Consider the following 144179-nt stretch of genomic DNA (forward strand, 5'->3'; position numbering starts at 1 on the left):
GATTTCCCCATAGAGAGGCATTTTAATTGGTGTTACCTCCCCCCAAAATAATTCAGGATGGATTCTCCTTGGGTTTTCGCCTGCTATATCAGTTCTGTTATACTCACAGACATTATCTTAACAGTTGTGGAAACTTACAAGTGTTTTCTATTCAATACTACCAATTATATGCATATCCTAGCTTCTGGGCCTGAGTAACAGGCAGTTTACTTTGGGCAACTCATTCATCCAAACTTCGGAATACTGCCCCCCAGCCAAAAAGAGGATTTATCCAGAAAGACTGTAATCAATTCCAAAGGTGTTTCTAACATGTATTTTGTCTCAGGGGGGTGAATACTTATCTAATCAAGATATTAGTGTTTTATTTTCCATTATCTTTAATAAATCTTATAATTTTTCTTCCACTTTGACATTACAGCATATTTTGTGCACTTTGTAACACTACAAAATGGGGTAAAGGTCAAAGGATGTGAATACTTTATGAATGCACTCTATATCTTAAAAGGACTTTCCCAACATATTACTCTTAGATAATTTAAGCAGACCTGTGATCTATAAGAAAATGTTACAAACAACTTTGTTAGAAAGCTATATTAAGATGCTAAAAACAACTAGCTAGCTAAGTTAAGTTAGTCTGCTACCAAATCATGTAAAAATGTGTCAAATGACTCACCTCAGCAAGCCAAAAATACTTGAGTCAGCTTTCTAATTCTTGGTTTGTTAGTTGACAGTTCATCCATTGTGCAATCATCTCTTTTTGCGCCAAAATCTAAATTACCTTTGAAGAGTTGGAGCCCCCATTGTCTTGCGTCAAAATGAGCATTAGGTAGAAGTGAAGCCATCTGACATAAGACAATGTCGAGCCCCATCAGACGGTGAGTGATGATGTCACAGCTCCATATTATTGGTCGATAGACCAATCAATCAAGCATAAAGAGCAGATGATGGTGGCCTACCTTATATGCATGTAGTCTAAAAAGTATCATGGGAGATGTGTCTGAGATCATACCTCTGCAGGTACATTATGTGTACCTTCAACCCGGGGAACAAAACTGTGACCTAATTTTTGAATGTGTAAGAGCCAACTATTTCAACCTTTTGGGCAGGCTACTACTTTTAAGTATTACTTCATGCCCAAATAAGAATCAATCATAAGTGAGTTTTTTCACCACACTAAATGTTATGCATTTAGTTAAGCGAAATGCATAACAATAAGTTTAGCTAAAACAGAAACATTCTAAATAAATTGCTTGTGCAATAAGCAAAAGCTAAAGTGAAAGCTGTGAACGTGTATTTCTGGAGTAAGGACAGGCCCACTTTACTGACACTTTATTTACAAATAGCTTCAGTGGTTGGCATTCAAACGTTGCGTTGGCCACTGTCTGACGAGCTTGGCATTTCTATTTAATTAGGAAAATGCTCAGTGCTGCTCAACCCCTAATTACACACTATTCAGAGCATTAGGCTGGTGTGAGTGGCAAGGCGATAGCAACCGACTGTAGACGAAAGTCTCTGAGTGAAGTCGGGGGAGGTGCATCTGCGACAGCCGAAAGTCAGACAATGATGTGGTTTTCCAACAGAAAGGCTCAGTGCAACATGGTAGTGTTGCCATCGTTTGTAAAAGTTGTTCTTTATAATGTAGAAATAAACTCCAACCCTATATCACACACTCCCAAACTGAAGATACATGTGTGTATATTGTACAATCAATAAATTGCATCGAAGTTGGTTCCTGTTTCAGTTACTTCTTTGGTCACGTTCGCGTGGGTTAATCAAAAACATCCTAATGATTGGTTGCTAATAGTACCTTCCACAAAGCAGGTGATGGCTAGAGGATGAAGTTGGTGAAGAGCAACTGCAGAAACGTGCAGTCCATGGCAATCAAAACTTCATGACCTTTGATCACATGATTATTTTGTAAAGTTCATGCAGTTGACATGTAGGCTCAAGTCGGACAATTTTTATCCTCATAATGAAACACACTTTGAAAGGCGGTGAGCAACGATGGTCAACAACTATACAAAAGTGATCTGCTCAAAATTATCTGTAATCTCCCAAAACCCTCCAAATGTCACAGGGTAAAACGATGCACCAACCTTAAATTAATGTTCAGAATCCACCTGTTTTTCTTATGTTGTTTAAAGTGAAACCAACAAGAAAATGTGCAATTACGTGAAGAGATTCAAATGTAATGACATACGCTATATATACTGTAGCTTCTGTACATACTGTACATGTAACTGCCAAAATAATGAAAACAGTTGAGTAAATGAGGGATAAAATGTATATTGATGTGAGGTGCTTCCACACAGGTGTGGTACCTGAGTTAATTAAGCAATTAACATTGCATCATGCTTAGTTATGTATAAAAATGCTGGGCAGGCCATTATTTTGGCTACCATAGCTATGCCCACATAGGATGATAATGCGCCCATCCACCTGGTACAAGTGATCAAGGGAGATTCTGTAGAGCCGCCTGAGACCGTGTTTTCCACCATAATCAACAATTGGGTTGAGAAATTTCTCATGGAAGAATGGTATCACATCCCTCCAATAGAGTTCCAGACACTTGAAAAATCTATGCCATGGTTCATTATAGTTGTTCTGGATTGTGGTGGTCCAATGCTCTATTAAGATACTTCCCACTGGGCACAGACTTCAATTCAATGTTAATTCCGCGTTGGTTCAATGTCATTTCATTAAAATGATGTGGAAACAGCGTTAATTCAACCAGCGTCATGTTGTGGGCTTACGTTGGTGTTAGAGTGTTTTTATTTTGACAATTACATATTCTATGTCTGCATAGATTTTATTCCACTCGTCCGTATCGGACTGTCACGCCCTGACCATTGAGAGCCATTGTTTCTCTATGGTGAAGTGGGTCAGGGCGTGACTGGGGGTGATCTAGTTTGTGTATTTCTATGTGGTGTTCTAGTTTGTTTTCTATGTTGGTGATTTGTATGATTCCCAATTAGAGGCAGCTGGTATCGTTGTCTCTAATTGGGAATCATATTTAAGTCGCTGTTTTTCCCACTTGTGATTATGGGATATTGTTTTGAGTTAGTGCACGTAGCATCTCTGTAGTCATGGTTCGTTGTTAGTTTCTTTATTTGTTTTTGTCTTTGCTAAGTTTCACATTATTATTAAAATTATGTGGAAACCATATCGCGCTGCAGCTTGGTCCGACATTGGTCCGATCGTGACAGTCACGTTATGTTCATTAGGTTAGGAATGTCTAAAAATAAGGCTTGAGCATGCATACAGTAGGCTGCATGAATTGTATGTACTGGTTTATAGTTATAATTCAAACTAATTAAGATTAAGAAATATATTGGTCCGACATTGGTCCGATCGTGACAGCCACGTTATGTTCATTAGGTTAGGAATGTCTAAAAATAAGGCTTGAGCATGCATACAGTAGGCTGCATGAATTGCATGCACTGGTTTATAGTTATAATTCAAACTAATTAAGATTAAGGAATATATTGGGCCTGTGTGTGTGTGGTCTTCTAGTTAATATGAGCAGCACTGAAAGCTCTTGAACACTACTCTCTCTCTGATGTTGAAAAGTGATTACACGCAGCAGCAGTGCTTTGTTCTACAAACTGATATGGCAAAAAGTAATCCTTTCTGGATCCCACTGACTAAAAAGCCTTGCTTATCATTGACGTGTGAATCCCAGGAGCACAGCTTTCCCAAGACGTATTGAACTTTGCAATCCCTGCATGAGATTACATGAGGGAAATGTCTTCGACCCAATTAGGCAGTACTATGTGTTACCCATGCATGTAAAAAAATCAACTGCATAATACAGCACTTACATATCTGTATTTCTGTCACCCCTCTCTGAAATTTTTCCTAGTTGTCCAAATGATTTACAATAGCTGTGTTGACAACAGTCTCAGAGTGGGGATGCTGGAAACCATCAAACTCAAATGGGTGTCAAGAATAAATCCCAGCCTGTAGGCTGCTTTTATATACTAGATGTGCCTTATTATCAATATTAAAAGGTCAAATGGTGCTGGGAAACCTTTATCTGTCTGATGTGGCAGTTGAAAAGACCATACTGTAGGTCACATACTGTATGTGTGAAGAGAGAAAAAAAAGTGGCTCTTTAAAGCAAACAACTTGCTGCAGTTAACGTTTTATTAAGTTAGTTTTAGAAAATTCAACACAAAAGCACAAAACAATGATTCACATGCACAATTTTAGTATACAAGACAAAACAGTTACTTTTCAATATGAAACACAGTTCTATAGGTCAGTTATCTCATGGAGATCATGGATTAATACATCAGTATTAAAATCAAGGGCCACAAGTTGTATAAAATATCAGTAAATTGTCTTTGTAGGCCATCTTTAAAAATATATATGCAAGCTATTTACATTTGACCAAGCACATTTGTCAGAACTAAAGCGCACTCTAAGTAACCAACATCAGTGTTTATCATGTCATGTTGTAAAAATGTAAACTCAAACGCAACTGACCTGATGGCTACAATAATTCTCTTGGATTGCATTTTGTACTAATTCACAAAGTACAATCCCAAAAAAGGTACATTATTTCTCCTATATTTTACAGTCAGCAGGGTGTAACATACATGTATATAGCTATGTAAATTATAGGATAGTCTGGCCAAATTTGACAAAGGACTCTAGCGCTGCGTGATGTGAAGGTGAAGGTGAACTGGTAAGTATATACTATTCTACTAACCAGCATACAGAAATAATGAGCAGGGAATTGGGCATAGGAATTAGGAAAAAGGTCTAAGAGTTATACTATTTCAATTAGACACTGTTTACTGTGTTGTATCCTTACACTTTTTGGACACCTCGCTGTACTTTTGTTTTACAGTAGTATTATTACACAGGCTAAGTCCCCAGACAGTTTGACATCTAAAAAGCCATTGTTCATCATTTGTAGAAAAAGAAAAGATTAGAGTTTTTCAAAAAAGAGCTCAACAGTCAAAAATACATTACAAAAAAGGAACATGACAATTTTCCTCTCTTAACCAACTCATAACCTTTAATGATGAACAAAATGCTGTTAATTTTCATATGAATTTCAGTAAGGGAATTTATAAATGTGCAGCACTTAAAATCCATTAAAGGTAGTCGGAACTAGTAGGGGGATGTTACCTAAAACATCAGTTTGTCACCGTAGCTCTTGTAAAAAAAACACGTAATGTATATTACATTGTATTATTATGATTTTGACTTGTCTCCTCTGGATGGGGTGGACACAGACAGAGAAAGACTAGGGGAGGACATCTCAAATAGTAACCAACAAAAAAATGTGCAATAGGAAGCCCCAGCATCAGTCAATCAAGCAGCCCAATTGTGACAGCTGCAATAATGGGACAGGGGAAATCAATATCCCATTGACTGGGCTGCAGCAGTCTAATCAATGAGCACAGGCTGTTATGAAACCACTGTAGGAGCAGATAGGACAGGCTGATTGCGTCCACTGTTTGAGCTTTACGGGCCTCTGGGGCCTGCACACCTCTTCTGGTGGCTAAGCAGAGACAGAGTCACAGTTACCTTGGATCACTTCCTTCTGCTTTCATTGGACTTTGCAGATGACGGGAACAGTCCCACAACCACCTGATCCTAGGTCAGCCAGCCCAAATCAGTAACAAAGTTCAGTGAAGGCACAATACCTTATAGCAGTAGTCAGTGGACCCATGATGATGGACCCATCGTACAATAACATGAACAGGAAACAGTTTCTCCCTCACCATAAGGCTTGTCACAGTTCTTTAAAAGAATACTGTAGCAGTTCTCTAGTCTTGTACTTTATACACTCTTAAAAAATTATGTGCCATCTAGAACCTAAAATGCTTATTTAGCTGTCCCCATGGGATAACCCTTTGAAGAACCCTTTTGGGTTCTGTATAAAACCCTTTCCACAGAGGGTTCTACATGGAACCCAAAATATTTCTACCTTGAACCAAAAAGGGTTCTCCTATGGGGGCTGCCGAATAACCCTTTTTTCTCAGAGTGAAGTTTGAGAAAGGGACATGACAGCAGCCAACTTTTCCCTTAATTTCCAGTCATGGCTCCATTGACATGACATCATTTATTTAGATGCTTTAATAACTGCTAAATTATGCTGCAGATTCAATCATACATTTATTATGCCCGGGATCTCTCAGGAATTAGGAAAAGTATAGACCACCTCCCCCCCTGATTAATTTTCCAAAAACTGATCCAGAAAGAGTGGATATGTCCGTCAACTTGTAAGACGTTCCAGTGAAGGCACTCATATATGTCCTTTACTTAAACATGTATGATTTATATATATTTTGCCAACTGATGGTCGGAATTCTGAATAATCAGGAGGTCAAATGATAGACGTATTTAGCATTTAGAGATCATTTAAATGCAGAAAATTACAAGTGGGATTTGTTTGACACAATAACTCTACATGATTCTATTCTCGGGAACCTTAACATTTCACTGTGTGCTGAATGCAGAGTGTGATATGCATCAATTATTAAGAGGAGCATGAGATACAGAACAAAATGTCAAGTCCCATCAGATTGTTTTAAATAGGGGTCTAAAGCTCAGGAGCCAACAGCTCTGTAAGGCGCCTAATACTATTTCACTATGCAGAGATGTGTGGCTTAGAGGGACAGGTGACCAAACTGGTATTCAGTTAACACAGCTCAAACACAAATCATTCAAGGTAATGGTTTAGCTACAGCTATAAAATCACTTGATCAAATTATTATGATTCAAACAGTTATCATGTAAAACTGGTTTTATCTGTTATATATTGGCCAATTTGACATTAGTTTGGGCATGTTGTCAGTTAGATAATTAGTTGTACTTCTTCAACCTCATAATAATAACTCAAGATGCCATGTACAGTTAGTTATATCAAAGGACGTCCAACCAGTATAAACCACAACACATCTCTCCATTGAGCAGCTGACACCACAATTATGTAACATACCTTCATTAAAAACTCACATTACTTTGAAAACACAAGATAACTAAATATTTTTTTTGTCAACTACTTTGGTATGTAAATGGGTTTAAGGCATTAGTAATCTTCAAGGATCAGTGTCAAACATATATACAGTTGATGTCGGACATTTACGTACACAGCTTGGAGTCGTTAAAACTCGTTTTTCAACCACTCCACAAATTTTTTGCTAACAAAACTCTAGTTTTGGCAAGTCGGTTAGGACATCTACTTTGTGCATGACGAGTAATTGTTTACAGACAGATTATTTCACTTAATCACAATTCCAGTGGGTCAGAAGTTTACATACACTAAGTTGACTGTGCCTTTAGACAGCGTGGTTTTAGAGACTTCGGATAGGCAAATTGACATCATTTGAGTCAATTGGAGGTGTACCTGTGGATGGATTTCAAGGCCTACCTTCAAACCCAGTGCCTCTTTGCATGAAATCATGGGGGGAAAAAAAAAAATAAATCACCCAATATTTTTTTTTGTAGTCCTCCACAAGTCTGGTTCATCCTTAGAAGCAATTTCCAAATGCTTGAAGGTACCACCTTCATCGGTACAAACAATAGTACGCAAGTATAAACTCCATGGGACCACACAGCCATCATACCGCTCAGGAAGGTGACGCGTTCTGTCTCCTAGAGATGAACGTACATTGGTGCGAAAAGTGCGAATCAATCCCAGAACAACAGCAAAGGACCTTGTGAAGATGCTGGAGGAAACAGGTTCAAAAGTATTTATATCCACAGTAAAATAAGTCCTATATCGACATAACCTGAAAGGCCGCTCAGCAAGGAAGAAGCCACTGCTCCAAAACCGCCATAAAAAAGCCAGAATACGGTTTGCAACTGCACATGGGGACAAAGATCATACTTTTTGGAGAAATGTCCTCTGGTCTGATAAAACAAAAATAGAACTGTTTGGCCATAATGACCATTGTTATGTTTGGAGAGAAAAGGGGGAGGCATGCAAGCCGAATAACACCATCCCAACCGTGAAGCACGGCACCGTCATGTTGTGGAGGTGCTTTGCTGCAGGGGGGACTGGTGCACTTCACAAAACCGATGATGTCATGAGGAGGAAAATTATGTGGATATATTGAAGCAACATCTCAAGACATCAGTCAGGAAGTTGAAGCTTGGTCGCAAATGGGTCTTCCAAATGGACAGTGACCCCAAGCATACTTCCAAAGTTGTGGCAAAATTGCTTAAGGACAACAAAGTCAAGGTACTGTAGTGGCCATCACATTAGCCCTGACCTCAATCCTATAGAAAATGTGTGGGCAGAACTGAAAATGTGTGTTCGAGCAAGGAGGCCTACAAACCTGACTCAGTTACACCAGCTCTGTCAGGAGGAATGGGCCAAAACTCACCCAATTTAATGTGAGAAGCTTGTGGAAGGCTACCCAAAACGTTTGACCCAAGTTAAACATTTTAAAGGCAATGCTAACAAATACTAATTGAGTGTATGTAAACTTCTGACCTACTGGGAATGTGATGAAAGAAATAAAAGCTGAAATAAAGAATTCTCTCTACTATTATTCTGACATTTCACATTCTTAAAATAAAGTGGTGATCCTAACTGACTTAAGACAGTGAATTTTTACTCTGATTAAATGTCAGGAATTGTGAAAAACTATATTTGGCTAAACTTCCGACTTCAACTGTACATATATAATGTAGACATCAGTACTCCCAAATAGAAGTATATTCCATTGGAAAAAAAAGATTTCCAAAATAGTTTTACAGCATGACAGCACTTATGATATGAGAGGAAACTGTTAAATATCATGCACACAAATTCATGTTTTCTACAGAACATAATTTATATCCTCAATGCATGGCCCCTTCAAAATTCCTGTTCTGTCCAGCACTGCCACAGAGGGTTGCATCCATGCCTATCTGAATGCAGGAGCAGGCTGCTAGAGGAGAGGGAGTGAGGAGGGCCACTAGGAGGGCTGTGACTGTGTCCAGACATCACCAGGAGGACTTGAGGAGGAGGAGAGCGCTGATGAGGAATGCGGAGAGATGAGACATTGATAGCGGATTGAGACTAGATGCTCCCGAACCTCGTGCGCCCATGCCTGAAACCACAAACCAGCAGTCAAAGAAGCTCTTCAAGAACTGAAAATTCCACTTTTCAAAAAAAGCAAAAAAAACGAAGTCGGGGCAGTTTCTGTCTCTATCTGCTAAATTTGATGACAAGTCATTGTAAATCAAAGGGCAACTGTGAATTACATAGTGCTTTCCATATCTCTGTTTTAATGGCTTTCAACAGGTTAGACCAAGTACACAGAGATGATGAGGCTTATATCACATCAGAGAGCAGATCTCTTTGGGGGAGGGGGGGGGCATTGTTCTATTTTATATGCCGCAGAACCGGAAAGTCAACAAGGAATAATAACCCAATGGCAGAGATGGATTGCACCACACATGCATTTCTAAAAAGGTCGCATTTCTTGCACCCGAAAGAAGTCTATTACACATGGTTGAAGAGGGATGCAAGAGCCCAAAATAAATGTTCTGTTTGGCTGATTTAATCATCATTAAAGCTTCATCAATGAACACAGGGAGAGGAGAGGCGAGAGAGAGGAAATGGCAAACGTACTTAATTTATGGATGTGGATGGGTTCGCTGCCCACACCTTCACCACCCTCACTCAGGGCCTTGATCTGGATCAGGTAGTTGTCGTTGGGAGACAGCGTCAGCTCCATCCTGGTTTTGTTTGTTATGATGCTGTTTACGTCATTGTACCGGTGTCTTCTCAACAGCACCTAGAAACGGCAATGCAAAACACACAATCAAAAATTAAAGATCGCCTGAAATGAGCAGTGAGGAGTGAGGGAATTTAAACTTGATTTGCTGATTGGATGATAAAATGGCTACTAATGCTTGGTGACAGTACAGTGAGGTTTGCTGGTTGGAGCTATGGATGTTTTGTCCCTGTGGAAAACCTTACCAAAATGATGGAAAGAGTGGGTTTGAGATGGTCGTGTTGTGCTTGACAAAAGAATAGAGCCACAGTGACATGAGACATACAAGATATCCGATGACCTCTGCCTCTGTCTCCATGGCTATCACAGGACCCCAGTGTAGAGTGAGCAGAGAGCCAATCATGGTCCACTCTACATTCAAAGGAGGCTGGCCTGGTGCTAAGAGAGAGAAGTGATGATGAAAGAGAGATGTTCAGTTCATATAATACTTGTATAGTTTAACAAAATAAAGAGTTTCTGTTCCCCCTAATTGTTTAAGTAAAAATGCATATACAGTACAATCCTCCAAACAGCTGAAGGAAAATGTACTTACTACGACTGTGATAATTGTAGATTCTCACCTGGCTATCTTAAGATAAACGTCGTTCTGGATAAGAGCAACTGCTAAATGACTAAAACGTACATGGAAATGAGATTCACTCACCTGGCTTCTTGGTGGTGGCGTTGATGTGTGTAGACTGTGGCCCTGTCCCTGCAGTGTTAAAGGCGCACACAGCTAGATAATACTGTGTGTTAGCGCTCAGTCCAGTCACATTAACCGCCGAGTAGTTTCCAGAGGTTCTGACTTTGCCTACTGTGTCAGGCTTGGTGTCATCTTCCCAGTACACCACCTGTTAACCAATGGAAAGAAAACAACAAGAGGTTGAGATATCAGACACAATTTAATTCTAGCCAAAGGGACTTTTATTTAAACTCACATTATTAGAACATCCTCATCATTCATTCTGTAATGCCATTTGGTGTGCAGTGGAGGACTGGCTTCCCAATCAATGATATATGGGTCTTCAATTTTTTGATACAAATAATCTCTAGCCCATGGTCATTCTACAAAGGCACCCAAGAGTAACCTCAATAAGTCAAATGACAAAGGGCTTGTTTAACACAGTATAGGGATATTCTTGTCACAATAATGTCTTTAAGATCCACTGTTTTTGGTTCAATAAAATGTATTCCCCTTACAAATCTGTATTTTCAATGATAAAAGTACAGTTTCTGTACTTAGAAATGAACACATCCAGCTACAGCATGGAGGAATATCGTATTCTCTTTAACACTTGACAGAGCAATTCATTACTTTCCTTGGGGGTATTAGCTTTCAATTAACGGTGCAGGTGAAGAGATATTTGATGAAGCAAATTAAATAATATTAAATAATCCAATGCTAGCTTAGGGTCATTTTCAATATTTATGTTTCGGGTATTAAGTGACATAAGAGTAAAGTAAATAATTAGAGAGAAAATGTGAAGTCTGCTCTTGGGATAGGCACATCTATATTCCTGTTATTGGCCACGCAACTAAATTAACCTATCAGATACAAATTTTTCATGCAAAAAACTTAACAATATACCATACTGGAGTAAAAAACTAGATCCATACTGTAGATCTAGATCCATACTCTCTGCTGCCAGTGACTGGAACGAATTGCAAAAATTGCTAAAGCTGAAGACTTACATTTCCCTAACTTTAAACATCAGCTATCTGAGCAGCTAACAGATTGCTGCAGCTGTACATAGTCCATCTGTAAATATCCCACCCAATCTACCTACCTCATCCCCATATTGTTTTTATTTACTTTGCTGCTCTTTTGCACACCAGTATCACTACTTACAAACCATCATCTGCTCATCTATCACTCCGGTGTTAATCTGCTAAATTGTAATTACTTTGCTACTATGTCCTATTTATTGCCATACCTCCTCATGCCATTTGCACACACTGTATATAGACTTTATTGTTTTTCTATTGTGTTATTGACTGTACGCTTGTTTATTCCATGTGTAACTCTGTGTTGTTGTTTCTGTTGCACTGCTCTGCTTTATCTTGGTCAGGTCACAGTTGTAAATGAGAACTTGTTCTCAACTAGCTTACCTGGTTAACTAAAGGTTAAATAAAATATATATATATATACATATATTTTTTAAGTGAGATGATGGGCATATTATCAGTTTAGACCTATCCTGCCAGTTTGGCTACTAACACAAACAATACTAATGCATCTGTCTGTGAAAGGTGTCATCTCTTTCAGAATCCTATGACCTCCACTGTACCCAACCTCTAAGGCTCAAGATGCATACTAACAGCTTACCCCCTTAAAAGCCCCTCTCTCTCCAATCCTGTTTGCTGACCTGATAGGACTATTGTATCAACACAATAAAGCCAGTGCCATGGCAACCAAAGGGTTTTGTTCCAGGGGGCAGAGGTGAGCAGGATTGAAAGAGCACTGGGAGAAAAGGAAAATCTCTTCTTGCGTACTTAAATGGATGGATGAGAGCTTTTCTCAACCGGCTTTAAAAGCTGCTGCAGCTAAATGGTGGTGGTCGTTAGACACAGCTACTCTAAGTAGTGCTGGGACAAATACAGAACGTATAGGAATCAACATATTAACAAAATGTTGTCAAGGTTACAGAACTCCTCATGATATCTTATAACGTGAGATGTTACAGTACACAGCACCCCAGGTGATATTTCAAGAACTGTGTGTTCAAATAGAATAAATTAAGCTACTGATTTACATATAAACACTAGAAATGGCAATGTGCATGTGTTGTTTTATTAAGGAAATTGAGTGAATCCTACCTCATAACCCAGCACTCTTTCAGGGTTAACGGGGAGGGCTTCCCAAATCACTTCAACTGTAGCTGCAGATACACTCCTGCCCCAAACCCTCTTAGGAGCCTCACTGGGGACTGCAGAAATAGAGAGCTGGTGAGCACCCCACAGACTCATTCAACACCAACAAACTAATAGGAAAGAGAGGAAAGCAGAGAATAGACCTGTAGATTCACTGGATAGAGCTTTTGCCTCCGCTTGGTTGTTAATGGGATCTGACTTGCATGGCAAATTCAAATAACACAGTACCTCACTGACAGCCCAGTGTAGTAAGTGTCTGCTAGGATTTCCTGTAATCTACCCCTGCAATAACTAATATCAAGTTGACACTCCCAGCTACAGGGGGAATGTGTCTGAACCAACGAATTTCATCTTTACTATGGAAGGTCGTGCCTCCAGAATGAAAAGATTATGCGGTTTCAGCGTGACTTCCACCGGCATCCATTTCCTTTACCTTCCTCTGCTGAGAACACTGTGGCTATGGAACTGAAGGGGCCTTCCCCACGGTTGTTGTACGCCCCAACCTTCACATCGAACGGCGAGAAAGGCGGGATGGTGTCGTTGCGGAAGATGTATCGGGCCACCCCGGGCGTGGAGATGACCACTCGTGTCCAGGTGATGGCACCCAGCGGCCGGAAGGCGATGATGTAACCGAAGCCCTCTCCATTCTGCAGTTCCTCAGGCACGGGCTGGGAGCGAAACACAAAACTATAGTGATATTAAAACGCATACAGACAAATACACTGACACCCCTGCGTTTGTCATCAAGCACCTGCCAAAGAGGTCTTCAACCTTGGTTGCAATGATTAGATGTAGTGTTTAAACAATGGTTCCCCAAATGGCTGTGATTTTATTTGGCCCCCTAGTTTTCTGAGCAAAAAATTATGAAATGTATTTTTATTTATAAAAAAGACTAAAAACACTAGCAAATCAGCTCCAAGTGATTTTAAATTAGGAAATCTGTTCCAAAGTACTCCCACGCATAATAGAGAGATACATGTGATCTTATACAAATCTAAGCAAGGTTTGAAATGATTATGTTTTAGTCAAATATGATATCTGTTTGGGCTTCTTGCTGTCAATTTGCAGTCCACAAATGATTTGTAATGATGTTCAGGCCCCCTGACCATTGGCCGGGGCCTGAATGTAGTTGATGATCCGAAATCACTGATTGTTTCATTTTTTCTCTCCCTGCATTAGCACATAATTGTGGATAAAGTGGGCTTCAAAGAAACAATCGCTGTCCCTCAGTTGAATCACATTGGAAGGGAGAAATGGCACTCCATGGCCAGCACAGAAGAGAGGGCTGGCTCTAGTGCCGATCATAATATTGCTCCATTCAATTCTGCACAATTAAGCAAAACAATTACCTGGCTGTGGAGAGAACAGTAAAACCATTACCTGGCTATGGAGAGAACAGTAAAACCATTACCTGGCTATGGAAAGAACAGTAAATCCATGACCTGGCTATGGAGAGAACAGTAAAACCATTACCTGGTTATGGAGAGAACAATAAAACCATTACCTGGCTATGGAGAGAACAGTAAAACCATTACCTGGCTATGGGAGAACAGTACAACCATTATCCAGCTATGGAGAGAACAGTAAAACCATTACCTGGCTATGGAGAGAACAGTAAAACCATTACCTGGCTATGGAGAGAACAGTAAAACCATTACCTGGTTATGGAGAGAACAATAAAACCATTACCTGGCTATGGAGAGAACAGTAAAACCATTACCTGCCTATGGAGAGAACAGTAAAACTATTACCTGGTTATGGAGAGAACAGTAAAACCATTACCTGGTTATGGAAAGAACAGTAAAACCATTATCCAGCTATGGAGAGAACAGTAAAACCATTAGTAAAACCATTAGCTATGGAGAGAACAGTAAAAAACCTGGCTATGGAGAGAACAGTAAAACCATTACCTGGCTTATATGGAAAGAACAGTAAAACCATGACCTGGCTATGGAGAGAACAGTAAAACCATTACCTGGTTATGGAAAGAACAGTAAAAACCTGGCTATTAGTAAAACCATTACCTGGCTATGGAGAGAACAGTAAAACCATTACCTGGCTATGGAGAGAACAGTAAAACCATTACCTGGCTATGGAGAGAACAGTAAAACCATTACCTGGCTATGGAGAGAACAGTAAAACCATTACCTGGCTATGGGAGAACAGTAAAACCATTATCCAGCTATGAGAGAACAGTAAAACCATTACCTGGCTATGGAGAGAACAGTAAAACCATTACCTGGCTATGGAGAGAACAGTAAAACCATTACCTGGCTATGGAGAGAACACCTGGTAAAACCATTACCTGGCTATGGAGAGAACAGTAAAACCATTACCTGCCTATGGAGAGAACAGTAAAACTATTACCTGGTTATGGAGAGAACAGTAAAACCATTACCTGGTTATGGAAAGAACAGTAAAACCATTATCCAGCTATGGAGAGAACAGTAAAACCATTACCTGGCTATGGAGAGAACAGTAAAACCATTACCTGGCTATGGAGAGAACAGTAAAACCATTACCTGGCTATGGAGAGAACAGTAAAACCATTACCTGGTTATGGAAAGAACAGTAAAACCATGACCTGGCTATGGAGAGAACAGTAAAACCATTACCTGGTTATGGAGAGAACAGTAAAACCATTACCTGGCTATGGAGAGAACAGTAAAACCATTACCTGGCTATGGGAGAACAGTACAACCATTATCCAGCTATGGAGAGAACAGTAAAACCATTACCTGGCTATGGAGAGAACAGTAAAACCATGACCTGGCTATGGAAAGAACAGTAAAATCATTACCTGGCTATGGGAGAACAGTACAACCATTATCCAGCTATGGAGAGAACAGTAAAACCATTACCTGGCTATGGAGAGAACGGTAAAACCATTACCTGGTTATGGAGAGAACAGTAAAACCATGACCTGGCTATGGAGAGAACAGTAAAACCATTACCTGGCTATGGAAAGAACAGTAAAACCATTACCTGGCTATGGGAGAACAGTAAAACCATTACCTGGCTATGGGAGAACAGTACAACCATTATCCAGCTATGGAGAGAACAGTAAAACCTGACAGATATCTTACCTCCCAAGTTATCACTAATTCAGATTTTGTGCCTCCTCCGCCTCCAACATCAGTGGGAGCTGTATCAGGCACTGTAAGGCAAATCCCAGAAGAGAGCAATTTTAAGGCTTTTAACATAGCTGAAATACAGGACTATATGCCATACGTCTAGTCTCATGACACAGCTTTACAGATTTTCCCAATTGTTTACACACTAAAACTGGCCCATGAGGCACAATGACCCAAACCTGTAACTAATTTAGTTGAACCAGACACCAGATCTGCAATACTATTGGCACATGTTTTGCTTTACACTCAGATTGCATTTCCATAACATTTGACAAAACACAACACACAATTCTCTACCTTTGACACAATATTCACAACTAAAATGTCTTGTGTGCAGATGAAATGCAACAATGTTCAACAAGCTAAGCTCAATTACCAATTGATGTCTTTCTCTTTTCAAACACTAATTGCGAAATGTGACCTCTGGCATGGATAAAAAGGCCACAGGTGAGTACTCATGTGTTTGGAGAACAATGGAAGCAAACTTGGCAGAGAAAAGTAGAGGTAGATGTGGAGGTAGAGGTGGAGGAAGACCAAGAAAAAGTAGAGTAATCTCTGATGAAATTCAGGCAACTATGGTGGACCATGTGGAGTGGCTGACCTTGAGAGAGGCTGGGCAGAGAGGGCAGCCCAATCTGAGCCACTTCACCGTAGCATCAATCATCCGGACATTCCAAAATGAGAATAGTTATGTACTGCAGACATTGGACCTATCTACGACTTTTACTATTTGACAGTAGTACCACATAAAGCCCAGTAAAGACTGTACATTCCAATACATACTGTAAGGGGAAACAAAGTACATGTTTGGCTTATTAATGTATGTATGAAATTGAGAGCTATACTACTTTGTAACATGTTTATCTTGTGTACTGTACTACTGTAGTGTTTACTGTACTGCATGCTATTTTGTTTTTGTAGAACTGAAAGACGACTATTTACAGACGAATAGGAGGCTGCCATTGTGCAAATGGTAGTTAAAAATGATGCCATAAGACTGCAGGAAATCTAGCAACAGATTATTGAAAACCCTACCATCTTCCACAACAACAGTGAGCTTATCAACCATAGCCCGCATCCTTCAGAAACACCATCTCCGTATAAAGCAAATCAACAGAAACCCATTCGAAAGGAATTCCCAAAGAGTAAAGGATAAATGGTACGAATATGTGCAAGTAAGTGATGTAGTAGTATTACACTCTTGAAACATTAGAGACTCACTGATGTTGACAGTGAACTTTACTATACAGCAATTACAGTATTTACTGTCATATCAGAGAACAATGGAGTTGGATGCAAGTCCCATGCCCCCTGAACTCATATTCATAGATGAGGCTGGATTACACCTGCATTGCTTGCTGTTTGGGGTTTTAGGCTGCGTTTCTGTACAGCACTTTGAGATATCAGCTGACGTACGAAGGGCTAAATAAATACATTTGATTTGATTTGATTAAATTTAGCAAAGAAGAGGAGGAGAGGAAGGAACATCCATGGTCTACGCGCCATCATTGAGGTATTGTACCTGGCCAGCGCGGGGAAAATGTCGCCATATGTTCAGCTATGAGCCACAATGGGGTCCTCCACAGAACACTGCCTATCTCCTTCATTTCCTGAACACCTTACTTGACAATCTTTTTCAGCTAGAGCAAAGAGGACCAGGTGATCCTGAGCGGCAAATGTATGTTCTAGTTTGGGACAACGTGCGTTTCCATCTGGCAGCTCTGGTCCGCAACTGCTTCCATGAGTACCTGAGATGTAGTATCAGCAAACGTGTGTTAACAATTGGGAAAAATTGTAAAATGCATTCACAATATTATTTTATTTTACACCCAAGAAACTTCTCCCTTGATATTATCGACCCGGCATGTTTTGGACTACATTGTCCAACTCAAATGCCAAATGTCACAAAGAATAAAACACTTTTTTTTAGATTTAGCTGTTCAGTTTAATATTCATAAAATGCCATTTTACTTGACAACTGTTTCGTGCATAACACTGCAGACCGCGTATGTGCATCCTGATTCCAGCCCAAACTAAATGGTCCATCACAAGACATCTGGTTCAAGCAGTCTTTCATGTAAGATGTCAGGGGTCTGTGTATAATGTATCTACAGTATTTATGTGCATGTGTGTGTTAGTGTATGTTAGTGTGTGTGTGTGTATGTTTGTTAGTGTGTGTATGTGTTTGTTAGTGTGTGTGTCTGCGTATGTATTTTAGAAAGACTAGAGGAGAAACACTCACTGGTATCCTCTGTCCTGGTCTTGGCTGAGGCTGGACTGGGCTCTCCCATGCCCACACTGTTGCGGGCCACCACCCTGAACTCATACTCCACCCAGGCGTTCAGGCCCACCACAGTGGCTGTCAGTGTGTTGCCATTGATCACCTCAGGAACTGGAAGTGGAAAGTAGACCAGTATTATCATGATGGATAAACGTCGTTATGGTGTGCTTTGTTATGTACTGTATGGTAGATGTATGAACTACCTGTGTCCACAGCCTGCCAGCCCACAGTGAAGGGGGTCCGGGCCTGGATGATGTAGCCGGTGATAGGACTGCCGTTGTCCCTGCCGGGGCTCCAAGAGAGCTGGGCCGTGCTATCTGTGATCTCCTCCACTGCTACTGTGTCCGGGGGCCCGGGGGGACCTGACTCAATCAGACAATTAGCAAAGTGAGCCTCCACACCGCACCACCACTCCCACCATAAACACCACGCCCCCATTACCAACTCATCACCCTCTTGCCTTTACAGCTGGCCCAATGCCATCACACTCCCTCTTATTAAGCTCTGTGTCCTTTATCCGGCTTCACAGGGACATTTAATGCAGACATGGGATATGTGAGGCTGAGAAGTGATTAAGAGCATGGGATCACTAACGTCAGACAGGAACATGGGAGGGGACAATTTGTGAAACATATGCGTGTGTTAGAAAGATGGACAGTGAGAGGAAGTGATAGAGAAAGAGCGATAGAGAGCGAGAGACGGATTGAGTGAAAGAGACCGCAACACTAAGAGGCAAAGAATAACAGACAGTGTTCATGGATATCTACTCCAAAGATGGTTGCATGTCATGATGTTGTTGTTTGCTCCACTGTTCCATTATTCAGATGTTTCCATGGTATTTTGTCAGTATGTAAATGAGCCAATTAAAGTTCTATGTAATAAACAATGGCTTTCCAAAACACCTGGGACTGCTATTATAGGGTGTTATGGGTGTGCATACCAATGTAAATCACTACAGATAAGCTACAATAATGAGAGATGATACACTACTCCAAACACATATCAACTACCACTGTGGAAGCTGCGTTCACAAAATGTGTGCCTTTTTCAAATTCAGAAATGTCAAAAATTGTCTTTCCATTATTTCAAAAATATGTCATAAAAATGTTGTTTTCATTACACAAATACAACATGCCATGTCATGAAATGTAAAAAGAAATATGTAAGATATTTATTAGATATTATATACATGTACATTTGTCTGCACAGTTCTCACCAAAATATGAATACAGCATCATATTTGTAATAAAGGTAGCTTGACAGCAAGTTTAATTATAGGCCTATAAAATTAAGTATGCCTTCCAGATTCCAATTTCAGCTCCAATTTATTGCATGAATCCATTTTAATTCTGTCCAAGTTCTTACAAGATTTTTCATTGCAAGCTCTAAGGTCAAGTATTCACAGCCGACACTATATTGTATTTCAACATTCAGACTTTTCTAAAGAACTTAAAATGTCATCACTTCTGAGAAATTAGTCACTGTACAAATGTGAATCTCATAGCCAGAGTGAATTGAACATGAATTCCATAAAGGAACCCTTCCAACCTTTACAGTCGGTTCTCTTACCTTTCACAACCAAGATGGCCGAAGCGGACAAGCTCTCTACGTCGGTGTCGATAACACAGACATATTTCCCCCCGTGATTCAGCTGGATGTTACGAATCATCAGATCTCCTGAAATGCTCTACAAGGGATAACAAAAACACAATAATAAGAATATCTGGTGTAAGATCAAGAAATCTAAAGGAAATACACTCTGAACTGTTTCATCATTCTCTCTGAGCAATTGCATGTGTGATCCTACTGTAGGTTGACTAATAAATAGATGTATTACATCAGAACAATAGGGGGTGGCGCCCCTACCTTATTTTTCTTTCTAAGTGTGACTGTAGCTTTAACATTGAGGAAGCTCTGTACACAGAGCTGCATGTGGTCCTCAGGCCACTGAGTCTTGTGACACACAGGAACCAACAAGAATGTCAGCTGTGTTCTAATCAAACAATCCTGTCGGCTACCCTTCAGGCACTGCATGTTCCCCTACTCAGCCTCGCACAGGACCCACAAAACAAACAAACACATTTCGGCTAATTGGCAAGATGATCCTAATTATTCCATAATTACATAAACCAGATTAGATAAGAAATTATTATGTCTCACAGACTAGGAGCTAATATTGTTCTATATAAAACTGTGTGCTCTTTGAGATCCTAAAACTGATAAACTGTTGAAAAACCCAAAGATGAGCAAGATGTGATGAAACAGCTTCTGTACATTTTCCCGTCTGCCATGGAGGTTTAGTATAGTTACATAAATGAATGTGGAAGAGCGATACAAGTAATAGTATTCATATTTTAAAGTGAGTGATATGGATCATATTTACAGTGTCTTCAGAATGTATTCATAACTCTTGACTTATTACACATTTTGCTGTTACAGACGGAATAAAAAATGTATTAAATATATATATTTTTATCCATCTACACATAATACCCCATAATGACAAAGTGAAAACATGTTTTTAGAAATGATAGCTAATTTATTGAAAAAGTATTTCATTTACATAAGCATTCACACCCCTTTACTATGACACTTCAAATTCAGCTCAGGTACATCCAATATCCTTGAGATGTCATTACAACAACAAAAAAATCCAAGATGGTGTAGCAGTCAGACGTCTTTGTCTTTGTCCTGTCGTGTCCCTTGTATATATATTTTTATTCGCATATCTTTAAAAAAACAAACTTCTAAATGCTATCCTGCAACCTGCCTCACCCAATGCGGCGTGGATCGATTTCTTTTTCTAAAGTATTTCTACTTACTTCAGATCAGGGAATCCCTCAACTGAAGCTAGCCAGCTAACTACCTACCAGCTATCAGTCAGGAAACCATTGCTAGTGGTCATCAGCTAACCTTTAGCTCGGAAAGCTCTCGCCAGTTTCGTACAACGTGACTCAAACCAGAGCATAACGGACCTATTTTTTTTCTCGCCATATCCCCGGATTCCTACCGCAAACTCTGAACATTTTCATCTGGATTTTCACAACTACCTAACCGCAATCCCGGGTGACTACTCCTGGCCAGCATCTCCAACCCGGAGCAAGCAAAGGTTAGCTTGAAGCTAGACGGGCTAGGGCTCCTAGGCTACCACTGAAGACCACTCCTGGGCTACAATATCCGGACCCCTTCTACTGCTGGTTCGGGGCACGGAACCCTGTCGATCCTCTACGACTGGAATATCGACAATCTGCCCGAGGATTCCAACAGGCCCCTCGGGAACGACGTCCGCTGAAGGCCCATTCTGCTGGCCGCGGGCTGCTAGCTACCTAGAGCTACTTGGAACCCTACTAATCCACAACTGGTCTATCGATGTCACCGCACAAAGAGGCAAAAACAGACTTACCTCCATCGCTACGTCCCCCAAAGGCCCTTCTGTTAACTTGCTTGCCCCGGTCTGCTAACTGCAAGCTTGCTTGCCCCGGTCTGCTAACTGCTTGCTTGTTAGCCCCGGCCTACTAACTGCTAGCTTTTTAGCCCCGGCCTGCTAACTGTCAGAATCGCCATGTCCCCAGCTAGCCCAACCACTCACTGGACCCATATGTTCACTTGGCTATGCATGCCTCTCTCTAATATCAATATGCTTCGTCCATTACTGTCCTGGTTAGTGATTACTGTCTTATTTCCCTGTCGAGCCTCTAGCCCTGCTCAATATGCCTTAACCAACCATGTTGTTCCACCTCCTACATTTTCGATGACATCACCTGGTTTAAATGTCTCTAGGGACAATATCGCTCTCATCAATGCCTAGGTCTACCTCCAATGTACTCACACCCTACCTTACCTTTGTCTGTACACTATGCCTTGAATCTATGCTATCGTTCCCAGAAACCTGCTTCTTTAACTCTCTGTTCTGAACCGGCTAGGCGGCCAGTTCGTATAGCCTTTTGCCGTACCCTTATCCTACTTCTCCTCTGTTCTTCTGGTGATGTAGAAGTTAATACAGGACCTGCAGTGCCTTACTCCACTCCCCAGGTGCTCATTTGTTGACTTCTGTAACCGTAAAAGCCTTCGTTTCATGCATGTTAACATTAGAAGCTTGTTTTAATCACTGCTTTAGCACACTCTGCCAACCCGGATGTCTTAGCCATGTCTGAATCCTGGCTTAGGAAAACCACCAAAAACCCTGAAATCTCCATTCCTAACTAACATTTTCCACCAAGATAGAACTCCCAAAGGGGGCGGTGTTGCAATCTACTGCAAAGATAGTAAGACAGAACTATGCAGGCTATCTAGGTCTGTACACAAACTATTTGAGTTTCTACTTCTAAAAATTAACCTTTCCAGAAACAAGACTCTCACTGTTGCCGCTTGCTATAGACCACCCTCTGTCCCCAGCTGTACCCTTTAACCATATGTGAACTGATTGCCCGCCATCTATCTTCTGAGCTTGTGCTACTAGGTGACCTAAACTGGGACATGTTTAACACCCCGGCCATCCTACAATCTAAGCTTGATGCCCTCAATCTCACACAAATTATCAATGAACCTACCAGGTACAACCCCAAATCCGTAAACACGGGCACCCTCATAGATATCAACTAACTCCCACTCCAAATACACCTCTGCTGTTTTCAATCAAGATCTCAGCGATCACTGCCTCATTGCCTGCATCAGTAATGGGTCTGCGACCAAACGACCACATCTCTTCACTGTCAAATGCTCCCTAAAACACTTCTACGAGCAGGCCTTTCTAATCGACCTGGCTGGGGTATCCTGGAATGACATTGACCTCATCCCATCAGTAGAGGATGCCTGGTTATTTTTTTAAAGTGCCTTCCACACTATCTTAAATAAGCATGCCCCGTTAAAAAATGTAGAACTAGGAATAGATATAGTCCTTGGTTCACTCCAGACCTGTCTGCCCTTGACCAGCACAAAAACTTCCTATGGAATTCTACATTAGCACCTCCTCCCAGCTGCCCAGTGCTCTGGGAACACTTACCACCGATAAACCCACTATAATTGAGAATTTCAATAATGATTTCTCTACGGCTGGCCATGCTTTCTACCCCTACCTCGGTCAACTGCCCAGGACACTCCACAGCCACCCGCCAAAGCCCCCACCATTTCTCCTTCACCCACATCCAGATAGCAGATGTTCTAAAAGAGCTGAAAAATCTGGACCCCTACAAATCAGCCGGGCTAGACAATCTGGACCTTCTCTTTCTAAAATCATCTGCCGAAATTGTTGCAACCCCTATTACTAGCCTGTTCAACCTCTCTTTTGTATCGTCTGAGATTCCCAAAGATTGGAAAGATGCTGCGGTCATCCTACGCTTCAAAGGGGGTGACACTAGACCCAAACTGCTACAGACCTATAGCTATCCTACCATGTCTTTCTAAGGTCTTTGAAAGCCAAGTTAACAAACAGATTACCGACCATTTCGAATCCCACCGTACCTTCTCCGCTATGCAATCTGGTTTCGGAGCTGGTCATGGGTGCACCTCAGCCACACTCATGGTCCTAAGCGACATCATAACCGCCATCGATAAGAGACATTACTGTGCAGCCCTATTCAACGACCTGGCCAAGGCCACAATCTAATTGGCAGACTCAACAGCCTTGGTTTCTCAAATGATTGCCTCGCCTGGTTTACCAACTACTTCTCTGATAAGAGTTCAGTGTGTCAAATCGGAGGGCCTGTTGTCCGGATCTCTGGCAGTCTCTATGGGGGTGCCACAGGGTTCAATTCTCAGGCCGACTCTCTTCTCTGTATACATCAATGATGTCGCTCTTGCTGCTGGTGATTCTCTGAACCACCTCTACGCAGACGACACCATTCTGTATACTTCTGGCCGCTCTTTGGACACTGTGTTAACAAACCTCCAGATGAGCTTCAATGCCATACAACTCTCCTTCCGTGGCCTCCAACTGCTCTTAAATGCAAGTTAAACGAAATGCATGCTATTCAATCGATCACTGCCCGCAGCTGCCCGCCTGTCCAGCATCACTACTCTGGACGGCTCTGACTTAGAATACGTGGACAAATACAAATACCTAGGTGTCTGGCTAGACTGTAAACTCTTCTTCCAGACTCACATTAAGCAAACCAAAATTAAAACCAAAATTAAATCTAGAATCGGCTTGCTACATCGCAACAAAGCATCCTTCACTCATGCTGCCAAACATACCCTCGTAAAACTGACCATCCTACCGTTCCGCGACTTTGGCGATGTCATCTATAGAATTGCCTCCAACACTCTACTCAACAAATTGGATGCAGTCTATCATAGTGCCATCCGTTTTTTTACCAAAGCCCCATACACTAACCACCACTGCGACCTGTCTGCTCTCGTTGGTTGGCCCTCGCTTCATACTCGTCGCCAAACCCACTGGCTACAGGTAAAGCCCTGCCTCTCAGCTCACTGGTCACCAAAGCAACACCCACTCGTAGCACACGTTCCAGCAGGTATATCTCACTGGTCACCCCCAAAGCATATTCCTCCTTTGGTCGCCTTTCCTTCCAGTTCTCTGCAGTTCTCTGACTGGAATGAACTGCAAAAATCACTGAAGCTGGAGACTCACATCTCCCTCACTAGCTTTAAGCACCAGCTGTCAGTGCAGCTTACAGATCACTGCACCTGTACATAGCCCATCTATCTACCTCATCCCCAAACTGTGTTTACTTATTTATCTTGCTCTTTTGCACCCCAGTATCTCTACTTCATCTTCCGCACATCTACCATTCCAGTGTTTAATTGCTCTATTGTAATTACTTCGCCACCATGGCCTATTTATTGCCTTTAACTCCCTTATCTTACCTCATTTGCACTCACTGTATATATACTTTTGTTTTCTTTTTTCGACTGTATTATTGACTGTATGTTTTGTTTATTCCATGTGTAACACTGTGTTGTTGTATGTGTGAAATAGCTATGCTTTATCTTGGCCAGGTCGCAGTTACAATGAGAACTTGTTCTCAACTAACCTACCTGGCTAAATAAAGGGGAAATAAAAATGAAAAACTTGTTTGTAGTCCACCTGTCGCCAATTCAATTGTTTGGGCATGATTTAGAAAGAAACACAACTATCTACACAAGGTCCCGTAGTTAACAGTTGAAGTCAGAGCCGAAACTGTACCATGAAGTCCAAGGAACTGTCCGTATCTCTGAAATATAATTCCGATGAGGCACATGTCTCTGGAAGGTTATAAAACCATTTCTAGAGTGTTGAAAGTTTCCAAGAGCATAGTAGTTTCCAACATCGGGAAATGGAAAAAATATGGGACTACCCAGACTCTGCCTAGAGCTGGCCGTCCGACCAAACTGAGCAACCGGCAAGAAGGACCACTGACAGAAAATCTGAGTTCCTTGGCTGAAATAGGAGAACCTGCCAGAAGGACAAAAGTCTCTACAACACTTCACCATTCTGGGCTTTATTGGAGAGTGGCCATACAGAGACCACTCCTGAGAAAAATGCACATGAAAGACTATGAGAGCATAAGGCAAATGATTCAGTGGTCTGATGAGCTAAATATGTTACTCTTTGGCCTGTATGCAGCTCATCACCTGTCTAACACCATCCCAACCGTGAAGCATGGCAGTGGCAGCATCATGCTATGGGGATGCTTTTCAGCGACAGGGACTGGGAGACTGGTAGGGATAGAGGGAACAATGAAAGGAGTCAAATACAGGCAAATGCTTGAAGAGAACCTGCTTCAGAGTACAAAAAAGTTCCCAACAGGACAATGACCCCAAGCATACAGTCAAAGAAAGACTTACATGGCTTCAGAACAAGAATGTGAAAGTCCTTGAGTGGCCCATACAAAGCCCACACTTGCATCTCACTGAAAATCTGTGGAAAGACTTGAAGACATCTAACTTAACAGAACTTGAGAAAATCTGCAAGGAAGAATGGGAGAAAATCCCCAAATCCAGATGTGTAAAGCTGATACAGACATACACAATACGACTCAAAGCTGTATTCACAGTCAAAGGTGCTTCTATAAAGTATTGACTCAGGGGTGTGAATACTTATGGAAATTAGATATTTCTGTATTTCATTTTCAATACATTTGCAAAAATGTCTAAAAACATGTTTTCACTTTGTCATTATGGAGTTTTGTGTGTAGACGAGTGAGAGAAAAACAGAGATTCTATCCGGACCACTGTATCTGCAGTTAATTATTAGGCACATATCACGGCTACCATCACTCTGGGGAGTTGGAACTCACATTCCAAAAATCCAGGGCCAATGTTCACTTGGTGAAGTGGTCTGTTACACATACACAGCATGTCATCCTTTAGGACATGGAGTGTGCTTGTGCAGAGATGATTCACCTGAGGGCTAGCCAGGTTAGACACACTCAAGTCACGCCAGATTTCATCAACTCACTGGGCAGTGACCACAACTTGGCTTGGCTGCAATTGGGTATGAACACTAGAGGTCTTCATAGGTCCAAAAAGTTAGACCTGTTCCGAAATGGACCTGGGGCTTTCCCACCCGGACCTGATATGCATAAATATTTGTTTATATATATATAGAACCATTCTAAAAGGACCTAAAGACACATACCTGAGACCCGTATCAGATCCGACCTAGACCCGGTTCTCGGGTATTCTTGTACAGGTGGATCTGTGAAGACCCGCTAATGAATGGCCTGAGGATCCTCACGTTTCAGAGTCAAAGACCAAGCGGAGCAGAGTGGCACTTATGTGAAGCTAAGGGATGGCATGGCACTACTCTCCTCTGAGAGGTTAACATGCTTATGCCATGTCTACGTCTGACATACCAGCCAGCAGATGTCTGACCGGAGTACGAGGGGTTAAATCCCATGCTTTGGCAGGCAGGAAGCTATGAGGCAGATCTGGTTTAATTATGTTAATTCATTCATTAGAAGCTGTTGAGAGGAGCTGGTAATCTCCTTGGGCATTGGGATATGGAATCTGTGAAAACTCTTTCTCATTATGTGTGTGTCCACATGTCAATGCCATTTGTAATTTCCACGCAGGAGTGAACTTAGCATGACCACAACATTGGAGGGGTTCCACTCCAATACCAACCTCAACTTTTATCTATTCATTAAGTTTTTTTCCAATTATATCCATACAATGAACCTGGGGTGAGGAATGATTCCATAAAACAGTGAAAACATTTCCCTAAAACTATTTGGCAGAGACAAGTGCAGAACAAATGAATATCAAAACTGAACACATATTTTCAACAAAGAGTAGTCTCCTATCGTTAATTCAAGGAATGAGGAATTTTACAGGTGCCAAGGCTTGCCCTTGGTTAATGCCAGCCAACTCATTATAAAACTCTTTCAGGGCACAAGATTCATAAATAGGTATGCAAATTAAATTACAGCAAAGAGAGATGATAACAAAATGTTCTCCCTTGAGGTGGATGGATGAAAAGTAAAAATACTTTTAATTAATCAGGCTTATTCCACCATAGAACCATTTTAAAGGATTAGCATGATCTCCAACGAAATACTATGGCTTTTCACCTTTATATTGTCTGATGGATAACATTGCAATTGATATGAGCTGTCCAATAGACAGGGAGATGAAATATGCATGGCAGATTCATTGAAAAAGAGAAACTATAGCTTGAAACAATGGAAATTAAATACAGCCTATTGAAGCAACACTTCAATGAGACTGCTGCGAAGATTTGATCCCAACACATCCTTCATTTTGTACTCTTCTTGAATACACATTTAATAAAGTAGCCTACTGTGTGACAATAGGGCTTTTAGATGTTTTTAAGTTGTAGCCAATCTATTATACAGAGATTATACAGTTTCCAAATAAGCCATATTGTTTTGCATAGTCTGCCACACTGTGTGAAAAAAATATCCCACACTCTTATAAACAAGGGTACTATCTAGAACCTAAAAGGGTTCTTCAGCTTTCCCAGTAGGAGAACCTTTGAAAAAGCCTTTTGGGTTCCATGTAGAACCATTTCTACAGAGGGTTCTACATGGATCCCAAAATGGTTCTACCTGGAACCAAAAAGGGTTCTCCTATGGGGACAGCCGAATAACCCTTTTTTCTAAGAGTGTAGAATAGCCTCACAGCGGTTGTCCAATGCTGCTGATGACTTACCCCTCCTACTCTGTCGAAATGGTCGGCATCCCCGTGGAAGTCTATGAGCTGCCCGTTGAATTCCCAGGAGAAAGACACATCCAAGGCTGGATCGCTGGCTATCTGGCAGGGCAGCACGATACTCTCGCCAACAATGATCTCCATGTTAGCAGGCCTCTGGGTGATTCTGGTGGGCTCTGTCCAGGCAACGACCATTTAGTATGCATCTTAATACTCTCTGGGTGGGAACCACTAAATTCAAACAACTCTAGTGTTTAAGATTATAACTATATCAAACTATTATTATGACAAGGATCACCATAGCTACATGTATCTAGCTTCTAGAACTTAACTTTCAAACTATTGTTGCCTAACTAACATTTAACCTTTTTGGGATAGGGGGCAGCATTTTCACTTTTGGATGAATAGCATGCCCAGAGTGAACTGCCTCCTATAATACGCATATTATTATTAATATAATATACGCATATTATTATTAGTCATTCAAACAGTTTCTAAAACTGTTTGAATGATGTCTGTGAGTGTAACAGAACTCATATGGCAGGCAAAAACCTGAGAAAAAATCCAACCAGGAAGTGGGAAATGTGAGGTTTGTAGTTTTTCAAATCAGCCCCCATTGAAGATACAGGGTGATATTAGTTATGTTTGACTTCCCAAGGCTTCCACTAGATGTCAACAGTATTTAGAACCTGTTTTGAGGATTCTACTCTAAAGGAGGGGCTCATAAGGGCTCTTTGAGTGAGCGGTCTGGCAGAGTGCCACAGCCTCGGTCTGGCGCACTCACGTGAAAAATAGCTACGTTCCACTTCATTTGTACAGACAAAGGAATTGTCCGTTTGGAACATTAATGAAGTTTTGTGTTAAAAACATTCTAAAGATTGATTCCATACTTAGGTTGGCATGTTTCTACGGGCTGTAACGGAACTTTTTGAACTTTTCGTCTGTCGTTCGTCGCGACCTGAACACGCTTTTGGATTTGTTTACCAAACGCCCTAACAAAAGAAGATATTTGGACATAACTGATGGACATTATCGAACAAATCAAAACATTTATGGTGGAACTGGGATTCCCGGGAGTGCATTCTGATGAAGATCATCAAAGGTAAGTGAATGTTTAAAATGCTATTTCTGAGTAATGTTGACTACCCAATATGGCAGGTATCTTTTTGGCTGCTTTGTTGTCTAAAGGCTGTACTCAGATTATTGCATGGTTTGCTTTCTCCGTAAATTAAGGAAAAATATTCTGACACAGCGGTTGCATTAAGGAGAAGTTTATCTAAAGTTTCATGTATAATAGTCGTATCTTTATCAATGTTTATTATGAGTATTTCTGTAAATTGATGTGGCTCTCTGCAATATCAACGCATGTTTTAGAACTACTGAACGTAACGCGCCAATGTAAATCCGATTTTTTTATATAAATATTAACTTTATCAAACAAAACATACACGTATTGTGTAACATCAAGTCCTATGAGTGTCATCTGATGAAGATCATCAAAGGTTAGTGATTAATTTTATCTTTATTTCTGCTTTTTGTGACTCCTCTCTTTGGCTGGAAAACATGGTTGTGTTTTTCTGTGGCTTGTTGGTGACCTAACAATTGTTTGTGGTGCTTTCACTGTAAATCCTTTTTGAAATCAGACACTGTGGCTGGATTAACGAGAATTATATCTTTAAAATGGTGTAATTTTAATTATGAGATTTTTGTTGTTTTGAATTTGGTGCCCTGCACTTTCACTGGCTGTTGCTAGCGGAACCCCAGTCCTAGACAGGTTAACAACATTTCTGGTTAACACTTCATATGTGCATGGTCAAATTGGGGGAAAATGTTTGAAGTAGGATTATGCAAGCAGAATACATTCCCAATGGTGGCTGCAGTGGAGTTTGGGCATTGTAAGAGAAAGGTCAGGATAATTACATTCCATTAGATTAAAGGGTTCAGCTGTTGGCGTATGACCTAAAAAAGCTAATGAGAAAAACAATGGAGGTAGTGACGGACGCTTACAATACATGTACCCGATAACTGCACCAACACACTACGTCACCACACCCATAAATAAAGACCTTCACTTATTTGCTGTATAATAACTTGTCTATTTCACCACTCTCTCTAGTGAAATCAATTCCAATTGCTTTAATTGCAAAATTACAACCTTGTCTATGTACAGACAAAATAGTAATGACCAATCGAAGTAGTACGGACAAAATTATAACGATCACTTTCATTAAATGTTAGGCTGGAATTACAGTATTGGTACAATAATCAGTAGAAGACAGTAGATAAAAATGTCCGACAGTAATGACAGCGGTTGATGTTAAAAATGGTAATTACGTTAAAATCATGAACCAAAATGAATAGTTTTTGGGAGATGCATCAGGCTTATTATGAGAACACGTTATGATATCATACCTGTGATAAGGAGTCTTCCGGTGGCGCTTGCAGTCCCAAACTGATTTTTAGCAATGCATGTGTAGCTCCCCGCATCCCTTCTGGTTGCGTTGACAATCTTCAGTGTCCCGTTGGCAAGCAGAGTAATCCTAGGAGATAAATAACACAGGTTCTGAGCTGTTGCTTGGGTAGAGAATAGAAGAGCCATTTTTGCATACAGTCCAAGTGCTAGGATGCATAATAGCCTTCCGTTTCAACATCATTTCCATTTTTCCTTGTATTCCAACAGAGAAAACTGAAAATTGACTTTGCATTTAGCAATTTCCTGTGAAATTGGTGTCCTAATGCCAATCCTTCTACCCAGGCTTGCCATCCAAGAGATGGTTATCTGCATGTGAATTTTTGAATTTAAACAAAATAAGCATGACAGAAACCTGAATGACTGAAATGTAAGTATTTGCATATGCTAAGCATTCAATAATGCATAGACTCATAGACAGTAAAAGGCCACTCTAAAATGCACTGTTTTGCCACAGATGTCTCGTTTTGAGGGAGCCTTCAATTGGCATGCTGACTGCAGGAATGTCCACCTATAGCTGTTGCCAGATAATTTAATGTTAATTTCTCTTGTTCATTACTCGCATGCAACATTTACTATCTACATCTACATTTTTCCAGGGGTTTGTTTTCTTCTCATAGGCCCCTATTCATCCATACATCTGCAAATATTCTAATCACACATAGCTGCCCTTTGTTCATGCTGGGTTTCACTCTACCTCTCGTTTTTCTGCACGATCTCATTGCTTTTCTTCCACAGGCTAATTGCCCGGGGCGAGGCTTGGGGCTTGCACTCCAGAACCACTTCACTGCCTGAGCGAGCTTTCAGCAGGGGCTTCAGTGGATTCTTGGAGAAACTGGGAGGTGATGCTTTAGGAGACACAGGGGGGGGAAGTGAAGAAGACAACTTGAACCAACTCACAGATCAACTGGGCTGAGCTGAGATTGACTGTCATTCCCTCCCTCCTTCCCTTATCCAATGGCATCAAAACCAGGATCTCCATAGGAACTGCTCCAGAGCTTCAGTGATGAAGCCATGTCAGCGATGAAGCCATTTCCCCCCTCCCCCATAGAGACCAGTCCTCACTACACACTATGGGCTTCTCTAAACGTTGGGCTTTGTCTGTCATCATCACATTTTGTCAGTCATCATCTGAGACCCCCAGTGTCATTAAATATCAAGACAGAATTGGATTTCTCATCCAGTCAGTCAGATAGAACTCAGCAAAGCTCTCTGAATAAATCGATATGTAATCTACATGAGAAAGCCCTCTGATACCACTGTGCAATGCGTTTGTAGTATCAAAATCAATATGGTGAAATGATTGAAAGTAAAATGAGACACTCCATCAGATTCATATTTTCTTCTCTGGAGCCGAAGTGGCATTAAATGAGGCTGCGAGTGAATGTTGAAAAGGGCAACGGCAGGGTGCTAGTTTTATCTTTAAGAATATGATCAAACACACAGCAATCTAGACACACATAAAAGCAGAGAGGAAAGCTATCTTACCTAACACCATTAGCTCAGCGCTGGAATAAATAATGCCATGTTTGTTTTCAGCCACACACTGATACATTCCGGCGTCTGACAGGTTTAATGCTGCTATGGAGAGAGCCCCGTTTTCGATTTGCACCCGGCCCTGTGGACGAGAAAGCAAGCAGATCTGCATATGTATTGCTGGAGCAGTCTATTATGTCCACAGGCGCAAATGCAATTACTTGTACACTATGAAGAGACAAGAGAGGGGAAGAAATAACACTTTATAGCACCCTGTTCTGGTATGTATGCTCAGGTTGGGACTGTGATAGGGTGAGGGGGTAGAAAATGCTGACCTGCTGCTTCAACAAAAACAAAGAAAGTGATATTGTCAATAGCAGTAGACCACTAATAAGCTATGTATTTAACATGGCCATCAACTTGGAAAAGCCACTAAAACATTTTGCTGCTGATGTATTACTCAGACTGAATTTGGACCCCATCAGCTGTTCAGAGATCCTGACGCACAGCACACTATGTGGAGATGCTGATGTGGTTTAACATGCAAAACTCCATACATACCTCTGCCATTAGGTTGTCTCCATTCCTCAGCCAACTGTAGGAGGGCTTGGGTTTTCCGTTTGCCTTACACTCCCAGAACAGGTTCTCCTCAATGGACAGGGCCCCGTCGATCATTGTTTGCAGCCAATGGGGTTTTGCTATGAAAAGAGGGAATATGCAGATGTCAGGGACATGATGTGTCAAAGAAATAATGATGATAACAAGGACAACAGACTGAGCCAAGACTAAAAATAAATTGTTATCGTGGACCGCTGACATAATATCAGAATTGATATCCATTCTCCATTCACCGAGCTGCCAGGACAGTAGACTCAGGGAAATTGAGGGGGGAAGGGGTATGCCTCTTCATCAACAGCAAATTGTGAGCTGACTTGAGTACAGTGAAAGTCTCGACACATTGTTCACCCATCTTGGAATGCCTGATGGTCAAATGCCGACCCTTCTACCTCCCAAGGGAGCTTTCAGCTGCTATCGTGACTGCTGTATACATCCCACCTCAAGACAAGAAATATAACAAGTTGGCAATTAATGAATTGTTATATACAAGCAGGAAACGCACATCCGGGGTCATTAAGACACAACTTGCCCAACATCCATCAACACGTCAGCTTCACCACTAGGGGCAATTAAGTCCTGTGCAACTGGGTCCTGGACCTCCTGATGGGCCGCCCCCCAGGTGGTGAAGGTAGGAAACAACACCTCCACTTCACTGATCCTCAACACAGGGGCCCCACAAGGGTGCATACTCAGCCCCCTCCTGTAATCCCTGTTCACTCATGATTGCATTGCCACAAATGCCTCCAACTCAATCATCAAGTTTGCAGACAACACGACCATAGTAGGCCCGATTAGCAACAACGACAAGACAGAGTACAGGAAGTAAGTGAGGGACCTGGCAGAGTGGTGCAAGGAAAATAACCTCTCCCTTAACATTAACAAAACGAAGTAGCTAATCGAGGACTTCAGGAAAAAGAAAGAGCACACTCCTATCCACATTGATGGGACTGCAGTGGAGAAGGTGGAAAGCTTAATGTTCCTCTGCGTACACATCACTGACTATCTGAAATGGTCCACCCACACAGACAGTGTTGTGAGGAGGCAGAAGAAATTTGGCTTGGCCCCCAAGACTCACAAACATTTATAGATGCACAATTAAGAACATCCTGTCGGGCTGTATCACTGCCTTGTACGGCAACTGCACCGCCCGCAACCGCAGAACTCTCCAAAGGGTGGTGCAGTCTGCCCAATGCATCACCGGGGGCACACTGCATGCCCTCCAGAACACCTACTGCACCCGATTACACAAGAAGGCCAAAAAGATCATCAAGGACATCAACCACTGAGCCTTGGCCTGTTCACCCCACTATCATCCAGAAGGCAAAGTCAGCACAGTTGCATCAAAGTTGGGACCAAGAGACTGAAAAACAGCTTCTATCTATAGGCCATCAGACTGTTAAATAGCCATCACCAGCCGGCTACCACCCAGTTACTGAACCCTGCACCTTAGAGAATCACTGGTCACTTTAATAATGGAACACTAGTCATTTGAATAATGTTTAGATACTGCTTTACTCATTTCAAATGTATATAGTGTATTCTATTGTACTGTATTTTAGTCAATGCCACTCCGACATTGCTCATCCTAATATTTATATATTTCTTAATTCCATTGTTTTACTTTTAGATTAGTTGTTGTGAATTTTTAGATATTACTGCACTGTTGAGCTTGGAACACAAGCATTTAGCTACACCCGCAATAACAACTGCTAAATATGCGTATGTGACCGATACAATTTGATTTGAACAGATCCATATAAGATGGAATCTCAATTGCACTCCACACTGCCCTCACCCACCTAGATAAGAGTGTCATGACTGTCCTGACCAGGTCAGGTTACAGGAGACCACAACCCTACAGATTATCTCTCAACCCCAATAGAGGAGGAGAGATCTAGGGGTCTGAAGATGTGGGGTGTTTTATGACCCCTCACGCCCCCAGTAAATCTTAGGCCACAGACAAATTCCTTTGTCCTGTTACTATGGAGAACCAGCCTCAGAACATTAAACATTAAATAAAGGGACTTTGGAACAATGGTTACCCATCAGCCACAATGGTGGTCATGACGATAGATGGAATATGAAAATGTATGTCATTTTTGTTTTGTTATTAAAGGTTAATAGATGACGTTATTACGAAAACATTGTAACGTAAAGAGTTTTCCTAGTATATGTTTGATGTTTATACATTGTACATTGTGTGGAAAATGTCCAAATCAAAGGGAATGTTTTGGTAAAAAATGAAATGTTAAGTTAGTTGTCTAAAATTGGATTTGAGTGAAATCTAGAACTTGCCCTCATTAACTTCGTATGCCCAGAGAATTGCCCTAAAGGTGGTTACGCCCACTTTTGACCCAAGGGTATAAAACCTGTGAGTATAGAATTTACATAGAGGACGACGTGACCCAAGCTGCAGCAAAAGTCTAAAAAGTCAACGAACCCAGAACGCAACGCAAGTTTGAAGACAAAGAAATCCTTTTCTACCCAAGCTACGGATGAGTAGCTGTGTCTAAGCGGGTGAATTCAAGTCGAACCACCTAGCCTCCATCTCCCATCGAATCGTGGTATCAAGGGTTTCATTCCTATGCTGTGAGCTCTGAGCTACAGAGCTGTCTGTCCACAGAAGACCCCTTCCAGAGCAAAGGGTGAGGGAACAGACTCCTAAGCCAAAAGGACACTGACATCGGGAGGACGATCAGAGAGGTGCGCCGGAGTAGTGCGTCATCGAGCAGCCTGGACGGTCCATGAAGAGAATCCTCTGAGATCATCCCCACGTAATACATCATTATATTCTGACCCATAAGAGCGGCAGTTTGGGGCAAGGCTAGGGTTAGAATAGCATAGCTGACAAATTCACCCAAATGTATATTTCTCTCGTGTACTTTCTTTTTTCTCTCTCTCTTTGAAATCCCCCTTTTTGGGAACACGCACCATAGTGTGTTGGCCCGTTATACTAATTTCTAATAAATGTGTTTTGTCTATGTGTATCTTCTATCATCATTTTACCTTTTTAGTAAATAAATATTCAACTAAGATTGGTGTGGTTTGGCTTGGGAATATGGCATTGGAGCTAACCCAGCTTCTTACTTTCTTGTGTTCTTCTTCTTTTTTTCTTGTGTGTTTTTGTTCTATCATATGTTATTTTTAGTGGTATATTGATAGTGATTACTGCATTGTTGGGTTTGGAGCTTGCAAGAAAGGCATTTCACTGTACTTTTGCACGTGACATTAAAACTTGAAATTTCACACAGCCAAGTTTTCTAACAGATAACCAAGGCCAAAGCCAGTATTCTGACTCGGGTGAGACCCGGGTCCGTGCAGATTCACGGGCTATATGACGTTCAGAACGAGATTGGTAGAGGTAACTGGTTAATTAGCGGCTGTTGTAAAATCGATATTCTGAGTTAATTTGGGAAATAGAAACTCAATAAAAACTAGTTTTCCCATGGTGCCCCAGGTTAATGAGTTAATAATTGCTTGATTCAGTTAATCACGCAATTAGAAACTTGTAATCATTCGATGGGCAACAGTCATCACATTAACTAATACAACGTCACGACAAGAGGAATACTTATAACAGAATGCTGTTCATTTTGTACAGCTCAGAGTTCAACACCATTGTCCCCTCCAAGCTTGTCACCAAGTTTATGACCCTGGGACTGAACATATTCCCTCTGCTACTAGATCCTGGACTTCCTGATGGGCCGATCCCAGGTGGTAAGAGTATCACCTCTGCCACGTTGACCTTCAACACCGGAGCCCCACAGGGGTGTGTGCTTAGTCCCCTCCTGTACTCCTTGTTCACCCACGACTGCGTGGTAACATACAACTCCAACACCATCATCAAGCTTGCTGACGCCACGACGGTGGTAGGCCTGATCACCGGAGACAATGAGACAGGGAGGAGGTCAGCCTACAGGGAGGAGGTCAGTGATCTGGCAGTGTGGTGCTGGAACAACAACCTCTCCCTCAACGTTAGTAAGACCAAGGAGCTGATAGTGGATTACAGGAAACTGGGGGGCGGGCATGCCCCCATCCACAGCGACGGGGCTGCAGTGGAGCGGGTCGAGAGCTTCAAGTACCTCTGTGTCCAAATCACTAAGGACTTAAAATAGTCCACTCACATGTACACACTCATGAAGACGGTGCGACAGCACCTCTTCCTCCTCACGAAGTTGAAAAGGTTTGGCTTGGGAATATGGCATTGGAGCTAACCCAGCTTCTTACTTTCTTGTGTTCTTCTTCTTTTTTTTCTTGTGTGTTTTTGTTCTATCATATGTTATTTTTAGTGGTATATTGATATTGATTACTGCATTGTTGGGTTTGGAGCTTGCAAGGGAGGCATTTCACTGTACTTTTGCACGTGACATTAAAACTTCAAATTTCACACAGCCAAGTTTTCTAACAGATAACCAAGGCCAAAGCCAGTATTCTGACTCCAAGCCTTCATTTACACATGTGGGTATATATTACAACAGCACATTGACTCATAAGTGTCTCTGGATTCCTTCAATGTAAAATGGATCACTTACCCTGGAAGGCGATACGACCTCGTGCAGCGTTTTTTCCCCGGCTATTTTCTGCCACGCACTCATACATCCCTGTGTCTTCCTGCTGGAAATGTGGAATTTCAAGAACAGCGTTGGAGTTCTTCATCTTCACCTTACTGGGAAATGGGACACCGCTGGTTCTCCTCCAACTTATTTCTGGGACTGGGCTGCAACACAATGATGAGAAAAAATCCCTTATGACGACTCTCTGTCAATCTGAGGTGAAAAAATGTTGATTAACTGTACAGAAGCTTCTTCTGTGTAATGGAATTCCATTTTTCTCTAAAGAGGAGGCTGCCAAAGCCTTTAGAATTAATGTAACCATACAAATCTGGAAATCTGGCTTTCATCCATTTTCACTGTATCAAATTTCAACAGCTTTGCCTTCCTGGACATATGAAAGGATGTTTGATTTTCACATCCTCACAATGTGCTACTGCTTTCTTTACTCCTCTGTAAGTCTGTGATACTTGACTTCAAGACGATGAGTGATATCACTAATATTCCAGCATCCTATGAACAGCAAACCTCCTAATTACAAAGACCTGCATAACAAATAAACCTGCGCTCTCACAAACACATGCACATTCACTTACTTTCCCAGTGCGAAGCATTCTAGTTTTACCGTGGATCCCTTCGCAGCTGGAACAGTGTCAGGGAAATTAACTTCTATTTTCGGTTCGTATTCACCCATTGCTCCTATGAAAGGGAGACAATACACAAACAGCATTTTGGCATCAATGATTAATGGCATACACACTTTACGCCTTGGAAGACAAGGCTCAACAATAACATGGGCCCAGAAACACAGAGGTCTTTGTGTGTGGAACTGAGAGGTTGGTTAGAGGGAGAGAAAGGGAAAAGGTTTATTAAAGATTCAAAGAAGAATACACCTGGGGGAGGGGATGGTATGTATTCATCTCCTGTGGAGATGTGACTTCTTTTCAGACTCAATCTAATATTCAAGCTGCTAGGAGGGCAGCAACTCCACCTAATGACTTTTCCCTTTGAGGAGGTAAGGTTACTCTGTCTTTTACCAAGTACAATTAGCATTATAGACTATCAGGAAATAATGGTCTATTGTAGACTGTGTATAGTCTGCCGATGCTATACACGTTGAGCGAGGTAGACTATTGATGTTGTAGCCTGTGTAGCGCCTATCTCTTTACAAGGGGCTTAATCTGGGCAGCTTGTGCAGTCTGATCAGCGTGTATGTTTACATAAAGGATGGGATCTTACCGTCATTCCTCAGGACCAGTGGTGTAGGAAAGCTGAGGACTTTGCCCTTAGTGATGCTATTGTTGACCACACAGGTGTAGTTGCCCACATCAGAAGGCTCCACTTTAGCGATGTACAGACTTCCTGTCTCCTGGGAGATGAATCGACGACTATCTTGCTGGACAAAGTAGGGGTACTCATTGAAGATCCATGCAAACGTCAGCTCTAGGAGGGAGAGGAATGTGACAGCGTTAAATACAGTTGTAGTACTGAACAGTAACATACATGTATGTAGACGTAGTAGTCAACATTGAAAAATGGCCTTTTGAAAATATAATTTAGCATGTATGTGAAATGTTTGTGTAGATATATCCTATTGTTGAAATACTGTACTAGAAATCAAAATACATTTTCTTCTCTATATTTAAAGATACCAGGCGAATGCAGTAGAAGAAAGAGCGTCCAAAGGAAAGAGAGCAAACCAAAATGGATTACAGCACCGCACTGGCACTCTCATGACACATGCTCTGTTCTCTACTCTGAGTGACTCAGGACAGGGCTTTCTTCCAGGCTTGTCTCATGCATGCCATGCTTCTCCTCAGCCAACAGGCCTACCATAATTAAGAACACAGAACACAGCATTACTGACTCATCTTGAAGAGAGCACAGATTCACAGATGTGAGGTACTGTAGCAGTAGCCTATCCAATGTGGTGTGGAGGCGAGAGTGTGTAGGGAGCTACAAGGTGTGTAAGTACTGTCACTCATTTCCTGTCCCCCTGGGAGCAGAACGCCTTGCAACCTTGGCTGCTGGGATCACGCTTTGGCAGTCGGTTCAATGAAGCCAAAACTAATTCATTCTGATGAAGCAAAGCAAGAACGGGTATCCCTGACTCTAAGCTATGTGGCCAGTGATGAACAGTGATAGCATTTGTCAAGCAAATACAAGTATAGAGGAAAATTAAAATATAGTGCAACAACCTCTTTTCTTATTGAACACAATAGCCATTTATGTAACCTGCACAACGTTACAAACATGCCATAGCTGCAACACAAAAGGAAACCATCCCATAATTGAGCCCTCGAGAATAAACAAATATTTATGATGGAGCCCTAATGCAGTCACTTTAGCTAGCAACAATATTTAATTTGTGGCCATGTCTATGTAACATGAGATATAATGTGTCATTTGAGAAAACATCTATTCCAACACTTGAAGCCGCTGAGGCAGAATAAAAACCTGCAGGGATGTCTTATAGTCAGTGGGTAACAATGGGCCCAACAAGTTCAAGGTTGTGCGTCACATTCATGCTTCACAATGCAATGAGAGCAGTGCTACGTTTACTGGGTCGTATTCTCTTGTTCAAATAGGAAAACCAAACCAAACACAATACTGCTATGGTGACAACAACATGCCTGGCATAAGATATTTCTGAGCAAGAGGCTGTCGCAGTGTGTTTCAAACTGGCAACACAAGGCCATTATCACCTCCTCCAGCTGTACAGGCCTGTACACACACACACACACACACACACACACACACACACACACACACACACACACACACACACACACACACACACACACACACACACACACACACACACACACACACACACACACACACACACACACACACACACACACACACACACACACACACACACACACACACACACACACACAATGTGTACTATACAAAATAGAGGAACCTCTAATGGGTCACGTTTAAAAGGATACTTCAGGTTTTTGGCAATGAGGCCCTTTATCTACTTCCCCAGAGTCATAGGAGCCATGTATACCATTTTTTTGTCTCTCTAGTATGAAGGAAGTTAGAGTTGGTTCGCGAGCCGTTAGCGCCATGATACCCATTGACTTCCAGTCATGGAGCTAACGCTAGTAAGAAATTACGCTAGAGTTAGTTAGCAACTTCCTTAAACTGCACACAGACATAAAAATGATATCCACAAGTTCAAATCAAATTATATTGGTCACATACACATATTTAGCAGATGTTATTGCAGGTGTAGCGAAATGCTTGTGTTCCTATCTCCAACCGTGCAGTAGTATCTAACAGTTCACAACAGTAAACAAACATCTAAAAGTAAAAGAATGAAATTAAGAAATATATACATCTTAGGATGAGCAATGTCTGCGTGGCATGGACTAAAATACAGTAGAATAGAATAGAGTATACACATATGAAATGAGTAAAGCAGTATGTAAACATTATTCAAGTGAATAGTGTGAATAGTGTTCCATTATGAAAGTCCATTTCTATGTGCAGTGGCAAGACAAAGTATGTGAACCCTTTGGAATTACCAGGATTTCTGCATAAATTGGTCATAAAATATGATCACAAGTCACAACAATAGACAAACACAGTATGCCTAAACTAATAACACACAAATTATTGTATTTGTCATGCCTATATTGAATATATCATTTAAACATTAATAGTGTAGGTTGGAAAAAGTATGGAGTCAGAAGTCAGCAAACGTGGAGTCCAATCAATGAGACGAGATTGGAGATGTTGGTTAGAGCTACCCTGACCTATAAAAACTCACAAAATTAGAGTTTGCTATTCACAAGAAGCATTGCCTGATGTGAACCATGCCTCGAACAAAAGAGATCTCAGAAGACCTAAGATTAAGAATTGTTGACTTGCATTAAGCTGGAAAGGGTTACAAAAGAATCTCTAAAAGCCTTGATGTTCATCAGTCCACGGTGAACAAATTGTCTACAAATGGAGAAAGCTAAGCACTGTTGCTACTCTCCCTAGGAGTGTCCATTCTGCAAAGATGACTGCAAGAGCACAGCACATAATTCTCATTGAGGTTAAGAAGAATCCTAGAGTGCCAGCTAAAGAGATACAGAAATCTATGGAACATCCTAACATCTCTGTTGACGAGTCTACGATACGTGAAACACTAAACAAGAATGGTGTTAATGGGACGACACCACAGAAGAAGCCACTACTGTCCCCAAAAAACATTGCTGCAACTCTGAAGTTCATATAAGAGCACCTGGATGTTCCACAGCGCTACTGGCAAAATATTCTGTGGATAGATGAAACTAAAGTTGAGTTGTTTGGAAGGAACACAACACTACGTGGGGAGAAAAAAAGACATAGCACACCAACATCAAAATCTCATCCCAACTGTAAAGTATGGTTTGGGGCTGCTTTGCTGTCACATGGCCTGGAAAGCTTGCCATCATCGACAGAAAAATGAATTCCCAAGTTTATCAACACATTTTGCAGGAGAACGTAAGGCTATCTGTCCGCCAACTGAGCTCGTCAGAAGTTGGGTGATGCAACAGGACAATGACCTAAAACACAGAAGTAAATCAACAACAGAATGGCTTCAACAGAAGAAAATATGCCTTCTGGAGAGCCCCAGTCAGTCCTGACCTCGACCCGATTGAGATGCTGTGGCATGACCTCAAAAGAGAAGCCGCCTCCCTAAGTTATTTTTACTCACTTCTTTAGCACAGTCCACCAACCCTGATGTCCTTGCCGTGTCTGAATCCGGGCTTAGGAACCAACAATTCTGAGATTTCCATACCCAGCTACAACCTTTTCCATCAAGACAGAACTGCCAAAGGGGGAGGAGTTGCAATCTACTGCAGAGAAAGCCTCCAAAGTTCTGTCATACTTTCCAGGTCTATACCCAAACATTTTGAACTTCTAATTTAAAAAATGAACCTCTCCAGAAATAAATATCTCACTGTTGCCGCCTGCTATCGACCCCCCTCCTCTCCCAGCTGTGCCCTGGACACCATTTGTGAATTTATCGCCCCGCATCTAGCTTCAGAGTTTGTTCTGTTAGGTGACCTAAACTGGGATATGCTTAACACCCCGGCAGTCCTACAATCTAAGCTAGATGCCCTCATTCTCACACAAATCATCAAGGAACCAACCAGGTACAACCCTAAATCTGTAAACATGGGCACCCTCATAGACATTATCCTGACCAACTTGCCCTCCAAATACACCTCCGCTGTTTTCAATCAGGATCTCAGCGATCACTGCCTCATTGCCTGTATCCACGGTCAAATGACCACCCCTCATCACTGTCAAACGCTCCCTAAAACACTTCTGCGAGCAGGCCTTTCTAATCGACCAGGCCGGGTATCCTGGAAGGATATTGACCTCATCCCATCAGTCGAGGATGCCTGGTCATTATTTAAAAGTAATTTTCTCACCATCTTAGATAAGCATGCCCGTTCAAAAAATGGAGAACTAAGATATAGCCCTTGGTTCACTCCAGACCTGACTGCACTTGACCAGCACAAAAACATCCTGTGGCGGACTGCAATAGCATCGAATAGTCCACCACGATATGCAACTGTTCAGGGAAGTCAGGAACCAATACACGCAGTCAGTTAGGAAAGCGAAGGCTAGCTTTTTCAAGCAGAAATTCGCATCCTGTAACTCCAAAATGTTTTGGGACACTAAAGTCCATGGAGAACAAGAGCACTTCCTCCCAGCTGTCCACTGCACTGAGGCTAGGTAACACGGTCACCACTGATAAGTCCATGATAATCAAACATTTCAGTAAGCATTTCTCAACGGGTGGCCATGCCTTCTTCCTGCCTACTCCAACCCTCGCCAACAGCTCCACATCTGCCGCAGCTACTCGCCCAAGCCTCCCCAGCTTCTCCTTCACCCAAATCCAGACAGCAGATGTTCTGAAAGAGCTGCAAAACCTGGACCCGTACAAATCAGCTGGGCGAGACAATCTGGACCCTCTCTTTCTAAAACTATCCGCAGCCATTGTTGCAACCTCTATTACCAGCCTGTTCAACCTCTCTTTCGTATTGTCCGAGATCCCTAAAGATTGGAAAGCTGCCGTGGTCATCCCCCTCTTCAAATGGGGTGACACCCTAGACCCAAACTGTTACAGACCTATATCCATCCTGCCCTGCCTATCTAAAGTCTTCGAAAACCAAGTTATTAAACAGATCACTGACCATTTCGAATCCCACCGTACCTTCTCCGCTGTGCAATCCGGGTTCCGAGCTGGTCGCGGGTGCACCTCAGCCACGCTCAAGGTACTAAATGATATCATAACTGCCATCGATAAAATATATGCAGTCTTCATCGACGTGGCCAAGGCTTTCGACTCTGTCAATCACCGTATTCTTATCGGCAGACTCAATAGCCTTGTTTTTTTCTCAGGACTGCCTCGCCTGGTTCACCAATTACTTTGCAGACAGAGTTCAGAGTGTGAAATCGGAGGGCATGTTGTCCGGACCTCTGGCAGTCTCTAAGGGGGTGCCACAGGGTTCAATTCTCGGGCCGAATCTTTGCTCTGTTTATATCAACGATGTCGCTCTTGCTCTGGGCGATTCCCTGATCCATCTCTACGCAGATGACACCATTCTGTATACTTGTGGCCCTTCCTTGGACACTGTGCTAACTAACCTCCAAACGAGCTTCAATGCCATACAACACTCCCTCCGTGGCCTCCAACTGCTCTTACACGCTAGTAAAACCAAATGCATGCTTTTCAACCATTTGCTGCTCGCACCTGCCCGCCCGACTAGCATCACCACCCTGGACGGTTCCGACCAAGAATATGTGGGCAACTATAAATACCTAGGTGTCTGGCGAGACTGTAAACTCTCCTTCCAGACTCATATTAAACATCTCCAATCCAAAATAAAATCTAGAACTTACCCAAGTAAAACTGACTATCCTACTGATCCTCGACTTCGGCGATGTCATCTACAAAATAGCTTCCAACACTCTACTCAGCAAACTGGATGCAGTCTATCTGTCACGCCCTGGTCGTAATATATTGTGTTTGTCTTCATTTATTTGGTCAGGACAGGGTGTGACATGAGTTTATTGTGGTGTGTTTTGTCTTGGGGTTTTGTGGGGTGTTGAGTGTGTGGCTTAGTGGGGTTATCTAGCAAAGTCTATGGCTGTCTGGAGTGGTTCTCAATCAGAGGCAGGTGTGTATCGTTGTCTCTGATTGGGAACCATATTTAGGCAGCCATATTCTTTGAGTGTTTTGTGGTTGATTGTTCATACCTTTGTGTTTGCACCAGATAGGGCTGTTTCGGTTTTCACATTTCATTATTTTGCAGTTTCTGCATGTATAGTTTTTTCCTTCATTAAAATATCATGAATCAGCATCACGCTGCATTTTGGTCCGATCCTTGTTCCACCTCTTCGTCAGAGGAGGAGATAGAAGAGAACCGTTACACTATCACAGTGCAATCCGTTTTGTTACCAAATCACCTTATACCACCCGCCACTGCGACCTGTATGCTCTAGTCGGCTGGCCCTCGCTGCATATTAGTCGCCAGACCCACTGGCTCCAGGTCATCTACAAGTCCATACTAGGTAAAGCTCCGCCTTATCGCAGTTCACTGGTCACGATAACAACACCCACCCGTAGCACACGTTCCAGCAGGTTTATCTCACTGATCATCCCCAAAGCCAACACCTCTTTAGGCTGCCTTTCCTTCCAGTTCTCTGCTGCCAGTGACTGGAACGAATTGCAAAAATCGCTGAAGTTAGAGACTTTTATTTCCCTCACCAACTTTAAACATCAACTATCTGAGCAACTAACCAATCGCTGCAGCTGTACATAGTCCATGTGTAAATGGCCCAGCCAATCTACCTACCTCATCCCCATACTGTTTTCATTTTATTAACTTTTCTGCTCTTTTGCACACCAGTATCTCTACTTGCACATCATCATCTGCTCATTTATCACTCTAGTATTGACTTGTTGATGCTACCCATCCCGGTAGCGGGATAATTGTCATCAGCAACTGCTGAATAGCATAGTGCCACAGTCAAATAATATTACAAAAAAAAACATTTATATTCATGAAATCACAAGTGCAAAATATAGGAAGTTTAGCCTTTTGTTAATCCACCTGTCATCTCAGATTTTGAAATTATGCTTTACAGCTAAAGCAATCCGAGCATTTGTGTAAGTTTATCGATAGCACAACAGGTCACGGAAATCAGAAAAGCAATCAAAAAAATTGTTTACCTTTGATGATCTTCAGATGTTTTCACTCACAAGACTCCCAGTTACACAACAAATGTTCCTTTTGTTCCATAAAGATTAATTTTATACCCAAAATACCAACGTTTGTTTGTCGCGTTATGATCAGAAATCCACAGGAAAGAGCAGTCACGACAACGCAGACGTATATTCCAAATAATATCCATAATGTCCACAGAAACATGTCAATTGTTTTTTGTAATCAATCTTCAGGTTATTTTTAAAATCCATATTCGATAATATAATCAACCGAGTGTGTAGCTTTTTCAATAACAGCGGGAGGAACAATGGCGGCTTTACTCAATTGTGCAAAACTCATTCTGAGAGCCCCCACCTATCCACTTACGCAATGTGATCTTTCATGCTCATTTTTCAAAATAAAATCCTGAAACTATGTCTAAAGTTGACACCTTAGGGAAGCCATAGAAAAAGGAATCTGGTTGATATCCTTTTAAATGGAGGATAGGCATGCATAGGAACAGAGATGTTTCAAAATAAGAGGCACTTCCTGATTGGATTTTAATCAGGCTTTCGCCTGCAATATCAGTTCAGTTATACAGTTTTGGAAACTTTAGAGCGTTTTCTATCCTAATCTGACAATTATATGCATATTCTAGTTTCTGGGGCTCAGAAATAGACAGTTTCAAATGAGTACGTTTTTTTTGTTGCCAAAAACGAAAACACTGCCCCCTACACTCAACAAGTTAATCTGCTAAATTGTAATTATTCGCTCTTATGGCCTATTTATTGCCTAACTCCTCATGCCTTTTGCACACACTGCATATAGACTTTATGTTTTTCTACTGTGTCATTGACTTGTTTATTGTGTTATTGGCTTGTTTATTGTTTACTCCATGTGTAACTCTGAGTTGTTGTCTGTGTCACACTGCTTCACTTTACCTTGGCCAGGTTGCAGTTGCAAATGAGAACTTGTTCTCAACTAGCCTAACTGGTTAAATAAAGGTTAAATAAAATAAATAAATACATAAATAAAGTTCACCCCCAAGAATATTGTTTAACTGAAACAGTTTTGTTAAGAGGAATGGTCCAAAATTCCTCCTGGACATTGTGCAGGTCTGATCCACGACTACAGAAAACATTTGGTTTAGTGCTGCCAAAGGAGGGTCAGCCAGTTATTAAATCCAAGGGTTCACATACTTTTTACACCCTGCACTGTGAATGTTTACACTGTGTTCAACAAAGACAAAAAAATATATAATTTGTCATGTGTTATTAGTTTAAGGAGACTGTGTTTGTCTATTGTTGTGACTTAGATGAAGATCAGATCAAATGTTATGACCAATTTTTGCATAAATCCAGGTAATTCCAAAGGGTTCACAGACTTTCTTTCCAATGCATATGGGGCAGCAGCCTCTAAGGTGTAGGGTTGAGTGGATGGATATTTAACAGTCTGATGGCCTTGAGACATAAGCTGTTTTTCAGTCTCTCGGTCGGTCCCAGCTGTGATGTGCCTGTACAGACTTCGCATCTGGATGGTAGCGGGGTGAACAGGCCGTGGCTTGGGTGGTTGATGTCCTTGATGATCTTTTTGGCCTTTCTGTGACATCGGGTGTTGATTGTCAGTGATGTGTACGCCAAGGAACTTGAAGCTTTTCAACTTCTTCATCTGACTCTGAAGTAGATAAAGGGCGTCCTTGCCAAAATCTCGAATTTTCCCTTTAAAGTGAGTGGTGGTCCTTTGTAGCTCAGTTGGTAGAGCATGGCGCTTCTAATGCAAGGGTAGTGGGTTTGCTTCCTGGGACCATCCATACGTAAAATGTATGCACGCATGACTAAGTCCCTTTGGATAAAAGCGTTTGCTAAATTGCAAAGTCCATTATTCAATTCCAAGGAAAGTTTAACTGAGTAGGGTTGCGATCACACACACTTAAATAGCAATCTCAAATGTGCAGAGTCATTCATCTGTACAAGTTGAAAATAGCATGAAAGATAAACAAGATATCCCAGAAAGTTTTTTTGTTTGTTTTTCCTCTAGGGTATAGAATAAATGAGTTTGAAAAATCACTTTGAATTCTACATTCCATTTGAGTTGGGATAAGTTACAATTGATTATGTGATCCAGGTTTTAAAATCACTTTGCTGGGAACGTATTGCCTAAGGATCAGGTTAAGCCTCCAATTTGAGGAACATCTTTTCATTTGCCCCCAGATTTGTCTCTAATTGAAGGAAATAGTTCAGAATGAAAAACAAACAGAGGCCAATCACGCACGGCTTTTTTCTGCAGACATCTGTGTGCAATAAGTTTCATTTGAGGTTGCTAGCTGGAATGATTGCTTTGAGGGCGAACAAATACGGTGTTATGAATAAACATATTGTGAACCCCCCGAATAACTTCTGTATATAATACTTAATCAAAGATTTTAATGGGATACAGAAGAGCGTTACCTTTCCAGTTATTCATAGATATCTCTGAAAAGGAAAAAACATACCTCCAGAATGCATGGGTGGTCCACATAGCAAAACCACTCCTTGGCTCTCTCGGACATTCACAGCACTCCGTGCAGTTTGGGTCTTGAAGTTATCTAGGTCTAATCAACACAAAAATCAAGCTTTAGTGTTACTACAGAATGGATGAATATGCATAATAAAGCATAATGGACAGTAAGCATTAACATGAGTATGCCTAAATACAGCTGACAACTCAATCAGTATCAGCCAATGTGTTTCCCACTGTGGTTTGAGTTTCACCAATACATGCATCCATTATATTGGTTTCTTCAAAGCTCTAAAATCCATGTGGTGCAGGAAACCATTCACAGGTACAGTGATTGATTGCTTTAGAACACACCCAATGCTATACAATACTTTGAAAGGCAACTGTAACATTGAACATTATTGATGGACTTGAGTATGTGATGTATACCTCACAACACACCGTGGTTATGATAGCAGCAGGAGATTAACTTGCAAAGGGATAATAGAGAGAGGAGGAAACTTGGAAGAACTTAACAAACACAGAGCACATGACAAAAAACAGGATTCAGTGCCAAGAGCAATAACCAACATCATTATTAAATGCAGTGTAATCTTGCACTTAGCTTCCCCATTGATACTCTGGGCGGCATTCATCCCTGCAAATGAAAGGGGAAAAAGCTGACAGACTGAGCTTGTACCTGGGATGATGAAACGTTACTCTGTTTCAGTGAGTGATGGGCAAACCACTGTACCCCTGTGCCTAATGACTCCGCACCCTTGGGCTGGCAGCCCTGCAGTCAGGCCCCGAACACAAACAAAAGAAAGTCAATGTGACCGTTAAGACAAATTGGGAAAAGAGAAGGATTATAGAGGGGAGTGGGAGAGCGAAGGGAAGATTAATGAGCCAGTCTCTGATGACCGTGGTGAAATCCAACACGGCCAAGTCGTAGCAGGATTCTGTCCAGGCCATGCGGTGGGTGGCCATCTTCCAACAGAGCAGTGGAGAATTAGAACTCTCAGCCAAGGTGCTGATTCTAAAGCAGGAGGAGGTAGGCTAGCTAGGCTATCTACAGACAGGTGGTGCAGGCTGGTTGGAAAGCATAGTCACACAGCTGCAGCTGATCATGACGGTAATATTAATTTCTAACAGTGGGGGTTGGTACTGAAATGTAGTAATCAGTTAAGGTAAAGAGAGGAGGCCCTCCTATTCTCCTCTCTCCTCACACAGAAAGTCACAGCAGGGACTGGTGCTAAAATGCAGCATTCTGCAGGCTGGCTTTACCCTGTCTGTAGTAGAATGAGTGCTTCCTCTAGGCTAATATGTCTCCTCTGCACAGACTCCAACTCTGAGAGCCAACAAGAATGTGTCGGGAGGGAATCCAGAAAAAAATATATAGAGAGGTATCTTATCCAACTTATCCAGTTGTGTTACAGTTGTTCAGAAATTCAATGTAAATAGGATGAACTTGATGGCCATAACACATCACAAAAAAGAAACACATCGTCAAAATGACGGTTGAATTGTGGAGACAGGAAATGGAGGAAGCAAGCCATCCTTGTCTATGGCAGCTTCTTCATTACAAGGAAAAGCTAGCAGCCTATGCAGCAACCTTCATGTATCGCCAATACCTTCTCTGTGCATTCCCCTACTAGACAATAAATATCAAGCAGCTTCCCTCCTCACCTAGGACCCACAAGTGAGATTGATTATCCAGCCCATGAGGGTAAAGGCAGTCAATCTCTTAAGGGGAAGGAAAGGCTCTCTATCTCTAGGACATGATCAATAGTGAGACGGCATGATCAGTGAGAGGGGAGAGGTGTCTCTACACTGTCTGTCTGTTGGCTCTCTATATGGTAGAGAATCATGCCAAAGCTTCATATTCATATAAATGATTGTGTCTGGTTTGCAAAGTCTTCAGCTGTATTTGTGTTGTTTTCCTTTCAAGTCCAGAACACAGACGCTGGCATAGATTTGCAAAGTATCAGTCAATACCGAGTGAGCTCAGATGCTGTCAAACCTGGAAACACAGCGACAAATGAGAATCAATGGAGTCAGAAGCTGCCTTGCCCATTTTGTTGCATCTGACATTCCATTCAATTAACCCTTAAAAATATATACTTGAAGAACACCAAAAAAGAAATCAGAATGCTAAGGCCACAGCAACAATACTCACACAGAAACACACAGATGTGTTAAAAATAGCCCAATCACTTACATGCAAACTGTAGAGTGGCTCGGCAGCTGAGGATGATCCCCCATGTGTTGAAGGCAGTGCACTGGTATATCCCTGTGTCTTGGTCCCTGTCCAGACTGTTAATGATCAGGTTGCCTCCAGACATGTGACGCCGGTAGTCACTCCCCAGATCAATGAGTGTTCCGTTAAGCGACCATCTGGAAAGACGCAAACACAATCAGCAGCCGGGCCTCTAGAGATGCACACACACAAACATGTATCATATGAATCGATTTGATGGGTGCAGGTGACCATTATTCTGTGAACACCACGAGATAGGAAATATCAAAACATTAGTTTGAATCTTTATGATTCCCTCATGATAAAGACAATTGAATCAAATGAAAGATATTGGATATAATCACCCTGTAATTGTTGGTGTTTTTAGCGTGAGACTTTTCATAGTGTATTGGGTTAGCCTAGCTTGCTGCCTTGGCGTTTCAAAGACTGGCCTATTTGTTTCTATTGTACATAATTGAATTATGGGAAAAATGTACTTCACATCTCACATTAATGATATAAAATAATTATGATATAAAATGATGTAAAATATATTCTATGTTTTGAGTCATAGCTCAAAACAAATAATATTTTCAAGTTGTCCAAAAACACCAATCACCAGCTAAAGATAAATACAGGGATATACACTGAGTGAGGTCAAATAAAGTAAAATATAAAATGTTTTGGATGGTTTAGTACTAATGATTTGCTGCAATAAACAATTTACAAATAGGAAAACTAATTTTTGTTTTTACAAAGTGAGACAGAAACCTAAAAACTAAAAAGGAAAATGAACGAAGCTGAGCGGCATGATAAGTATGGATTATTTTCCACTTAAGAAAGCAAGTAATTGTGAATGATTAGGATGAGACTTTGAGCCAGCTAGCTTGAACAATGCCATTCTGGGACAGTGAAATGACAATTCCAATGATGAGCAAAAAAATCTATATTGTTTTCCCCCTTTTCTGTAAACTAACGAGCAGAGAAAATTATTCTTCACACAGCCTTAAAACCAGCCATGACTCTCCCCAGACTCCCGCCTGACAGACTACAAAAGATATAGCTGTCTTTCATGTTGTTGACTGCATTATTCATCTATCACAGTGTGGTTTTCACTTAATCAGACATATTTTGTCATCATTCCAGATACCAAAATTATTTTCAAAATGTTTGAAGTTACAGTGTGTGATGAAGCCTATGTTTTGTGGGCGCACAAATATGAATGCAAAAAACTAGGGAGTTTGATGACTTATTGAATCTCAATTGCTTTTTAAAAAACCGCTTGTTTCTACATGTTCCAAACTGCTCTGTTGATACAGTATGATACATCATGTTACCATAGGTATGCCGTCTATAGAAGGAGGATCTCACGTGTAATCTCATCCTAATATTTATATATTTCTTAATTCCATTCTTTTACTTTTAGATTTGTGTGTATTGTCGTAAATTGATACTACTGCACTGTTGGAGCTAGGAACCCAAGCATTTTGCTACACCTTCAATAACATCTACTAAATATGTGTATGTGACCAATAAGATTTGATTTGATTTATAATAAAGTGGAGAGGGGGAGAGGGGGAGGTGGTCTGGTGGCTAATTATATTTGCAGCCACCCCAGAATATCTGAAGTTAATGGGAGAGGACAGTAGGCAGGCTGAGCAGATCAGACACCCCTGGAGCAGATGGCTGAGCTCTGCCTCTGCTGGGTGTGATGGTGTCTATGCACGACACAGCCAGTCACATTGCCAGCCACCCAATCTAGCAGCAGTAGCAGCAACACCTTAAACTGCAAGCCTGAACAGTGGGACAAGTTGTCAGAGAGACCCCTCACCTGCCACCACTAAGTAGCCACCAGAAAAGGCCTGGTATGAAACCCCCCTGAGGGTGAAGGCTAGGTGACAGAGCATGAAACTCCTGTCACATATAGAGCACCCATTCCAAGAGAGTAAGAGTAAAGAACAAGAATAGACCACAGTGCTGCAGTGTAATTTCACTACAAAACCAGCAGATGTGGAGTTATTTAACCTGAACCAATATAATTGAAATCACACAAATTACCAAGCAGTCATCACACTGAGATGTTATTATCACTCCACCACTTAAACCCCATGCGGACATAACTATCCTTTGCCATCCACTATCCAAAACATGAATTATCCATGTTAGCATAGTCATATTGTATTTGAGTTGTCACCATCATCATCATATGCAGTGATGTGTATCTCTCTAACAGTCAGTAAAATGGTTCTCATCACCTGTGAGGTTGTGAGCAAAACCTCAACTATAGCAAAAACATTAAATTAGACGTATTTTTACTGTGAGAGTATAAGATTATTGCAAGCAGCATGCTGTGACCTGTATAGAAGTATGTGCCCTCAAACCTGTTGCCAGCTCCGGACTAATGAGGACTAGGGTTGCAAAGGGTAGGAAACTTTTTGGTAAATTTCCGGAATTCTTCAATGAGAAGTTAAACCCTGGAATTTGGGGTATTTTGCTTAAATTCATCAAAAAGTTAGCTTATAACAGTGAACCCTTTTTGTTGGATACACATAAGGTGATTCTAGATCTTGTGGCATATTTTGGTTAAACTATCCACAATTCAATGGAATTGCAACCCTCTGCAAGGCACAGTGCATTCTTCCATCACATGTGCAGTGAACTCTTCCATCACATGTACAGCTGATTCTCAAGATCTTGCACAATAATGAGATGCTATTGAGCCCACACTACTACACTGTCTGAGCCAAGGACTACATGCTTTCTGGTAAGTTCACAACAAGCAACCTCTGACAAAAGTCCCTCTACTTCTCTTCGAGGTGAAAATGATGAATCAGACACCTTATCGATAGCAACAGCTCATCGTCCTCCTGCAATCAGATTTGTTTTTACTCCATGTAGGAACGTAGTCAGAGAAATGATGATGAATGTCTTGCTCAAGCTGTGTATGCAACTGGTTCACAGATTCAGAGTTCAAGTGAAGGTCAAGCAAATCATAGCGGTCAAGGTCAAGCAAATCATCTCTGATGGGTGGTCGAATGTTCGTTGGCAAGGAATAACTAACTACATCATCTCCACCCCTCAACCTGTATTATACATGAGCACAGACACAAGGGACAGACACACCATTCTCTACATTGCATATGAGCTGAAGGCAGTCATCAATGACCTTGGACCCAGAAGGTATTTGCACTGGTGAATGACAATGCTGTGAACATGAAGGCTACTTGGTCGAAAGTGGAGGAGTTATACCGCACTTCACACCCATTGGCTGTGCTGCTCATGCATTGAATCTACTCCTCAAGGACATCATGGCACTGACAGAATGAATACACTCTACAAGAGAGCCAAGGAAATGGTTAGGTATGTGAAGAGTCAACAAGTTATAGCTGCAATCTACCTCATCAAGCAAAGTGAAAATAATAAGAGCAGCACATTGAAGCTGTCCAGTAACACCCATTGGGATGGTGTTGTCATCATGTTTGAGAGGCTCCTGGAGGGGAAGGAGTCCCTCCAAGAAATGGCCATATCACAGTCTGCCGATATGGACTCCCCCATCAAGAGGATCTTTCTGGATTATGTCTTTTGGGAGAGAGTGGTAAACAGCCTGAAAATCCTGAAACCTATAGCCGTAGAGGATGGCTGACGTTTTACATGCCCGTAATAAATTGTGATATTATGTTCATTTTTTTTGCGTTGTTTGTAACTTGTCTTTTTACTTATTTTGTACATAATGTTGCTGCTACCATCTATTATGACCAAATATAACTTCTGGACATCAGAACTGAGATTACTCACCAATTATTTTATTAATGAAAGCATAAAGATGCCATTATTAGTTGCATTGTTCTAGTTTGAACCTGCCGACTGTCACTAAGAACAGAACAGCGGGAATGTTTCCCTAGTCAGCGCCATTGTTAGCACAATGCCCCTTATTAAAGTGTTGCCAGTTTGGCGGGGTGGGGGTCCACCCCCCCCTCCTCCTCCCTTCCCAATGGGCGAGGTCGGTCTTCTGTGCGTGGCTTTGCGGCCCATCCCGTGCCCCCTGACCTTGTGCCTTGAACCTTGTGTGCTTTCAGTGGATACACCTGGAGAACTGCAAGGCAGTCCCATTGTGAGCCACTCGGGAGCCATGACCAATATATATTGTCCTGCTAATAACAGGGTTAACAATATATCCTGTGAGAATATCCAACAGGCTTTTATATAATTCTAAATTAATAATAATAATCGCTTTCTTTAGAAAATAACAATATTTTGGAGATGTAAAATGAGCGAAATAAAGGCCATTGTTGAACATGTGTTGAGACAATGTTACTAATTTGTAAATAAAGCCACAGTTTGTTACTTTGAATGATTTATTTCTGTTTTTAGAGGGAGAAAAAACAAACACCTACAGTCATCTCATGGGTCTCGCAGCTGAGGCCGGCACGGGTATTGAACCAGCATCTGTAGCAACAGAGATTTTAGACTGCTGCCCACTCAGGCGCTATACAACATGACCGGGCAGGAGTGGCCTACAGTACTACAGTAAGGGAAAAATAATCCAAACAAAATAAAATAATAAAAAACTTAGTGTAACAAAAGTTTTAGTAAGTAATACTGAAGTCGTGCACAATTATCCGTTTCTAATTAGGTTTATATCGCCCATTCATTGTCAGTTAGAGACACAGTAGGACCCAAAAGCATAATCAGTGCTCTAACTCCCCCTTGCGCTGGTCTGGAGAAATTAAGTGGTGATGAAGGGTACCATACTAAACCTCAAATGACCTATAAGTCCCCCGGCGTAAGCTCACAACTTTTAAAGGAGGAACCACTGTACCTACAGTTTCAAGCAGACCACCACAGTCCCTGTGCCCAAGAAAGCGAAGGTAACCTGCCTAAATGATGACCGTAGCACTCATGTCGGTAGCCATTAAGCCATTAAGTGCTTTGAAAGCTGGTCATGGCTCACATCAACAGCATCCTCCAGGATACCCTAGACTCACTCCAATTCACATACCGCCCCAACAGATCCACAGATGACGCAATCCCAATCGCACTCCACACTGCCCTTTCCCACCTGACAAAAGGAACACCTATGTGAGAATGCTGTTCATTGACTACAGCTCAGCGTTCAACACCATAGTGCCCACAAAGCTCATCACTAAGCCTGGGACTAGGACCATGGGACTAACACCTCCCTCTGCAACTGGATCCTGGACTTCCTGACGGGCCGTCCCAGGTGGTAAGGGTAGGCAACAACACGTCTGTCATGCTGATCCTCAACACTGGGGCACCTCAGGGGTGTGTACTTAGTCTCTTACTGTACTACCTGTTCACTCATGACTGAACGGCCAGACACGACTCCAACACCATCATTCAATTTGCCAATCACACAACAGTGGTAGGCTTGATCACCGACAACAACGAGACAGCCCATAGGGAAGAGATCAGAGACCTGGCCATGTGGTGCTAGGACAACCACCTCTCCCTCAACTTGATCAAGACAAAGGAGATAATTGTGGACTACAGGAAAAAGAGGACTGAGCACGCCCCCATTCTCATCGACGGGGCTGTAGTAGAGCAGGTCGAGAGCTTCAAGTACCTTGGTGTCCACATCACCAACAAACTAACATGGTCCAAGCACACCAAGACAGTCGTGAAAAGGGCACGACAAAACCCATTCCCCCTCAGGAGACTGAACATATTTTTCCATGGGTCCTCAGATCCTCAAAAGGTTCTACAGGTGCACCATCGAGAGCACCCTGACTGGTTGCATCACTGCCTGTTACGGCAACTGCTCGGCCTCCGACCACGAGGCACAACAGAGGCTAGTACAAACGGCCCAGTACATCCCTGGGGCCAAGCTTCATGGCTTCCAGGACCTCTATACCAGGCGGTGTCAGAGGAAGGCCCTACAAATGGTCAGACTCCTGTCAGACTCCTGTCAGACTCCTGAACCTCTAATCAAATGGTTACCCAGACTATTTGCATTGCCCTGCCACCCTCTCCCTCTCCCCCTCTTTTACACCGCTGGTACTCTCTGTTGTTATCATCTATGCATAGACACTTTAAGAACTCTACCTCCATATACATATTACCTCAACTAACCGGTGCCCGCGCACATTGACTCTGTACCGGTACCCCTCATATATAGTCTCGCTATTGTTATTTTACTGCTGCTCTTTAATGACTTTTATTTCTAATTCTTATCCGTATTTTTAAAACTGAATTGTTGATTCGAGGCCCGTAAGTAAGCATTTCACTGTAAGGTCTATGCCGGTTGTATTCGGCGCATGTGACTAATAACATTTGATTTGATGAACTCTGGTTGACCTTAAGGTTTACATCAATGTTGCATGAGGCCTCTTCATCAAATACTGGCAGGGAATGAAGCCACGCTCAGAGCTGTCTCCAGCTGCAGACCTCACCTGGTTTCCCCTGAGGCCACACACACAGGCAAAAGTAGGCCCACACACTCACAAGCACACTCACACACACATACACTACATGACCAAAAGTATGTGAACTGGACATCTGCTCGTCTAACATGTCATTCCAAAATCATAGGCATTAATGTGGTGATGGTTCCCCCCTGCGCTTCTATAACAGCCTTGACTCTTCTGGGAAGGCTTTCCAATTGATGTTGGAACATGGCTGCAGAGACTTGCTTCCATTATTCGCATAAGTGAGGTTGGGCACTGATGTTGGGCGATTAGGCCATGCTCGCAGTCGGTGTTCCAATTCATCCCAAAGGTGTTTGATGGGGTTGAGGTCAGGGCTCTGTGCAGGCCAGTCAAGTTCTTCCACACCGATCTTGACAAACCATTTCTGTATGGACCTCGCTTTGTGCATGGGGGTATTGCCATGTTTAAACAGGAAAGGGACTTCCCCAAACTGTTGCCACAAATTGGAAGCACAGAATCATCTAGAATGTCATTGTATGCTGTAGCATTAAGATTTCCCTTCACAGTGTTTCCCTTCACTGTGTTATGACATGTGGGGTGCGATGGAGTGACATGTGGGGTGGTGGGGAGTGGAGTGGGGTGGAATGGAGTGGCATGTGGGGTGGAGTGGAGTGGAGTGGCATGTGGGGTGGTGTGGAGTGGAGTGGCATGTGGTGTGGAGTGGAGTGGCATGTGGGGTGGTGTGGAGTGGAGTGGCATGTGGTGTGGAGTGGCATGTGGTGTGGTGTGGAGTGGAGTGGAGTGGCATGTGGGGTGGTGTGGAGTGGAGTGGCATGTGGGGTGGAGTGGAGTGGACTGACATGTGGAGGTGCGGAGTTGGGTGACATGTGGTGTAGAGTGGAGTGACATGTGGGGTGGTGTAGAGTGGAGTGATGTAGGGTAGGGTGGAGTGGAGTGACATGTGGGGTGGTGTGGAGTGACATGTGGGGCGGAGTAGAGTGGAGTGATGTATGGTAGGGTGGAGTGGAGTGACATGTGGGGTGGAATGGAGTGACATGTGGGGTGGTGTGGAGTGACATGTTGGGTGGAGTGGAGTGACATGTGGGGCGGAGTGGAGTGACATGTGGGGCGGAGTAGAGTGGAGTGATGTAGGGTAGGGTGGAGTGGAGTGACATGTGGGGTGGAATGGAGTGACATGTGGGGTGGAATGGAGTGACATGTGGGGTGGTGTGGAGTGACATGTTGGGTGGAGTGACATGTTGGGTGGTGTGGAGTGACATGTTGGGTGGAGTGACATGTTGGGTGGTGTGGAGTGACATGTTGGGTGGAGTGACATGTTGGGTGGTGTGGAGTGACATGTTGGGTGGAGTGACGTGTTGGGTGGTGTGGAGTGGCATGTTGGGTGGAGTGACATGTTGAGTGGTGTGGAGTGACATGTTGGGTGGAGTGGAGTGACATGTGGGTGGAATAGGGTGGCATGTGGTTTTGTGTGATATGTGGGGTGGTGTGGAGTGAAATGTGAGGTTGGGTGGAGTGACATGAGGTGTGGAGTGGAGTTACACGTGGAGTGGAGTGGAGTTGCATGTGGAATGGAGTGGGGTTGGGTGGAGTGACATGAGGTGTGGAGTGGAGTTACATATGGAGTGGAGTGGAGTTGCATGTGGCATGGAGTGGGGTGGAGTGAAGTGTGGGGTTGGGTGGAGTGACATGTGGGGTTAGGTGGAGTGACATGAGGTGTGGAGTGGAGTTACATGTGGAGTGGAGTGGAGTTGCATGTGGAATGGAGTGGGGTGGAGTGAAGTGTGGGGTTGGGTGGAGTGACATGTGGGGTTGGGTAGAGTGGCATGTGGAGTGGGGTTACATGTGGGGTGGAGTGGAGTGACATGTGGAGTGGAGTGACATGTGCGGTGGAGAGTAGTGGTGTGACTAGGGGTGGAGTGGAGAGACATGCAGGGTTGTGTGGAGTGGAGTGACATGGGGTGGAGTGGACTGACACGTGGGGTTTAGTGGAGTGGAGTAACATGTGGAGTGGAATGACATGTGGGGTGGAGTGACATGTGGAGTGGTGTGGAAATACATGTGGGGTGGGGTTGTGTGGGGTGGGGTTGTGGGCTGGGGTTGTGTGGAGTGACATGTGGGGTTGTGTGGGGTGGGGTTGTGTGGAGTGACATGTGGGGTGGGGTTGTGTGGGGTGGGGTTGTGTGGAGTGACATGTGGGGTGAGGTTGTGTGGAGTGACATGTGGGGTGGAGTGACGTGGTGTGACATGTTGGGTGGGGTGACGTGGTGTGGTGTGACATGAGGGGTGGAGTGGAGTGATGTGGGTTGGAGTGGTATGACATGTGGGGTGATGTGAAGTGACATGTTGGGTGGAGTGACATGTGGGGTGGTGTGGAGTGACATGTGGTGTGGAGTGACGTGTGGTGTGGTGTGGAGTGACGTGTGGGGTGGTGTGGAGTGACGTGTGGGGTGGTGTAGTGTGGAGTGACGTGTGGGGTGGTGTAGTGTGGAGTGATGTGTGGGGTGGTGTGGAGTGATGTGTGGGGTTGGGTAGAGTGGCATGTGGAGTGGGGTTACATGTGGGGTGGAGTGGAGTGACATGTGGAGTGGAGTGACATGTGCGGTGGAGAGTAGTGGTGTGACTAGGGGTGGAGTGGAGAGACATGCAGGGTTGTGTGGAGTGGAGTGACATGGGGTGGAGTGGACTGACACGTGGGGTTTAGTGGAGTGGAGTAACATGTGGAGTGGAATGACATGTGGGGTGGAGTGACATGTGGAGTGGTGTGGAAATACATGTGGGGTGGGGTTGTGTGGGGTGGGGTTGTGTGGAGTGACATGTGGGGTGGGGTTGTGTGGAGTGACATGTGGGGTGGGGTTGTGTGGGGTGGGGTTGTGTGGAGTGACATGTGGGGTGGGGTTGTGTGGAGTGACATGTGGGGTGGGGTTGTGTGGAGTGACATGTGGGGTGGGGTTGTGTGGAGTGACATGTGGGGTGGGGTTGTGTGGAGTGACATGTGGGGTGGGGTTGTGTGGGGTGGGGTTGTGTGGAGTGACATGTGGGGTGGGATTGTGTGGAGTGACATGTGGGGTGGGGTTGTCTGGGGTGAGGTTGTGTGGAGTGACATGTGGGGTGGGGTTGTGTGGAGTGACATGTGGGCTGGGGTTGTGTGGAGTGACATGTGGGGTGGGGTTGTGTGGGGTGGGGTTGTGTGGAGTGACATGTGGGGTGGGGTTGTGTGGGGTGGGGTTGTGTGGAGTGACATGTGGGGTGAGGTTGTGTGGAGTGACATGTGGGGTGGAGTGACGTGGTGTGACATGTTGGGTGGGGTGACGTGGTGTGGTGTGACATGAGGGGTGGAGTGGAGTGATGTGGGTTGGAGTGGTATGACATGTGGGGTGATGTGAAGTGACATGTTGGGTGGAGTGACATGTGGGGTGGTGTGGAGTGACATGTGGTGTGGAGTGACGTGTGGTGTGGTGTGGAGTGACGTGTGGGGTGGTGTGGAGTGACGTGTGGGGTGGTGTAGTGTGGAGTGACGTGTGGGGTGGTGTAGTGTGGAGTGATGTGTGGGGTGGTGTGGAGTGATGTGTGGGGTGGTGTGGAGTGACGTGGGGTGGTGTGGAGTGACGTGTGGGTGGAATAGGGTGGCATGTGGTTTTGTGTGATATGTGGGGTGGTGTGGAGTGAAATGTGAGGTTGGGTGGAGTGGCATGAGGTGTAGAGGGGTGTTACACGTGGAGTGGAGTGGAGTTGCATGTGGAATGGAGTGGGGTTGGGTGGAGTGACATGAGGTGTGGAGTGGAGTTACATATGGAGTGGAGTGGAGTTGCATGTGGCATGGAGTGGGGTGGAGTGAAGTGTGGGGTTGGGTTAGGTGGAGTGACATTTGGGGTGGGGTGGAGTGACATGTAGAGTGGGGTGGAGTGACATGTGGGGTTGGGTGGAGTGACATGAGGTGTGGAGTTACATGTGGAGTGGAGTGGAGTTGCATGTGGAATGGAGTGGGGTGGAGTGAAGTGTGGGGTTGGGTGGAGTGACATGTGGGGTTGGGTAGAGTGGCATGTGGAGTGGGGTTACATGTGGGGTGGAGTGGAGTGACATGTGGAGTGGAGTGACATGTGCGGTGGAGAGTAGTGGTGTGACTAGGGGTGGAGTGGAGAGACATGCAGGGTTGTGTGGAGTGGAGTGACATGGGGTGGAGTGGACTGACACGTGGGGTTTAGTGGAGTGGAGTAACATGTGGAGTGGAATGACATGTGGAGTGACATGTGGAGTGGTGTGGAAATACATGTGGGGTGGGGTTGTGTGGGGTGGGGTTGTGTGGAGTGACATGTGGGGTGGGGTTGTGTGGAGTGACATGTGGGGTGGGGTTGTGTGGGGTGGGGTTGTGTGGAGTGACATGTGGGGTGGGGTTGTGTGGAGTGACATGTGGGGTGGGGTTGTGTGGGGTGGGGTTGTGTGGAGTGACATGTGGGGTGGGGTTGTGTGGAGTGACATGTGGGGTGGGGTTGTGTGGAGTGACATGTGGGGTGGGGTTGTGTGGGGTGGGGTTATGTGGAGTGACATGTGGGGTGGGGTTGTGTGGAGTGACATGTGGGGTGGGGTTGTCTGGGGTGAGGTTGTGTGGAGTGACATGTGGGGTGGGGTTGTGTGGAGTGACATGTGGGGTGGGGTTGTGTGGGGTGGGGTTGTGTGGAGTGACATGTGGGGTGGGGTTGTGTGGGGTGGGGTTGTGTGGAGTGACATGTGGGGTGAGGTTGTGTGGAGTGACATGTGGGGTGGAGTGACGTGGTGTGACATGTTGGGTGGGGTGACGTGGTGTGGTGTGACATGAGGGGTGGAGTGGAGTGATGTGGGTTGGAGTGGTATGACATGTGGGGTGATGTGAAGTGACATGTTGGGTGGAGTGACATGTGGGGTGGTGTGGAGTGACATGTGGTGTGGAGTGACGTGTGGTGTGGAGTGGAGTGAAGTGGGGTGGTGTGGAGTGACGTGTGGGGTGGTGTAGTGTGGAGTGATGTGTGGGGTGGTGTGGAGTGATGTGTGGGGTGGTGTGGAGTGATGTGTGGGGTGGTGTGGAGTGATGTGTGGGGTGGTGTGGAGTGATGTGGGGTGGTGTGGAGTGACGTGTGGGGTGGTGTGGAGTGATGTGTGGGGTGGTGTGGAGTGACGTGTGGGGTGGTGTGGTGTGGAGTGACGTGTGGGGTAGAGTGGTGTCGTGTGACGTTGTGGGGTTGGGCGGGGTGAGACTGTTAATGAAATATACAAAATAAAGACTGTACTAAAGAGCATCACTTTAATGGTAAAAAAATGAATTGGAAAATGTAAAAAAGAAACAGACAAAATATAAATTCTTAGATCTTGTGATTCCAGTATTATTTGACAAGAAACTGAGTAATATTAGTTGATGCGTTCCTGTAGAATCGTGGAGGTCAAAGCTTGTCCATTTGCAGCTCTGAGGGACAGCCAGGGCAGTTCATTGGGGGTATTTGAGGTCTTGAGTATTTTGTGTTATGAAACGTAGGCCTATCGCTAAACATTATTGTTTCGCTTTTAATCATCAAGACAAAATTCCTTTCCTTGCCGGAGGGGACACAAGTCAAGAACAGTCAGTGTCAAACATACACTCTGGTGCAAACCAAATAAAGCCACAAATGATCCCTTCTCTTGCAGTGAGTCCAAGGTCTAAACGATGCAGGCTTAGGGGTTTGCTTCATTATTAATAAAGTGACTCACTTCTATTCTAAAACCTGTGCTCTGTATTCATTTTGTTTTATTACAAATAGCTTACGTAAAATGTGGGCTTGAAGTCCTGCTTTTCAATTGATTGACTTGGGTTCTGTCTATGTTCACAATGAAAGCGTGGACTGTCTTTCATTTGTCTTGGATTGGATTTCAGAACTGACATTAATCATGTGAAATAGCTCATTTAGACACACTTGGAGTAAGTTATTAGCCTGCATAAAAAACAATCATAATATGTTTTATTTCTGATGATGACTAATGTTTTATCCATCCAATATTAAACCAGCGATAACATATCGATGTTACTTTACTAATGCAGGAAACTTTTGAGCTGCACTTAAACATCTAGTCGAGTCTTTTACTCACAGCATGCAAGAGCTATTCCACTTTATGTGTCACAGTTGACTATGGCATAATTTAACAACATATTCATAACCACAATATATGCGTGTACCTGTGCAGAAACACTTAAGCCTGAATAGTCAGAGCAGTACTAAAAGTCACAATCGTTTAGCTTGATGGTGGGAACGCATCCACTCAATGTATTTTTCAAACAGTTCAAGTTGTAATGGTTCAGCTCATCCTTGAATCGCTCAGCTTGCACAACAAGTAGAATGATAACCCCTGCTGCTGCTCTAAGACCCATGTTTTCAGCTCATCCTTGGATCGCCCAGCTTGCACAACAAGTAGAATGATAACCCCTGCTGCTGCTCTAAGACCATTTTTTCAGCACAGACGCATTAGAGGAAATGTAAGCATTTAAGAAGGGAATGTCACTCACAAGGTTATTGCCTCTCTCAACTGCTTGCTGTGCATTTACATGATGCTGACCAAGCTACGAAACACAATCTACCACAAAACCTGTGCGGGCTGCCATTTACAGGCACACTCACCACCGGGGAATAACCGGAGGGATATTAGAGAATCTAGTCATTGAAATCTCCCTACATTACTAATGATTTCAGTGCAGCACACATTAGCTTCAATCCAAGAGCAACCTAAATCAAATCTGTAATAAAGATAACTACACTCACATATCTGAAGTAGTTATAAGCTAATGGTTGGCGACTTCCCTTCTAAATCATAGCTAAACGCGTTCGTTATTTTAAAGTTTCTGTGGGTTTTGGAATGAGCATGCCCTATGAATCATTTTCTCTGTCTTTTTTATTTTATTTTATTTATTTTATTTCACCTTTATTTAACCAGGTAGGCTAGTTGAGAACAAGTTCTCATTTGCAACTGCGACCTGGCCAAGATAAAGCATAGCAGTGTGAACAGACAACACAGAGTTACACATGGAATAAACAATGAACAAGTCAATAACACAGTAGAAAAAAATATATAAAAAAAAATAAAAAATGGGCAGTCTATATACAATGTATGCAAAAGGCATGAGGAGGTAGGCGAATAATACAGTTTTGCAGATTAACACTGGAGTGATAAATGATCAGGTCATGTACAGGTAGAGATATGGTGTGCAAAAGAGCAGAAAAATAAATAAATAAAAACAGTATAAAAAACAGTATGGGGTTGAGGTAGGTGAAAATGGGTGGGCTATTTTCCTATAGACTATGTACAGCTACAGCGATGGGTTAGCTGCTCGGATAGCTGATGTTTGAAGTTGGTGAGGGAGATAAAAGTCTCCAACTTCAGCGATTTTTGCAATTCGTTCCAGTCACAGGCAGCAGAGTACTGGAACGAAAGGCGGCCAAATGATGTGTTGGCTTTAGGGATGATCAGTGAGATACACCTGCTGGAGCGCGTGCTACGGATGGGTGTTGCCATCGTGACCAGTGAACTGAGATAAGGCGGAGCTTTACCTAGCATGGACTTGTAGATGACCTGGAGCCAGTGGGTCTGGCGACGAATATGTAGTGAGGGCCAGCCGACTAGAGCATACAAGTCGCAGTGGTGGGTGGTGTAAGGTGCTTTAGTGACAAAACGGATGGCACTGTGATAGACTGCATCCAGTTTGCTGAGTAGAGTGTTGGAAGCCATTTTGTAGATGACATCGCCGAAGTCGAGGATCGGTAGGATAGTCAGTTTAACTAGGGTAAGCTTGGCAGCGTGAGTGAAGGAGGCTTTGTTGCGGAATAGAAAGCCGACTCTTGATTTGATTTTCGATTGGAGATGTTTGATGTGGGTCTGGAAGGAGAGTTTGCAGTCTAGCCAGACACCTAGGTACTTATAGATGTCCACATATTCAAGGTCGGAACCATCCAGGGTGGTGATGCTAGTCGGGCATGCGGGTGCAGGCAGCGATCGGTTGAAAAGCATGCATTTGGTTTTACTCTCGTTTAAGAGCAGTTGGAGGCCACGGAAGGAGTGCTGTATGGCATTGAAGCTCGTTTGGAGGTTAGATAGCACAGTGTCCAATGACGGGCCGAAAGTATATAGAATGGTGTCGTCTGCGTAGAGGTGGATCAGGGAATCGCCCGCAGAAAGAGCAACATCATTGATATACACAGAGAAAAGAGTCGGCCCGAGAATTGAACCCTGTGGCACCCCCATAGAGACTGCCAGAGGACCGGACAGCATGCCCTCCGATTTGACACACTGAACTCTGTCTGCAAAGTAATTGGTGAACCAGGCAAGGCAGTCATCCGAAAAACCGAGGCTGTTGAGTCTGCCGATAAGAATATGGTGATTGACAGAGTCGAAAGCCTTGGCGAGGTCGATGAAGACGGCTGCACAGTACTGTCTTTTATCGATGGCGGTTATGATATCGTTTAGTACCTTGAGTGTGGCTGAGGTGCACCTGTGACCGGCTCGGAAACCAGATTGCACAGCGGAGAAGGTACGGTGGGATTCTGGTTAACTATCTGGCTTGGATGTTATGTTCTTCATGTTAAATGAATGCTAATGTCAGTTCCACACTGACTTGTGGAATTATAATGTAAATAGATGGAATCCATTACCTGTATTGTGGGGAGGGTTTCCCCTCTGCCTCACATGCAATGGTAGCTTCCTGGTCAGGGGAGTTGTTGGGGAGAATGAGGTCACTGGGCTCTGTTCTCCATCTTGGCCCTTGGAACAGGACATCTTGTGCATGAGCTGGAGAACATAAGAAACACAGGCTGTGATACTCAGGCGTTAAACAATTGGCTTTCGTCAATGTGTGACATTTCAGTCATCTAATATCTAAGGATAACAAATTAGTCTGAACAAACAGGTAGAGGTGAAAACTTGCGAATCCTGACACGCCAACACTCACCAACAGAGGTGACAAAAATTGATGACACATTTGAAAACCATGTTTTTGATTACAAGATGGTTATACACTGTACAAGAGCGACGGGGCCATTAAAATATTTGATTTTGACGAGAGATAAGGAAACCATTATTTTATGAAATAGTATGCTACTAACCCTGATGATTCTAATAGTTTATCCATGAAAAACCTTCTTGTTGGCAGAACTAATTCAATGTTGGCACCACAAAAAAGCATCTGAGCAGTGCAAAAACCATGGAGACTTTATGTGCCGTTGAAACATCAGTCACATGCTTGCAGCCGTGTGAATCCATTTGGAAGCAAGACGATTTATGATAAGCAACAGATCTCTCCCGCTTTGTTAGTGTTACATCACTGTGCAAACCTCAAAATATGTTGGACTATTTACTTGTAATCTAAGACCTTATGTTTCGGATACGTGTGTGGATTGTTGAGACCCTTAAAGCCTACACATTCAGTGTTGGAATGCTGCATCATTCGGAAGAGTGCAGTCCATCAAAAGTGGCCCATCAATAACTCAACACTTTCAACTTTTTGGCCATCCGATTTCGATGTCTCCAAACCCTGCTGCATCAATCTCTCCTATAGGACAGTATACTTATCGAAGAACATTGGAATCCCAGTGTGCAGCGGCTCTTACATTTTCAAAAGTAAGGAACGGTTTCAACATGATTTAGACATGTAATACCTAGTGAGGTTGATTGATCTCAATATCCTCTGGACTTTTTCACATACAACCCCAGTGCCTGCAGTGCTGCCTTCCCCAGGAACCATTTGACTGAGGTCATAGATATTAAAGTCACATGCTAAGTTTGACGGTTATATTAGCTATGCTGATTTAGTCTACACCACCTTCCTTTGAGAAATAGCTGTGAATGAGCTATAAGCTATGTCAAAACTGTCACACCCTGACCATAGTTTGCTTTGTATATGTTCTATGTTTTGTTTGGTCAGGGTGTGATCTGAGTGGGCAGTCTATGTTGGATGTCTTGTTGGTCTGTTTCTGTGTTTGGGCCTGATATGGTTCTCAATCAGAGGCAGGTGTTAGTCATTGTCTCTGATTGGGAACCATATTTAGGTAGCCTGTTTGGTGTTGGGTGTTGTGGGTGATTGTTCCTGTCTTTGTTACACCAGATAGGGCTGTTTTCGAGAAAGAGAGAAAGAGAGAAAGAGAGAAAGAGAGAAAGAGAGAAAGAGAGAAAGAGAGAAAGAGAGAGAGAGAGAAAGAGAGAGAGAGAGAGAGAGAGAGAGAGAGAGAGAGAGAGAGAGAGAGAGAGCGAGATTTTCATCCCAATCCCAGTTGACCACAGGGTAAGTGTGGCAAGTGGTTTGGGATGAAATACAGGCGTAGTTCCATCCCAAGGATTCTGATAAGGATCTCTGACATCTCATACACAGGAATAGGAATGGAATCCCAGATGTCCCTGGAGGTGCAAATGCAGTAGGCTGCCCAAGAGATGGCTGAAGGGCAACAGGGGAAGTAGCCTAGCGTAAATGAAAAACTGCATTTTAATCAATTTAACCTTGTCTGTATAAAATATAACATGGTTGGTTGCAAATACTAGGCTTGAAATCTGCCTACCATCCAAAGTAATGCAATACAGAATCTGTAGAATTGTGCATAGAATGGTTCCTTTTAGTTCATAGCACGCTGTCAAGCCGAATACGGAGAATGCATATAGCACTTTAAGATGATGTAGGCAACACCATAAGCATGATATCTCTTACATTTCCATATGAGACCAAATAGACAACATAGGGCACACACATCAGTGTCATACTGTCAACTTCAAACAGTGCTCCATTGAGCGGTATTGCAGTAAACTTGCCAAAAATGTATACCAGTTTCTCATTTGTAACAAAACGAGCAATAAGGCCTACTTACATTTTGCAAGTAACAACGTTAATATAAACATGAATCATTCCACTGATGGAAAATCATACAGGATTAGGAACTTGTAGAATGATAACTGTAAATACCTCTTCCTGAATAAAATGTGTAGTAGAACATCTTACCGGCAAGGCAACCAATGATTGATAGCAGCAGAAGTCGTTTCCATAGTAACATCATCTTCAGTTGCCAAGGGCAAATACGACTCTCATCCAATTGCTTGTGAATGGAATGTTCTCCCTTGATTACGAGAATCTTAATCTAAGGGGAAAGTAATTATAGAAATAATTAAAATAAGACATTTTGAGCCAAATATGACAAGCATTCAACAACAGAACATGATTCCAGTATTGCAAAAGTTGCACTATTCATGTTCTTTATTCTTCAATAGTTTTTAGAAGACTTGAAGTAAAAAACAAACAGTGAAAGCAGTGTAAATTAAATCCACTCACTAAGGACAACACATGCACATTACAACATTACTGTATGCAATGGTTGATTAATTACATTATTAATTATACTCTATGCCCTTTGATGACTAAATGTAATGTAAAATACAAGTGTTGACAAATTGAGGGTAAGTAAGAAAGGACATATATATGTATAAAAAAAAGCAAATAGGCACGCATCACGTTTCAATACCAGATGGATGCATAGCCAGCCATCATGGGGCGGTAGGGTAGCCTACTGGTTAGAGCGTTAGACTAATAACCGGAAGGTTGCAAGTTCAAACCCCCGAGCTGACAAAGTACAAATCTGCCGTTCTGCCTCTGAACCCACTGTTCCTAGGCCGTCATTCTAAATTAGAATTTGTTCTTAAATGACTTGCCTAGTTAAATAAAAGGTCAAATAAAAGAAATCAATAAAAATATGTGACACTTTAAAATGTTCTCCATAATACCTGGTCTAGACAAACTCTATGGAAGATTCAGCTGCAATGAATCAAAGCTTAAAAAAACAGTACTTATTCTATGGAACTACTGTTTATCTTGGACAAAGTATTGGAATAGTGACACAAATAATTGCTAAGTGGGCTTGTTTCTTCATGACTAAACCATCTCAGTGGATTTCTTGTGAATCTGAGCAACAAGCACAAATCTGCTAAACATCACAGGAAAGAGGGGGTTGGAAATGATTGACCTCAAAATTGACTTTCCTCTGCCGATTAATAGAAACTGGCAGACACCAGATACTAACATATAGCCTAATATGTGGCACATACTGTAGCTGGTACAGCATACAACGAGATAAACTTACGCATTTGTGAATAAATACTATAGATAAATGTTCCTTTCAAAACACTACCGGTCTTCTGTATCTCCTTTGACTAGCAGAAAAAAAGTTTATTCTCTCAATATGCATCCCATTTTTGCAGAGGTGGGATATATATATATATATTTTTAAATTGAACAATACGTTTATAGATTTTTATTTAACAAGACATATATAAGCAGAGATATTACATGGAAAAAAATTATAGCAAAACCACATCAAAAAAGTGTAAATAAATAAATGATGAAACAACTAAGACAAAACAAAAGTGTTACAGAAGCATGAAACCACCAAAATCACCTTTTACAGTGGTCTGATCCAATAGGATAGAACATAATTGGGACAAATTTCAGATGAAACACAGCGCCACAAGCCAAATCGGATATCTCTCACCACCACCCCACATGCAAAAAAACAAAACCTAACAGAACCCCTTCTGTCCACTTGACAAACATACGATCTCAACCTAATGTAATGATAATTTCAGCTCTATACAATATGCTAGAGTCTGGCTCAACTGAATCCTCTGTGCACAAACTGAACTCTTGGAAGGAATAGTACACTACCCAGAGTTCCCTTCATTAGCCAATATTTCACACACATCGCTCTGCTCAACAAAATCCAAAAATGGCCCCCAAATCTCTTCAAAAGTGTTTTGTTAACCTTTAACCGTATATGTTATCTTTTCCATAGTTAGGCAATACATTTCCCTAAGCCATTGAGCAACGCTAGGCCTGTTCACACTTTTCCAGGCAAGAGCTATCAAGTGTTTTGCTTGCAACAAGCACATATCTATAAGTGTTTGAACTTGATCCTTTAGATGATAAATGATTGGGTACAACCCCAGGATAAACACTTTGGGATGGAGAGGCAATTTTACTGACACTATTTGGGATATCATATGTGATACATCCTTCTAAAAATCTTGGATTTTCTCACAGTCCCACAGACAATGAAACAGTCCCTTTAGATTGATTATTTAACTTTAGCAGGGGTTACATATGTTCACAACAACCAATTGTACTGCAATAGTTTTAGTTGAGCATTCACAGTTTGTGTCTGAGCCTTAGTACATACATGTATACTACTCTATTTGTCCAAGTCTATGTCCTTCCAAATATCTTCCTTCCAAGAGTTCGGTGTGTGCGCAGAGGATTTGGTTGAGCATATTGTGTAGAGCTGAAATTCTACCCTTACCATTCCATGGGTTGTGATCGTATTTTCTAAAGTGGACAGAAGGGGTTATGTTAGGTTTTGGATTTGGGCAGCTGTGAGGAAGCTCCTTTGCTGTAAATATTTTTAAAAATGTTTTCTATGAATGTCATACTTTGCTATGAGTACTTCAAGTGACGTAAAAATACCGTCTTTATACAGGTCTCAAACTTTCCTTAAAACCTGTTTGGGATAGGGGCAGCATTTTCACGTTCGGATGAAAAGCGTGCCCAGAATAAACTTTCTGTTACTCAGGCCCGGAAGCGAATATATGCATATTATAAGTAGTATTGGAGAGGAAACCGGCTCAAGTTTCTAAAACTGTTTGAATGATGTATGTGAGTATAACAGAACTCATATGGCAGGTAAAAACCTGAGACAAATCCAACCAGGAAGTGGGAAATCTGAGGTTTGTAGTTTTTCAACTCATTGCCTATCGAATATACAGTCATCCACTAGATGTCAACAGTCTTTACATTTACATTACATTTAAGTCATTTAGCAGACGCTCTTATCCAGAGCGACTTACAAATTGGTGCATTCACCTTATGACATCCAGTGGAACAGTCACTTTACAATAGTGCATCTAAATCTTAAAGGGGGGGGTGAGAGGGATTACTTATCCTATCCTAGGTATTCCTTAAAGAGGTGGGGTTTCAGGTGTCTCCGGACGGTGGTGATTGACCCCGCTGTCCTGGCGTCGTGAGGGAGTTTGTTCCACCATTGGGGGGCCAGAGCAGCGAACAGTTTTGACTGGGCTGAGCGGGAGCTGTACTTCCTCAGTGGTAGGGAGGCGAGCAGGCCAGAGGTGGATGAACGCAGTGGCCTTGTTTGGGTGTAGGGCCTGATCAGAGCCTGGAGGTACTGAGGTGCCGTTCCCCTCACAGCTCCGTAGGCAAGCACCATGGTCTTGTAGCGGATGCGAGCTTCAACTGGAAGCCAGTGGAGAGAGCGGAGGAGCGGGGTGACGTGAGAGAACTTGGGAAGGTTGAACACCAGACGGGCTGCGGCGTTCTGGATGAGTTGTAGGGGTTTAATGGCACAGGCAGGGAGCCCAGCCAACAGCGAGTTGCAGTAATTCAGACGGGAGATGACAAGTGCCTGGATTAGGACCTGCGCCGCTTCCTGTGTGAGGCAGGGTCGTACTCTGCGGATGTTGTAGAGCATGAACCTACAGGAACGGGCCACCGCCTTGATGTTAGTTGAGAACGACAGGGTGTTGTCCAGGATCACGCCAAGGTTCTTAGCGCTCTGGGAGGAGGACACAATGGAGTTGTCAACCGTGATGGCGAGATCATGGAACGGGCAGTCCTTCCCCGGGAGGAAGAGCAGCTCCGTCTTGCCGAGGTTCAGCTTGAGGTGGCGATCCGTCATCCACACTGATATGTCTGCCAGACATGCAGAGATGCGATTCGCCACCTGGTCATCAGAAGGGGGAAAGGAGAAGATTAATTGTGTGTCGTCTGCATAGCAATGATAGGAGAGACCATGTGAGGTTATGACAGAGCCAAGTGACTTGGTGTATAGCGAGAATAGGAGAGGGCCTAGAACAGAGCCCTGGGGGACACCAGTGGTGAGAGTGCGTGGTGAGGAGACAGATTCTCGCCACGCCACCTGGTAGGAGCAACTTGTCAGGTAGGACGCAATCCAAGCGTGGGCCGCGCCGGAGATGCCCAACTCGGAGAGGGTGGGGAGGAGGATCTGATGGTTCACAGTATCGAAGGCAGCCGATAGATCTAGAAGGATGAGAGCAGAGGAGAGAGAGTTAGCTTTAGCAGTGCGGAGCGCCTCCGTGATACAGAGGAGAGCAGTCTCAGTTGAATGACTAGTCTTGAAACCTGACTGATTTGGATCAAGAAGGTCATTCAGAGAGAGATAGCGGGAGAGCTGGCCAAGGACGGCACGTTCAAGAGTTTTGGAGAGAAGAAAGAAGGGATACTGGTCTGTAGTTGTTGACATCGGAGGGATCGAGTGTAGGTTTTTTCAGAAGGGGTGCAACTCTCGCTCTCTTGAAGACGGAAGGGACGTAGCCAGCGGTCAGGGATGAGTTGATGAGAGAGGTGAGGTAAGGGAGAAGGTCTCCGGAAATGGTCTGGAGAAGAGAGGAGGGGATAGGGTCAAGCGGGCAGGTTGTTGGGCGGCCGGCCGTCACAAGACGCGAGATTTCATCTGGAGAGAGAGGGTAGAAAGAGGTCAGAGCACAGGGTAGGGCAGTGTGAGCAGAACCAGCGGTGTCGTTTGACTTAGCAAACGAGGATCGGATGTCGTCGACCTTCTTTTCAAAATGGTTGACGAAGTCATCTGCAGAGAGGGAGGAAGGGGGGGAGGGGGAGGAGGATTCAGGAGGGAGGAGAAGGTGGCAAAGAGCTTCCTAGGGTTAGAGGCAGATGCTTAAAATTTAGAGTGGTAGAAAGTGGCTTTAGCAGCAGAGACAGAGGAGGAAAATGTAGAGAGGAGGGAGTGAAAGGATGCCAGGTCCGCAGGGAGGCGAGTTTTCCTCCATTTCCGCTCGGCTGCCCGGAGCCCTGTTCTGTGAGCTCGCAATGAGTCATCAAGCCACGGTGCGGGAGGACCGAGCCGGCCTGGAGGATAGGGGACATAGAGAGTCAAAGGATGCAGAGAGGGAGGAGAGGAGGGTTGAGGAGGCAGAATCAGGAGATAGGTTGGAGAAGGTTTGAGCAGAGGGAAGAGATGATAGGATGGAAGAGGAGAGAGTAGCGGGGGAGAGAGAGCGAAGGTTGGGACGGCGCGATACCATCCGAGTAGGGGCAGTGTGGGAGGTGTTGGATGAGAGCGAGAGGGAAAAGGATACAAGGTAGTGGTCGGAGACTTGGAGGGGAGTTGCAATGAGGTTAGTGGAAGAACAGCATCTAGTAAAGATGAGGTCGAGCGTATTGCCTGCCTTGTGAGTAGGGGGGGAAGGTGAGAGGGTGAGGTCAAAAGAGGAGAGGAGTAGGGGGGGAAGGTGAGAGGGTGAGGTCAAAAGAGGAGAGGAGTGGAAAGAAGGAGGCAGAGAGGAATGAGTCAAAGGTAGACAAACATTGTTTAGAACATTGTTTGCGGCTTCTACTGTGAAGTGGGGGCGAATGAGAGCTGTTTCAACCATGAGCTGATCATGCACGCACCTGTGAGAGCGACCTGCATTCCACTGCATTTCTAAAGACAAAGGAACACTCCAGTTGGAACATTATCGAAGATTTATGTTAAAACCATCCTAAAGATTGATTCTATACATCGTTTGATATGTTTCTATGAACTGTAATATAACTTTTTGAACTTGTCGTCTGAACTTTCGCCTGGACTTGTTTACTAAGTGTGCTAACAAAAAGGAGGTATTTGGACATAAATGATGAACGTTATCGATCAAAACAAAAATGTATTGTGGAACTGGGATGCCTGGTAGTGCATTCTGATGAAGATTTTTTTAAATCAAACACAGCGGTTGCATTAAGGAGAAGTATATCTATAATTCTGTGCATAATAATTGTATCTTTTATCAAAGTTTATGATGAGTATTTCTGTAAATTGATGTGGCTCTTTGAAAATCCGCCGGATGTTTTCGACCATAATGCGCCAATGTAAACTGAGATTTTTGGATTTAAATATGAACTTTATCGAACAAAACATACATGTAAGTCCTGAGTGCCATCTGATGAAGATCAAAGGTTATTGATTCATTTTCTCTATTTCTGTTTTTTGTGACTCCTCTCTTTGGCTGGAAAATGGCTGTATGTGTTTTCGTGACTAGGCTCTGAACTAACATAATTATATGGTGTGCTTTCACTGTAAAGCCTTTTTGAAATCTGACACGATGGGTAGATTAATAAACACTTGCTGGCCCATAGTTGGAAACCTGGATCAGCTCTCCCAGGAGGGAAACTGTGGTTTCACCAGATAGGACTAAAATGTGAGGCTGGATGGGCGGGCAGGTGCGGGCAACGATCGGTTGAAGAGCATCCATTAGTTTTACTTGCATTTAAGAGCAGTTGGAGGCCACCGAAAGAGAGTTGTATGGCATTAAAGATTGTCTGGAGGTTAGTTAACACAGTGTCCAAAGAGTGGCCAGAAGTATAAAGAATGGTGTTGTTTGCGTGGAGGTGGATCAGAGACTTACTGGCAGCAAGAGCGACATGATTGATGTGTACAGAGAAGAGTGTCGGCCCAAGAATTGAACCCTGTGGCACCCCCACAGAGACTGCCAGAGGCCCGGACAACAGGCCGTCCGATTCGACACATTGAACTCTATCAGAGAAGTAGTTGGTGAACCATGCGAGGCAATCATTTGAGAAACCAAGGCTGTTGAGTCTGCTGATGAGGATGTGGTGATTGACAGAGTATGAAGCTTTCCAGGTTTTAGGAGCAGATTGATCAGAGCTCCTCCCAAAAAAGGGTGCAGGAGACCATGTTCATAAGATTCCTAAAACATATCCAGGAGGAGAGTGCACAGTTTGTTTTTAAATCTCTTGTAGATGTATGGGCCAGATGCCCTTCCCACCCTCATACTATCAATTGCATTGGAAATTTCCGACACAGTCAGCTCAGCATTAAAAATATCCTTAGATTCATCAGAAATGTTGGGAAACTCCAATCTATCTAAAAAAGCTAGCCTGGGTATCAGTTTCAGGAGGATACTCTGATGCATATCATTTTTCATAAAAGGATTTAAAGGTATTATCTGCCAAGGGTCTACCGTCACTGCTCCCCCTGCATCCTGAATTGAATTGATTGCTCTCTCGGTTTAGTGCTGTTTGATTCGCCAGGCCAACAGCTTCCCAGCTTTTTCACCCTGGTCATAATAAAATTGGTTTAGTCTAAATAAGCTTGCTGCAGCTCCAGCCGTAGAAATTATGTTATATTGAGCCCTGAACAAGAGCAACTTCTTGTGTGCACCTGTGGAACTGGTGAGGAAATTTCTCTCTCCAGAGTTTTAATTTTGGTTTCAGGTCATTTCCTTTTTTGACAAGTATTTTTTGACTTGGAGTTGGTGAAATGTATAATTTGACCCCTTATGAAACCTTTAGAGGCTTCCCATCTAGTACAAGTTTAAGTCTGTTGTATTAAATTGAAAAGTATATGTCAATTTGCTGTCCAATGTATTCTGTAAAACTTGTATCTTGCAGCCATTTAGGTTGGAAGCGCCGTTTAGGTGGGTCACCTACTAAATTAGAAAATATAACAATGCTATCATTAAAGCAATTTTCAATTGTAGAGTGTAATGCTGCTGAGATCAAACAATTATTGATTCAGGAATAGGTCTGGTGAGTGCTAGAGTAACAGGAGTATTCCACATCATCTGGTTTAATTTCTCACCGAATCGCTGTTAAGTTTAAATCCTTCATAAAGTGTAATGTGGGAGTAGTTCGAACCTGAGGTGCGATCTTTAACAGGATCCAAAGTGCAATTAAAGTCTCCTGCAAAAATATAATTACCTGGAAGTGTGGAAAGGTTTAAAAACAAATCATTAAAGAATTCAGAGACATTTTCTTTGGGAACAGAGTGATCTTCGTGAACTGCTCGGACAACAAGGTACATAATAATAATAACATATCTGCTGGCGGGATCACAAATTGTTTGCAATATCTGATATGGATAAGAATAATAACTCCCCTTACATGGGAACTAAGTGAGGCTGCAATGATTTGCCCAGGCCACCCAGGCATATCTTAGGAATGTCGCCAGATAATAGATGTGATTCTTGCAAAAATATGATCTTCGCCTGAAGTTGTTTCGATCTACTTATTACCTGTTTTATTTTGGCGATTTTATTTAATCCCATTCAGTTCCAGGATGTAAATTTAACCTTAACACTATGAGTCATCGACTTTACCAGGTACACATGAAATAGAACATTGCCCCATAAGAGCACATTGGATCAGCCTAATATACCAATAGACCTCTGTTACCACCATAAACAAAAACACAAAGGACACTTTAAAGCACGTCAATGTACAAAAACACATGCCTAACAATCAAGCACGAATGTGTGATTAACCCTCTTACCTCAGTCTTTGACGGAACTCCCCCTCCCAGTGACAATCCGTATAAGGTGCTCAACAGATCCACACACAGGTGAGTAACGTCGTCCACTGCAGACAGTACATTTTTGAATTTGATAGAGAATTCTGCATATCTTTGATGGCCTTGAAGATATCTTTGGAGCTAACGGCACTGCACATGTTTGTCGCCTCAGTCCTGCTTCCACCTCTAGCACATGAAGCTAGCACGACGCCTTCGTCCTCAGACTTTAAACTTTCACTTATTAAGTCTGCCTTTTTGGTATGACTTTTCATTGTCGGCATTGTGGGTTTTCGAAGCTAATAAACTATCACTGCCTTTCCTGGTACATTAAGCTTAAGGGTGAACTTATTTCAAGATTTATTTCAAATTTGTAGCGGAGCTGAAAAAGATACGACTGATCAGCTCTGCGCAATACCGGAAGCCCCTTGCTTGTCATTTTAACTTATAATCCATCCCTGCTCTGATGAAGGTCGCATGACAGAAATCTTAGCCCAAATAAATTAAATGTGTGAGTCCTGAGTGTGGATATTTATTCCATTACCTCATAATCCATTGAAATGATACATGATACATATATTACATGAAAACACTCCTAAATTATTTGATTCTTTTTGCATTGGGTTACTTACTAAGGTTTTCAATATTCCCTTTCAAAAGCTTTCAAACCTGGTTTCACAGTCAGAAACTAGAGATAAGTTTTTCCATTGAGCCTATGCCATGCTCACAAAGTCTGAACTGAGCATCAATACAGGACTAAGATCAAGTCGTACTACACCGGCTCTGACGCTGGTCGGATATGGCAGGGCCTGCAAACCTTTACAGACTACAAAGGGAAGCACGGCTGAGAGCTTCCCAGTGACACTAGCCTACCAGACAAGCTAAACTACTTCTATGTTCGCTTCGAGGCAAATAACACTGAAACATGCATGAGAACACCAGCTGTACCGGAAGGCTGTGTGATCACGCTCTCCGCAGCCGATGTGAGTAAGACCTTTAGACAGGTCAACACTCACAAGGCCGCAGGGCTAGACGGATTACCAGGACGTGTACTGCGAGCATGCGCAGGCCAACTAGCAAGTGTCTTCACTGATATTTTCAAACTCTCCCTGTCCGAGTCTGTAATACCCACATGTTTTAAGTAGACCACCATAGTGCCTGTGTCCAAGAACACTAAAGTAACCTGCCTAAATGACTAACAACCCGTAGCACTCACGTCTGTAGCCATGAAGTGCTTTGAAGGGCTGGTCATGGCTCACATCAACACCATCATCCCAGAAACACTAGACCCACTCCAATTTGCATACCGCCCCAACAGATCCATAGATGATGCAGTCTCTATTGCACTCCACACTGCCCTTTCCCACCTGGACAAAAGGAATACCTATGTGAGAATGCTATTCAGACTACAGCTCAGCGTTCAACACCATAGTGCCCTCAAAGATCATCAATAAGATAAGGACCCTGGGACTAAACACCTTCGTCTGCAACTGGATCCTGGACTTCCTGATGGGCCGCACCCATCCTGATGGGCCGTAAGGGTGGGTAACAATACATCCGCCACGCTGATCCTCAACACTGGGGCCCCTCAGGGGTACGTGCTCAGCCCCATCCTGTAATCCCTGTTCACTCATGACTGTACAGCCAGGCACGACTCCAACACCACCATTAAATTTGCCGATGACACAACAGTGGTAGGCCTGATCACCGACAACAACAAGACAGCCTTTAGGGAGGTGGTCAGAGACCTGGCCATGTGGTGCCAGGACAACAACCTCTCCCTCAACGTGATCAAGACAAAAGAGATGATTGTGGACTACAGGAAAAAGAGAACCGAGCACGCCCCTATTCTCATCAACAGGGCTAAAGTGGACCAGGTCGAGAGCTTAAAGTTTCTTGGTGTCCACATCACCAACAAACTAACATGGCCCAAGCACACCATGACAGTCATGATACGGGCACGACAAAACCTATTCCCCTCGGGAGACTGAAAAGACTTGGCATGGGTCCTCAGATCCTCAAAATGTTTGACAGCTGCACCATCGAGAGCACCCTGATTGCTACCCAGACTCTTCGCATTGTCACCCCCCCTCTCCACACCAGTCCTGTTGTCATCTATGCATAGTCACTTTAATTAACTCTACCTCCATGTACATACTACCTCAACTAACCAGTGCCTCCGCACATTGACTTCGTACCAGCACCCCCCTGTATATATTGTTATTTTACTGCTGCTCTTTAATTACTTGTTACTTTTATCTCTTATTCTTATCCGTATTTTTTGGTTAGGTGTTCGGTTAGGGGCTCGTATGTAAGCGTTTCACTGTAAGGTCTACCTGTTGTATTCGGCGCATGTGGCTAATAACATTTGATTTGATTTGAATGCACATGCACCATACATAATATTGTCTGACAAGTAATCTGATGGGCATTTAAAGCATTTCTGATCTGGAACTTGTGCCTAATTTCTACAATTCCAATTTAAGCATTATTCCAATGGTAAAAGCTTTCTTTCCTAAAGCTTTGACCGAGAATACATCCCTGTTACCACAGGTAACTGATATGCCTCTCAGGATTAAGCATCCTATCCCTTCTCCACATTCTTAGAACGTGACACTTTTGTGGATTAACCCAATAGGGTACTATTATCTTTTGCATTCTTAATATAGCAGTAACATGGCATATAAAACTATGGTTTCATCGTCTTAAAATGTTTTACAAACCAAGACAGAATTGTGTATGCAGTTTTAAGGGAACAGTATAGGCCTAGCAGTTATTGTATATCCATTGTAATGAGTCACATTTTGCAAGAAGCACCAGCCTCCTGAAGCCACCTACACTGTCGCCTAGAACACACTCTTCAGGGGGGTGATCTCATTTGGTTATAGATTACATAATCTTCCGGCCAGTGCTGGTTTAGCACCATGGTCCTAGTGCCAACAATTGTTCCTCATCTGCTGTAATTACAGTGCACAGTGTGTCTCAGAGTGGATTTCCTGGTGTCTTTCAAGTTTTAGGGGGCATTTTGCCACTGTAAAATTGTGTCACATTGGATTACACGCTTTGAGATCATACTGGGTAGAAATGTGTGCCACATTCCTCAGTGTGTCTGGTTTGCTCTGCTCCCTCCCAGTCATCCCATCCTATCCTTCCCGGTCTAATGCAGGGACCCATGGAGGACAGACTGTACCTCTAGTATTTTCAAGATGAGCTCTTTATTTTGACAACCTCAGTGGAGACCAGAGTATGTGTGCGGAGTTGAGCGGTTGGAAATCCCGCTCATTGCTCATGAAACGGTGCTTGGGCTCCATGTCCTTTCCTACCTCTCTGCTAAAAGCCACTCCATGCTCACAGGAAAAACAACTCCCGCTCCAAATTCAATCCATTCATTCAAAATCCCAATTTAACCAACACCCATCTATTTGTGTGACCAAACCATATGGATTTGAATGAAAAGCATTTGAATAAACATGAAAAAGGTGAATTTAAGAAGCTCACTTAATTTCAAATAGGTTACATGTCATATTAAACAGCATATAAACACTCTAAATAGGTCAGGAGGCCGGACAAGGAGCCTAAGAAGGGGGAAAACTGAATTATTTAGGCTAAATTATTTCAATTATTTCAAGGCTATAGGCTACAAAGAAATACATTGTATTTATAATTGCGACACAATAGGCTGGTAGGGACATAAACGCGCAGCATTTAAAAAACATTTCATTGTATTAAATCATTATAGTCTATAAATTGTGCATAGTCTGTGACTTAGAATTAAATACAAATTAAACGAAAAATGACTTATTAGTGACTTTGAATTCATTTTTAGAATTCATTTTTAGAAACACGAGTTTGGCCAGTCTGTGGCTTCAGGGTCATGCGATGGTACCTGGAGAGCCGGTCAGCAGCGGAGAATATCCTCTCCACATTTAGCCACTGGGGATGCTAAACACCCTTTTGGCCACTCTTTCCAGGCTGAGCAGAGAGGTTGGCCTAAATGGTTTTCGCTCATATACTCTGGTGAAGACTTTGCTTGACATGTCGGAACCTCTGCTTGTGGGAGAAATCAAGTTGGGCAGTCAACATGTCAAGCAAAATATCTCCACTGAGTTCATCAAAAATGAAGAGCTCATACTGCAAATACAAAACATTAAAGACACCTGCTCTGTCCATGACAGGTAAAACCAGGTGAAAGCTATGACCCTTTATTAATGCTACTTGTTTTAAAACATTTAAAAAATAAAAATGTATTTAACTAGGCAAGTCAGTTAAGAACAAATATTATTTACATTGACAGCCTACACTGGCCAAACCCGGACGACACTGGGCTAATTGTGCGCCGCCCTATGGGACTCCCAATCACGGCCGGTTGTCATACAGCCTGGATTCAAACCAGGGTGTCTGTAGTGACACCTCATGCACTGAGATGCAGTGCTCACTCGGGAGGCCCAAGTGAATCCACTTCAGTCAGTGTAGATGAAGGACAGGAGACAGGTTAAGAAGCATTTTTAAGCTTCGAGACAATTGAGAAATCGATTGTGTATGGGTGCCATTCAGTGGGTCAAGACAACAAATGTAAGTGCCTTTGAACAGGGTATGGTAGTAGGTGCAAGGCGCACCAGTTTGTGTCAAGAACTGCAACGCTGCTGGGCTTTTCACGCTCAACAGTTTCCTGTGTCTCAAGAATGGTCCACCACCAAAAGGAAATCTAGCCAACTTGACACAACTGTGGGAAGCATTGGAGTCAACATGGGCATTGGCACAGCCGTGGGAAGCATTGAAGTCAACATGGCCCAGTATCCTTGTGGAACGCTTTCGACACCTTGTAGTGTCCATGCTCTGATGAATTAAGGCTGTTCTGAGTGCAAAAGGGGGGGGGGGGAGGGTGCAACTCAATTAGGAAGGTGTCCTTAATGTTTTGTACACTCAGTGTAGGTATGCATTATAATGACAGTATGTCTTCTATTTGGCCATGTACTATAATGGTAAGGATGGCTGGATAACATTATGCACTGGCGGAGGTGAAGTGAAATTATGAATACGAGATTGCTCTGCCAAATGTAATGAGGCATCACAGTTTCACCTTCACAATAGCTAATAGCTAATGAAAGTCAATGGCTAAACGTATCCCAGAGTAAATTAGATGACTTCTTGGTTAGAGGGGCTGTTGTTTGGTGCATGAATGATAGGAGAGGTGGTTAAAGGCATTCGTTCTCCCCTGAGGGGATGCATAACTCCAAAGAATCTAATAATGGCAGGAGTAAAGGAGAGAGGTTCCATCACAACATGAGAGAGAGGGTGAGCTGTTTTCTGATGCAACATGACCTATGGCAAACAAAGCTGGACCAGCATATACTGTAGTGTACACCTCAAAAGGAGACACTGTCACACAATTAGATTAGAAAAACAGATCATAGGTAGGCTATTCACTGTATGACAAGACAAGCCCCATCTAAAACCTCATTCATATTGAAGATGGTCTCTTTTTAGAACAGGATACATATAATTGTGCTGTAATCACTATTATTGCACTCCGTTGGAAAATCTCTAAGGCCAGCATCGACCAGAGACATGATTTCTGTTCTAAGTTCCACCATGCGCTGTGATTTACCCAAGAAAGATAATGAGCTCATCGTCATCTGAGTGTGCCTCACTGTTTAGTTTATCCAGCGATCCGGCTACTGAGTAGACTTAATTTCACATGGGCCAATGAGGATGAATAAATGTCGCATTGCACATGGTTAGGATATCAAAGTTGGGTATTAAAGAACGGAACAAGGGCATTGAAAGAAGTCTTTGAGATTGTTACACGATGTTCTAAATGCACTGAGCTGAATGGTGTTTGTCCAAGACCATTTCAATGTAGTGACTTGGAATATATTTTGTAACCTCTTACTTTACTGCCTCCCTTGCTCTCCTTAAAACTTTGTTCCATTTCCATCCAATTAAATAATGGTTTTACATAATCATATGAATGCCTCTCCTGAGCTGGCTCTGTCTGCTGTTTTAAGTGCAGCTGCCATGGAAGCTCATCACATAATGCAGAACACTGAGACGCTCCATAAAGATGACTGATTGACATGTCGTTAGATACATGCGCGCATAAGATAACATATGATTAGAACGGACAAACTGGCTGTGACTAAGACCAAAAATGCACAGATCACATCAATGAGTAATATAGACAGAGCCCAAAAAGAGGCGAATGTTATTACGTTTCTCACTTCTGTCACTCAGAGAAACATTATAGTGACGTTGAGTCACAATTGTTTTATGTAGCTACAGTACAGTATAACAGATGAATGGTTAACTGAAAATGAGAAAGTAACGCCAAACCTCAAAATGTAAAATTATTTGTAAAGATTAAGGTTTTTAATCAACAATATTGCATTTGAAGACAATCAATATGTCACAAATGTAATCCATTAAACTACATTTTATGTAGCAAGATATTTTCAGGGGAAGAAATTAAATGTTTTCACACATTAAGTGAGAGAATTTGTTTAACACCCCAATAACAGCTTTGCACAAAGGGTGGGGTGATTGACAGTTATCTGGTGAAAAGATCTTGCCAAAGAAGGAAGGTTCTTATAACTGTGAAAAACAAAATAATTCCTGGAAGGCCACACTGTTCAAAAGACAACAAACAGTATAATCCAGCCATTCCCTCAGATGTTAACCAATGCATTGGTGAACCCAGCAGCTGCTGCAAACCATGGGGCCAGGCAAAAGAGTAAATGCACTTAAAGAGGCAGTCTGGGATCTTAAGCACTTACAAATGTGTAACATATCGTACGAATATCAACGACATAACATATCATATGAATGGACAAATGACGTAGTACACAACTGTGCACAATTTTCGAGGACCTGTTTTGGCTCGTGAGCACTGCTTTCAAGACTACTGGCTGAAATGATACAAAACCTCTGTAGCATCACTTTATCAGACAGTGAGAAGTGATCCGTTCCACAACCCCATCATTGTGGTCGCATATCTCCAGACCCACATCCCAATAGCCATAGATACATCACTGTGTTGGAGGTCTGGGATGTGTGGAATGAAGAGGTAGAGGGACAGATTATCTCTAGACTAGAGCTAGATCTCTGTGCATCCATGTACAGCACTATATTCAAAAACAGAAATGCACTTACTGTCAGAAGATTGCCTCTCTGATGCGCTTCAGAAGGGATTTCAAAACCAATTGAGCTCAAATAAAGGGACACAACCCTTTCCTCTGTAGTAATAGATGTCAGGGGTATATCGCAGTGTTCAGGAATAACTCAGCACCATAGGCGCTTATGATGTTTTCACCTCTCATTTGGGTGTTCTTGTTAGCCACAAAACTAGATGAGCAAATCATGCTAAAGAAATCTATAAATAAACACGAATAGAGGAGAGGGATCAAAATCCCCCATGAATAGCTCATACTTTGAAGATGTGTATTGGCTGAGCATGTGCAATTCTGCTGCAGCTGGTGTTCTATCTTTTTTAAGGGGTCCACTATATGGTCAAAACAGAAGAGACAGAGTTTTGAGACATTCATATATGCATTTAGCTGGAGAAAATGGAACAAACGTGACACGGTTTTGGTCACAAAGGTCCCCCAGAGGGTAGCCTGTAGACAATCATTCCACACGGTCACAGAGTCAAAGTACTTATCAGGAAAAATACAATACAAAATACAATGCCAGCAACATTATTAAAAACATAACAACATAATTAAAAGCATAATTGAATTATGTGTTGGATGACTAATCACAGTTTAATATGGAAAAGATTGTGTGCAAGAGACACAAGGTGCATCTGACTATGTGGAGAAAAGGGGCTCTGTTGCAACCAACCTCAGCATTATAACCTATCTGCAGTCAAGAGCTATGAAGACTACTGTACCTTCCCTGGTCGCACCGCACAAAGCAAAGCAGCCCCTTGTGCCCTAGATGAGTTAACAGAGCTGCCTGAGCACCAAGACAGATCTCAGTAGCCTGAAGCAGCCATTCACGGCTCAATTATGCATGAGATGATCATGCACAACCATTATATATCCCGTTTGATGGTTCCCCCTTACACACTTCAATATATTTGTTTTTAACATGAAATAGCTTTTTCTACAATTCAGAAGACAGGAAGTGTAATAAATTATTGAATCAGGGGGTTGTTTCTGTTTCACCTTTGCCACTGCCCATAAGTGAAAATGTGAAGCAAGAAAAGGATTGCCACTCTTCAGAAGGGATTTCAAAACCAATTGAGCTCAAATAAAATGGACACAATCCTTTCCTCTGTAGTTCAGGAATAATTCAGCCCCGTAGGTGTTTTTACCTCTCATTTGGCTATTCTTGCTAGCCACAAAACCAACCACAACAATGGACCGTGTGATTTACGTTGCAGTTGCCATAACATTGCTAACTATAAAACAATTAGGATATTTCTCACTGCCTTTTCATTTATTGAAAATTAAAAATAAACTTCCCAGCATTTCGAAAAATACTTGTAGTCTAATAGCCTATGAGGAGCGATTGTGGAATGCATAGACACTCATACTGACATGCACTGTATCCACTATTATGAGAGACATTTAAAGTAGCCTTTTGACATATGTAGAAGCTTATCAAGTCAACTAATAAATACTTACTGAGTTGTTAAACAGAATGTTTTTTCCTCTTCATGAAATTGTACGATCAGAGAAATGAGCCGGACATAAGTGGTGGTATTTATCGAGTGTCTCTATGTCCTTTAAAAATATATATACATTTTCGTAGCAGCTTTGGCTCTCATTCAGAATCCCATCGAGAGGTTGCGCGTAAACGCTGGTCCACAGAATCCCAGTCCGTGCACACTACACTCGTAAAAGGTCCCGCATATGCCTCTCTCCTCTTGGTTTGGTGGAGATGCTCCTCGATGTAATCCCGAGGCACCAAAACAATTAGCTCAGCAGTGACAGAGCTTCAACTCCGACGTCGCCTTCTCACTCACAGGTGCTTTGGTTTAGTCTTTCAACAGCCAAGACACTCAAAAAATGCTGCCAGTCTGGAGGAATACTGTGACAGAGTGATCTCTGAGTCGAGATGTATTAACATTCTGCGCATCCCCGGGCTTCAGCGGTAGTGCAGAGGTGGTGAAGCGCTCACTGATGACACGTGAAAACGCGTGCAAATGAAATGCAGCACCGATCAGGCTCTCAATACACACCCTGCATGCTCTAATTTCCACATTCAAAGCCAAATAGATCGTTTTTTTTATTACATGGCACACGGTCATTTATATGCGTTGACCATTTGGAATTAGTCACAGCCATCCAAATGGAGGGAGTTACAGCTGTAGTTTAATTTCACGACTGTCAGGGTAATTTGTGTAATACCTCATGGTAATTGCGTAGTGAATGTTATGAGCATATCGTCCTGAGATGATTATTCAATTAGGACCAGTATTCAAAGTCAACAAACCAATTCAAATATATTCCACTGTAGGGCTGGTGCATCTAGTTATATCTACTACATCTATTTATCTCTAGGCCTAAATGCAATATCCTACAGAAAATGTATCACAAATTGTGTTGAAAGGTCAATGTTTTATAAAGCTGTAGGCAAGGATTCTAACAAATAAACAGGACATCTTCATTAAATAGTACATGTAAAACACCAGTCTCAATGTCAACAGAGTAGAGGCGACACCGGGAGTTGCAAAGTTGCAAAGAAAAAGCCCTATCTCAGACTGGCCAATAAAAATAAAAGATTAAGATGGGCAAAAGAACACAGACACTGAAAAGAGGAACTCTGAGGACTTGTGAAGCGTCTGTTTTTCAAACTAGATACTCCAATGTACTTGTGCTCTTGCTCAGTTGTGCACCGGGGCCTCCCACTCCCCTTTCTATTCTGCTTAGAGCCCGTTTGTTCTGTGAAGGGAGCAGTACACAACATTTTGAGCCTATAATCAAACCCACAAGTGCTGATGCTCTAGATACTAGTCTAAAGAAGTCCAGTTTTATTGCTTCTTTAATCAGGACAACAGTTTTCAGATGTGCTAACATTGTTGCAAAAGGAGTTTCTAATGATCAATTAGCCTTTTAAAATTATAAACTTGGATTAGCTAGCACAACGTGCCATTGGAACACAGGAGTGATGGTTTCTGACAATAGGCCTCTGTACGCCTATGTAGATATTCCAATAAAAATCATCTGTTTCCAGCTACAATAGTCATTTACAATTTAAGCAATGTCTACACTGTATTTCTGATCTATTTTATTTTAATGAACAAAAATTGTGTTTTTCTTTTAAAAACAAGGACTTTTCTAAGTGACTCCAAACTTTTTAACGGTGGTGTATGTGTGTGCATTTTATATGTGTGTGGGCATATGTAGTGCATGTGTGTATGTGTGTGTTATGGTGTCAGTGTACATATGTGTGAGTGTGTGGGTAGAGTCAAGTGTATGTGCATAGAGTCAGTGCATAAATGGGTCACTGTAGGTAGCCCAGGTAGCCATTTTATTAGCTATTTAGCAGGTTTATGGCTTGGGGATAGATGCTGTTCAGGGTACTGTTGGTTCCAGACTTGGTGCATTGCTCCACTTGCCTTGCAGTGGCAGAGAGAACAGTCTATGAGTTGGGTGGTTGGAGTCTTGGAAAAATGTTTGAGCCTTCTCCTGACACCGCCTGGTATAGAGGTCCTGCATGGCTGGGAGCTCAGCCCTAGTGATGTACTCATCACCCTCTTTTGCACTTTGCGGCAGGGTGCCTTGCAGTTGCTGTACAAAGCAGTGATGCAGCCAGTCAAGATGACCTCAATGGTGCAGCTGTAGAATATTTTGAGGATCTGAGTGCCCATGCCAAACCTTTTCAGCCTCCTGGGTGGGAGAGGTACTGCCGTGCCCTATTTACAACTGTGTTGCTGTGTGTGGACCATGTTAATTCCTTAGTGATGTTAACAGTGAGGAATTTGAAGCTCACGACCCGCTTCACTTCGGTGGGGCGAGCTCACCCTTCTTTCCTTTGGTCCACAATCAGCTCCTTTGTCTTGCTGACGTTGAGGGACTGCCAGGTCACAATGCCAGGTCACACTCCTCCTCACTATAGGCTGCCTCATCATCTTTGGTGATCATTCCTGCCACCATTGTTTCGTGAGCAAAGTTGATGATGCTGTTGAAGTCGTGTGCAGCCACGGAGTTGTGGATGAACATGGAATAGGAGGAGGGGACTAAGGGGACTAATCGCACACCCCTGAGGGGCCACTTTGTTGATGTTCTGTGTGGTGGATATGTTGTTGCCTACCTTCACTGCCTGGGAGCGGCCCGTCAGGAAGTCCAGGATCTAATTGCTGAGGGAGGTGTTCAGTCCCAGAGTCCTGAGCTTGGTGATGAGCTTGGAGGGGACTATGGTGTTGAATGCTGAGCTGTAGTCAATCAACAGCATTTTTACATAGCTATTCATTTTGTTCAGGTGGATCCAAGGTGACTGGGATGATAGTGTTGATGTGAGCCTTGACCAGCCTTTCAAAACATATAATGGCTATTGTGCTGCCATCCTGTTAGAAGGTAACAGATTATTTTATTACAATGGTTAAATTGGATTTTCATTGTGTTCAATGGTGTTATTTGCCCCCTAGTGGCGCTTTCTGGTATTTAGAAAGACAACGCAAACGGGAAGTTCAGAATTGGTTTTGCACGCATAGAAGCAGCTACAGACAACGCTACGGTGCAGGTCTTTCAATGTAGTTATTTCTTGTCACGCTTCAGCCTTGGAAAAATATTTGTTTGTAAGTTCGATTCAAGCATTTAGCTAATGATAATAATCTTGTTATTGATAGAGTTTCTTACATATCAATGTTGGTTGCATTTACTCACAAATTGCAATGCCTTTTGTGTATGTCGTTAGCTGTATTACTTTGCTCATGCGTCATGCAAACGAATTGTAAAATATACAATACTGTAGTTTTGTTACTGTTTCTAGTGTAATATGCTTTGTTATTCTACATAGATGGTTATACATTATTAGAGTAATGAAAGAAGCAATTACCATATGGTTAACAATTAGCTATATGGTTTGGCATCATGCCAGATGCATGGTACCTTAGCACGTGCTTTGTATTATCAAATCAAATCAAATCAAATTTATTTATATAGCCCTTCGTACATCAGCTGATATCTCAAAGTGCTGTACAGAAACCCAGCCTAAAACCCCAAACAGCAAACAATGCAGGTGTAAAAGCACGGTGGCTAGGAAAAACTCCCTAGAAAGGCCAAAACCTAGGAAGAAACCTAGAGAGGAACCGGGCTATGTGGGGTGGCCAGTCCTCTTCTGGCTGTGCCGGGTAGAGATTATAACAGAACGTGGCCAAGATGTTCAAATGTTCATAAATGACCAGCATGGTTGAATAATAGTAAGGCAGAACAGTTGAAACTGGAGCAGGAGCATGGCCAGGTGGACTGGGGACAGCAAGGAGTCCTCATGTCAGGTAGTCCTGGGACATGGTCCTAGGGCCCAGGCCAGTTGAAACTGGAGCAGCAGCATGGCCAGGTGGACTGGGGACAGCAAGGAGTCATCATGTCAGGTAGTCCTGGGGCATGGTCCTAGGGCTCAGGTCCTCCGAGAGAGAGAAAGAAAGAGAGAAGGAGAGAATTAGAGAACGCACACTTAGATTTACACAGGACACCGAATAGGACAGGAGAAGTACTCCAGATAAACAAATTATGCAACTTCAAATGTTTAATGTACAGCTACAGTATGTCGGTGTGAATTGAACACTAAAGTATATTCTTTTCTGTATTTTGCAGTTTCACAACATAAACGTTTTCAATATATTAATTCAAGAAAAGTCACGCCTTGGGAGTTTTATTGAAGACTTAGTTGTTAGCTATCTGTCTAGTTTTGCATGGGAACGCAACTCAAGGGCAGAATAGCTATAGATGTCAGTGCAATGGGGCGATGGTCATTTAGACAGGTTACCTTCGCGTTTTTGGGTGTGGGGACTATGTTGGTCTGCTTGAAACCAGTTGGTATTATAGACCGGGTTAGTGATCGGTTGAAAATGTCAGTGAAGACACTTGCCAGCTAGTCAGCGCATGCTCTAAGTTTGCGTCCTGGTATTCAGTCTTGCCCCATGGCCTTGCGGATGTTAACCTTTTTAAAGGTCTTACTCACATAGGAACAGCTGGTGCTTTCATGCATGGTTCAGTGTTGCTTGTCTCAATGCAAGCATAGAAAGAAATTAGCTTGTCTGGTAGGCTTGTGTTGCTGGACAGTTAGTGGCTGGGTTTCCCGTTGTAAACCATGATAGTTTGCAAGCCCTGCCACATCCGTCAAGTATCAGAGACAGTGTAGTAGGATCTGATTTTAGTTCTGTATTGATGCTTTGGAGGTCGTAGCAGGATTTCTTAGAAGCGTCCAGATTAGTGTCCCGCTCCTGACAGTGACAGTTCTAGCCTTTAGCTAAGTGCACATGTTGCCTGTAATCCATTACTTTTGGTTGGGGTATGTACGTACGTACATACGATCACTGTGGGGATGATGTCGTCGATGCACTTAATGAAGATGGTGACTGATATGGTAAACTCCCCAATGTTATTGGAGAAATCCCGGAACATATTCCAGTATGTGCTAGCGAACCAGTCCTGTAGCTTATCATCCACTTGATTGGGTCACTTCTGTATTGAGCGTGTCACTGGTATTCTTGTTTGAGTTCTCACTTGAAAGCAAGAAGCAGGAGGATAGAGTTATGGTCGCCTACGTAGTATCGTCAGGATGTTGCCTCGCTGGCCTCTCTTTTGACGTTGCTTCCTTTTTCGAGACCCAGGGATTAGGGCCTGGTCCAAAATAAGCATAATTTCCAGAGCTTCGGACTTGTTGAAGTAGAAATGTTGATCCAATTTGAGGTTAGTGATTGCTGTTCTGATGTCCAGAAGCTGTTTTCGGTCATAGGAAATGATGCCGGAGACATTATGTGCAAAAATAGTTGAGATCAGTGTAAAAAAAACACAAAATAGCATAATTGGTCAGGAGCCCGTAAGACAGCTGCTATCCACAGCAGCACTACTACTGAGGTATAATAAGAACTGGGGATAGTGTCTAAAATGGCCAACAGTTGTTTCCTGTCACGCCTTGGTCATTGTATCTTGTGTTTTTGTTATATGTTTGGGTAGGCCAGGGTGTGACATGGGTTTATATGTTGTGTTTCGTATTGGGGTTTGTATTAATTGGGATTGTGTATTATTTAGGGGTGTGTCTAGTTAGGCTTGGCTGCTTGAGGCGATTCCCAATTGGAGTCAGCTGATTCTCGTTGTCTCGGATTAGGAACCGTATTTAGGTAGCCTGAGTGCGTGTTGTATTTTGTGGGTGATTGTACCTGTCTCTGTGTTAGTCACCAGATAGGCTGTAATTAGTTTCGTTCCGTTTGTTGTTTTCTTCTTCAGTTATTTCATGTACCGTATTTATCTTCCTTAAAGTCATGAGTAACCTACATGCTGCATTTCGGTCTGACTCTCTTCATACAACAGAGGAATGACGTTACATTTCCAAGATAATCTACTCACTTTCGCATACCCCAATTCACGGACCATCTATATTGCATCCGGTTTATTCAGTGCACAAAGGGAGCATTGCAAGCAGTGATGACGTCAAAAAAAAGCATGGCAGGCATGGTGGAATATAACATTTTTACATCTTCGGCTGTGAGTGATGGAAAAAAAACGTGTTCTCAGCTATAATTATTTGAGTATTTCAATGAATGTTCTGTGCACAAAGGTGATGACTAAAGTGTCTTATTAGGAATTTTGTCTTTCTGGACCAGGCGTCAGTTGAACTTCAGTACTGAAGCAAAACTGTAGGAGTATTCGAAACTGTGCTTAATAATAATAATAATAATGACAGGAACTCTGGCCCCTTAGTAGAATTCAAAGGACTGAAACCAAATGAATTAAATACCCTCTATGTCAGGAAGCCGGTGTTAGTGGAATATACTACCACCATATTATTAACAGGTGACATCAGGTAATAGGCCTATGTTGTTATCACAGCATTCCTTTTAGGCCTACATGTTGGAACAAAACAACTAAATGCATGAACATGTGCCTGACAAATGATAAAGGCTATGAATAAGGAAGGAAATACATGACAATAAACACTGTTATGAGAATTACACACTTTTCTCAAAAGTAAACTCACCTGTTTCAGGTCGACAATAGATAGGCCTACGCCCCTTCCCAAACTTTTACTTACTCTCCCCTGTTTCTTACCTGATACAGGTAAGATTGATTATTGGAATTATATCTAACTCAAATTACTCAAAGGTAGATAAAATAAAGACCTTGACAAAATGTTACTGTGATTAGCTACAATCAGGGGATATGGCTGACATGAATGTTGCTAAACCGCGGTTTGCTCTCGCAAACAACGTTTGTGATGTAATAAACTAGGCATTATTGTCACACCCTGGCCATACAGAGGCTTTTATTCTCAATTTTGGTTAGGCCAGGGTGTGACTAGGGTGGGCATTCTAGTTTCTTAATTTCTTTGTTTTCTATTTCTTTGTGTTTGGCCGGGTGTGGTTCTCAATCAGAGGCAGCTGTCTATCGTTGTCTCTGATTGAGAATCATACTTAGGTAGCCTTTTCCCCACCTGGGTTTGTGGGTAGTTATTTTCTTTTTAGTGTTTTCCGCACCTGACAGAACTGTTCGTTGTCATTTCTCACTTTGTTATTTTGTTATAGTGTTCAGTGTTAATAAAATTCATGAACACTTACCACGCTGCGCTTTGGTCCGATCCTTCCTCATCCGACGACCGTTACAGAACAACCCACCACAAGCGGACCAAGCAGCGTGGTAAGGTGGACTGGACATGGGAGGACATCCTGGACGGCAAAGATCCTACACGAGATCCTGGCCGGAAAAGATCGCCTGCCATGGGAGCAGGTTGAAGCAGCAAGGAAGGCGGAGGCAGCTGGTAAAAGGGCCAAGGATTACACAGGGACAAGAATGCGTACTGGAGACATCGTGAGCTCCAACGCATAACACGGTGCCTGACCAGTACGACACTCCCTCCGGTAAGCACGGAGAGTTGGCTCAGGTCTCCAACCTGGCTCAACCAATCTCCCCGTGTGCCCCCCCAAAAATATATTTTGGAGTGGCACTAAAGACCAGGAGGCCACTCGGTGTCTACAGTGCGTCTGCACAGCCCAGTGCGTCCTGTGCATGCGCCCCGCACGTACCGGGCCAAAGTCACGATCCAGCCAGGACGGGTGGTGCAAGCTCTTAGATCGAGACCTCCAGTGCACCTCCATGGCCCAGTGTATCCGGTGCCTCTGCCAAGTACAGGGCCTCCTGTATGTCTCTCCAGCCTGGTGAGTCCTGTGCCTCTTCCCAGAACTAATCCCCTTGCATGTCTCCCCAGCCTGGTAAGCCCTGTGGCAGCTCCACGTACCAGACTGCCCACACATCTCCTCCTTCCAGTGATGATCCATGGCAAGAAGCCTCCAGTGATGATCCATGGCACGAAGCCTCCAGTGATGATCCATGGCAAGAAGCCTCCAGTGATGATCCATGGCACAGAGTCTCCAGTGATGATCCATGGCAAGAAGCCTCCAGTGATGATCCATGACATAAAGCCTCCAGTGAGTAGTCATGGCAGGAAGCCTCCAGTGAGTAGTCATGGCACGAAGCCTCCAGCAGCGGTCTCCAGTCCGGAGCCTCCAGCGACGGTCTCCAGTCCGGAGCCTCCAGCGATCCTTCTTCATCAGACGACCGTTAGAATTAGTGTAAACAATGCTGCAAAAAAACATGTTTTCAGTGTGGGGCATAAAGTCGGCCTACACATTTTAATAGCCAAACTCAGACGATCTTTATCGACATGAGTGAGTGGGTATTTAGATCGGGAAAATGACACGCAAGTCACAATCCGCATGTGATTAATCAAATGTTTTCATGAAGACCTTTTTACATAAGCCGATGTCACAAAGTGCTATACAGAAACCCAGCCTAAGACCCCAAACATCAAGCAATGCAGATGTAGGGGCACGGTGGCTAGGAAAAACTCCCTCGAAAGGCAGGAACCTAGGAAGAAACCTAGAGAGGAACCAAGCTCTGAGGGGTGGTCAGTCTTCTTCTAGCTGTGCCGGGTGGAGATTATAACTGCACACGGCCAAGATGTTCAAACGCTCATGGATGACCAGCAGGGTCTAATAATAATAACACAGTGGTTGTAAAGGGTGCAACAGGTCCTCACCTCAGGAGTATACAGTATGTCAGTTGGTTTCTCATAGCCCAGATTAAGAGTTCGAGACAGCAGGTGCGGTAGAGAGAGAGAGTCAAAAACAGCAGGTCCGGGACAATGTAGCATGTCCGGTGAACAGGTCAGGGTTCCATAGCCACTGGGAGAACAGAAATTGGAGCAGCAACACGGACATGCGGACTGGGGCCAGCAAGGAGTAATCAGGCCAGGTAGTCCTGAGGCATGGTCCCAGGACTCAGGTTCCGGGGGGGCAGGGAGAGAGAGCAAGAGAGAGAGAATTAGAGGGAGCATATTTAAATTCACACAGGACACTGGATAAGACAGGAGAAATACACCAGATAAATCAGACACCCTAGCCCCCCGACACATAAACTATTGCAGCATAGATACTGGAGGCTGAGACAGAGGGGGTCGGTAGACACTGTGGCCCTGTACGAATATACCCCTGGACAGGGCCAACCAGGCTAGATATAACCCCACCCACTTTGCCAAATCACAGCTCCCACACCACTAGAGGGATATCCGCAAACCACCAACTTACTACCCTGAGACAATTCTGAGTATAGCTCACAAAGATCTCCACCACGGCACAAACCCGAGGGGGCGGCATCCGAGGCAGGAAGATCACGTCAGTGACTCAACCCACTCAAGTGATGCACCCCTCCTAGAGATGGCACGGAACAGCACTAGTTAGCCAGTGACTCAGCCCATGTAATGGGGTCAGAGGCATGGAATCACAGTGGGGATTTACTTTAGATGTTTTTCTTTAGGCCTGAAATAGAGACCAGATTGTTGTGGTATAGGGGTACTCACAGACTAATATTGTCATAGTAGGCCTACGTTCATTATTTAAAATCAGAAAAAGTGTTGCTTTTCACAATCACATGTTGTTATACCAGCACAGCAAATGTAAGAGCTTAACGTTCATGCAGATGCTACAGTTAGGCCTACTGGAGGAAATGTTGATGAATTTAGGTCAGAATTGTGGATTGAGTGTAAAATTCTATTTAGACGTTCAAGCTTCCATAGGCTGAGTAGTCTTTCCTTTAACCTAAAGTCAGAGCCAGACAGCAGGCTAAATAACAGCTGCACCGTGTTTGTGAAAGGGAGCACTGGGTTTGTAAAAACAGGGTGGTCATCACCATGGCACATTTGACAGCCCAGGCCATTTGAGTGCCATCTTGTAATCCGGTGAAAAGGTTGCATTCCAGGGCAACAATAAGGTTGTGAGCACTGCAGTGTACGTGGTTGCTGCTGCCATATATGATATCATTCAATCTAGAAACATTCTAACAGAATCACTAACGTACCAACAAGACACTAACACACTTAAGAAAGTAGTATGAATGACTAGACAGATTGCTGGATGGCATGATGTCAACCTGAATGTGGTGTCATATTGCAGCGGTGGGTCATAAGCGGGTGCATGGGTGGAGAGGAAAATATCAAGTTTGGTTATATGCAAGTCAGTGGCCAACCATAAAAGCATCTCAGTTCATTGTTTTATGTTGGAATGCAAGTGAGAGAAGGCAGAATTTGATCCCTCATTTGGGCGATTTCCTGCTGGGATTTCTCACTTCAAAAGCAGGAAGGTGTGAAAGATCCATATGGTTTATCTGCTGCTCCAGTAGACCTTTCTGAAATGAATGGCAATGTCATGTTCTAATTTCCCATAACATATCTGTGTCACTCGATTCTTTGTTCATAGAATTTATAGTGATTCTACATTTTTACATTGACATTTTAGGAATTTCGCAGATGCTCTTACTAAGAGCGACTTACAGTTAATGCATTCGTCTTAAAGATAGTTTGGTGGGACAACCACATATCACAGTCATAGTAAGTACATTTTCCTCAACAAAGAAGCTATCAGCAACATCAGACCTAGCAAGGGGGAAAAGGAAAGGATTTAGCAAACCTGAGCTGAGCATGAATCTAAATTCCTTCACTTCCTTTGCTGATAGTTAACTAATAGCTACCCGGACTATCTGCATTGACCCTTTTTGCACTAACTATTTTGATTCATCATATATAATGCTGCTACTGTTTATTTTCTATCCTTTTGCATAGTCACTTTATCCTTACCTATATTTACATACACTGCATGGCCAAAAGTATGTGGACAACTGCTCGTTGAACATCTCATTTCAAAATCATGGGCATTAATATGAAGTTGGTCCCCCCTTTGCTGCTATAACAGCCTCCACTCTTCTGGGAAGGCTTTCCACTAGATGTTGGAACATTGATGCAGGGACTTGCTTCAGCCACAAGAGCATTAGTAACGTCAGGAATTGATGTTGAGTGATTAGGCCTGGCTCGCAGTCAGCGTTCCAATTCATCCCAAAGGTGTTTTATGGGGTTGAGGTCAGGGCTCTGTGCAGGCCAGTCAAGCTCTTCAAAACTGATCTTGACAAACAATTTCTGTATGGACCTTGCTTTTTGCACAGGGGCATTGTCATTCTGAAACAGGAAAGGACCTTCCTCAAACTGTTGCCAAAAAGTTAGAAGCACAGAGTCATCTGGAATGTCATTTTTTTCTGTAGCGTTAAGATTTTCCTTCCGTGGAAGGGGCCTAGCCCGAACGAACCATGAAAAACAGCCTAAGACCATTATTCCTCCTCCACCAAACTTTACAGTTGGCACTATGCATTCAGACAGGTAGCATTCTCCTGGCATCCGCCAAACCCAGAACTGTCTGTCGGACTGACAGATGGTGAAACATGATTCATCACTCCAGAGAATGTGTTTCCACTGCTCCAGAGTCCAATAGCGGCGAGTATTACATCACTCCAGCCTATGCTTGGCATTGCGCACTGTGGTCTTAAGCTTGGGCGCGGCTGCTCGGCCAGGGATACCCATTTCATGAAGCTCCCGGCGAACAGTTATTGTGTTGACATTGCTTCCAGAGATAGTTTGGATCTCGGTAGTGAGTGTTGCAACCGAGGACAGGTGCTTTTTACTCAGTACATGATTCAGCACTCGGCGGTTCTGTTCTGTGAGATTATGTAGCCTACTACTTTGCGGCTGAGCCGTTGTTACTCCTAGACGTTTCCACTTCACAATGTCAGCACTTAAAGCTCTAGCAGGGCAGAAATTTGACAAACTGACTTGCTGGAAAGGTGGCATCCTATGACGGTGCCACGTTGGAAGTCATTGAGCTCTTCAGTACAGGCCACTCTACTGCCAGTGTTTGTCTATGGAGATTGCATGGCTATGTGCTCAATTTTATACACCTGTCAACAACGGGTGTTGCTGAAATTGAAGGTTGTCCACATACTTTTGCCCATGTACTGTATCTACCTCAATTACCTAGATGTAGTACACCTGCACATCGACTCGATACTGGGACCCTGTGTTTATAGCCAAGTTATCGTTACTCATTGTGTATTTATTCCTTCTTTTATTATTTTTCTATTATTTCTTTATTTTATCTCTCTGCATTGTTGGGATGGGCCCTGAAGTAAGCATTTCACTGTTAGACTGTTACAGCTATTGTTTACGAAGCCTGTATCAAATCAAATGTGATTTGATTTAATTTAATAGTCAGGTGCCGAGTTGCTTATTGTTGAGCATTGTAAAGACATAATAGACCATTTTCCCTGTAATTATCTTGAGAGATGCTTTTGAATGTAACAAACGGTATTGCCTAGAAACCCAGTGAAGTAGCCTAACACACATTTCTTCTGAAGCATCATTAATTAACAGCTCTTCATTCAACCATAATAGATAGAACATTACTGTGGAAATGTATTCATGCAATTTTAACAGAGCCACTTCGAGAGGAACTGCTGCCTCTAGGAATTTTGGCCTAGACCCTCTACACTGACAGGTTAACAACAGCTGCAAGATACAGCCATGGGCATCAACAATGGCGGGGTAGTAAATTCACACTGTGAATGGTATTATACCATGGTACGTCAAAGGTGTTGCTATCATTATTTGTCTGTGGAGAAATATGCTGTAAGTTAAAGCCCATCATTGTGATCCATTGTTAATGTTGCTGCTCCTTATCCAATAAAATTCATAATTGCATAATTATATAATCTAAACAAATAATCAACATAAATAATAGTGTTTTATGTATGTATTAGGCATATGTGTAGATAAAGGTAAATCTGAATGAAAGACTTGTAATACCCATATTGTACTATGTACAGTTCAATTTTCCTTTAGACATTCAGCAATTTCATTACTGTGGCTACTCTAGCCACAGATGCAGAGATGCACAGATGCAGAGGAAAAATGAGAATCTGAGGATCTGAGGACAGGCTAGATAGGGATAAAGACATGAGCTACAGATAAAATATGACAATACAAATTAGACTGCCTTGGAAACATGAACCATTGGACACCTCCAGCAGTGTCTGACAAACTAATTCACTGCAGGCACCCATCAGAGATGGATGCAGAAAAAGCCCAGACAAGACTTCCTCTAAAGTCAGGAAATTAGCTTAGCTGTTTGTTTAGAGGTCTGGATGACTAGATATCCCACATGGGCATCTCAATAAATACTGACACTTGCAAGAACAAACACGATACAGTCAGTTAATAATGTCACTAACAATGCCACAAGATGCAATGAGTTTGTAGAATTTCTGATATCCTATACTGCTTGTTTTATCGTTACAACAATTCTGATGAAGTGAAGGACAATATACAGTATGCCGTGTTGCATCGACTTCACTCAGCACGAAGACCTTTAAAGAGCAAAGCAGATCATTTATCATATCTCTAGCCTAGAGCTTGTAAGATAGATTGCAGTTCACTTAATGAAGAGATGGGCTGAAACAGTTCAAACAAGTCAGTAGTCATCACACATCCAAAATTAAACCACAATAAAGAAAGGTGCAGACTTTTATTCATTAAAGCTCAGAGATTCCAAATCCTGTCAACAATAAGACATCAAGATAACATGAAGTGATCAGATTCACTTCGGTGCTAAAACTGTAACCTGCTGTGGTTTCACACCAAGTCGATTCTGAAAGCATTGCTATCTCCTACTAAGCAGTGTTCTCATCCACCTGTACCATTCTAAAGCATATGCCAGGTGATAAAGGCATTCTGAGTGCTCCATAACATGCATGGGTCCATGCAAGTCAAGGATTCCATTCCCTAGCTGGCAATGTGCCAACCTACAACCCAATGCCGGAGAGAGAAGTAGTATCAAACTCCAATCAGTTTGTTCTTCAGTCAGAGAAGGCACCCACTGGGCACACCACGTCATTTGAATGTGGATAAATGGGTAATATTTGGTTGTGACGTTGATCAATGAGATTAAAACCTATATTCACTCACTCAAAAAGACAGCCAAAAGTTAGTTGAATTTCCAGTATGTTATCACTATGCTTTCCACAATCTAAAAGCACAACCAAATTCCAATTGAAAAACAATGACTGATATTCGGTTTAGTTTGTCACTGTCATGTTTGTCATTCATTGTCATGTCTTGTCCCTGTGCTCCCCATGCTATTCGTTTCCCTCTGCTGGTCTTGTTTGGTTCTATCCTTCTCTCTCCCCCCTCCCTCTCTCACTCTCTCGCTCTCTCTTCTCTCTGTCGTTCCGTTCCTGCTCCCAGCTGTTCCTATTCCCCTAATCATCATTTAGTCTTTCCACACCTGTTCCCGATCCTTTCCCCTGATTAGACTCCCTATTTATTCCTTTGTGATCCGTTCCTGTTCCGTCGGTTCCTTGTTTTGTATTCCATGCTGTAATTGCGTTTCGCCCTGTCCTGTCGTGTTTTTTTGCCGTGATTGTGTATCACCCTGTCCTGTCGTGTTTTGTGCCTTCTTCAGACGCTGCGTGTGAGCAGGTGTCTCAGTTGACTACGGCCTGCGCCTACCCGAAGCGACCTGCAGTCTGTGGCCGCTTCTCCAGTTGTTTTCCCCTCTACTATCTAGAGGATTTCAGTTATTCGGTTTTGAGCATTAATAAACTCTGTTTCTGTTAAGTCGCGTTTGGGTCCTCCTTCACCTGCATGACAGAAGGAACCGACCAAAGAATGGACCCAGCGACTTCAGACGCTCGTTACACTGCCGTCGAGATCCAGGAGCCATGCTCGGCAGACACGAGCAGGAATTGTCTGCTGCTCGCCATGCCGTGGAGAACCTGGCCGCTCAGGTTTCCGACCTCTCTGGACAGTTCCAGAGTCTACGTCTCGTGCCACCTGTTACTCCCTGGCCTGCCGAGCCTCCTGAACCCAGGGTTAATAACCCACCTTGCTACTCCGGGCAGCCCACTGAGTGCCGCTCCTTTCTCACGCAGTGTGAGATTGTGTTCTCTCTCCAACCCCACACATACTCTAGAGAGAGAGCTCGGGTTGCTTTCGTCATTTCACTCCTTACTGGCCGGGCTCGAGAATGGGGCACAGCTATCTGGGAGGCAAGGGCTGATTGCTCTAACAGATTCCAGAACTTTAAAGAGGAGATGATTCGGGTTTTTGACCGTTCAGTTTTTGGTGAGGAGGCTTCTAGGGCCCTGGCTTCCTTATGCCAAGGTGAACGGTCCATAACGGATTATTCCATTGAGTTTCGCACTCTTGCTGCCTCTAGTGAGTGGAACGAGCCGGCGCTGCTCGCTCGTTTTCTGGAGGGACTCCACGCAGTGGTTAAGGATGAGATTCTCTCCCGGGAGGTTCCTTCAGATGTGGACTCCTTGATTGCTCTCGCCATCCGCATAGAACGACGGGTAGATCTTCGTCACCGGGCTCGTGGAAGAGAGCTCGCATCAACGGTGTTTCCCTGCTCCGCATCGCAACCATCTCCCTCTGGCTTTGAGACTGAGCCCATGCAGCTGGGAGGGATTCGCATCTCGAATAAGGAGAGGGAACAGAGGATCACCAACCGCCTGTGCCTCTATTGCGGAGTTGCTGGACATTTTGTTATTTCATGTCCAGTAAGAGGCCAGAGCCCATCAGTAAGCGGAGGGCTACTGGTGAGCGCTACTACTCAGGTCCCTTCATCTAGATCTTGTACTACTATGTCGGTCCATCTACGCTGGACCGGTTCGGGTGCTACATGCAGTGCTTTGATTGACTCTGGGGCTGAGGGTTGTTTCATGGACGAAGCATGGGCTCGGAAACATAACATTCCTTTCAGACCGTTAGACAGGCCTACGCCCATGTTTGCCTTAGATGGTAGTCATCTTCCCAGTATCAAATTTGAGACACTACCTTTAACTCTCACAGTATCTGGTAACCACAGTGAGACTATGTCTTTTTGATTTTCCTTTCACCGTTTACACCTGTTGTTTTGGGTCACCCCTGGCTTGTATGTCATAATCCTTCTATTAATTGGTCTAGTAATTCTATCCTATCCTGGAACGTTTCTTGTCATGTGAAGTGTTTAATGTCTGCCATCCCTCCCATTTCTTCTGTCCCTACTTCTCAGGAGGAACCTGGCGATTTGACAGGAGTGCCGGAGGAATATCATGATCTGCGCACGGTCTTCAGTCGGTCCCGAGCCAACTCCCTTCCTCCTCACCGGTCGTATGATTGTAGTATTGATCTCCTTCCGGGGACCACTCCTCCTCGAGGTAGACTATACTCTCTGTCGGCTCCCGAACGTAAGGCTCTCGAGGATTATTTGTCTGTGTCTCTTGACGCCGGTACCATAGTGCCTTCTTCCTCTCCGGCCGGGGCGGGGTTCTTTTTGTTAAGAAGAAGGACGGTACTCTGCGCCCCTGCGTGGATTATCGAGGGCTGAATGACATAACGGTTAAGAATCGTTATCCGCTTCCCCTTATGTCATCAGCCTTCGAGATTCTGCAGGGAGCCAGGTGCTTTACTAAGTTGGACCTTCGTAACGCTTACCATCTCGTGCGCATCAGAGAGGGGGACGAGTGGAAAACGGCGTTTAATACTCCGTTAGGGCATTTTGAGTACCGGGTTCTGCCGTTCGGTCTCGCCAATGCGCCAGCTGTTTTTCAGGCATTAGTTAATGATGTTCTGAGAGACATGCTGAACATTTTTGTTTTTGTCTATCTTGACGATATCCTGATTTTTCTCCGTCACTCGAGATTCATGTTCAGCACGTTCGACGTGTTCTACAGCGCCTTTTAGAGAATTGTCTCTACGTAAAGGCTGAGAAGTGCTCTTTTCATGTCTCCTCCGTTACTTTTCTCGGTTCCGTTATTTCCGCTGAAGGCATTCAGATGGATTCCGCTAAGGTCCAAGCTGTCAGTGATTGGCCCGTTCCAAGGTCACGTGTCGAGTTGCAGCGCTTCTTAGGTTTCGCTAATTTCTATCGGCGTTTCATTCGTAATTTCGGTCAAGTTGCTGCCCCTCTCACAGCTCTTACTTCTGTCAAGACGTGTTTTAAGTGGTCCGGTTCCGCCCAGGGGAGCTTTTGATCTTCTAAAAGAACGTTTTACGTCCACTCCTATCCTCGTTACTCCTGACGTCACTAGACAATTCATTGTCGAGGTTGACGCTTCAGAGGTAGGCGTGGGAGCCATTCTATCCCAGCGCTCCCAGTCTGACGATAAGGTTCATCCTTGCGCTTATTTTTCTCATCGCCTGTCGCCATCTGAGCGCAACTATGATGTGGGTAACCGTGAACTGCTCGCCATCCGCTTAGCCCTAGGCGAATGGCGACAGTGGTTGGGGGCGACCGTTCCTTTTGTCGTTTGGACAGACCATAAGAACCTTGAGTACATCCGTTCTGCCAAACGACTTAATGCCCGTCAAGCTCGTTGGGCGTTGTTTTTCGCTCGTTTCGAGTTTGTGATTTCTTACCGTCCGGGTAGCAAGAACACCAAGCCTGATGCCTTATCCCGTCTGTTTAGTTCTTCTGTGGCTTCTACTGATCCCGAGGGGATTCTTCCTTATGGGCGTGTTGTCGGGTTAACAGTCTGGGGAATTGAAAGACAGGTTAAGCAAGCACTCACGCACACTGCGTCGCCGCGCGCTTGTCCTAGTAACCTCCTTTTCGTCCCTGTTTCCACTCGTCTGGCTGTTCTTCAGTGGGCTCACTCTGCCAAGTTAGCGGGTCATCCCGGTGTTCGAGGCACTCTTGCGTCTATTCGCCAGCGCTTTTGGTGGCCGACTCAGGAGCGTGACACGCGCCGTTTCGTGGCTGCCTGTTCGGACTGCGCGCAGACTAAGTCGGGTAACTCTCCTCCTGCCGGTCGTCTCAGACCGCTCCCCATTCCTTCTCGACCATGGTCTCACATTGCCTTAGACTTCATTACCGGTCTGCCTTTGTCTGCGGGGAAGACTGTGATTCTGACGGTTGTCGATAGGTTCTCTAAGGCGGCACATTTCATTCCCCTCGCTAAACTTCCTTCCGCTAAGGAGACGGCACAAATCATTATTGAGAATGTATTCAGAATTCATGGCCTCCCGTTAGACGCCGTTTCAGACAGAGGTCCGCAATTCACGTCACAGTTTTGGAGGGAGTTCTGTCGTTTGATTGGTGCGTCCGTCAGTCTCTCTTCCGGGTTTCATCCCCAGTCTAACGGTCAAGCAGAGAGGGCCAATCAGACGATTGGTCGCATACTACGCAGCCTTTCTTTCAGGAACCCTGCGTCTTGGGCAGAACAGCTCCCCTGGGCAGAATACGCTCACAATTCGCTTCCTTCGTCTGCTACCGGGTTATCTCCGTTTCAGAGTAGTCTGGGTTACCAGCCTCCTCTGTTCTCATCCCAGCTTGCCGAGTCCAGCGTTCCCTCCGCTCAAGCGTTTGTCCAACGTTGTGAGCGCACCTGGAGGAGGGTGAGGTCTGCACTTTGCCGTTACAGGGCACAGACGGTGAGAGCCGCCAATAAACGCAGGATTAAGAGTCCAAGGTATTGTTGCGGCCAGAGAGTGTGGCTTTCCACTCGCAACCTTCCTCTTACGACAGCTTCTCGTAAGTTGACTCCGCGGTTCATTGGTCCGTTCCGTGTCTCCCAGGTCGTCAATCCTGTCGCTGTGCGACTGCTTCTTCCGCGACATCTTCGTCGCGTCCATCCTGTCTTCCATGTCTCCTGTGTTAAGCCCTTTCTTCGCACCCCCGTTCGTCTTCCCTCCCCCTCCCGTCCTTGTCGAGAGCGCACCTATTTACAAGGTACATAAGATTATGGACATGCGTTCTCGGGGACGGGGTCACCAATACCTAGTGGATTGGGAGGGTTACGGTCCTGAGGAGAGGAGTTGGGTTCCGTCTCGGGACGTGCTGGACCGTTCGCTCATCGATGATTTCCTCCGTTGCCGCCAGGATTCCTCCTCGAGTGCGCCAGGAGGCGCTCGGTGAGTGGGGGGTACTGTCATGTTTGTCATTCATTGTCATGTCTTGTCCCTGTGCTCCCCATGCTATTCGTTTCCCTCTGCTGGTCTTGTTTGGTTCTATCCTTCTCTCTCCCCCTCCCTCTCTCACTCTCTCGCTCTCTCTTCTCTCTGTCGTTCCGTTCCTGCTCCCAGCTGTTCCTATTCCCCTAATCATCATTTAGTCTTTCCACACCTGTTCCCGATCCTTTCCCCTGATTAGACTCCCTATTTATTCCTTTGTGATCCGTTCCTGTTCCGTCGGTTCCTTGTTTTGTATTCCATGCTGTAATTGCGTTTCGCCCTGTCCTGTCGTGTTTTTTGCCGTGATTGTGTATCACCCTGTCCTGTCGTGTTTTGTGCCTTCTTCAGACGCTGCGTGTGAGCAGGTGTCTCAGTTGACTACGGCCTGCGCCTACCCGAAGCGACCTGCAGTCTGTGGCCGCTTCTCCAGTTGTTTTCCCCTCTACTATCTAGAGGATTTCAGTTATTCGGTTTTGAGCATTAATAAACTCTGTTTCTGTTAAGTCGCGTTTGGGTCCTCCTTCACCTGCATGACAGTCACCCAAATGTCGAACTGCTTTGCTTTATCTTGGCCAGGTCGCAATTGTAAATGAGAACTTGTTCTCAACTTGCCTACCTGGTTAAATAAAGGTGAAATAAAAAATCAAAATAAAAAATAAAAAAATGTCTATCACTGAGCTTTCAACCATTTAAAAGCACAGCAAAATTGAAACGGGAATACAATGTCAGAATTATGTACATTTATTCAACGGATTAATGTAATTTCACTGTGCTTCATCTAATATCACAACCAAATGACATTAATTGCAGTTGAGATTACATACATAAATGGTGCAAGTGATCAATGCTGCTCGAGATTCTGCACAGATTATTACAGGAATTGTGAAGATCTCCACTGACTTACGATAACCTATGCATGCTATGTTGAACATGATTACATAAGAAGAAAATGTATAGCTACAGTAAGCTCAAAATGTGGCCATGGGATGTTACACTCATTTTCAGGTTGAATGTTACATTAATTAGATAGCTTTAACTTTAAGCTATTTACTATATTCAGCTTTTAACACCATATTTCCCTCCAAACTCGTCACTAAGCTAGGGGCCTTGGGTTTGAACTCCTCCCTGTGCAACTGGATCCTAGATGTCCTGACAGGCCAACCCCAGGTGGCGAGAGTAGGCAACAACATCTCTGCAACGCTGATCCTCAACACCCCGTTAAAGTGACTTAGGGTTTAAAAAATGAACTAATCCTGGGTTCTCCTGTGACTTGAAAATCCTTTTTCTGCCAAAGAATCAAGCATGGGCCTTGGCGAGGACAACTGGTGAAACAGCTGATTGGCTGCTTTTTAGGCAATTGATAAATAAACAGACCGGAGGAGTAAAGAAGGCAAAATCTAGGTATTTTCTTGTTGCTAAGACAGAGTCTGCTGAAACTCCTTGACTTCCTTGCCGAAGCAAATTACATCGGAATCTGTGATCATCAGTGACCGAACTGAAATTTGTGATGTTTTTAATAAGCATTTTATTTATGCTGGTTTTCTTTTTGAAAGATCCTGACCGGTCTATTGTTTCAGCCCCTCGGCCTTCAGCTGATGTGAAAAACAGTAAGCCGTTTTTTAAATTTCAAAAAGTCACAGAAGATGAGGACTTATATGCACTATCTGCTATAGATTCTAAGAAACCATTAGGCGCTGACAATCTGGATCCATATTTACTCCAGTGTGCGGCACCTATTATTGCTGGTTTTGTGACGCATATCTTTAATCAAACATTTGTCATAGGAAATATTCCTAAATGTTGGAAAACATCTTTTGTTTTACCACTCCTCAAGGGAGGTGATGGTAGTGAATTGGATAATTATCGGCCTATCTCTAAGCTCTCCCGTTTGACTAAAATTCTAGAGTCATTGGTGAATAGGCAACTACAATCTTTGTTAAGTGTTAACAATACTCTTTCTAGTAATCAATCCGGCTTCAGACCTAAACACAATACTATTATGGCCACTGTACGTGTTGTAAATGATATTACTAATGGCCTAGATAATAGAAGGTACTGTGATGCCTTGTTCATAGATTTATCGAAAGCTTTTGACACTGTAGACCATAGAATACTTTTGGGTAAACTGCCGTCAATAGGACTGGGATTGGATGCCTGTCGTTGGTTTCATGACTATCTAAAGGATAGAAGTCAGGCTGTTAGAGTCGACGGAATCCAGTCCGAGCCATTGGAGTTGGATAAAGGGGTCCCACAAGGTCCATTACTGTTCACTCTCTACATAAACAATACCAGTGATGATATAAGAAAGTGTCAAATTCATTTATATGCCAATGACACTGTCATGTACTCTATCGCTTCAACGGCTGACCAAGCATTATTATTATTGGAGACAGATTTTAAGATATTACAAGGGTCTTTTATACAGCTGAAACGCGTTTTAAGTGCAAAGAAAACACATTTTATGATTTTTAATATGTTCAAAAAGTTGGTTGAAAATACAGTTGCACTTACGGGCAAATTAATCAGGTCTCTGCATATAAATACTTAGGGATATGGTTGGATGATAAACAGCCTTTTAAAATGCATATTGACGAACTTTGTATATGGCTCAAAATCAAGCTAGGCTTCCTCTATAGAAACAGGACATGTTTGTCCTCTACAAATAGAAGACAAATTGTGCAAGCTACTTTTATGTCTGTTACATATTATGGGGATATTATTTACATGCATGCTACGGCATCAACACTTAAATCGCTGGATGCTACTTATCATTGCGCACATAGGCTTATTACGGGTGCTAGTTACAGAACTCACCACTGTGTTTTATATCAAAATGTGGGTTGGATTTCGCTGTCCGTGAGACGAGAACAACATGCTCTCGTGTTTGTCTATAAAACACTTCTGAATAAACTACCTTCTTATTTATCATCACTCATCAATATTAGAATTACAATTCCTAAAACCTGGTCTCAAGCATGGATTACATTTGAGGCCCATGCGATTTCCACAGAGTTGGGTATGGCTGCCTTTTCCTGTTACGCTCCTTGCCTATGGAATAGCCTACAGACTAAACTTAAACTTGAGACTCTTGTCCCCCTGTCGCCCATTTTATATATTTATTGGAGGATTTTTATTTTTGTATTGCTTGTAACTGTTTCGGGTAATGCAAGTTCTTGTGCTGTTAGGGGAAGAACCTGTGTGTAAATGTAATCTAATACTGTATTTTTTTGTATTATATGTGATTGTTTTGTTTGCCTTGTGTAGTTTCTTAATCATTGTACCTAAACTGTGTGTAAACATGTATTGGCAGGGCCCAGCTGTAAAAGATACCTTGGTCTCAGTCTGTGTTCCTTGTTGAAACAAAGGTATAATAATTTTAAAAATACACGGGGTGAGACCCGTAATAACAATACACCGGGTGAGACCCGTAATAACAATACATGGGGTGAGACCCGTAATAACAATACATGGGGTGAGACCCGTAATAACAATATACGGGACGAGACCCGTAATAACAATACACGGGACGAGACCCCTAATAACAATACACGGGACGAGACCCGTAATAACAGTACACGGGACGAGACCCGTAATAACAGTAAACGGGACGAGACCCGTAATAACAATACACGGGGTGAGACCCATAATAACAAGTGCACACTAATATGGTAACATGCAAACCAATACAACAGAACACAGGTACTCACAAGACCAATGGACATGGAGCAATAATCAACAAGGACAATGGAGAACAGAGAGCATATATATACACATACTAATCAGGTTGAATGGGAATCAAGTGTACGTAATCCGGATTTGGTGGTAATGCGGTGCCGGACGGCCTGTTCCTTGTGTCGACAAGAGTGTGCACAGCATTCCAGATCTCCTCAGCATGACGAAACCACTCGTCTACGGCAGGGGTCTCGGTCTGGCTCAGATGCCAAGGTGCCAGGGCTGGCTGATACCCAAACACGCACTGGAAAGGAGTGAGGTTAGTGGAGGAGTGCCGAAGGGAATTCTGCGCATATTCAGCCCAAGGTAGAAAATCTGCCCCCTTGCCCGGCCGGTCCTGACAGTAACACCTCAGGAACCTGCCCACTTCCTGATTGACCCTCTCCACCTGCCCATTTTCTAGAGGATGATACCCAGAGGTGAGACTGACCGTGACCCCCAGGTGTTCCATGAACCCCTTCCATATGCGTGATGTGAACTGAGGGCCATGGTCTGAAACACTGTCCTCCGGGATCCCGTTGTGGCGGAAGACGTGGGTAAAAAGATCCCAGGCAGAGGAAGGAGGTGACAAGCTTTGGAAAAACGGTTCACAACAATGAGAACAGCGGTGTTCCCCTGGGAGGGGGGAAGGTCAGTGACAAAGCCCACCAAGAGGTGAGACCAGGGTCATTGTGGATCCGGCAGGGGAAGAAGCTTTCCATAAGGGAGGTGTCTGGGTGTCTTAGACTGGGCACAAATGGAGCAGTTCTCCGGGAACTGTGCAGGTGCGGGTTCCGTACCCAGGGCCTGATGTATGTCGGCGTCCACATCCCACACCACTGGCGCGATAATACGGAATGGAGGGATGATGTGGGTCCCCTCTCCCTGCCTCTCCTCTACATCATAGAGTTGAGACAGGGCATCAGCCTTCACATTCTCTGGACCTGGCCTATAGGAAAGTATGAATTGGAACCCGGCGAAGAATAGAGCCCACCTGGCCTGTCTCGGGTTTAGCATCTTCACTGCCCTGATGTTGATGATGATGTTGCTCTTGCTGCGGGCGATTCCCTGATCCACCTCTACGCAGACGACACCATTCTATATACTTTTGGCCCGTCATTGGACACTGTGCTATCTAACCTCCAAACGAGCTTCAATGGCATACAGCACTCCTTCCGTGGCCTCCAACTGCTCTTAAACGCGAGTAAAACCAAATGCATGCTTTTCAACCGATCGCTGCCTGCACCCGCATGCCCGACTAGCATCACCACCCTGGATGGTTCCGACCTTGAATATGTGGACATCTATAAGTACCTAGGTGTCTGGCTAGACTGCAAACTCTCCTTCCAGACCCACATCAAACATCTCCAATCGAAAATCAAATCAAGAGTCGGCTTTCTATTCCGCAACAAAGCCTCCTTCACTCACGCTGCCAAGCTTACCCTAGTAAAACTGACTATCCTACCGATCCTCGACTTCGGCGATGTCATCTACAAAATGGCTTCCAACACTCTACTCAGCAAACTGGATGCAGTCTATCACAGTGCCATCCGTTTTGTCACTAAAGCACCTTATACCACCCACCACTGCGACTTGTATGCTCTAGTCGGCTGGCCCTCACTACATATTCATCGCCAGACCCACTGGCTCCAGGTCATCTACAAGTCCATGCTAGGTAAATCTCCGCCTTATCTCAGTTCACTGGTCACGATGGCAACACCCATCCGTAGCACGCGCTCCAGCAGGTGTATCTCACTGATCATCCCTAAAGCCAACACATCATTTGGCCGCCTTTCGTTCCAGTACTCTGCTGCCTGTGACTGGAACGAATTGCAAAAATCGCTGAAGTTGGAGACTTTTATCTCCCTCACCAACTTCAAACATCAGCTATCCGAGCAGCTAACCGATCGCTGCAGCTGTACATAGTCTATAGGAAAATAGCCCACCCATTTTCACCTACCTCATTCCCATACTGTTTTTTATACTGTTTTTATTTATTTATTTTTCTGCTCTTTTGCACACCAATATCTCTACCTGTACATGACCATCTGATCATTTATCACTCCAGTGTTAATCTGCAAAACTGTATTATTCGCCTACCTCCTCATGCCTTTTGCACACATTGTATATAGACTGCCCATTTTTTTCTACTGTGTTATTGACTTGTTAATTGTTTATTCCATGTGTAACTCTGTGTTGTCTGTTCACACTGCTATGCTTTATCTTGGCCAGGTCGCAGTTGCAAATGAGAACTTGTTCTCAACTAGCCTACCTGGTTAAATAAAGGTGAAATAAAAAAATAAAAAATAAATGTACTCCAGGTTGGGGTGGTCCATCCACACCAGGAAAGGGTGTTTGGACCCATCCAACCAGTGCCTACACACCTTCAGAGCCTGCTTGGAGTAGAAGGCGCAGGGCCTCCGGGGCATTGGGACAGCACTGCCCCAAGTCCTACTTCGGTGGCATCCACATCAACGATGAAGGGGGGTGAGGGGTCAGGATGTGCTAGCACGGGAGCAGTGGTGAAGCAGGCCTTCAGCGTCTTGTACTCCCTCTCCACCTCCGCCGTCCAATGAAGCATCTGAGGAACTCCTCTCAGCACAGAGGTAAGAGGCGCGACCACAGTGCTGAAGCATCCAGATGAACCTCCGGAAATAGTTTGCGAACCCCAGGAATCGCTGGACTGCTTTCACAGAGTTGGGGATGGGCCATGACCTGACTGTGCTGACGCGTTGCTCCTCCATCTCCACTCTCTTCATGGATATGAAGTAGCCCATAAAGGACATGAATGGCTGGAAAAAAAATCTTTCTTGTTTAACATGTAGATGATGTTCCAAAAGTCTTCCCAGCACAGACCAGACCAACGAGACATGCTGTATGCGGTCAGCAGAACAGACCAAAATGTTGTATATACACTACCATTCAAAAGTTTTTTTGTCCATTTAGAAACCATCAAATTGATCAGAATATAGTGTAGAGATTGTTAATGTTGTAAATGATTACTGTAGCTGGAAACAGCTGATTTAGAATGGAATATCTAAACAGGCGTACAGATCTTCAGTTTATTGGCAATTTTATGCATGGAACAGCCTTCATTTCGTAGAACAAGAATAGATTGACGAGTTTCAGAAAAAAAATATTTGTTTGAGCCTGTAATCAAACCCACAAATTCTGATGCTCCAGATACGCAACTAGTCTAAAGAGGCCAGTTTTAAGCTGTGCTAATATAATTGCAAAAAGGGTTTTGTAATGATCAATTAGCCTTTAAACTTGGATTAGCTAACACAACGCGCTATTGGAACACAGGAGTGATGGTTGCTCATAATAGGCCTCTTTACGTCTATGTAGATATTCCATTAAAGAATCAGCTGTTTCCAGCTACAATAGTCATTTACAACATTGACAAGGAAATTTGTGACTTCAAAGTTCTGAACGGTAGTGTTAAAACCCCAACGCCCCGTCCCAGCATGTCCCCAAACACAGACTGGACTCCGAGGCGGTCCTAGATACCTGGCGTAGTCAGAGTAGGCGCTCACCTCCCTCTCGGCCTTCCACAGGATGATCAAACACAGAGCGGAAGAAGAGGGTGAAGTGCTTGTAAGACTCGACCTTGGGTCCGCCCGTTTCCCAGACCGCGGCACCCCAGTCCAGGGACCATCCAGTCGGTGCCAAGATGACAGTGGCAACCGCGTCTCTCCCGGAGACAGCCTTGGCGTAGCGAGCTAGGTACAGGGGACGGAGGCATGTAGTGTTGGTGTGGTTAGCTGGTGCCGGAACCGGTGCTGGAGACTTGAGGGACTGCACATTCCCCTCCAAATGCAGGATGGTTGCCAGTATGCTTCCCTGGCGCTGCCGAGTCTGGAGAGATAATCCTTGTGATGCTGGATTGTCCCTACGATGGTTGCCAACTTGGCCTTTGTCATGCATAGGTGTAATAGGTGGCAGGGACGTCAGGCACAGGAGAGTCAAATGGAGTGTAAAATGGAGTCTTTTAATAAAGTCCACGGAGTGTGCTCCATAACACTAAACGTACATAAACAAACAAACATGGGTACGAGGACTCGACGCGCACCTATACAACAATCACACTACACTGACAATAAAACAATCTCTGACAAAGACATGAGGGGAGGTTTAAATACACAACAGGTAATGAATGGTATAGAAAACAGGTGTGTGGGAAGACAAGACAAAACCAATGGAAAATGAAAAAAGGATCAATGATGGCTAGAAGACCGGTGAAGTCGAACGCCGAGCACCGCCCGAACAAGGAGAGGCAACGACTTCGGCAGAAGTCGTGACAGCCTTTCCCACTGTCTCCATTAGATGGGGTTGATTATTCTGTCACGTTGTATAATGATAGGCGCACGAATATGAAAATAGTTTTTAACATTTTATCTATCCAAAATAGCGCACGTCATTAACATGACGGGTATGAAGCCCAAAATAAACACGTATATATTTAACACAGGGCTGTAACCCAAACAAAGAGCGAGGTGTAAACCTCTAATAAACACATGGGACGAGACCCATAATAACAATACACGGGATGAGACCCGTAATAACAATTGTACACTAATACGGTAACACACAAGCCGATACAACAGAGCACAGGACATGAAACAATAATCAACAAGGAGCAGCGGTCCTGGAGGAATCAGTGACAACGATTAAACGACTGCCTGAAGAAATTTTGCATGGCCCCTAAGACCCTTACAAACTTCTATAGATACACCATTTAAAACCTGTTAGGGATGATGCGAATATTCGCAGCTTTTTGTTAAAAATCGCGCAACATTTCAAAGTCCTGCTACTCATGCCAGGAATATAGTATATGCATATGATAAGTATGTGTGTATAGTCTCTAAAACTGGTTAAATCGTGTCTGTGGCTATAACGTAACGTGTTTAGGAGTAAAAATCCCTCGAAAAACTGTTCACCAAAAACAAAAACAAAATATCAATCCGCCAGTAAATGTATTGTCTAAGGCGACAAAATAAATGAGGATGTCCTGTAAACGCCTACAGCTTCCACACGATGTCGCCAGTACTGGCATTTCCAGTCAGCTTTATCCTTGGTTATATGACGTTTTGGCCCTTCCTGTTTTAGTCTCTCCACAGGATGTTGTGAAATTGAAAACAATGGACCATGATTTCAAGACTTGCTGCTATCGAATACAGATCGCCCCGTGATCAATTTGATATATTATTAACGTTTATTAATACCTAAAGTTGTTTTAGAAGAGTAGTTTGAAGTGATTTATAAAAGTTTATAGGCAACTTTTGTAATTTTAAAAAGTGACGTTGCATCTTGAAAAATGGAATATTCCTGGATCAGACCGGTCTAAAGAAAACAACATTTTGGCTATACAATGACGGATTTAATCGGGAAAAATACCCAATTGTGATGTTTATGGAATATATAGGAGTGCCAAGAAAGAAGCTCGTCAAAGGTAATGAATGTTTTATATTTTATTTCTGCATTTTGGGTAGCGCCGGCTACCGCAAAATCTGTTGTTTTAGGTGACGTTCCAGTATTTTGGGGGTGCATGCTATCAGATAATAGCTTCTCATGCTTTCGCCGAAAAGCATTTTACAAATCTGACTTGGTGGCTAGATTCACAACGAGAGTAGCTTTAATTCAGTACATTGCATGTGTGTTTTAATGAAAGTTTGAGTCTTATTGAAAACTATAGGTGGCGCTGTTGAAATTTCCGCTGATTTGGTCCCGCCAGCGGAACCAAATCCATAACAAGTTTGCATTCTGGTGGGCTGTGTATGACAATTGCTCCGCCCTCAACCACTTGGCTCTCCAGAGGGTGGTACGGGCAACCAAACCGGGGGAACAGCACCCGTATCAAAGGAAGGCCAAGAAGATAATTAAATCAGCATCATGGAATCGACTCTTCACTGTTGACGTTGAGACTCGTGTTTTGCGGGTACTATTTAATGAAGCTGCCAGTTGAGGACTTGGTCATTTACAACATTAACAATGTCTACACTGCATTTCTGATCAATTTTCTGTTTGTTAAATTCACCATTTAAAAAATAATATTTAAAAAACAAGGAAATTTGTAAGTGACATCAAATGTTGGAACGGTGGCGTATATATACAGTATATATATATAGGATAGCTGTATATATGTATATATATGTGTGTATATATATTTTATTTTATTTGATTTGGGGGGTCAAATTAAACCACCCGCAGGCCACCAGTTAGGAAACCCTGCTATATAGTCTACATGTGGGCACATGTTTTGACTCAGCTTTGAGTATTTACGTTGCTCAGACATTTCGTAAATTCCAAAGCACTCACCTTTCACACATCATAAACATGTGTCAGGAATGTGTTAGTAATCTCAATGTAAACTGGGCAGTAAATTGCTAGAAATATATTGTGTTGGCCTATACATTGCACAGAAAGATAAATACAAACATTTGGCTGATGCTTGTGGATTCCACCTTGTCGGAACAATGTGGTTGACTGAGCTTTCACCTTTCATGACTTCTCACTCAGAGGCCTTTGGAGGTCCACTGGTATTAATTAAAAAGTGAAAACACCTCCCAACACAACCCTGACCTGCCACAGACTTTTCCTCCAATTAGATGCACTACTAGAGGCAGTCTCAGAGGTTTGAGGCAATACCATTTTTTAAATGTGAGCCAGTGATGGATAAGAGTGTTGAGCAACTTTCTTTCATCTCAACTGATTCCATCCTTACAGTATTCTTTAGTTTGAAGTAAATTTAGACCTATTATGATAATGATTTATATAGGTCAAATGACACCTCTGCTAGTGACCTGATCCTCTGGCAACCACAGCATGGTACCAGCAGAAGGGGCAGGCCAGAGATCGCATGGACCAGCTTAGGAGAGACACTGGATTGGAATATGAGGAGATTGCATCTGCGATGGAGTACAGGCAGCTCTGGAGAATCCACTTTTCATCCCTGTTGACCCCAGATGATGATAAGATGATGGGAGGGTGAGTGACAACATGTTCAAATTACGTAAAATAATGATACCTCACTCCTCTCCCTGTATGCCTATTCAAAGACATGAATATTGTCTACAAAGGCAACATCACCAAATAAAAACATATACAATTAAGACAGCAACTGTGCAGCTCTGAGAAGTTTGTGGCTTTTCTTATCTTTACAATGTGTTTTAGTTTAGCGAAAAGAGTTCTAATTTCAGAAGGGGACTTACAACTCATTTTGAATACTCATTAATTAGCAATTTATGTTCAGAGCCTGTTTAAGTCAAACATAACATGTTACAGTTTATACCTCCTATTCCAAATGCATTGAGAGCCTGGACCATAATGCATCTGGGTGTGTTAGATTTTCTCACAACCAGGAAGTCCATAGCCAAGTGTAGTGAGGGAAGGTGCATGCATGCTGTTGTTAATCCTCCTTATGGGTCCATTGAAATGGTTTTGTTTAGAAAGGGAAAATTAAAGAGAGGACCAGATCTGATCCCTCTTCACCGACAGTGCCTTGCGAAAGTATTCGGCCCCCTTGAACTTTGCGACCTTTTGCCACATTTCAGGCTTCCAACATAAAGATATAAAACTGTATTTTTTTGTGAAGAATCAACAACAAGTGGGACACAATCACAAAGTGGAACGACATTTATTGGATATTTATAACTTTTTTAACAAATCAAAAACTGAAAAATTGGGCGTGCAAAATTATTCAGCCCCCTTAAGTTAATACCTTGTAGCGCCACCTTTTGCTGCGATTACAGCTGTAAGTCGCTTGGGGTATGTCTCTATCAGTTTTGCACATCGAGAAACTGAAATTTTTTCCCATTCCTCCTTGCAAAACAGCTCGAGCTCAGTGAGGTTGGATGGAGAGCATTTGTGAACAACAGTTTTCAGTTCTTTCCACAGATTCTCGATTGGATTCAGGTCTGGACTTTGACTTGGCCATTCTAACACCTGGATATGTTTATTTTTGAACCATTCCATTGTAGATTTTGCTTTATGTTTTGGATCATTGTCTTGTTGGAAGACAAATCTCCGTCCCAGTCTCAGGTCTTTTGCAGACTCAATCAGGTTTTCTTCCAGAATGGTCCTGTATTTGGCTCCATCCATCTTCCCATCAATTTTATCCATCTTCCCTGTCCCTGCTGAAGAAAAGCAGGCCCAAACCATGATGCTGCCACCACCATGTTTGACAGTGGGTATGGTGTGTTCAGGGTGATGCGCTGTGTTGCTTTTACGCCAAACATAACATTTTGCATTGTTGCCAAAAAGTTCAATTTTGGTTTATCTGACCAGAGCACCTTCTTCCACGTTTGGTTTGTCTCCCAGGTGGCTTGTGGCAAACTTTAAATGACACTTTTTATGGATATCTTTAAGAAATGGCTTTCTTCTTGCCACTCTTCCATAAAGGCCAGATTTGTGCAATATACGACTGATTGTTGTCCCATGGACAGAGTCTCCCACCTCAGCTGTAGATCTCTGCAGTTCATCCAGAGTGATCATGGGCCTCTTCGCTGCATCTCTGATCAGTGTTCTCCTTGTATGAGCTGAAAGTTTAGAGGGACGGCCAGGTCTTGGTAGATTTGCAGTGGTCTGATACTCCTTCCATTTCAATATTATCGCTTGCACAGTGCTCCTTGGGATGTTTAAAGCTTGGGAAATTTGTATCCAAATCCGGCTTTAAACTTCTTCACAACAGTATCTCAGACCTGCCTGGTGTGTTCCTTGTTCTTCATGATGCTCTCTGCGCTTTTAACGGACCTCTGAGACTATCACAGTGCAGGTGCATTTATACGGAGACTTGATTACACACAGGTGGATTGTATTTATCATCATTAGTCATTTAGGTCAACATTGGATCATTCAGAGATCCTCACTGAACTTCTGGAGAGTGTTTGCTGCACTGAAAGTAAAGGGGCTGAATAATTTTGCATGCCCAATTTTTCATTTTTTGATTTGTTAAAAAAATGTGAAATATCCAATAAATGTCGTTCCACTTCATGATTGTGTCGCACTTGTTGTTGATTCTTCACAACAAAATACAGTTTTATATCTTTATGTTTGAAGCCTGAAATGTGGCAAAAGGTCGCAAAGTTCAAGGGGGGCGAATACTTTCACAAGGCACTGTATTTCTATAAGGAATTACAGCAGGGTCTGCTCTGATCTCTGTGACCTGTGCTTGTGCACATGGTATGTATGTTTTGTATGGATTGAAACATGCCACGTGTCGATGGGTCTATTTGACACCATGGCACCAGCTTATCTAGGAACATATTTACATGTTTCAAATCATCTTTTGAAGCATATTCTTTGAAATACCCTGAACAGTCAAACTGAACAAGTCCTACCTCAGTGGATCTCTGAGTTATTGAGAGTGCAAACTGAGTTGTGCTCATCAATAGAGCCATCCTGACATATGCTAGCTATTTCGTGGATGTAGAGTTATCCTCCCTCATGTATAACACTCCCACATGCTGACAATTTTAATTGCTGATTATGTTTGACTCATTTTAGATGTCCTCCGCTCAGCGGGTTGGCCCTGTTCAGAATATCACTGCATCATCTTAGCAGAACAAAGCTTTTTCAGCCTGCTGGTTTCATACACAGGCTCATTGCAAGGGTTGAAACAGAGGTTCACGTACAGTACAAATACTTTCCATTCAGAAACTTTGGAAATAGAAAAAACTATGGATGTTCATGCACAATTTTACAGACTTTAAATGAGTTGGTGGATGAATAGAGTTTAATTGGTGATAAGTGAAGATGGGCATCCTGCGTGGCAGGTGAGAAATGATATCACTGGCCATACTGACATGTCCTTTGGGAATTTTAGATTTTATGTTCAGAAATTATTCAGAGGAAAGTAAATTAATATGATGTTGACTTTCAACCTGAAAGTGGTAGACTGAACCACGCAAAACAACTTCCCTTTCCAGTTTTTAACCTGCACCTCCAAGTAAAGTTAGGTAGACAACGAAAAGACTTGGCAGATCATTTTCATCCTTGTCAATGTAATTTCTTGCACTCATGAGAAAGAAATGTTACCTACTTTGCCTTGGGAGGGCTAAACCAAAATTATACACTGAACTATGAATGACCTTTGACTCAAATGTGTTGCCATTTGCAGAGGTCACAGGCTCTCAGGCGGTGGTAATTTCAAAAGAAGAATTTGTAAATATGTTTGTGAAATATTAATGCAAGCCAAAATCAATATTCTCAGGTATGCTTATAGCTATGTGTGTGACATATTCTCCCCACTAGTTTTTCTGTGTACCTCTCCGGCTCTCTGAAGCAACAGTGTGCCATTTACTCTGAGGCTGATTCCGCTCTGTGAGAATGAGAAGATACTGTGATGAGTCGACTCTCATATCTGGACACTGGTAGGTTCATTACCCCCCCCCTCCTCCCGCCTCCCAGGACACCACACCCATCATCCCTGAAGCACACAACTCGCTGCTCTTCTCACTTACCCAGGCATCCCCCTCTCCCCGTTAAATATTTAATTTGTAAACGTACTGTGGAAGATCACACGCACAAGCACTCACAAAGGACCCTCAGCTGAATATGCAACGCTCCGATAAATATTTCAGCATTCCATTTCACCAGCCCCCTGTTGAGCCGCCATGAGCCTCGAGCTGACCCTTGCAAGAATTCAACATGTTTTCCTTTCAATGTTCATTCTTTGAATCAAATCAAGTCAACGTTTTTTGGTCGCATACACAGATTTGCAGATGTTATTGCAGGTGCAGCGAAATGCTTGTGTTTCTAGATCCAACAGTGCAGTAATAACTAACAACAACATAATCGAATAATTAAACAACACACATATAATCCAGAAATATCAGAACGAGCAATGTCAGAGACTAGAAGGTACAGTACCAGTCACCATAGAGGTTAATAAACCTCAAACTTTCATTACAATTGACATACAATATACTGAATTAAAGCTACACTCGTTGTGAATCTATCCATCAAGTCAGATTTGTAAAATGCTTTTCGGGGAAAGCATGAGAAGCTATTATCTGATACCATGCACCCTCAAAATACTGCACCGTCACCTAAAACGACAGATTTTGCGTTAGCCGTCGCAAACTAAAACGCTGAAATAAAATATAAAACATTCATTACCTTTGATGAGCTTCTTTCTTGGCACTCCTAGATGTCCCATAAACATCATTTAGGGTCTTTTTTCGATTAAATCGGTCCATATATAGCCTAGATATCGAGCTAAGAATTACGTTTGTAAAGAAAAAAAAATTAGTAAAGTAATTTTTTAAAAAAAAAATGAGCATTTCATAACGTAACGTAATTTTTTAAAATTCAAAAAGTTGACGATAAACTTTCACAGGGCGGACCCATCAGGGAAGATGTTCCCTTGTTTGGGTTAGACCAAGAAAACTTTGTAGGCAATGTAAACTCGGCTCAAAATATATTTTTCCATTTTCAGTGAACAGATTTCCATGCAAATTTGTAATGCAACTTCAGGTATTAGTACACAAAAAGTGTTTTGAAAATAACCCTTTGCCTTGATAAATGCCTGTAATGCTTTTCCAACAGTCTTGAAAGAGTTCCCACATATGCTGAGCACTTAATGGCTGCTTATCATTCACTCGGTGAACCAACTCATCCCAAACTATCTCAATTGGGTTGAGGTCGGGTGATTGTGGAGGCCAGGTCATCAGATGCAGCACTCCAACACTCTCCTTCTTGGTCAAATAGCCGTTACACAGCCTGGAGGTGCGGGAAAGTGCCTTGTAGCCATTCTGGAAGGGAGAGTAGCAATGATCCAGGGTCTGTGGTGCATGTGTGAGATAGGAGATGTGATGAGCATCTCCTAACAAAAGGACATGCGTTCCTGTACGGGGCGGCAGCGTAGCCTAGTGGTTAGAGAGTTGGACTAGTAACCGGAAGGTTGTAAGTTCAAACCCCCGAGCTGACTAGGTACAAATCTGTCGTTCTGCCCCTGAACAGGCAGTTAACCCACTGTTCCTTGGCCGTCATTGAAAATAAGAATTTGTTCTTAATTAACTGACTTGTCTAGTTAAATAAAGGTTAAAAAAATAAGCGCAAACCAGATGGGATAGTGTATAGCTGCAGAATAATGTGGTAGCCATGCTGGTTAAGTGTGACTTGAATTCTAAATAAATCCCTGACTGTTGCCAGCAAACACCCCCACACCATCATACCTCCTCATCCATGCTTCACAGTGGGAACCACACATGTAGAGATCATCCATCTTATAAATACACAGTGGTTGGAATCTCAAATCTCAAAAACTAATTTAAAGTCAAATCTCAAACTTCCTCCAGTCTAATGTCCATTGCTTGTGTTTCTTGGCCCAAGCAAGTCTCTTCTTATTATTGGTGTCATTTAGTATTGGTTTCTTTGCAGCAATTCAACCTCGAAGGCCTGATTCACGCAGTCTCCTCTGAACAGTTGATGTTGAGATGAGTCTATTACTTGAACTCTGTGAACCATTTAATTGGGCTGCAATATCTGAGGCTGGTAGCTCTAATGAACTTATCCTCTGCAGCAGAGGTAACTCTGGGTCTTCCTTTCCGGTGGCGGTCCTCATGAGAGCTAGTATCATCATGGTGCTTGATGTTTGTTCGAGTGCACTTTTAATTTTTTTTTACCTTTATTTAACTAAGCAAGTCAGTTAATTAAGGACAAATTCTTATTTACAATGACGGACCTACCCCGGACAAACCCTAACCCGGACGATGCTGGGCCAATTTTGTGCCACCTTATGGGACTCACAATCATGGCAGGTTTTGATACAGCCTGGAATTGAACCATTATCAAATAGGGCTATCTTATGTATACCACCCATACTTTGTCACAACACAACTGATAAGCTCAAACACATTAAGAAATGTACTTTTTCTGTTAATTGAAATGCATTCCAGGTGACTACCTCATAAAGCTAGTTAAGATAATGCCAAGAGTATGCAAAGCTATCATCAAGGCAAAGGGTGGCTACTTTGTAGAATCTAAAATCTAAAATATATTTTGATTTGTTTTACACTTTTTTGGTTACAACATGATTCCATATGTGCTATTTCATAGTGTTAATGTCTTCACTATTATTCTACAATGTAAAAAACAGTACAAATAAAGAAAACCCTTGAATGAGTAGGTGTCCAAACTTTTGACTGGTACTGTAAATACAGTATATAATGTTGTGTATAGACAGTATGGACATTATATGAATATACTAGTGTGTACAGCAGTAGTTATATAAGATGAGCCATGAATAGAATAGAGTATATACATAGAAAGTTGGTAAAACAGTACGTGAACAATATTAAATTGACCCCTGACCAATGGCTTTAATACAGACTATAGAGGCCTACACAACAAGATATTTGTTTTTCTGCAAAAAAGCGACCAGGGTCCAGTTGACCCATAAATTCACATAATTTTTAGATTGACATTTCTTAGGGTCAATCTGCAAGATTAGGGGGAAAAGATAGCAAAAAAGGTGTCCCATGTTATATAGAAATCTCCTTCCTTGTTCGTAAATGTACCATTCCTTTTCTCCAGTGGCAATACCACTGATTTATTGTTGGTGGCTAGTCTTTTATCCAGTTAAGAAGAATGCATTTGTGGGCCAAAAATAGTATTGCTTTAAAGAGATTGAGCTGTGCTAAGGTAAGTGATGGCCTGTTCCCGATGACACCCAGTACAAATAGCCAAGGGTCCAATCTTATAGGACATATGACCATTATGTTCAGAATTCCACAGGCTCGTGCGGTCACGACGGGCAGATGAAAATTCCAAATAGTATCCGTAAAGTTCATAGAAACATGTCAAACGTTTTTTATAATCAATCCTCAGGTTGTTTTTACAATCAATAATCAATAATATTTCAACCGGACGGTAGCCTTTTCAATAGAAGAGTGAAAGAAAAGGTCTCGCTCCAGGCGCACGTGCATGCACAAATCTGAGGACACCTGACTATCCACTGACGCGATGTGATGATTCTCGCACATTTTTCTGAATCAAAGCCTGAAACTATGTCTAAAGACTGTTTACATCTTGTGGAAGCCATAGGGAAAGGAATCTGGTTGGTATCCCTTCTAATGGAGGATAGGTTTGCAATGGAAAAGAGTAGTTTCAGAAAAACAGCACTTCCTGGATGGATTTTCCTCAGGTTTTCACCTGCAATATCAGTTCTGTTATACTCACAGACAATATTTTGACAGTTTTGGAAACTTTTTGGAAACTGCCCCAATTATATGCATATTCTAACTTCTGGGCCTGAGAAATAGGCAGTGTACTTTGGGAACGTTTTTCATTCAAACATCAAAATACTGCCCCCTCGCTTAAAGAGGGTAACTAGCCTCTAAAAACATTTCAGGATGACAAAAGTGAATGCAACAGGGCGATAATAATTTAGTTTGGTTACCTTTGCTTTCTTTGGTACAGCAACAATGGTTTACATCTTGAAGCAAGTGGAGAGAAAAGACTACGATATGGAGAGATTGAATATTTCCGTAAACACTCCAGCCAGCTGATCTGCACATGCTCTGAGGACACGGCTTGGGATGCCGTTTGGGATCAAATCAAATCAAATGTATTTGTCACATACACATGGTTAGCAGATGTTAATGCGAGTGTAGCGAAATGCTTGTGCTTCTAGTTACGACAATGCAGTAATAACCAATGAGTAATCTAACCTAACAATTCCAAAACTACTACCTTATACACACAAGTGTAAAGGGATAAAGAATATGTACATAAAGATATATGAATGAGTGATGGTACAAAACGGCATAGGCAAGATGGAGTAGATGGTCTAGAGTACAGTATATATATATGAGATGAGTAATGTAGGGTATGTAAACAAAGTGGCATAGTTTAAAGTGGCTAGTGATACAAGTATTACATAATGATGTAGTAGATGATATAGAGTACAGTATATACATATACATATGAGATGAGTAATGTAGGGCATGTAAACATGCGGTCCTTCTGTAGCTCAGTTGGTAGAGCATGGCGCTTGTAACGCCAGGGTAGTGGGTTCGATCCCCGGGACCACCAATACGTAGAATGTATGCACACATGACTGTAAGTCACTTTGGATAAAAGCGTCTGCTAAATGGCATATATATATAAAGTAGAATTGTTTAAAGTGGCTAGTGATATATTTTTATATCAATGTCCATCAATTTCCATTATTAAAGTGGCTGGAGTTGAGTCAGTGTGTTGGCAGCAGCCACTCAATGTTAGTGGTGGCTGTTTAACAGTCTGATGGCCTTGAGATAGAAGCAGTTTTTCAGTCTCTCGGTTCCTGCTTTGATGCACCTGTACTGACCTCGCCTTCTGGATGATAGCGGGGTGAACAGGCAGTGGCTCGGGTGGTTGTTTTCCGTGATAATCTTTATGGCCTTCCTGTGACATTGGGTTGTATATGTGGCCTGGAGGGTAGGTAGTTTGCCCCTGGTGATGCGTTGTGCAGACCTCACTACCCTCTGGAGAGCCTTACGGTTGTGGGTGGCGCAGTTGCCGTACCAGGCAGTGATACAGCCCGACAGGATGCTCTCGATTGTGCATCTGTAGAAGTTTGTGATTGGTTTTGGTGACAAGCCGAATTTCTTCAGCCTCCTGAGGTTGAAGAGAAGCTGCTGCGCCTTCTTCACAACACTGTCTGTGAGGGTGGACCAATTCAGTTTGTCCGTGATGTGCACGCCGAGAAACTTAAAACTTACTACCCTCTCCACTACTGTCCAGTCGATGTGGATAGGGGGGTGCTCCCTCTGCTGTTTCTTGAAGTACACAATCATCTCCTTTGTTTTGTTGACGTTGAGTGTGCGGTTATTTTCCTGACACCACACTCCGAGGGCCCTCACCTCCTCCCTGTAGGCTGTCTCGTCGTTGTTGGTAATCAAGCTTATCACTGTAGTGTCGTCCGCAAACTTGATGATTGAGTTGGAGGTGTGCATGGCCACGCAGTCGCGGGTGAACAGGGAGTACAGGAGAGGGCTCAGAACGCACCCTTGTGGGGCCCCAGTGTTGAGGATCAGCGTGGTGGAGATGTTGTTACCTACCCTCACCACCTGGGGGCGGCCCGTCAGGAAGTCCAGTACCCAGTTGCACAGGGCGGGGTCGAGACCCAGGGTACTATGGTGTTAAATGCTGAGCTGTAGTCGATGAACAGCATTCTCACATAGGTATTCCTCTTGTCCAGATGGGTTCGGGCAGTGTGCAGTGTGGTTGCGATTGCGTCGTCTGTGGACCTATTTGGGCGGTAAGCAAATTGGAGTGGGTCTAGGGTGTCAGGTAGGGTGAAGGTGATATGGTCCTTGACTCGTCTCTCAAAGCACTTCATGATGACGGAAGTGAGTGCTACGGGGCGGTAGTCGTTTAGCTCAGTTACCTTAGATTTCTTGTGAACAGGGACAATGTTGGCCCTCTTGAAGCATGTGGGAACAGCAGACTGGGATAAGGATTGATTGAATATGTCCGTAAACCCACCAGCCAGCTGGTCTGCGCATGCTCTGAGGACGCGGCTGGGGATGCCATCTGGGCCTGCAGCCTTGCGAGGGTTAACACGTTTAAATGTTTTACTCACGTCGGATGCAGTGAAGGAGAGTCTGCCGTGTCATTGGCACTGTATTGTCCTCAAAGCGGGCAAAAAAGTTCATTAGTCTGTCTGGGAGCAAGACATCCTGGTCCGCGACGGGGCTGATTTTCTTTTTGTAATCCATGATTGACTGTAGACCCTGCCACATACCTCTTGTGTCTGAGCCGTTGAATTCCGACTCTACTTTGTCTCTATACTGACGCTTAGCTTGTTTGATTGCCTTACAGAGGGAATAGCTACACTGTTTGTATTCGGTCATGTTTCCGGTCACCTTGCCCTGGTTAAAAGCAGTGGTTCACGCTTTCAGTTTCACGCGAATGCTGCCATCAATCCACGGTTTCTGGTTTGGGAATGTTTTAATCGTTGCTATGGGTACGACATCGTCAATGCACTTTCTAATGAACTCGCTCACCGAATCAGCGTATTCGTCAATGTTGTTGTTGGACGCAATGCGGATCATATCCCAATCCACATGATCGAAGCAGTCTTGAAGCGTGGAATCAGATTGGTCGGACCAGCGTTGAACAGACCTGAGAGAGGGAGCTTCTTGTTTTAGTTTCTGTCTGTAGGCTGGGAGCAACAAAATGGAGTTGTGGTCAGCCCTCGCAAGGATGGCAGCCCTGCGAGGGTTAACACTTACTCACTTACTTTTACTTACATCAGCCTGGAGTCCCTGCCACATACTGTACATCTCGTGTGTCTTAGCAGTTCAATTGCAACTTCACTTTGTCCCTGTACTGTCGTTTTACCTCTTTGATTGCCTTATGGAGGTCGTAGCTGGTCTGTTTGTACACGTTCATGTTCCTAGTCAGCTTTCCATGGTTAAATGCGGTGGTTCATGCTTTCAGTTTTTCGCAAATGCTGCTAATATATCCGGGGTTTTGGCTTGGATAAGTTCTAATTGTCACAGTGGGAACAACATCCTCTATACACTTGAACAGCGTCACCGAGTCAGTGTATTCATTGATACTATTCACAGAGGTGACCCAGAACATTTCCCAGTCTGCTTGACCAAATCAATCTTGAAGAAAAGATTCAGATTGGTCAGCCCAATGTTGAATAGTCCTTACCACGGGAGCTTCCTGTTTAAGTTTCTGCCAATAGATGGGGAAGAGCAGTTTAGAGGCATGATCTGATTTGCCAAAGGGAGTGCGGGAAAGTGCCTTGTAGCCATTCCGGAAGGGAGAGTAGCAATGATCCAGGGTCTGTGGTGCATGTGTGAGATAGGAGATGTGATGAGCATCTTCTAACAAAAGGACATGCGTTCCTGTACATTACCACAATCACACCATGAGTTGTTATTCATGACACAAACCCCTCCGTCTTTCTTTTTCTCTGAGAGTTCTTTCTTCCTGTCCATGTGATGGATGGTGAACCCCACTGGCTGAATAGACGAGGATAATATATCCGTAGAAAGCCATGATTCCGTAAAACAGAGTATTTTACAGTCTCTGATGTCTTTCTGGAGGGAGATCCTCGCCTTGAGCTTATCTACTTTTTTGTCCAGGGACTGAACATTTGTGAGTAATATACTTGGAAGAGGTGGATGGTATGCATGCTGCCTGAGTCTGACTAGGGCCACACTCCTACCTCTTTGCCGGTGTCGTGTTTTTCTGGAGCCTCCAGTATGAATAGAGCTGCTTCTGGAAGAGCAAACAAAGGATCTAGGTCAGAGAAGTCAAATTTCTGATGGAATTTCTGGTGAGGGACCATTGAGATAATATCCAAAAGTTTTTTGGGGCTGTAGGTAATAATACTAGAAACGTTTTGAGCAAATAATGTAAGAAATAACTGAACAAAAATATAAACGCAACATGCAACAATTTCAAGGATTTTACTGAGTTACAGTTTAGATAAGGAAATCAGTCAATTTAAATTAATTCATTACACCCTAATCTATAGATTTCACATGACTGGGCAGGGGCACATCCATGGGGAGCCAGGCCCAGTCAATCACACTAAGTTTTTCCAGACAAACAGGCATTATTACAGACAGAAATACTCTTCAGTTTCATCAGCTGTCCCGATGGCTGGTCTCAGACGATTCCGCAGGTGAAGAAGCCAGATGTGGAGGTCCTGGGCTGGTGTGGTTACACTTGGTCTGCGGTTGTGAGGCCAGTTGGACGTACCGCCAAATTTTGTAAAATTATGTTGGCTGCGGCTTATGGTAGAGAAATGAACATTCAATTCTCTGGAAACAGCTCTGGTGGACATTCCTGCAGTCAACATGCCAATTGCACGCTCCCTCAAAACTTCTGTGGCATTTGTGGCATTGTGTTGTGTGACAAAACTTTGTTCGGTACAAACACTGCAAAGTCCCCACCCCCGCACGCACACACACACTCCAGTGTAATTCTATGCATGTCACAGTCTCTTAAGCAGCCTAATCCTATCCTCTCTCTCTCTAAGGTAATCCTTTCATTACCACTTAACACCTCACCAAGTACTCTCATTCAGTCCAGGAGCATTTTCAAACAATACTAGTGCTATACACTATAACCACAGTTTTTATCTTGTTAAAGAAGCCTAGGTCATTCAAACACCTATAATAAACACTCTCAATGTAAATTATCTACCTAAGGGATAAAAAAGGTAGACATGGTGTCATTGAAACAATTTCACTGAGGATTTCATGTTAATCCCTGTAGGTTCTCCAAAAGACAGTGCTTTCGGGAAGAAGAGCTTCGCTTGCTTTTCAGGGAGCAGTGAAGTGAAAACACACATTTGACACTGAATGTGCAAAAAATAGTTATTCAGTTGCAGGTTGAAAATAGAAGGAGCATATCCTGATTCTCAACAATAATAATAATTATAGGGAGAATGAAGACTACTGTCACGTTCGTCGTAATGATGAGACCAAGGCGCAGCGTGATAAGAATACATTCCTCTTTAATAAACGAAGAACACAAACGTGCCGCTATTCTAAACCGAGGGCTGACATACAACTACACATAGACAATAACCCACAAAACCCAAATGGCAACCTAAATAGGATCCTCAATCAGAGACAGCTGTCTCTGATTGGGAACCAATTCAGGCCACCGTAGACCTACATATACCTAGACATACCAAAACCCCATAGAATACAAAAAACCCTAGATAAGGCAAAAACACACATACCAGTGCATGTGTTGTTAGCTTGTGTTGTTACAGACTATGTGACTCCTATTATCGAAAAGATCACATCACTAGTCAAGTAGGGAACAATAATGCCTTACGGAGTACACTTCCTAACTGCTATTCTTAACTTTTAATGACAATGCTCAGAACTAAAGAAATGCTAACATTTCACGATGAGAGTAAAACAATAGGTTGTATGTGGCGTCAAGTCTCATTCTGGTCTGTGGTGCTCTTCCTCTTATGGGGGGGATTCATCAATAAAGCAATTGTTTACTCTCCCAGAGGTCTCAGTGCAGGCTGTAAAATGTATGAACAGCAGAACAAACAGACAGTGGATGGTTGGGAAAGGTTCCCGGAGTCCTTAGCAATAACGACAAAATCAATCACATCTCACACACATCCCAGGTTCCCTAGTAGTGCATTCCAAATGCATTCTCACATTCACATGTTCTCTGCTCCATCATCATATCTCATAGTTTTAGTAGGTTGTTCCATCATGGGGGGTGGACGGTATACCTCCAGATTAATCTCAGAGTCTCTCTGTGTAAAATCCTGCTAAGCCTGCAACACACTTCAGGCTTTTTAGAAATCCTATGACAACACTACCTTTCACATAACAAGCCTTGGAGAGAGTTCTGAGAATGGAGTTGCTAGCATTACTCTAGCAGTAATCATTTCACAGCAGAACGGTGGATATTCTTTGGAGTGTACAGCAACAGGGGCAATTAAGATACCAACCATGTTTGACATTTCCTGACAGTGCCTACAGAACCTTTTACATGTTGTTCCTTTAATTCCAATATGATGTCCCCAACTTTTATGGAAGCCTTAATCATTTGGAATGTCTTGCAAGATATCAATTGTGTTATCTGTTAAAGCACAGGTATCAAACTCATTCCAAGGAGGGCCGAGTGTCTGCAGGTTTTCGCTCCTCCCTTGTACTTGATTGACAAATGAATGTCACTGATTCACCAGGTTGTCTAGGCCTTAATTGAAAGGAAAAACAAAAACCATGCAGACACTCGTCCCTCCATGGAATGAGTTTGACATCCCTGTGTTCAAGGCTTTAGAGACTACAATCCTGAAAGAAGCACTACTTTTAAACATTTTGACAACGCAAAACTTGTAGTGATTAGCTGATATTTGAAGTGCAAAGTTTAGTCTGTCTATTGATTTGAAATTCCTCTCCCTCGTTCATTTTTCCATCTAGGCCCTGTATGATTGAAGCACACCTGATTCAGCCCTCAATGAGTTGAATCGGGTCAGTTTGTCTGGGGCGACAACAAACCTGTTGGGGCTACTCAAGGACCGGAGTTGGGGAAACACTGCACGTAACCATGGGACAGTACTGTTCTTCCTTCAAACAAACACTAGAGAATGTCGGTCTGTGTTCCGTCACGTTTGCTTACTCACATGGCCCCTCCGAGCAAGTGTGGATGCTTTTTTGGCCTCCCCATCCACAGTTTACATGCTTGGAGAACCACATGGATAGCAGATTTGCCACTGGCATGCTCACAGCACCAGCTAGGAGTCTGCTCATTATTCTCCACACATTGTAAATATTCTGTTTGGAGTGGGGCCTGGCGGCATCCTCAGGGCCGGACAGCAGTCTCAACCTGCACTGATGGGGCCAGATAGGCCTCTGATCTATCTATGCACATGGATTTACAGTGGAAGTGGAAATAGAGAAAGCCTTGCCATTCAAAAGGGACTGCAGCAAAATAAGGCTCAGTTTAAACAAGGGTACATTCCTTCTGTTCTTTGGAGGAGCACAGGGTGAAATGTACAGGTGCAGAAGTTGTATGAAACCTGACTGGGAAGCAGGGCAGGGTCTGGCTGTAGTAATCAGGCTTTCGAGTAGTTTATCTGTAAGAAGACAAATTTGCCATAACCAAGACCTTGCAGAAGTTCACAGAAGATAGACTTAGGGGTGCATTTGTGATTGATTGCATTTTCTTGACATCTCCATCATAAAGGCGCTATGTGTATACAGAATGTACATTGAAGAGGATGCACACACATTCACATTCCTTCACACTCTTCACCTACGCTGCTGCTGCTACTCTCTGTTTATTATCTATGCATAGTCACCTTACCCCTACCTACATGTACACTACAGTTCAAAAGTTTGTGGTCACTTAGAAATGTCCTTGTTTTTGAAAGAAAAACATTTTTTTTTGGTCCATTAAAATAAAAATAAAATAGTTCAGAAATAGAGTGTAGACTTTGTTGTAAATGACTATTGTAGCTGGAAACAGCAGATTTAGTTATGGAATATCTACATAAGCGTACAGAGGCCCATTGTCAGCAGCCGTCACACCTGTGTTACAAAGGCACATTGTGTTAACTAATCCAAGTTTATCATTTTAAAAGGCTAATTGATCATTAGAAAACCCTTTTGCAATTATGTTAGCATAGCTGAAAACTGTCCTGATTATCGAAGCAATAAAACTGGCCTTTAGACTAGTTGTGTATCTGGAGCCTCAGCAATTGTGGGTTTGATTACAAGCTCAAAATGCCCAGAAACAAAGCACTTTCTTCTGAAACTCGTCAGTCTATTCTTGTTTTGTTTAATGAAGGCTATTCCATGCGAGAAATTGCCAAGAAACGGAAGATCTCATACAACGCTGTGTACTACTCCCTTCACAGAACAACGCAAACTGGCTCTAACCAGAATAGAACGAGGAGTGGGAGGCCCTGGTGCACAACTGAGCAGGAGGACAAGTACATTAGAGTGTCTACTTTGAGAAACAGATGCCTCACAAGTCCTGGACTGGCAGCTTCATTGAATAGTACCCACAAAACACCAGTCTCAACGTGAACAGTGAAGAGGTGACACAGGGATGCTGCCTTCTATACAGAGTTGCCTCAGACTGGCCAATAAAAAGAAAAGTTTAGATGGGCAAAGGAACACAGACACTGGACAGAGGAACTCTGCCTAGAAAGCCAGCATCCTGAAGACGTCTCTTCACTGTTCACGTTGAGACTGGTGCTTTGCAGGTACTATTTAATGAAGGCATGAGCTCTGATTTGTTTCTTGTGCAGGCTGCACACACTTCATCTGTCTTGAATTTCCCAGCGGCATCCCCCTTGTGTGGCCGTAATGCCCCCTAAAAAATCCATGCCTTTTGCGGCCAAAGTGGCTGTTGTGCCCTTGGGCTGAATATTATAATTATCAGTGCTTAATTTGTAAATTGGGAGGTGCTGGAACAAAAAGTGAGTGCGAGGGTGGGTGACCTGGGGAGCTCTGAGGTACTGGAACGCATGAGAAAGAAAATTACCTTTATAATAAAAGATTGCATGCATATCATCACATTTTCGTAGTGGCATAGAGCAGTAGAGTAGAGGCACTTACAGAAGTTGCACACGTGGGAAACAATTTTTGTGGCCTTGGGTCTGGGAAATGTTTGGCCATTTATTAAAGCATTTTATGAAATTGTACATCATTTGACATGACTGGAGACTTTGGCATAATCTTTTTTAATACCGTGTTTTTAATACCGTGTTCAAAACAACTGGTGCTGAGAGGAACTTGGTGCTGAGAATGGTCATCCATTCCAAGTGGTGAACTCTGGCCTCTTTCTAGAGCTCTGACTTTCCGACCTGAAGATCACTGACGTCATGATTCAACCGTTTTTTTTCAGAGTTCCTAGTGTCTTGAAAGCACAAATATCTCACAAATGATTGAAATGACAGGATACTTTGATACTGACAAACTGAAAATCTGAGATCAATGAAAATGACCTTGACTTGAATCCATCAATATCCTTGGCCTAGGTGTGTGGAGATATATTGCATGCTAGTATGGTTCTCAATCAGAGGCAGGTGTCGATAGTTGTCTCTGATTGAGAATCATAGCCTGGGTTTCACTGTTGGTTTGTTGGTGTTTGTTTCCATGTTTCAGTTTTCGTTTTCATCACATCGTTTATTGTTTTGTATTTCAGTGTTCAGTTTGTTTTTAATAAATCGTCATGAACACTTACCACGCTGCATCTTGGTCCGATCCTTACTCCTCTTCAGACGAAGATGAAATCTGCCAAAACATACGGGGGGCAGCAGAATTAATGAAGAGGCAACTCAAATGAACTTTGATGGCATGTATTATAATTTTTACATTGCAAAAAGTAACAATTATTTTTCATACTAAAAAAGGTACCGGATCCGACCAAATAGGTTCCAGAACAACACAGTCCAAAATGCAGAAGAAGAAAGAGAGAGCTTGGATGATGATTGTACTGTGGAGGAGTCCCTGAGATCAAGAGAGAACAGAGTTCGGGTGATGATCGTACTGTGGAGGAGCCCCTGAGATCTGGAGAGAACAGAGTTTTGGATGATGATCGTACTGAGGAGGAGTCCCTGAGATCTGGAGAGAACAGAGGATGATCGTACTGAGGAGGAGGAGTCCCTGAGATCTGGAGAGAACAGAGTTCGGGTGATGATCGTACTGAGGAGGAGCCCTGAGATTGGGAGAGAACAGAGTTCGGGTGATGATCGTACTGAGGAGAAGCCCCTGAGATTGGGAGAGAACAGAGCTCGGGTGATGATCATACTGATGAGGAGCCCCTGAGATTGGGACAGAACAGAGTTCGGGTGATGATCGTACTGAGGAGAAGCCCCTGAGATCTGGAGAGAACAGAAAGGTGAATGACTTGTCTCTTCACATAGAGATGAAAGAGCTGCCAGTGACAATCTCTACACCTTAACATGTGTCCCTGAAAGAAGAAGGGAAGAACCATAGAATAAAGGGAAGGTTCTGTAAGGCTATCACTCTGTGTATCCAAGACTAAGAAAACATATCCCGAATCAACCATAGAGCACCAGCATGTTGGGCAGCAGCGGAGTGTCTCTCTCTACTCTCTACTCTACTGGCGACACCAGCATGACTGACACATACAGTACTTCATTGGTGTGTCTCTCTACCATCACTGTGTCATAATCTCGGCTGCCAAGGACTTGTTGGAAGATCTAGTTGGAAGATCTGCTGAGTTTCTTATCTGCAGCTCAGCCCACTAAATACATGTTTACTGTGATCGTGTACTAGGCCAAAGTGCATTACACACATTGCGTATCAATGGTTGTGTGCCAAGTCATTGACAATAATAAAGTACATTTTTCATGCAGAAAAGGTTTTGATAGGCCATTGTAGGTAGTTGGTTTGCATTCTCACAGCACTAAAAAAAAAGAAAAAAAGAAAAGGGGTTCCTCAAAATATATTGTGAGACTAACAACTTCCTATGGCTCATCACTAACAATGACAAGATAGATATACTGTAGATAGACATGAAGTGCAATGTCTAATAGTCTGGTGCAGTGAAAACAACATTGAAGTGAATACAAAGAAAACAAAGGCTATTATTGGGAATTTTAGGAGGCGGGGGGAATCACGTTGCGGGGAGCATAGGTGGTGTTGACGTGGAGCTGGTGGACTGTTTTAGGAGGCGGGGGGAATCACGTTGCGGGGAGCATAGGTGGTGTTGACGTGGAGCTGGTGGACTGTTTTAGGAGGCGGGGGAATCACGTTGCGGGGAGCATAGGTGGCGTTGACGTGGAGCTGGTGGACTGTTTTAGGAGGCGGGGGGAATCACGTTGCGGTGAGCATAGGTGGTGTTGACGTGGAGCTGGTGGACTGTTTTAGGAGGCGGGGGGAATCATGTTGCGGGGAGCATAGGTGGTGTTGACGTGGAGCTGGTGGACTGTTTTAGTTCCTGGGCATAAACACCTCATCCGAACTGACACGGTCAGCCAAAACTAATCTACTGGGTGGGGGTACTGGAGCTTAAGTGAAAATACCATAGTAGTACCCAGTGGGGTTAAGTAACTCGTACAAATAATTGACAGTACAGCTTAAGTAGTTTTTGGGGGTATCTGTACTTTACATTACTATTTATATTTTTGACTACTTTTACTTTTACTCTACTACAATCCTAAAGAAAATATATACTTTTTACTCCCAGACATTTTCCCTGACAACCAAAAGTACTCATTACATTTTGAATGCACAGCAGGAGGACAGGAAAATGGTCCAATTCACACACTTATCAAGAGAACGGGTGATCTTCCCTACTGCCTCTGATCTGGTGGACTCACTAAACACAGATGCTTTGTTTGTAAATGATGTCTGAGTGTTGCCGTGTGCCCATGGCCTTCTGTAAATAGAAAAAAATAAAGAAAGTCATGCCATCTGGTTTGTTTACTATAAGGAATCTGAAATGATCTGTTCACAGTCCACGCTCTTTGGTCTGTTGATCCCACATGGCAACATGGCAACTGTCAGACTTGGGCCTTTCTTGTCACAACCAGTCCCTGACTGAATCGTCTCTGTTTAACTGTGATTTGTGCCCAGTGTGCCAAATTGTTATTGTAGGCTTAAGGCACATTCAAACCGAAACAAAAATGATGCATCCAACCAACAGCCAATCCAGGGTTTTTTGATGAATGCAATGTAAGGGTGGAACGTGCAGTCACTGGTGTAGTATGGGGTATACACTGTATACCAACTTATTTCTGTGAGCATTACCTATACTCACTTGTTAATCCCCATGATGAGTATCGAAGTAGGCTAGTGTGGAGGTCATCAAAACATCCAGTTTTGTGTTTATTTTTTCTCATTAAAAAAAAGTGTGACTGAGAGCAAAAAAACTGAAAAAAAAATGTTTTTGTGAAATCTGTGAATGTCTGACTCAGTTTACAGCCTAATATATATATTTTAATAGCAGGCCTACTAGTAGACTATTTGCACAGTACAACTTGGGTTGGCCTGTGAAAGGCCAATATGTGATTTATAATTTTAGGTAATTCAGTTTCATTGTTTGTCATAGAATTCTTCACACAGCGTGCCTTTCCTTCTCCAGCCGGGCCGTTTCAAAAGATTTGGGCAATATTGGAGTATACCTACTTCTCCAGGCACCACTACATCACTGGGTGCAATAGAATAGTTCAGTGTCCTAAGTTACCATATAGTGAGAAGGATCTGTTGAACTTATAGTTCCTTTCATCATTACCATGTGTGTTCTGCAAGTAGTCAGCAAAGCCTACATCTAAATTAGAAAAACAAAGGCAATTTGCACTCAAACCCTTTTGTTCCTCGTGCTTTTAAAACCATAGACTGGGACTGTAACCCAAAGCGCTCATCAAAAATGTATAACTCATGGGAGTCAACAACACTTTCAACTGCGAAAAAAGCAGAAAAGTTGTCTACATTTTCTGCATATTTATAAAAACATAATATACAATATACTAAATGAACAACAGAATAAAAGCCTCTACCTCATTTTTCCTTATCATACAATTTTACCCCCACTCACATACTGTTCAGGGTGTGTTGGCAACTCTATCCACATATTAAACAGCTGCATTTTCATTTTATTATAGCAAAACGCTGTTACATTCATTCATTGCTTTACCCTCATCCATGCAGTCACCATAAATGATGAGAAATGGGAATTGAAGCACCTTGTTGCAATTTGTCATTTCATTTCCAGATCTAATTTGGTTTAGTTCAAATTATGTATCTGGGATTCTATAGACATATCTCTAAAGGTCAAGTCTGTTTCTCTCCCTTAACAATAATTTGGTTTATTTTTCACAGGGCCACGCCCCACACAGATCTGTCTCTAAGGACAGCTATTTCTCTCTGATAGTCACATGATGAAGTAACACACAATAACTGTCCATACTGCAGGGTGTTTGTGAGTATATCTGCAGGAGCAGCAGTGTTACATCCACATTTGGAGAGGAGCCCACATACAGCAGTGCTGTGTTGTGAGTCAAATAGACAAATGAATATTGTGAAAGGGACCAGGGAGATGACAAGCAATGCTCTGGAATGACAAATGCTCTGAAATGATATATGTTCTGGAATGACAAATGCTCAAAATGATAAATGCGCAGGAATGATAAATATTACAGGATGACAAATGTGGACCAGCTGCAAAGGAAATCAAACACCAGACAAATAAGATTAGAGATCCTGAGAGTGGATACAAGTTTTTATTTCTTCTACAATAGGTCTTGATAACATTGATCAAATCTGAACAAGATTGTTGATTTGTTATTGTAGTGTTGGAGTTTTTTGGCGATGTTTCCAGGTGTAGAAGAAGAGTATTAACATCACAGGAAGTGGCTGTGTGATGTTGCCTCTGTAACAGAGTGCATAGGGCAAATAGACAAACTCATGAGTTAGTCTTGTGTGATCCCATGTGGAGGCAAGGTTCGTTGCTTCTCTCTCAATACGCTACTTAAAGACAATTTCAAAAACAGGACTCAATAGACTTCCAAATTTGAGATTTTTCTGCCATTATTATCACATCAGAACACAATTTGGGAAGGGATTACATTCCTTGGCTAGCTCGAATGACTGCCGAGAGACACATTTGTAATTGGGACCACAGGCCATAAGGATTACTGTACGCTCAACAATGTAGGGGAGCCAAGCAGGCCAACTCCAACAGCTACTACCAATCATTGAAAGGAAATAAATCCTTTCGACATCTTAAGATGTTGAATGGAGTCCTGTGTTAAGCGTGACGCTTGGATTTCACAAAGCTATGAATTACACTAAAGATAGGAAACAATTTAAGAGAACCACAGTATGCCCTTGAAATATACACTCAGATGTCAATAGCTTATAGGTTAAATAATCTTATGCGTGACTGTTTGAAACTTGTATGAAGGATGCCAGATTTGTGATCAAACCAGTGTCTCTATGGTCTTACTTAAAAATGTTGTGTGTATATTTTCAATTAATGCAAGGCTGAAATACATTTTAATCAATCAAAATGCATGTGCAGAACTAACCATTTCATGACATGTATTTTAGAACACATATCATGTTGCCTTTTTGGAACCTATAACTTGGACTGTTTTACAGTCACCATGGTCACTCCCTATAACTCATGTCTCATGTTGTGACTGTAGAGTGTACAGTATGGCTAGTATTTATTTGATCTATTTACCTACCAAGTGCTGACACCAAACACGTTTTGTCATCATTTCTGAGGGCTCTGGTGAGATCTTGAATTGCCTCCTTGGCTTGTTGGTTCCAGTTGATGTTATTATTTATAAAATCTCAAGGTAACGCATACCTCAGCAAATGGCTGAACACCTGCCATACAAAAATAGCAGCAGCCTGCATGCACTATTAGGGACTAGGAGCTCTCATGTTTATCATACGGTTGCAATTAGGAGAATGGATTTGAAACAATACTAATATGATCAAAACATTTACTCTGAACGAAGATGTTATATCACAATGAAATGATATAATCTCATATTCACTTCACACTTGCTGAATATTTTTCTGTTTAAAATGTATGCAGATATTCAAAGACTAAACAAAGCTGGAATAGGCCTACCAAGTTCTAAGACCATTGATGGTGGTTGGGAATTATTTAAATAAATAATATCTTAAATAATAGAGCTTTGTGTTTTGAGACAGGCAAACAAAGGCATCTGAAAATAAATAAAAAGTGATTTGAGAAAGAAACATTTTTGAGCGGGAGAAAAGAACAGAGAACGAATATTCAAAGAAATAGATAGTATGACAGAGACATGCTTGTGACAAAGAGACCAGGAAATGGAAATATTAGACAGTGTGGTACAATCATTACTCATTGTGAGAACCTCAAGGGAATAGAGCGTAACAAAGATGGAAACCTGTCTCTAATCACTTTTCCCTTATGGACTCACAATGGGACAGTGTTTGTGCTGTAATATGTTGGCGTATAACCAATTGATTATTGCAAATCAATGGCAACAGTCCAAGGCATCTCATGTTGCTCAAAAACAATATATTTGACAGCAGGTATGAGAATACACATAGTAATTACTAGGCTCAGTGATTTGTGATGACTGTAACAAGACTTGTAAGCTCAACTAGACAGACCCAGCACTATCCTGGTGTTTATACCCTCGAGATGTAAAATGACTTAGTTCATGCATAGAGTACATAAAACAAAATTGAGCTTGGTGAAGAGTTGAATATAATACTGAATCAAACTCAAATACAATGGATCCCGGGACATATTTGACACCAGCATTCGAAGTTAGACTTTCCTATGCTCTGCCATGTTCTTTAAGTCAACATTAATCAGATGCATCACATGACAAACTCCCCCTCTGTAGGCGGTGTGTTAATTGAGGTATGAGATTGAGTAACAGTTAAAGGATAATTGATTTTCTGCTTCAAGCTGCTGAGTTAGCTTCATTTAACATGGTAAGATAGAACCCAATATATGTGCTGGCTCTGTCTCTTAGCCTCACAGGACAATCACTTTGAAAGATACTTCCCCTCTCCTCTGGTTGTGAATAGGTGTATTAGTCTGGCGGGCATGTTGAGAAATGTCTTGAGAAATGTCTTGAGAAATGTCTTGGGAGGGATTTTTAAAGGCTGCAGGTTTTTTTAAGCAAACCATTTGTTTAAAGGGATTGCCTGAATAGCACATCACTGTCAATTTCATAATAGCCTTTGGTAATTACTAAATTACCCAGATCCCCTTAATCACAGATGGTTTATTGATTTTTCCATAGGATGTAAATTATTTTATCATACTGTCATTGAAGTATTTATACCCAGGATCCATACATGTGATAAATTCAAGTTTATGGTGCAGGATTCCAGGTTAAGCATGATATGGTATTAGTTTCTCTGATGAGATGGAGAAGGTTCTATCAATCTGTAGAAATCAATCAAACCTGCACTGCAATATTATCTACATTGGGAAATGCCACATCATTCCTGTGCCAGAAAATGTTATGCAGGTGAATGAGGACCCAAAAGCGACTTGGCGAAAACAGAGTTTTTAATCCAGTAACAAACTTTACAAAACAAAAAGCATAATACTACTCGTAAAGACAAGAACAGACTGGAGACTTGATCGAGAACTGCAGGTTGCCTCGGGAAGGCACTTGAACCTAGCAGACTCAGACACCTGCTCACCACGCAGCATCTGAGGGAAACACGACACGACAGGGCAAAACATAGACACAGCACGGTGAATTATAGATGAGGATCCGACAGGGCAGGTACGGCAAACAAGGAGAGAAATAGGGACTCTAATCAGGGAAAAGGATCGGGAACAGGTGTGGGAAGACTAAATGATGATTAGGGGAATAGGAACAGCTGGGAGCAGGAACGGAACGATAGAGAGAAGAGAGAGCGAGAGAGTGAGAGAGGGAGGGGGAGAGAGAGGGATAAAAAGAGGGAAAGAACCTAATAAGACCAGCAGAGGGAAACGAACAGAAGGGAAAGCACAAGGACAAGACATGATAATTAATGACAAAACATGACAGTACCCCCCCCACTCACCGAGCGCCTCCTGGCGCACTCGAGGAGGAATCCTGGCGGCAACGGAGGAAATCATCAATGAGTGAACGGTCCAGCACGTCCCGAGACGGAACCCAACTCCTCTCCTCAGGACCGTAACCCTCCCAATCCACTAAGTATTGGTGACCCCGTCCCCGAGAACGCATGTCCATGATCTTATGTACCTTTAGGTGCTCTCGACAAGGACGGGAGGGGGGAGGGAAGACGAACGGGGGTGCGAAGAAAGGGCTTGACACAGGAGACATGGAAGACAGGATGGACGCGACGAAGATGTCGAGAAGTAGTCGCACAGCGACAGGATTGACGACCTGGGAGACACGGAACGGACCAATGAACCGCGGAGTCAACTTACGAGAAGCTGTCGTAAGAGGAAGGTTGCGAGTGGAAAGCCACACTCTCTGGCCGCAACAATACCTTGGACTCTTAATCCTGCGTTTATTGGCGGCTCTCACAGTCTTCCCCGCAGACAAAGGCAGACCGGTAATGAAGTCTAGGGCGATGTGAGACCATGGTCGAGAAGGAATGGGGAGCGGTCTGAGACGAACGGCAGGAGGAGAGTTACCCGACTTAGTCTGCGCGCAGTCCGAACAAGCAGCCACGAAACGGCGCGTGTCACGCTCCTGAGTCGGCCACCAAAAGCGCTGGCGAATAGACGCAAGAGTGCCTCGAACACCGGGATGACCAGCTAACTTGGCAGAGTGAGCCCACTGAAGAACAGCCAGACGAGTGGAAACAGGAACGAAAAGGAGGTTACTAGGACAAGCGCGCGGCGACGCAGTGTGCGTGAGTGCTTGCTTAACCTGTCTTTCAATTCCCCAGACTGTCAACCCGACAACACGCCCATAAGGAAGAATCCCTCGGGATCAGTAGAAGCCACAGAAGAACTAAACAGACGGGATAAGGCATCAGGCTTGGTGTTCTTGCTACCCGGACGGTAAGAAATCACAAACTCGAAACGAGCGAAAAACAACGCCCAACGAGCTTGACGGGCATTAAGTCGTTTGGCAGAACGGATGTACTCAAGGTTCTTATGGTCTGTCCAAACGACAAAAGGAACGGTCGCCCCCTCCAACCACTGTCGCCATTCGCCTAGGGCTAAGCGGATGGCGAGCAGTTCACGGTTACCCACATCATAGTTGCGCTCAGATGGCGACAGGCGATGAGAAAAATAAGCGCAAGGATGAACCTTATCGTCAGACTGGAAGCGCTGGGATAGAATGGCTCCCACGCCTACCTCTGAAGCGTCAACCTCGACAATGAATTGTCTAGTGACGTCAGGAGTAACGAGGATAGGAGCGGACGTAAAACGTTCTTTTAGAAGATCAAAAGCTCCTGGGCGGAACCGGACCACTTAAAACACGTCTTGACAGAAGTAAGAGCTGTGAGAGGGGCAGCAACTTGACCGAAATTACGAATGAAACGCCGATAGAAATTAGCGAAACCTAAAAAGCGCTGCAACTCGACACGTGACCTTGGAACGGGCCAATCACTGACAGCTTGGACCTTAGCGGAATCCATCTGAATGCCTTCAGCGGAAATAACGGAACCGAGAAAAGTAACGGAGGAGACATGAAAAGAGCACTTCTCAGCCTTTACGTAGAGACAATTCTCTAAAAGGCGCTGTAGAACACGTCGAACGTGCTGAACATGAATCTCGAGTGACGGTGAAAAAATCAGGATATTCAAGATAGACAAAAACAAAGATGTTCAGCATGTCTCTCAGAACATCATTAACTAATGCCTGAAAAACAGCTGGCGCATTGGCGAGACCAAACGGCAGAACCCGGTACTCAAAATGCCCTAACGGAGTGTTAAACGCCGTTTTCCACTCGTCCCCCTCTCTGATGCGCACGAGATGGTAAGCGTTACGAAGGTCCAACTTAGTAAAGCACCTGGCTCCCTGCAGAATCTCGAAGGCTGATGACATAAGGGGAAGCGGATAACGATTCTTAACCGTTATGTCATTCAGCCCTCGATAATCCACGCAGGGCGCAGAGTACCGTCCTTCTTCTTAACAAAAAAGAACCCCGCCCGGCCGGAGAGGAAGAAGGCACTATGGTACCGGCGTCAAGAGACACAGATAAATAATCCTCGAGAGCCTTACGTTCGGGAGCCGACAGAGAGTATAGTCTACCCCGAGGAGGAGTGGTCCCCGGAAGGAGATCAATACTACAATCATACGACCGGTGAGGAGGAAGGGAGTTGGCTCGGGACCGACTGAAGACCGTGCGCAGATCATGATATTCCTCCGGCACTCCTGTCAAATCGCCAGGTTCCTCCTGAGAAGTGGGGACAGAAGAAATGGGAGGGATGGCAGACATTAAGCACTTCACATGACAAGATACGTTCCAGGATAGGATAGAATTACAAGACCAATTAATAGAAGGATTATGACATACTAGCCAGGGATGACCCAAAACAACAGGTGTGAAAGGTGAACGAAAAATCAAAAAGAAATAGTCTCACTGTGGTTACCAGATACTGTGAGAGTTAAAGGTAGTGTCTCAAATCTGATACTGGGAAGATGACTACCATCTAAGGCAAACATGGGCGTAGGCTTGTCTAACTGTCTGAAAGGAATGTTATGTTTCCGAACCCAGTCCATGAAACAACCCTCAGCCCCAGAGTCAATCAAGGCACTGCATGTAGCACCCGAACCGGTCCAGCGTAGATGGACCGACATAGTAGTACAGGATCTAGATGGAGAGACCTGAGTAGTAGCGCTCACCAGTAGCCCTCCGCTTACTGATGAGCTCTGGCTTTTACTGGACATGAATTGACAAAATGTCCAGCAAGTCCGCAATAGAGGCACAGGCGGTTGGTGATCCTCCGTTCCCTCTCCTTAGTCGACATGCGAATCCCTCCCAGCTGCATGGGCTCAGTCTCAGAGCCAGAGGAGGGAGATGGTTGCGATGCGGAGCAGGGAAACACCGTTGATGCGAGCTCTCTTCCACGAGCCTGGTGACGAAGATCTACCCGTCGTTCTATGCGGATGGCGAGAGCAATCAAAGAGTCCACACTGGAGGGAACCTCCCGAGAGAGAATCTCATCTTTGACCACTGTGTGGAGTCCCTCCAGAAAACGAGCGAGCAGCGCCGGCTCGTTCCAGTCACTAGAGGCAGCAAGAGTACGAAACTCTATAGAGTAATCCGTTATGGATCGATCACCTTGGCATAGGGAAGCCAGGGCCCTAGAAGCCTCCCCACCAAAAACTGAACGGTCAAAAACCCGAATCATCTCCTCTTTAAAGTTCTGGTAATTGTTAGAACAATCAGCCCTTGCCTCCCAGATATCTGTGCCCCACTCTCGGGCCCGGCCAGTAAGGAGTGAAATGACGTAAGCAACCCGAGCTCTCTCTCTAGAGTATGTGTTGGGTTGGAGAGAGAACACAATATCACACTGGGTGAGAAAGGAGCGGCACTCCGTGGGCTGCCCGGAGTAGCAAGGTGGGTTATTAACCCTAGGTTCCGGAGGCTCGGCAGGCCAGGAAGTAACAGGTGGCACGAGACGAAGACTCTGGAACTGTCCAGAGAGGTCGGAAACCTGAGCGGCCAGGTTCTCCACGGCATGGCGAGCAGCAGACAATTCCTGCTCGTGTCTGCTGAGCATGGCTCCTTGGATCTTGACGGCAGTGTTACGAGCCTCTGTAGTCGCTGGGTCCATTCCTTCGTCGGATCCTTCTGTTATGCAGGTGAATGAGGACCCAAAAGCGACTTGGCGAAAACAGAGTTTTTAATCCAGTAACAAACTTTACAAAACAAAAAGCATAATACTACTCGTAAAGACAAGAACAGACTGGAGACTTGATCGAGAACTGCAGGTTGCCTCGGGAAGGCACTTGAACCTAGCAGACTCAGACACCTGCTCACCACGCAGCATCTGAGGGAAACACGACACGACAGGGCAAAACATAGACACAGCACGGTGAATTATAGATGAGGATCCGACAGGGCAGGTACGGCAAACAAGGAGAGAAATAGGGACTCTAATCAGGGAAAAGGATCGGGAACAGGTGTGGGAAGACTAAATGATGATTAGGGGAATAGGAACAGCTGGGAGCAGGAACGGAACGATAGAGAGAAGAGAGAGCGAGAGAGTGAGAGAGGGAGGGGGAGAGAGAGGGATAAAAAGAGGGAAAGAACCTAATAAGACCAGCAGAGGGAAACGAACAGAAGGGAAAGCACAAGGACAAGACATGATAATTAATGACAAAACATGACAGAAAATGCAAATCTCTTAATTTAACAATGATCTGATATTGACATTTCATGGAATAATGCATGTTCCCCTCACAGGAACAATGTTACATTTCCACAGTCTATGATTCTCCCCATGTAGGCCTACTTTTGATTAAATACCAGCTTGGGTCTTACTGTATAAAACACTTCCAATAGAGGCCTTGAGCATTCCTGAGATTTTTTCACCAAATATCTCAACAATCTTTAGAATTTTTTTGACTGGTTTTATCAGAGCAAAAGGGTATTTTGTAAAATGATAAAGCACAATGTTAAGTATTGTAAGTCGCTCTGGATAAGAGCGTCTGCTAAATGACCTAAATGTAAATGTAAATGTAAGTACAATTTATTTAGAATGTGAAGGGGTTAAACCAAGGTCTCATACCTTTCAAAGGGTTAATGAATTGTGTTATGATAAACCATAAGGTCTCCTTTTCTGTGTATATGTTAAACCCTGTTTTGAGTTATGTGCAGACACCTGCAGACACTATCAGAAGGCGGATACCACCTACACTCATACTCCTCCTGTCTGGGCCCCTCTGTGGCTGTCTGAGGTTCTGAGAATACGACTGGTTTCCTGAGAACACAAGGCTGCCGCAGGCCTGATGAAAACAGCCACCTGTCAGAAGATGCTTAGACTCATTCACCTTGTTATGACTCTATACTTGTGATGAAAGGTCAAGTTGCGGTCAAACCCACTTCTGAGCTTTTAATTACTGACAAGATGGTGTCTGCTGTCAACGGGAGGTTAGATTTATTAAAATGTTGTTGCCAGGGAAAGTCACACAAGGGGAACAGGGGAGACTATATACATTTCAGGATGTCTTAGACACCTTGCAGAACCTGGGGAGAGCTAGCATATACTGTACTCTGTACCAACTTCTGCCTACAATTGTATTACTAAAGGAGAATTTTAATACTTAAACAAATAGTCTGTGTTTCCTTTCCATTACTAATATATTTTTGATAATTATATAGACCTGATCATCTGTTGAAGAAATTGACAAACACATGTACTACAGACATTGTTTCAATGCCCCTATGATTTATATTCCAATAATTTCTAGCAATAGTAGAAATCTGAAAAGAGCATCAACAAACATTGATTCAGCTCATCAAAGCTTCTTTCCTCTTAGGAAAAGCTGACTACTTCTCTTTTCATTTGTCTGCACCGCAGCTCAAACATTACACACTAAAACAAACATTGTTCGTGTATAAGATAGCTATGACTGCACATGAGCCATGGCAGCTTTCATTCAGTGCACTTCATCAGCTGTCTCTTGTACAGCATTGATCATTTTCCAAAATGCTGCATTAACAACAGCATGAAGCTGATCGAATGGAGGAAATTACTTTTCTTTTCTTTTTTGTGACCTATTGAAGAGAAACTGCAGTAAGGTGGGATTTGTGGAACTTATCAATTGCTGGTTTATCATGTTCATATTTGTCACGTGTGCTCCCTCTCCGGCCTCTAGGTCACCAGGCTGCTCATAATGGCGCACACCTGTCACCATCGTTACGCACATCATCGCATTAATGACACTCACCTGGACTCCATCTCCTCCTTGATTACCTGCCCTATATTTGGTATATTTCCCCTTGGTTCCTTCCCCAGGCGTCATTGTTTCTGTTTCAGTTTCATGTCTGTTCGTTGTTCTTGTTTCGTATTATGTTTTGTTCATTGATTAAATCACTCACACCCTGAACTTGCTTGCTGACTATCAGCACACATCATTACAATTTTCAAATGTATATCCTAATGTATATCCCAAAACAGATCAAACATTTATTTTGATTAATGATCTTTTCCCTCCTTTTACTCTCTCTCATG

At 43.2% G+C, this 144179-nt stretch overlaps 1 protein-coding gene across 2 annotated transcripts; it reads right to left on the reverse strand.

The window, feature by feature from the left end:
* Nucleotides 1-8538: 8538 nt before the first annotated feature.
* On the reverse strand, nt 8539-84939 carry LOC124003530 (contactin-3-like). Of its 2 annotated transcripts, none has more exons than XM_046311857.1 (23): nt 84537-84939; nt 67536-67671; nt 65206-65341; nt 50139-50314; nt 47937-48035; nt 38478-38681; nt 37835-37937; nt 37221-37405; nt 32632-32768; nt 32083-32212; nt 31292-31442; nt 30537-30664; nt 28125-28300; nt 19584-19701; nt 18218-18376; nt 17976-18125; nt 15686-15756; nt 13033-13267; nt 12546-12655; nt 10393-10579; nt 10030-10127; nt 9584-9749; nt 8539-9059 (listed from the first exon to the last, which is right to left on the reverse strand). In XM_046311857.1, the coding sequence occupies exons 2-23, from the start codon at nt 67588-67590 to the stop codon at nt 8953-8955; spliced, it is 3081 nt and encodes a 1026-aa protein (XP_046167813.1). In that variant the 5' UTR covers nt 67591-67671; nt 84537-84939; the 3' UTR covers nt 8539-8952. The 2 variants fall into 2 exon arrangements, with proteins under 2 accessions (XP_046167813.1, XP_046167811.1); XM_046311855.1 differs by having other exon boundaries at nt 10015-10127.
* Nucleotides 84940-144179: the final 59240 nt, after the last annotated feature.

This window comes from Oncorhynchus gorbuscha, linkage group LG18 (assembly GCF_021184085.1).
Source record: "Oncorhynchus gorbuscha isolate QuinsamMale2020 ecotype Even-year linkage group LG18, OgorEven_v1.0, whole genome shotgun sequence".
NCBI lineage: Eukaryota > Metazoa > Chordata > Actinopteri > Salmoniformes > Salmonidae > Oncorhynchus > Oncorhynchus gorbuscha.

What these genes read in the sequence shown, in the direction of transcription:
- LOC124003530 (XM_046311855.1), bottom strand. Translation starts at nt 67,590, where the DNA reads ATGATGTTACTATGGAAACGACTTCTGCTGCTATCAATCATTGGTTGC. An exon ending in ATCGTGCAGAAAAACGAGAG is followed by an intron (nt 30,665 to 31,291) that starts GTAGAGTGAAAC and finishes TTTATCTCCTAG; the next exon opens with GATTACTCTGCTTGCCAACG. An exon ending in AGTGTTCTCAGCAGAGGAAG is followed by an intron (nt 12,656 to 13,032) that starts GTAAAGGAAATG and finishes CTATTTCTGCAG; the next exon opens with TCCCCAGTGAGGCTCCTAAG.